This window comes from Cucurbita pepo, chromosome 3 (assembly GCF_057944985.1).
Source record: "Cucurbita pepo subsp. pepo isolate OVF chromosome 3, ASM5794498v1, whole genome shotgun sequence".
Lineage (NCBI taxonomy): Eukaryota > Viridiplantae > Streptophyta > Magnoliopsida > Cucurbitales > Cucurbitaceae > Cucurbita > Cucurbita pepo.
The window spans coordinates 13,970,021-14,073,749 of record NC_141800.1 but is presented as its reverse complement, the minus strand read 5'-3'; the positions used below and the strand labels follow the sequence as shown (position 1 = coordinate 14,073,749).

Sequence of the window (103,729 nt, the reverse complement as noted above, 5' to 3'; positions counted from 1 at the left end):
AAATTTTATATTACAATTAAATAGAAAATTACTAAAATTATTTAATCATTCACCCTATTTTCAAAAAATATATATAATTTGAACAAATATTTAATAAATATAAAATGTTCATAATGATTTAGTTTAAAATATTTTGGATAAATTAATAAAATTCTTAAAATATTTTAAAAGTCGTAGCTATGAAGAAAGGAGAAGACTTTGTTAATCTACCTTAAGAAAGAAATGCAAAGTGAATTTAGGTTTGAAAATTAACCTTTTTGGGTTCCAAATCTTTACCCACTTTCATATCTTAATCACTAAGTCTCTTTCTTAGATACCAAAATGTTAGACGAACACAACTCTCCACAATGGTATGATATTGTCCACTCTGAGCCTAAGCTCTCATGGCTTTACTTTGGGCTTCCCCAAAAGGCTTCATTCCAATAGAGTTAGTATTCCTCACTTATAAACCCATGATCATTCCCTAAATTTAGTCGATGTGGGACTTCCATCATCCAACAATGTATATCCTCTTCATGTTATCAGGTTACCGTGATCAGGCACCTAGAAAGGGTAACAACTAGCCTCTAAGAGCGATAAATCTATTCATGGTTGGACTGCATATGTATCTTAGTTGGTTCAAGCATGTGGTCGCTCCCTCCATGTTTATGATAAGATATGTGCCTTGCCACATTTTCAAGTTATTTTGATGGAGCTCCGAAGGATTATCACCTAGATTATCACCAACTTTAGTAGTGAAGAATTTATTATGAGTGGCTTAAACATGTATCTTGGTTGTTTTAGTCATGAGATCACTCTTCTGTTACTATGACAAGACTATTGGAGCACCGTCAACTCATCTTGAGTAATGAGAAGTCTATTATGACTGATCTACATCAGCTAGGTAGAAAACTAGCTAGTTTTATACCTAGACTAGTTAAGCGTATGAATATGACTTTGTGCTGGATAGTTCTGAACGGAGGTTCGACAAGAGTCCATGACATCATTTTAAGCAACCGTGACCATACACGTGAAATTTTTAGTTTTTTATTTTTTTAATTTTTTTTATTTTCAATCATGCTACTCTTTTCTTTTAAATGTTATATTTGTAACGTTCCAACCCCACCGCTAACAAATATAGTCCTTTTTAAGCTTTCTCTTTCGAGTTTTTCCTCAAGGTTTTTAAAACGCGTTTGCTAGAGAGAAGTTTCTACACCTGAATAAAGGGTGTTCCGTTCTACTCCCCAATTAATGTGGGATCTCACAATATTAATTTGAGCCGTTCGTTCATAAAAGTTTTCTCCTTTATAACAAAGTCCTTATCCCCATATATTTTAGAAGCAACTTTCCATGGCCAGACATGTAAGATGGGTCGTTACGAAATAAAAATGTCTAACTTTTTCAACCGACTATGCCTTCCATAGTACAAAAAATAGAACATCTCTTTAAAAAAAAAAAAAAAAAAAACTAAGTCTTCTATCGACAAGTTTTTATCCATTAAAGTATAATTCAATAAATAAGACATCAATTACCATCCCAAAAGTTGATAGTCGTTACTAAATATATAAATTTGAAGATATACATCGATAAATTTTAAAATAAAGTAAATCACAATAAAATATAAGCTGAATTTCTTAATTTTATGTGACAAAATCTAATAATAGTTAGTTAAAAAATAAAAAAAAAATAAATAATAATAAAATTTGTCCCACAAAATTGCACTAATTTCTTGCACTCACCTAACACTTCACCTAAACTTTTTGGCCATTCCCACCTTCCTTTATTTATGTTAGCTCAAAACTATATGGAAATTCATATTCATAAAGTTCACATTTTTGTCTTTACCTTCAACAAATTTTATCCAATTTAAATATATTAATAAAAATGGTACCCTCAAAAACAAAAATAAGAATTAATATTAATAAAAAAAAGGTCTTATTTTTAAAGGTGTGGCTAGGCTTTATTGGATTCCCTCTAATAAAGTGAAACCAATATAAACAAAATTACAAAATTATAAATAGGTCACAGATTTAATCTTATATTAAATATTTTATACAAATTAATTTTGCACATATAAGTCACCAACAAACATTGTCGTCTTATTAAAAAATAAAATAAAATAAATAAATAATCCATTTTTAAAATATCTTAATTCGAAGGATGAACTTAGATATGATATTATCTCAATATATCTTAGGAAGAGGTCATTAGTTTATTATTAAATTTTATTTTTAAAATAAAAATAAAGATTTTTTTTTTTTTTGTGTGTGTAATACATAGGTGGGAGACTCATGTATAAAATTTATACTTTTTTTTAATTAAACCATCAAATAATTTATACCCATATAATAATATTTGTTTTATTTTGAAAATTAGGTTTAAAAATTAATATATTTTGAAAATATAAGCACATTGGTTAATATTGAACTAAAAAAATTTAGTAAAATTTAAATATTATCATAAAATTGTAATATATTTTGTTAGACGAACACAATTATCTACGATGGTATGATATTATTCATTTTGAGCATAAACTCTCGTAGTTTTGCTTTGGACTTTGCAGGAGGCCTTATACGAATGGAGAGAGAATTCTTTGTTTATAAATACAGGATCATTTCTTAAATTAGCGTGGGACTTTTATCATCTAACATACTTAACTAATATGACACATGGGTTATCGTGTTTTCAGATAGTGTAGTTTTTGCTGAGAAGACATAAATTTTTTTTGTAAATTGGACTCTTGTAGAGGTCGATCTCTTACGGACATTTATTCTTAAAATTTTCGAACATATATATTAATTTAATTTTGGTAAAAAAAGATGATGTTTGTGTAGAAAAATAAAATAAGAAAAGACCAAATCTGTTTTATTATAATATTAACACCAAAAACGACAATTAATTCACAACAAGATTTGACAAAATTTAACATTGTCAATTTTGAAACCATCGGAGGCCACGTGGCTCTCGGCCGTCCGGCAATTGTGTTACTCCGCCGTTGTCTGCAACCGGAGTTCGTTATAAAACCGATTTATAAATTCCTCCGCTGCTTGGTCCACGTGGCAGTCCTCGTCGCCGCCTCCAGACAGCGGAAACGGGGAGTCAGTGACTCTAAGTGGTCTCGCCACCATCGGGCTCTTGCCGAACCCAGGTAAGGCGGGTGAGGCCACATCAACCGCCACGTCATTGTTAAGAGCCTCTAAAACGGCCTTAAAAGCGTTCATTGCGGCCACATCATCATCCAGCGTGTTGGGCGCGTGAGCACAGGCGAAGAAATGGCGGCGTTTGTTGAAGGTGGAATGGAAACTAGGAAAAGCAGGGCTGTTAGTACAGCTAAATTCGTAGTGACCGGCAGTAGCGAGGTGGCGGTCCCGGCGAAAAGGGGTGAGGGAAAAGGCAGCGGAGGCGGCGTGGTGGTGGTGGAACATGAGATTCTTCAAGGCTTTTCCGGTGATCTTACGGCGTTTGGACATGAGATTTGTGAGGTCGGCCATAAGCTTGCTCTTGGAAATGCCTTTTCTGAGCATGTAATAAGCTATACGAACCATATTCCATAATCTCTTGGATACGGCTTCTAAATTTTGGTCCATTTTTTTGAATATTGGATCAGATTTTTGAGAGAAGAAGAGGAGAGATTTGAATTTTTTTTGTTCACAACTCAGATATGGGGAACAGAATTGGAAGGGTTATATTTATACACAAATGGTGGATTTAGACTAAAATCAATAATTGACTAATAAAAAAAAAGTCGTCCCTATCCCAAAAAAATTACACCCTACTTAAGATTGGAGAGAAGCCCATTGATGTGGGCCGATGGACAATATGGGCTTTGTTACCTCTCCAAGTCAAAGCCCATATTCGACCTTCAACGCTTTGCTCATCGAATTTATGTACCACCGTCTCGGAAATCAGAAGCCCCATTGAAGACGAGCAGGAACTTGGAACTGAATTTCTGTACCTTCTTCTTCTTCTTCTTCCGTCCTTCGCATCCACCAAGTAGCTACCCTTCCAATTGCCTCTACAATACGCGTGCTATCGAAGGTTGTTTTCATTTCCATTTTTATTGCCAGCATTCACATTATTTATTAATCAACGTTTTCTTTGTTGAATTAATGTCTGTTTTCCGGCGAACTTTCTGCAATTTATGGTTTGCCCGTGATCAAGTGGTTTTTTTGTTTTTTCGTGATCTTCTTATTGATTTTCGCTGGTTTAATTGGTTGATTTGTCCCCATTCGTTTGTATGATCGTAAAAATTGAAACTAGGGCTTGGGGTTATAATTGGATCTGATCTAGTTATTATGATGATGAATGTTAGGTTCCTGAATTTCTCTTTCGGTTTGCTTAGGTGTGTTTCCACCTGTGAGGGGTTTGTTGATTAAATTTGTTATAGTTTAAGCCTGTGATTTAACATCCTTGTGTTTTAGTTTTATCGATGGATTACTTCAGAGAGTGAGGAGCGATTCTTGTTTAGTATCAGAAGTCACATTTTATGTTTTTTTTGTTCACAATTAATTAGTCAACTCATAATTTAACTTCTATTTGGATCTAAATGGAACGTGATGACAACAATTCCGAAGTATTCTTTAGTGAGAACTTTGCCTTCCAAAGAAACTAAGTTCTACATTTATCCTTGGACTTTCAAATAAAATTTCCTTCGGTACCTTGGTTGTGGCATGCTGAACACTTTCCTCAGAATTCAGAATAGTAAAGAAGTGATACCTGAACGCCCTCATTGGTGTTTTTTTGTGTGGGGAAGTAGTGGAAAACTCTGAACACTTTTTCTTTAAGGGCCATTTTTCTAGCAGAATATGGTCGTTGATGTTTTGAAGTTCTTATATTAGGTGGTCTAGCACTCAGAAACATCCTAGCTTTTCTTTTGCAGCTCTTGATTAGCCCCTGTGTTTTGTTGGTAAAGCTTAGATTTCGTTGCTGAAGGTAACTAACTTGGACAACTTGTTGGGACAACTAGCTATAGAGGGGTTGCAATCTGAAGTGGCTCTTGCAGGGATCAATCTAGTTTGTCTTCCCTTCTTGATTATTATACATTTTCTATTTCTATTATGTTAGTTCTTATCTCAAAAAGGATGTGTTTTGTGGAATTGTGCACACCCTGTTTCCGTTTTTTATTAGTTTGTGTTTTCTAATTCTAATATGTATTTTGTTTATCCAAAAAAGAAGATGAAAAGAAGAAGAAGAGTTTTGTTAAATTGTGCATGCTCTGTTTTCCTTCTTTATGTTACAGTCTTTCTATTGATAATATGCTTTCACTTATTCAAGAGAGAGAGAGAGAGATTAGTGGAATTGTGTTTGCTCTGTTTCGTCCTTGATTTACACATTTTCTATTTCTAATATTGTTATTTCTCATCCAACAAAAGAAGTTTTGTGGAGTTTTGCTTGCTCTATTTTTTAGTTTTAGTATGCTATTTATTATGACCACTTTTTGGGCAGTTCAACTTGTTAGTAAGGAGTAGCGCACCCTTTTATAGCAGTCAGCTATGACATCCTGTTACTTGTAGGGTTTTGATCCATTTTCTTTGAAGCTTTATTTTTAAAGCTGTTATGAGACATTTCTTTTCAATTATACCATTTACAATGTTCTATTCCTGGCTAAAAGTATGAGACATGGAAATCAAACCGTAGGAAGGATAAAAAAAAATAGGCCATATGAGAAGACTTTTCTTACTGACATTGAATTGTCATAGCCCATAGCTTAAGACTAAATTGATGTGTAGAGAGAGAGAGAGAGACATCTAAGTTTAGAAGTTCCCCTATAATGTCTATGAAAAATATCTTCTTCTAAGATATGATTTTCCACAGAGATCAACTACGAGGAAAATCAAGTACCAATTCCAGTTCCTATTATTCACTGTTGAATTTGAAGCCAGAGAAGATGCCTGCCCAAAAGATTGAAACTGGTCACCAAGACACCATCCATGATGTTGCAATGGATTATTACGGTAAGCGTGTTGCATCAGCTTCATCTGACCAGACCATCAAGATCACTGGTGTAAGCAACTCAGCCACTCAGCATCTTGCAACGCTGACTGGTCACCTAGGACCTGTATGGCAGGTTGCCTGGGCGCACCCGAAATTTGGTTCCTTACTAGCTTCATGTTCTTATGATGGTCGTGTCATCTTATGGAAGGAAGGCAATCAAAATGAGTGGTCACAAGCCCATATTTTCGATGATCATAAATCATCTGTTAACTCAATTGCTTGGGCCCCTCATGAAGTGGGGCTTTGTTTGGCGTGTGGTTCATCTGATGGCAATATCTCTGTATTCACTGCAAGAGCAGACGGTGGTTGGGACACTTCTAGGATCGATCAAGCTCACCCAGTGGGAGTCACATCTGTTTCATGGGCTCCATCTACTGCACCAGGTGCCCTTGTCGGCTCTGCTTTACTTGATCCCGTTCAGAAGCTATGTTCAGGCGGTTGCGACAATACGGTGAAGGTATGGAAACTCTATAATGGGGTTTGGAAGATGGATTGCTTTCCAGCTCTTCAAATGCATACCGACTGGGTTAGAGATGTTTCATGGGCTCCTAACCTCGGTCTGCCGAAATCAACAATTGCAAGTGCGTCACAAGACGGGAAAGTTGTTATCTGGACTGTAGTCAGAGAAGGAGATCAATGGGAAGGTAAGGTTCTAAAGGACTTCAAAACCCCTGTTTGGAGGGTATCATGGTCGTTAACAGGCAACATCCTGGCCGTGGCTGATGGAAATAACAATGTTTCTTTATGGAAGGAAGCCGTGGATGGCGATTGGCAGCAGGTTTCAACTGTTGAGCCTTAGTGTCCTCTGTTTTACTTGTTTTCTTACTTAACAACACTCACTTCTGAACCTCTCTGCGTTTAAAATGATACAGATTTTGGTATAATTGACACAATTTAAGTCTATAAGTGCTCAATTTGCAACAGATTCCGAGAGCTTGGGAGCTTTTAACTTGTATTCATTACAAGTACTCTTTATCTTTTGCATCTATGAAGTTTGATGAATCCTATTTTCTATCTCACTCAACCTTACCCCCCACCCCAGAAGAGGATGGCGGTGGATCATAGGTTCAACATTATTTGTTTCCCCTTAGTTCACATTATTCCCATAAATCTTCGTATAATTTCTGAGGTACTGATTATTATGTCGCGTAAACTTATAATTATTTACCTATGAGAATGATACATTGAAACTTTTAAAATCAATTGGGATAAGACGAGATTATTTGATCAACTCCATGTTTATATAAAAAAATGCAAAATAATATAAACAAAATTATTTAATAATAATAATGATAATAAAAATTTAAAAAGAGAAAAAAGAAAAAGAAACCGGAACTTGAGGATCGTCACATGATCCCTGACACATTCCCACCATTGTCACGTGCTGCTCAAACACTACTGCTGCCCCGTTCATAAAGTCCACAATTTTAAAGTCATACCTAAATAGATTTTCTTTTAATCTAATCACACCTAAACCTAAACCTAGTAATAATATTCTATTGCATTTCTTACCGCTTTCCTTTCTTTATCGGTGTGTATAGAGAAATATTATACAACATTCAATTCTATCTAAAAGATAGATCGTACAAAACAGTTACAAAAAGATACATTTTTTTTTTTTTTACCTATGAACACATTTTAATTAGTTAAAATATTATATCATAGAACAGAAAGATCCAAATATTTATAAGTTTCTTTATCATTAGAAATTTGGAGGTATCTTCTACTCAATATAAATTATTACTATATGTTTTTATCGAATAGAGATAATTACTATATTTTTGTTTAAGTTAGATAAAATTAATATCATAAACTAAATTTATATAATTATAATCCTAAAAGTTAAAAAAAAAGTTAAAAGTAAATTAGTATTTTATAAAATGGGTCTATTAAAGGAATATTTGATTTATTCTGATAAATTTAGCTTCAAAAGATGGAAACTAAGCTGAGTATTTGCAAAACTTTAGATTAAGTATTAATTAAAGATTATCCTTAATCTTAATCCAATGAAAGCCGTGAAATTTTACAAAGTTGAGCTGTAACCATCGTGCTTAAACGTGGGCTTAGGAATATAGTTACAGATTAAAGATGGTCATGATTGGCCATATTATTTTTAATTGGACTCTCAATAATTTTAAAAATACCAAAAATCACTTATCCCAACGAAAAATAATTATTAGGAGCAGAGGATTCCTCTGTAAAATTTTTAGCATTATTGGAGTTAAAACACTATTAAATTATATTTATTTTATTTATATTAAAAGTTAAAAGGTTAAATGAGTTGAATTTATAAACTTTTATTTTAACTTCATGCATAAAAGATGCCCAAAACTTTTCATATTTGCGTTTACACCCCGCCTCTGCCTTCTCAAAAACCCCCCTTTCCACTCCTCTCCGGCAACTCAAATTACTCTCTAGTAACTTGCTCTGTATTTATGGAGGTGCCCGAGTATCTTGTCGGTGGCTACTACGGCAACGATGGCGGTCAATTTTCGCCGGAAAAGCAGAAATCTGCCGCCGAGCATTTCGCTGTCGATGAATATTTATTGGATTTCTCCAATGAAGATATGGCAATGCAGAGCGGTTGCTTCGATAACGTTGCCGGAAATTGCTGTGATTCTTCGACGGTGACTGCGATTGAGAGCTGCAATTCGTCGGCCTCCAGCGGCGATAACTTGGTGTTAGGAAATTTTGGGTCCGGAGGTTTCTGTGAAGCTCAATTCTCTAACGAACTCTGCATTCCGGTATTTGAAATTGGAGCGTTTTCGTTTGATTGTTCAATTTCGTGAAATTTTTTGGATTTGATTCTGTTTTTTTTTACAGTGCGACGATTTGGCGGAACTCGAATGGCTGTCGAATTTCGTTGAAGGATCGTTTTCGACGGAGGAGATTGAGAAGGATTTTCAGGCGATTCCATTTCTCTCCGGGGGGATCGGTACGGCGGTGACTTTAGAAGCGCCGTCGTCTTCAGGAGAGACGGCGTTTGGTTACGGAAGTGGAAAAACGACATCGTTTTTTCACGGCGAAGCTCTTACTCTCCCCTGCAAAGCCCGAAGCAAACGATCACGCGGTTCTCCTTGCGACTGGTCCACGCGCGTCCTCAGGGCGACGGCTCCAGAGGCAGGAAAGTCCGAAATGACGTCAGGCCGGAAATGCCAGCATTGCGCGGCGGAGAAGACGCCGCAATGGCGGACTGGGCCTATGGGCCCAAAAACGCTTTGTAATGCTTGTGGGGTCCGGTATAAGTCGGGTCGACTGGTACCGGAATACCGACCTGCTGCGAGCCCGACATTTTTGTCGACGAAGCACTCGAATTCTCACCGGAAGGTGATGGAACTTCGACGGCAAAATGAGGTAGAACAGTTGGGGAGATGGAAGGGGGTCGAGGAGTACTTGATCCACCGCATCAACGACGGTGATTTCAGTCGGATGATGTAGAATTTTGCAGTAAAAGGGGCGCGTAGTTTTTAACCCTTCCAATTCGGTAATGATTATGATCATGGTGGGACTGAGTAGACGATGTACGGACTGTTTCCAGGCATCTTTTTTTTATGATAAATATACTTCATGGGCCCACATATTTTTTTTTAAATTAATGATTTTATTACTCTACCACATCGATTTACAAGATGATCATGAGTTTATAATCAAAGAATACTTGTGCTCAGAGTGGATAATATGATACCACTGTTGGAGAGTCGTGTTCGTCTAACAATTATAAGTTCTAATTTTTAACATGTTTACCAGTACTAAAATATGGTCATTAAGTACTGCTTGATCGGATCTCCTTCTCGAACCTTATGCTCTATTAAACACATTTCTTGTGTTTGTTCGAGATATCAAGTATTATGCTCATTTCACGTTAATACTTAAAAAACACGTGTTTATGTAAATCAAGTTTTATTTTAAAATTTTATCCAAAAAAACAAAGTCGACTAAATTTGAGTTACCAATAATTTTACGAATTTTATTTTAAATTTTTTATTGTGAGATTAATACGAACATATGATCATGACATTATTTTATCAAATTCAAATCTAAATCTCTTTTTAACCTATAGTTCCTAGTCTTACATTTATCGTATAATTTTTAAAAGTGAAAGAGATTAAAGAATATTGTAAAATTGTAATTTATTTATTTTTCTTAAAAATAGTTAAATTATTTTTAAAAAATATATAGAAGAAGAAATTAAATATCAAGTTGTATGCTTTGTCCCCCATTTAAAAAAATAATAAAATAAAAATAAAAATAAAAATAAATACGTGTTCCTACAGAATAAAGTCTCTATATATAATGATTTTCAATAAAGTCTATATATAATGATTTTGCATGCACATGTTGTGCCTATAGGGATTCTTGTCTCATTATTATTATTATTATTTAATTAATATTAATGTTGCTATTTGTAAATTTTAATGCTATTTTTAAAATATTTTGCAAGGTAAAATTAATATTGATAAAATAGAGAGCTTAATGATTGAATATTTTGCTATATTCTATAAATTTCAAGAAAGAGCTTTCTTACGTGTATTTCTTAAAAGTAGTAAAACTCGGGTAGTACTAATAATCTCGAAGGGGTTAATCGAGTTCTAATCTACAAGTGATTAGGGTTAACGATTAACCATAATCGAGTCCTAATCTCAAAGAGAGCGTTCCCCACAAATAGAAACTTTCACCAATCTTCCTCTCATTTCTTCGATCTTGTGGTGGTAAATCTAAGTTGTTTCAACTCGTTTGATCGGTTTAGTTCGATTCAGTTTGACATTTAAGTAAAATAAAAAAGAAATAAACATGTTTATTTCTATATCCTGAAGTAGTCTGGAGAAGTTTTTAAGTCATAACCTAAATGATGATAATGCATATAGATATGATATGTTATAGCATGACACGTAAATTACTATGTAAGGTCGAATATTTTTCTTAATCATATTTGTGTTGATTGTGTAGAGATTAATACTTTCTTTAAAGGTGGGTTTGTATACTGACTATAAATAAAATATTATAGCATGACATGATTTTTCTAAGTAAAATTTAAACGATGGAATCTAACTATCTATGGTGCCAACATGTTGTTTCGTACTCATGATTATGTCACTATTATGTGTCTCATGTTTATAATTATGTATGTATCATGACACGTCATGATGTATTATGATACGACTCTAGAAAGTTTTAAACTAAGCTTCAGTAGTGAGGAGTCATTTATGGCTGACTCATATAAGTATCTTAGTTGATTTAGGCACGAGGTCACTCCCCTTATGTTTATGATGTTACAAGAAACTAGCTAGTTGCATACGTGGATCAATTAAGGCTATAACTATGAATTTTATGTCATAAAACAAGAATTAATGTGATATGTGCTATATAATAAGAGCTCACGACTTTGTCACATTTAAGTACAACGACTTTACAGGTGGGCTAGAGTATTTTTGTACTCACTCATGTTAACTCTTCACTTTACATAGCACACGAAATGAGGCTATGTACCAAAATTACACTTGAACTATAGGTTAGGTTCTAGAAATTTATGCGTGCTTATTCGTTCATCTTATATAAATATTTTAATGTAAAGTTTTAGGCAATAATTGAATTATGATTTAATGAATAAGATGAGATAAAATAAAAAATTTCATAAATGTGAAGCGTTTTCTTCATGTATAATATTAGAAAAAGAAACATCATTTGTTGGAAAAGTTGGTGCAATTATTACATTAATTAAAGTGAATTGAGAAAGGATCTTAAATATTTAATTAATGAAATAAGAGGCATGGAGTGGTCGATAGATTCGTAGGCCAATTTACAGAGATCATAACGAATAGGAAGAAATTGGTAGCAACAACAACCAAATTGATGATCATAATAATAAATAAAAAAAAACGAACCACGTACTACTATCATGTATATCAATCATAATTGAATAATCATTAGTCTTAGTACTGTCCATCGATTAAAATTTTTTTGGACCAATTCGAAATTTCGAATTGATTAGGTTGGTGACACTGATGACTATAACAAGGTTCACAACCCAACTTTCTATTTTCAGATTGGGTGAGGTGAAGTCAGTCCCATTTTTTTTTTATGTGAGATCCCATGTTAGGGAGAGGAACAAAACATTTCTATGTGTGGAAACCTCCCGTAGTAAACGCATTTAAAAACTGTGAGGCAAACGACGATAAGTAATGTGCTAAAGCGGACAATATCTGCTAGCGGTGAGTTTGGGCTATTATAAATGGTATTAGAGCGAGACACCGAGTGGTGTGTAAGCGAGAACGCTGGCCCCCAAGAAGAGTGTGATTGTGAGATCCACATCAGTTGGAGAGAAAATGAAGCATTTCTTATAAGGGTATGAAAACCTCTTCCTAACAAATGTGAGGTTGATAACGATACGTAATGGAACACAACAAACAATATTTTCTAGGGGTGGGTTTTCTAGTGGTGATTTTTATAAGTCACAACATATTACTAACATTAGTTACGATAGTTAAATATTCTCCAAATTAAATTAAATTTTTTATTTTTCAAAAATTCAAACCAATCCAATCCAAATAATAATAAAAAAAAAAAATTAAGTAATCAGAGTGGTTCAAATCATTAGATCATATGAAAACTTCTCGTTTATTTCAATTAAATTATATTATTTTCAACATTTTTTTAATAGTTACTTAGTTTAATTGCATTAAATTTCACGAGAGTTGTATGGTAAGGTTTTTGAAAGGACCTAAGGTCGAATAGACCAACGATTATATTTATGAGTTAGGTTCGATTAGTTCGAACACATTTTGGATCCAACCATTTATAGTTTTTATTAATTGCAAATTTATTTGTAGATCTAAATGGGTTAGAGAGTTTGAGGTCATTTTCTATATATATATAATAAAAAAGATATTAATAAATGAATAATTGAAAATACTATATTGGTGTAGCTATTATAAATATAATCAACGGTCAACTATATCATATTAATGAATTTTGCAAGAGGACGGATTGTATAATTTTTTTAAAAAAAAATAGAATTTTCAGAAAATAAAAAAGAAACTAATTACTCAAACATTTTCTTCTAAAAAGAATCTAAAACTATTTTTTTCATTGTCTTTGAAATGACTCAATGGTCTCAAAAGTCATCACAATTTACAATATATTCTAGTGTTTTATAATTCTAAAATTAAATAAATAAATTAGCTAAATTAAAAATAGCATTAAACTTGACTTGGATTGACTAAATAAATCAAATCAATTTTTTAACGAAGAATTTTAAAAAAAAAAAAAAAAAAAAAAAAAAAAAAAAACCACTTGTGTTTTCATTTTCACATGAATAAATGGTTAATTTTTACCCATTGGATTGTAAATTATACTTAATATTGTGTCAGGCTCATCCCTAATAAAGCTATTTAATTACACCCTTTTTATTTTTTTATGAACCCAAAAATTGACTATATAAATTTTTAAAAGGTAAATTTGTCATTTTTTAAATTTAAAATTTAAAATTATTTTTCTTTTCCACAAAGACCAAATTATATAAATATTAATCCATAAACACTTGCCACTCTTTTTTAATGACAACTTTTTAAATTTTTTAACCTAAATATTGAAATAATCCCCCTATGATTATGCCTTTTGTTTAATTAGTCCCAATTATATGAACGGAAGATTTGAACTTTTAACCGTTTGGTTAAGGATATGCTAATTTAATTGCTTGAGTATAAAAAGTTTCAGTTTTATCTCTACGATGCAGTCAAATCTCACCAACTATTTAGGTTACTTCAGGTTGTTAGTATGGAAAATTACTTCGATATTTAATAATATTTTATAAAAAAAAATATAATATAATGTTTAATATATTACACGAGTGAATAAGTGTAGGACGAGTTGAAAAGAGGGACGGAAAATATGGTCTCCGTCTTTGATTCAGTTTCGGGAACGGAGAGAAATCTATCTCTATTCTCGTCTTAAAACAAGAATTTTGCATCATTTGCGATGAGTTCTCTCGACTCTACGGATTAAATAAACAATTTTAATTAAATTTTATTTAATGCGTAACAAATATCCACCGACTTCCTCTTTCATAAATCATGGGCTCCACCCACCTCCAATTTTTAAGCTTTTAATGGGACTCATTTTTGTCATGCTAATATCACATGAATTTTATTTTATATATAATATCATTTACATTTTTTAATTATTATATGGTACGAAAATGAATGTAAATAAATATTTAAAATAAAATACATAATTATCTTTCACATTTCATTATTCTTATTAGTACAATCATTTTTAAATTACAGAAAAGAAATTTATAAAATGCCACGTTTAATCAGCTAACTTTATAAAGTTAATAATATCTTTTTTAATTAACTATTTAACATTAAATTTAATCAATAATTTAAAAGTAAAAAAGAGAAAAAAAGAAAAAAACTTAGAGGGAGTGTGTAAAAGATTATTAATTATTAAAAAAGTGTTGAAATTATTGGAAATGGTGTAAAAGTCATAATTTGAAATTTTAATTAGGAATTAATGTGAAATTATAGAAGGTTTGGTTGGTTATAAGTCGCTTTGATAGGAGCCTACAAATTTTTTGTTTATTTATATATAATACAATGTTCCATACGAAACTCACACATGTTACTTTTGTTCTTGTTGTTCTTCTTCTTCCTTCTGGAGATTTTTGGTTTTGGTCGTCTTTCTTCTCATACGGTCATCAATGGCGGAACCAAACAATTGGAATTCGGAATCTGACGGAACAGAATTGAAAAGGGGAAATCAGAGGGATCAGAAGCACCCAATTTACAGAGGCGTACGGAAGAGGAGTTGGGGCAAATGGGTATCGGAGATCCGTCAGCCCAGGAAGAAATCACGGATTTGGCTTGGGACTTTCACGACGGCGGAGATGGCGGCGCGTGCCCATGACGTGGCGGCACTCAGTATCAAAGGCGATTCGGCTAAGGCTATTCTCAATTTCCCTCAACTCGCTGGTTTGCTTCCTCGTCCGGTGTCGTTAATGCCTAGGGATATTCAGGCGGCGGCTGCCAAGGCTGCAGCGATGGTTGATTTTGATACTACGAGGACGGCGTCGTTTTCGTCGTCGAATTATGAAGGAGGGTCGGATGAATTGGGGGAGATTGTGGAATTGCCCAATATTGAAGAGGATATCAGAGCTGAGTCGTGGAGCGAGTTTGAGTTTATTGACTCGGTTGATTGGTGGGGAAATCCGCCGTTTGTGGCGGCGGAAATGGATTTCTGTCCGTTGTTTGCTGATCAGAGTACCACCACTTCGGCTACCTTCAATGGCGGCGATTGGGAGTGAAAAAAAAAAAAAAAAAAAAAGTAAAAAAAATTAAAAAAAATAAAACACATCAGTTCTTTGGAGCTTGATTTTGGTTTGCCGTTGTTTACTTTTCGGAGTTAACACGATTATTACTATGGAAACAGAATTTTAGTCAATTCTCAATTCCATTTCATGTCAGATTATAGCGATTTTGAATATATATATATATATATAATAGTTGAAAATTAATATATAAATAGTTTTTTTTATTTTATCATTTTGGAAATGAGCATGCTTAATAGAGAGGAAACTTAAGAAGATTTGAAATAAAAAATAAATAAATATAATAGCATTGGAATTTTTAATTTTGTATTTATTCTAGGTTATTTTAGAATTATTATTAAAAATAAATTTAGAAATGTTAAAATTGGGATACATTGTTATACAGATTCTATATGTTATACCGATTCTATAGGTCACTGTCACATTTGTTCTAGATTCTAATATATTCTACGATGGATTTTTATTTTATAAATAATTTTAAAATATTTATGAAAAATTAAGGATTTTATTGTTTTTTTTTTTTTTTTTTTTTTTTGATAAAGGGTGTTTTTATAATAGAAATGAATGATATTTTTGGAAATTTAGTGAGAGAGAGAGTTGATTGAATTTGAATTAATGAAGTTACCTCTAAATGTACATTAAGTAATATTTTAAAATTAGAAATTAAATAAACTATGGAGCTTCTCAAGTCAATATCAGATGTATTATCCAACTTTGCTTCTTTTATTTTTTTTTTAATTTCTTTAAAACAATTGGTTTAAATTTTATCCATACTTATCTTCGTATATTGTTAACCAATGAAGTTAAAGTTTTGGTTTTGAATTTGCAAATTAGAGGAAAATATTATTATTGCATTTTTCTTTTTAATATTTATGAATTTAGGAAATGTTATTTAATGGTTAATTTATGACTTATTTTAGTAAAATTAATGATTTTATGAAGATTTTTTATTTTTATTTTTTTTGTAAAATCTAGTGAGCGAACGGAGACTACATTTGAATGAGAGCGATTACGAAGATATGATGACTAAGAAAATCTTAAAATAATTGAAAGTCATACATATATCAATAAGGTGTACTTTTCTTTTTAGTGGCTAAGAACAGTAAAGTGAAGGGTGATTTGCTCCGAGCAATTTTATATTGAATGACCTTTTGACAATTTTTCTAAGATTCATGTGAGTGAAGACAATTATCCTAAAAAAACTATGTTGGTTTGTGTGGATAGTTTTCACTATTAGAAGTGAAAAGTACATAATACTGAATATGAGTTGTTACAAATAGTATCAGAGCCGTACCTCTTCCCCAATAAAATATGGTTTGGGGATAAACTAAGGCAAAAGTTGATATCGATACCCAACCAAGTGCACATTCAAGTGCGATGTCATCAAATTTCAAAGCTAAATTTTGAATCTCGAGCATGAATCCTCAATAATTATAGGCGAAAAAATGAGGTACAAAAAGAAAAACACTTTTGTTTTCCTCCTCTTTGGAAATCATTGAATCTAGTCTTCAACGATTTGGGAAATTTTTCTTTTTCTTTTTTCTTTTTCTTTTTCCACTTTCATTTTATGAATTTATCACCTAAATCTTGTTATAAAAGATTCCATTTTTAATAAATATTATATATACAATCTCAACCATGAAGAATAAATATATGGGTGTATCATTATTCCTACCTAAAACTTTTTTCGTTTTTTTCTTTAAAATCTTAGTCGCATTATCAACCTCTATTCTAAGTTAATGTTAATGAGTTTATTTGGTAACGTGTCTATTAGGGAGAGATATTCACACCCTTTTAAAAAGTGTTTTATTCTTCTCTCCAACCGACGTGGGATCTCACATGTTTCATCGTCTTCAAGAGACAACTCAATCATAGCAACAAAATTTTCTTAAAGAATCGAAAACTTATCCAAAAAAAAAATTAACTGAATTTCACGAGATAAAAGTGAAAGTTTCAAACTTAGAAGAAGTTGTTAGCTTTTGATACCATTTTAATGCGTGCGGGTATTAAGAAAGTGATTAAAATGGATTAATGGTGTAATTAACATGTAGTTTCATTAAATAATCACACTATTATTTCCAAATTTAAAAATAAGAAAAGAGTTGAGATAATTTCCTTCTAAGTAAAAGAAGGTAATAATTATATTCTTAAAATTATTTTCTAATGAGAAAATTATGATTTTTTTTTTAAAAAAATTGTCAAATATATATATGTGGGATTAATATTATAATAACTGAGGGTGAAAAACGTGCTAAAGAAATTAAATAAAAAAAATGTAAAAAACCCGATAATTTCTAAAGGACATCCATAATTATTTGGAGGATACCACGCTTTTCATCTTTTTATTACCTACTTTTTAAAAAAAAAAACATTAAAATGTTGATTTTTTTCCCAATTCAAAATAGTATAAGTGTGTTAAAAAAAAAATTAACAAATAAAAAACACATAAAATTTTGGATTAATTTAGAAGTTACTTTTAAGAAATTATTAAGAATATATATATATATATATTTGAAATGCAATGAAGTGTATTAAAGTCATGGGTTAATGAATTAAGTCAAATTAAATTAATTAAACACAGCTGGAATCAGGTTTTTGTTTTGCTAATCTTTGTTTAGTTTGCTTATGAAAGAGGATTAGGGTTTCTTTTACGTGATAATGCGTCCATTAGTCAATATCCCACGATAATAAATTAATCCAAATTACCATCTAATTGCCTGTTAATTGAGGGTTACACAATGTACGTACGTGCACTATCATCTTCAATGGTTCAATCATATAAATTTTAAAAATAAACATATTTTTGCTTGAAACAATTATATGTTAGGTGACTTCTTACAAAAATTTCTTCAAAAGCATGTAAGACATATACCAACCTAATTTTTTTTTTATTAAAAACAAGTTGTCACCGTATGTATGATATCTTTAATATGTGTGAGAAAATTTATTTAATACATTTTGTAACGATGTCATGGACTTAAATGTTCTTGAAATTTATTTCAAATAAAAGTAACCATCAACAAAATAGTAGAAACAAAATAACATAAATTCAAAAGAATGAAAACACTTTGATCTGATTTAAGGGTTGCAATTTAAACACAAATGCAGCTAGCATTCGTACCATGGGTGCCTTATCTTTACTGGAGTATTTTAAAAAATACTCAGTAATTAATTCTACCGTTGAGGTTGAGGAATGCATACACAAACAATTACTATGCGGCATATCATTTCATAAAACATTTCATGACATGGTCTTAGTTGACCTAGAACTCGATTCGTGGAACTCTTCTTCCTTACCGAACTTCACAGTTTCGATTTCTTTCTCTCTCCGTTTTCTACTTCACCTCTACTCGTCTCCCGATCGTAAGGACGATGAAGGAAAAGAAAAACACACCTTCCTCCCAAAAAGCTCAACTAAATAGTCTGGGGAAGAATCTGGTGAATTTTTCGACGACCCTTTTTTTCTAGGATAAAACATGTAAAAAAGATTTGTGTAAGTCTGTGGAGATAGTCTTAGCTTTTAAAAGTAGTTCAAAATAAGTAAGATGCAGTAAGAGAATATCAGGTGGTCTAGTGTTAGAAATCTAAATTCCAAATTATTACTTGAATTCTAGACATGACATGGGAAGATTAAATGATGTTTGAAATGATAATAAGTGAAAGATTAAAATATTAATATAGTAAATTTAAGTTGATAAATTGAGATAAATGGTTAAACATTTGATTAATTCCTAAATCACCATACACATATAAAGGAAAATCATGTTAAAGATATGAGATCTCTCGAAAAAGAAAATATTTATATATATATATATAGTAAATATGTTAAGAATGAGAACCTTTCGTACCATGTTAAGAATGAGAATCTCTGATACCATATTAAAAATGAGAAATATAATGATATGAACCAAGAGACATTAATCCTACAATATACTTCAATGAAGATGTGAAGAAAAGGTTGTCAAAATTATCAAAAGATGTTTCAATTCATGCCACGTTGAAAAAGAATGAAGTTTCATTCTTATAAATTTTGGGTGGGTTACAATGGAGAGTTATTGTATTTCATTAATGTATTTTAAGATTTTTTATTTACTTTAGGTTATATTTACATAATGGCTAATTATGGTCGTAAAGTATGAATGTTACCACTCTTGGAATGCCTTTAATAGTTTCATTTTTGAGGCTATATAAAGCCTTGTATGTTGTATTTGTAAGCGGACTTGAAAAATGTAGTAAAAGAAGCATTTATGCTCTTTTTTAGCCAATGGCTAAGTTTCTTTGCAATTCTATGTAGTTTAGGTTGCATGTAGAATCATTCAAGCTCGACATGATCAATCTTGCTTGTGGAGTGATTCGAATCTCAAACAAGTGTTCTTGCGTTGAGATATTTGATCAACGAGAACATTCAAGCTAGACATGATCGATCTTGCTTGTGGAGTGATTCGAATCTCAAACAAATGTTCTTGCCTTGAGATATTCGATCAACAAGGTAATCCGAATCTTATTTCCCTTGTAATGATTCCTTATCTTATCATATAACTAGAATTGAAAGTCCCACTTATATTTGTTGGACTTTCAATCTTTCTCATTTTTAACCTGGTATGAGTGCTTCTCATTCTTAACATGGTATCAGAGTATAAGAAGAACATCAAAACAGGAGAAGAGGAAGAATAGAAAAAAAGTGACAGAGATGAGAATAAAGGACAACAGATGAATTGGGATCACCTTCCACTAGATATATCATCCTTGTAAGTCCACCTATGTTTGTTGCACTTTCGATCCAATTCTATTTTTTATTCTTAACAAAATAAACAGTGAGAAACATCTTCCGAATAATCCAAATAAAGTAAAAAAAAAAAAAAAAAAATAGTTTGAATAATAAAGTTAGAGAGGCGGCACACATGATTTTCAACGTGGTGGCTGCCGAATGATACACGACGAAAGAGAAATGGTTGAATTAATGAAGAAAATCACCAAAATTTCCATCATTGTGATTGAAGATTCTTGTAATTATGGGTATGTCCCAGAAGGCAGCTGAGTTTGATAGATATCAACATTTCAAATTGTATATATACATACATATATATATATATATATATATTCCAAACCTAACTCATCAAACAATCTGGGTTTAATGTATAATCAGTATCAAATAAATATAATGATCTCATATATTCTATTTTAATCACCACCCAACAACCTTAATCAACTATAACATTAGTAACTAAAATGGAAATAAATGGCTCGCTTCACACATTTTAATCACTTTCTTAAAACTTAATTTTATGTCTTAACACTTCTCCATTTTTCGTACTATTTTCTCTCTTCTTTAATACGTTCTTAATCTTCTTTCTTTCCTTCTAAAACATGACAATATCGTTACTATGAAGTTAAATGTGGAAGGTAGGGTATGAGTGAGTAGCTTAAGAAAGGGACAACTTTAGAATGTTTGTTTAGTATAAGTGTTTGGTGACATGAGTGGATAGCCGTAGATATGTGGTGGGCGTAGTATTTATGGTAAGCATAGAAGAGTTAAATTCAGAAAATGAGGTGACTTTGGTAAAAGAAGATTACAATATGTTCATGTGCCCACTCATCTGCCTCATCTGCTGTGCCTTCTAATGGGGTTAGACACATTTTTGGAAGTGCTACACTTGCTTTGTCAGTGATCTTTCTTTTTGTGCTAACAACACTTTACATGCCCCCAAATTGCATTATTGTTACCGACCGATCAAAAGTTTTCCGTACTTTTGTCAATCAACAAACTTGACTTAATAGAAAAAGTTACGGATTTGTAGAATAATTTTAAAAGAATTGTGAGTAATTAAACAAGTTTAGTGATTTATTCAGGAGAATTAGGAAAAAGTTTAGAAAATACTTTCTTCCCATAAATATTCATCAGATGTATATTCTAAATATTCATAAGATGTATGCTCTATTCACAACTCTTCCCTCGATTCAGTTTTCGTTTGAAAAAGAAAAGTAGCATGGATAAATATATAAATATTCACTACGTAACCTACTAGTAGGCTATTAAATCGTTCTTAAATCTAATATCAAACCTACATCTAATATTGTTCTTAGGTCTTATGGAATATATTTAAGTAATAAATTTATTGAGGCTCGCCTCTAAGATCTACTGAATCATCTAAGAGTTCTCTCATTTCATAGTTTTTCATTTTTTTTTTTTTATTGTCTATCATCATTTAACTTTTTGGAGCTATCTATATCATTAGGATTATCTCATCTACTTAATTCTCTACTCTTTCTTGTGATCTTTCTTCAACTCATATGTAGTTATTAAAAGTGAGGCACGACCCTGTCATAGCTCTAACTCATAAACTGCTATTAGCAATTAGTTAGTGGCTTTCTAATAATACTCATACTCATAATTATTATTGTCAAGAAATTCTCAAGGGAACAACCCCCTCATGCCTACCAACCATTGTCCTATTAGCATTGTATACAGATAATACGAGATCTCCAAATCGTCCCCACACACAATGTTCATATGAACTTCCTAAAATGTTAGAGGACCCAGTTCCGATTTTTTTTTTTTTTTTTGTTAGTTAGTTATTTTTAACTCAAAGTTTAGCGTGAAAGTTTGGTATAGCTTGCTAGTGTATGTAGACGTAGATTTGAGAGTTTGATGTTATTGTCAACCTTCTCATATTTTTCTATGGTTTGGCTCATGCAGTGAGCAAGAATATCTTGCTCAGGTGGACATGCAGATGTGGGAGGAGTTGTATTGAGTCATCATCCTCAACTGGCTCTTCAATTCAATAACTTTGGGTATATGCCGCTGCACTTCACTGCCATGAACGCCCAAACCGCCATTTTTGAACTCTTTTTGCAGCTGCAGGCTCCTCTGTCTTTTCGGTATGGCACCAAACAGGGTGACCCTATCATTTTTCTTACGATCCAATACAACTACTTCAACGCTTTTCTTTATTACAGAGAGATTTTCAAACTCTTATAAACTCTTATAAAAAATGGTTTTCACACCCTTATAAAACAACAGATGTTGGATCTCAAAATCTATCCCTCCTTCGGGACCAACGTCCTTACTAATACTCGTTTCTCTTTTCAATCGATGTGGGATCTTATAATCCACTCTATTCAAGCTGAGTGTGAACACAGTTACACAAAGCAACCTATTAACAGGCCATGAAAACACAATTAGGGGATAAACAAGCATAAACATGCTTAAAATTCCATAATCATATCAATGAGTCACTAATCATATCAAGAAGTTACCAATTAGCCTGTTAAACATTTTTAATTTTTTTTGGAAAGCCGAAAGCGAACAATATCTGATAGAGGTATGCTTGGGTTGTTACAAATAGTATAGAGTCAAATACCGAGCGGTGCGCCAACGAGGACGTTGGGCGCCCAAGGGGGTGGATTGTGAGCATAAACAGTCAATGGAGATTATTCCTTGCTTATAAACTCAGGATCATTCCCTAAGTTAACCAATGTTGGATTTCCTCCCAACAATCCTCAACACTAACCTCATAAACATTGTCTTCAAGTTTGTTGAGGTTCTCGAAAGAAACGAGAAACCAATTGATCGGATCAAAAGAACAACAGGGCCTAAGTTTAAAATTATGAGCTTGAAGGTGCAAAGACAAAAGGATTATGGGACTGACAAATAGATTATGTTTTAGTAAACAATAGGTCCAAACATGATTGCATGTGATTGCATTTCTTAATCCAAGGAATGGGTTATTTACCAAGTATTTCTTAAAATACAAGTCATGTTCTTACTCTTATTTTTTAAATAAAGGTAACACACCTTTGCAAGGATGACGACATCGCAATGATGGTCATGGGATTAGAGCTAGGGTAGATGATTCAGGTTGTCTGTAGTCTTTAGGTTGTCTTATTCTTTTCTTATTTTATTTAATATTTCACGTTATTTATTTTCTGCTATATTGTTTTGAAGATTTTACTATAAACGTTAAAGTCCATGATATCATTTATGAAATATCTCACTTAACAATCATGTCATGCACATGTAATATCGGTGTGTATAAAAGTGATACTTAATTACGTATGAAAGTGATTCGTTTCTTAGGGAATATGAAAACGATGCTTGCCAAGTGAGTTCCATATGCAAGAAAGTCATGGAACTATTGTATATGAAAGTGAAGCATATCCTAAAATTAAAGATAATAGCTTTGAATTAAAATCAAATATATACTAGGTAGCTGTCAATGGTTGTTAGTTTTCATAGAAGAAATCCTTGTTTTTAAAATAATAGCTTGATTTTTATTTTAAATTTTTCAATTTGATAAATAACATTAAAAACATAGTTTTTATTTAAGATTCAAACAAAAAAAATTTTATGGTTTGAGTTGGATAGTCCCAATATGTTTAGTAGGGTTGGTTACAAACCAACTTTTAATGTTATAATGGTTTGGTAGGATAGTCCGACATAGTCGGACTATGTTACAAACTAACCCTACCATACTTTTAATGTTATTACAAAGATAAAAAAAAAATTATGTTTATAATCAATATTAGTATTGCATTGTCCATTGTGAATGCATATAGTGGATAAATGTAACATGACGGTAAGTAAGTATAATTTTTATAAATAATCAAAAAAAAAAATTCAACAACCTAATCCAATTCAACCAGTAAAAAAGATTGAGTTAAATTGAGTTGTGAATTCTATTTTAATTGCTCGGGTCACCAATTCATAGGCTCTCCCACGATCTATTCCGAGTTCTTAATAATTTTTCTTTAACAAAGCTTGTTTAAACGGCCATTAGAATGTACCCATCCCCATTTGGCCCAATTACTCAAAATAAAATCTTAACCTATTCAATTCTTTTTTTTTTTTTTAATTCAAAGATTATTTAGAGATAATTAATTTATGGTTTCATAATATTAAGTTAATTAAATAAATTAATATTTAATTTTACAAAATATATATTCTACCGGTACAAATTTATTCGATACAAAATTACAAATTCAAAAATTTTAGAATTAAACCCTCATAATTTATTTATATTTTTTTTTTTTTTAAGAGATGATTCAAATAACTTCGAATAAATTTAAAAATTTATATTAATAAATAGTAGGAAGAAATTCTCAAAACTTTAGTAAAGGAAATAAAAAGCATATAATTGGTACCTTTGGTCACGAGAGAGAAGCAGGGAATTGCAGGAGAAATTAAATGAAGGACTTTGCAAATTTGGGAATATAAAGACATATATATATATATATATATATATATATATAGTTACCAAACTAAGGAAGTCATAACGAATCTTCCAACTTTCCAATTTCATTCACATGGTCAACCTTTAATAAATACACACAATAATAACATTTTTTTGGAAAACTTCAAATCTTTCATTTTAAAGCTCATATTTCTATTTATACAAAATGCAGGACTCAAAATTAATTAATTAATTAATTGAAATAATCACTCATTATATTTATTTAAATTATTATGGTTGTTGAGTTTTTAATATAAAAAATTATATTTAATTATGGCGGCGTTGACCGACGGCCATGAGGGGAAAATAGGATTGGACAAACAATTTCCAAATTTGATTATAAAAAAAAAAATGAATTAAAGGAACAGTAAAATTGATTTGAAATAAAACAAAAAAAAAAGTTAAATAAATAAAAATGAAAAAGGGACCCACATTGATGGCGACACAGAAGGAAAGAGTCTACCTTAGTTGACTTTTCCATGCAATTGTCTTCTGTCTCTGTCTCTGCGCGTCTCCCTTGGGTGGCTTGACCTTCACCAACCAACCCATTCCTTTTTTCTCTCTCTCTTAATGATTTTTATTTAAAAAAAGGAAGAAATTTAAACGTGATACAAACCCCAACATTTGCAAATTATTTAACACTAAACATTTCATTATTAGTTCGTTTAGCCGCCATTACGTTTCATAATTCTCTTATTTTAAATTGCCTCCAACTTCACTAGTGGATCCAATCATTCCATCATCTTATTATTTAAAATTACTCACATTTTTTTTTAATATAAGAAGTATATGAATGAACCAACGTCATATCTGAACGAGAGTAATTTTGACAATAAAATAACTAAAAAATGCTTAAAATAATTGAAAGTCATCATCTATATCAATATATTTTTTTTTTTTATTACGATTCTATGAAATGATTCGTGTTAATGTGTGAAAAATTTACGTGCTACACCTAACGTATGATAAAAGATAAATTTGTTGTGCCATGCATCCTTATCAACTACCAAGTGGGAGAGAAAGTGGAAGTTTAATTAAGATGGGACTTTTTAATAAATAAATATTTTTAATATAATTTTTTAGAGTATAGTGACGGCAGGGCATCAATTAGTGCAATATATATCCATACTTTAGTGTAAATAATTTAATTTCATTAATAACTAGTGGGAAAATAATTTAATTTGATTTGATTGAATTCTGCTTTAATATGGACTTTGGAAGAATTGGTTCATGCACTTCTTAATAGTAAAAATGATTTAAATTTTAGTTGGTAACTGGCTACACATCTTTCTCATTATATTCTATTATCATTATTTTTATTTCTAAATTAATTGCTTAAATCATACGGAATCACGACTCTCCACAATTGTATGACATTGTCGACTTTGAGCATAAGCTCTCATGACTCTACTTTGAAATTCTTTAAAATGGCTTATACAAACAAAGATGTATTTCTTTACTTATAAACGTATAATCATTTCCTAAATTAACCGATGTGGGACTCACTCACAATAATTCTCAACAAATATAATTAAATAAAATGTGTAAAATGAATATTTTTTCGCACCTTTAATTAACTAAATTGTTCTAGAACATCCAACCCTTTATACTCATTTTTAATTACTATTTTTTTTATATTTTGTTACATGAAAAAAAAATATAAAGTTTGTATTTGAATAATAATAATATTAAGTGTTCTTTCACGACATAGTTTAAGGACCAAAAGCTTCTTATTTGATTAATGTATATTTTTTTTCTCTTACGAATGATTCGACAAAACTTTCTACGTAAATTCAAAAGTTGGAATGCATTTTGTTCGACCATAATATAGCCAACAAAAACCCTAATGACTTCGAGGTTCTTTAGAAACCATTTCCATATTCTAAACGTGTTTAGAAAATAGAAAATTAAATTAATAAATTATTCATTTTTTTAATGCAATCTTTTCACTTAGTTACTCATGCACACGAGTCATACGTTAAATTACCTCGAAATGGTTGATTTTTTAATGGTAATTTAATGATTTTTTCAATAATTACCTTGAAAAATTTGAATAAATGACGTATATTGATTGTATATAATTAATATTTAAATGATCCTTCAAAAGTGGGCCTAATTTGGATGGATTGGAAATAATTTTGTTAGGTTTGTGGGTGGGTGGTGTTTCCATAAAATTTATAAATCATCATTGATTTGGGAATGAAAGTAATTAATGATTATAAAGTTGATGAAGAAATATGATGATTTAGTAAAGATATAAAATATTATATATTATGACTTTTCTTATTCTTAATTTATTACAAGGTTGTGAGAAGTTATTGGATGAATTATTGGTTGATTATGGCTGTATTCACATGAATAGTTGAATTGAATAGGTGAAAATAATATTATATTTTAGAATAAAACAAGGATGCAACTTATCTAGGCTTACCTACCCCCACATTCATTTCATCACTCACCAACCTCCTTTTTTCACCAACTTTCTAACAAAATCAATATCTTTTTCTCTTTTGAATTTTCCATCTTTTAATTAAACTAAATATACGAACAAACACGAGATCAAAAATCACTTGATTTGAGTGATATTTCTAGCTCGATTAAATAAATAGTCTCTCAATTCAAGTCGAAATTGAATTATAGATTGCTCAAACACTTGAAATCAATTAGAAAACATTGTAGCAAGATCTCCACGTACTTAAACGTTTGTTGTGATTAACAAATGTGATACGGAATCACATGAAGGGAAGTAAGATTCGGATTACCTTGTTGATCGAATATCTTTGAGAAAAAATATTTGTCTGAGATTCGAACCACTCTACAAGCAAGATTGATCATGTAAAGTTTGAATGATTCTAAACATGCCATCTAAACTAAATAAAATTGCAAAGAAACTTAGTCATTGGAAAAGGAAAGCAAAAATGCTATTTTTACTACATTTTTCAAGTCTCCTTTACAAAAAGATATCTTACCCTGGTTTAAATAGCCTCAAAATGAAACCGTTGACATTTCAGGAGCTTGTAATATTCATACTTTATGACCATAATTAACCTAGGTGAATGTAACCTAAAAATAAATTTAAAAAAAAAACACCTTAACTCTAGATTGTCATCTACCCAAAATTTATAACAATACAAGAATAAATGAAATTTGATTCTTTTGTAATGTGGCTCCAAAATCCTAAAATAATTTATAAACATTTTCTTCACATGTTTTTTTTTTTGAAGTTTATCTTGAATGATTGATGCCTTAGTTGATATCAAAATGAGTATATACACCTTGCAAGTTATGATCCTACTAAGAACCGACCACCCAAAATAGTATTTTTCCTAAAGTGTACTATGTCCCAAGGCCCAAGACTCGAGCTAACTTAAAAATGAAAAAACATGTTTGACAAATACGACATCAACTATGAACAAATTTTACTGCATGTGACCACTCTAACTTAAAATCGATCAGCCAAGTCAAACTGTTTGACCAAAATCACTCAACAACCATGAAATGACAAAGGTAAAATGGAAAAGTAAATGAAAATGGAATCTTTACCATTCTGACTGACCAAAGGATAGGAAGTTCACACCCTCCCTGGCTAAGAGCGCGCACGATAGAGCTACTGAACCGTTGGATGTCGCTGTTGTTAGGTAACCCAAACCAAAACTCAATATCAAATCAACTAATTAAAAAAATATTTAAAAAAAAAAACATCTTTTTAAATTTTAATTTTTTTTTTAATAGATATTCCCATTTTTTAATTTTTAATTTAACAAATTTTAAAAAAAAAAAAAGTAGAATAAAATAGAGTTAGCAAAAAAATTGGACCGATTCCGAAATTAAATAAATGCAGAAAGGAAGGTGGGTATACGCTGGCCATGTTTGAATAATTTTCAACCCAAATACCAAATTTATTTTATTTTAATTTATAAATATATAATAATTATTATTCTCCAAATTTGACATTTTTTTTTTTTAATTTCCTAAAAATCCGGTTGCTTCTTTCCCTTTATAAATCCCCTTTTCATTATCTCTCCCAAAATGACACCCTCTCTTCTTCTCTTTCATTAAACAGTAAGAACCAGAGAGCCGTTTAACAAAAATTACCTAACAAAACCCATCTTTCCTTCTTCCTACAAATTCTTTATTCTTTTTCCACTAAGAAATGGAGCGGCGTACTAGCCGGAATTTCAGTCGGAGTATTAGCCGGAGTTTCAGCCGGGCCAGTTGGAGCATGGAAGATGTCTTCGCCAATGGGAACCCTTCTCGCAGAAGCACTCGTGTCGATGAAGACGAAGAGGCTCTCCGCTGGGCCGCTATTGAAAAGCTTCCCACATACGACCGCCTTCGAACTAGTATTTTGCAGTCCGTTAATGAACCCGACCCGACCCTCGCCGGAAACTTGCCGGTTCATAAGGAAGTCGACGTCCGGAAGCTCGGTGTCAGTGACCGCCAGGATTTTATTGATCGGATTTTCAAAGTCGCAGAAGAGGATAACGAGAAGTTCTTGATTAAACAGAAGAACAGAATTGACCGGTAATTTTCGGGCCCACGTGTCAACTTATGATTAATAATTTTGATTTTAATTTCACGTTTGTTTTTTTCAGAGTCGGAATCCGACTCCCAACCGTTGAAGTGAGATTCGAACATCTAACAATCGAAGCAGATTGTCACGTGGGAAACAGAGCTTTACCAACGTTGCCAAACGTAGCAAGAAACATGGCAGAGTCAGTGGTTGGCTTGTTTGGTATAAAATTAGCTAAGCAAACGAAACTCACTATTCTTAAAGATGCATCGGGTATCATCAAACCATCGAGGATGACACTCTTGCTAGGACCCCCATCCTCGGGAAAAACAACGTTGTTGTTGGCGTTGGCAGGAAAATTAGACCCAAGTTTAAAGGTAAACAAACCTACCAATAATTAAATTAAATTTTAAGTAGAATCAAAAATAAATAAAAGAAATTGATGGGTTTGACAGGTAAAGGGAGGAGTGACATACAACGGACACAAATTGAAAGACTTTGTTCCACAAAAAACATCGGCGTACATTAGCCAAAACGATGTTCATATTGGAATTATGACCGTTAAAGAAACCCTTGATTTCTCTGCAAGGTGCCAAGGAGTTGGGACTCGTTATGGTAATTTTTTATTTATTTATTTTATTTTAAATTACTTTTTATATTTTAATTTTAAATTATAATTAATTTTTTTAAATTTTTTTTTCTTAAGAACTGTTGAGTGAGCTTGCCAGAAGAGAGAAGGACGCCGGAATCAAACCCGAGGCGGAAGTGGACCTTTTCATGAAGGTTATTTTATTTTCGTAATTATTACCAACATGTTTATATTTAAATATAAAAAAAAAAAAGGAAAATAAATAATTAATTGGAAATTACAGGCAACCGCCATGGAGGGTGTGGAGAGCAGCTTGATTACCGACTACACTCTCAAAGTAAGTTTACCGGTTCCCGAAGTGAAAGGTCAAAAAAAATATTAACAAATCCGTAACCACTTAACCTAACCCCAGCCAGCCTCCTTTTCTGATTTTCTCCTCTCTCCACCTACTCTCTTATCTTTAAAATATTTGATTTATTTATTTATTTATTTATTTATAATTTATAAATAAAATAATAATAAAAACGTTGAATTTGTTGAACAGATACTTGGACTTGATATTTGCAAGGACACTATTGTGGGAGATGAAATGATAAGGGGAATATCCGGTGGACAAAAAAAGAGAGTTACTACAGGTTCATTATATTTCCTTAAAATATTATTATTACATGGGCTTTTGCTTAACCGGAGGCCCAATATGAACTAAATTATGGGCTTTAAATACAGGAGAAATGATTGTTGGGCCCACCAAAACATTGTTTATGGATGAAATATCAACTGGCCTTGATAGCTCCACAACTTACCAAATTGTCAAATGCCTACAACAAATTGTGCACTTGACTGAGGGAACAATCTTGATGTCCCTGCTCCAACCTGCTCCCGAGACGTTCGATCTTTTCGATGACATCATTCTCGTCTCCGAGGGTCAGATTGTGTATCAGGGCCCACGCGAACACGTCGTTGAATTTTTTGAATCTTGTGGATTCAAATGCCCAGAAAGAAAGGGAACTGCTGACTTCTTACAAGAGGTAATATATCGAAATTGCATAAAATTAGTTTATTAATATAATAAATATATAGTTTTTAAAATGGGTGAAATTTTATATTTTTTTTTAAATGGAGGGCATTTTTGTAATTTTCTTTTGGCTCAGGTTACTTCGAGAAAGGATCAAGAGCAATATTGGGGAGACCGGAGGAAGCCGTACCGGTACATTTCGGTGTCGGAATTTGCCGGTAGATTCAAGCGCTTCCATGTCGGGTTGAGGTTGGACAATGAGCTCTCAATCCCATACGACAAGTCTCGTGGTCATAAAGCGGCTCTGGTTTTCTCTGAAAATGTTGTCCCCAAAATGGAGCTTCTCAAAGCTTGTTTTGACAAAGAATGGCTACTCATTAAGCGAAACTCGTTCGTTTACGTCTTCAAAACCGTTCAGATCATAATCGTTGCCATTATAGCATCCACATTGTTTCTAAGGACGAGAATGCACACCAGAGATGAGTCGGATGGGGCGGTCTTTATTGGGGCTCTTCTGTTTTCCTTGGTTAGCAATATGTTTAATGGCTTCTCTGAGCTTTCTATGACCATTGCTAGACTTCCGGTATTTTACAAACAGAGAGATCTTAAATTCCACCCTCCATGGACTTACACTATCCCTACTGTCATTCTTGGAATCCCCACTTCCATACTTGAATCTGTTGTTTGGTTGCTGGTCACTTATTACACCATTGGATTTGCTCCTGAGGCTAGCAGGTTAGAAAATTCTTGCGGAATTATGCAATGGAAATCTTCATGTATAGTTCAATAACTTAGATTCATTTGGATTTTGCAGATTCTTCAAGCAATTGTTGTTGATATTTCTTGTCCAACAAATGGCTGCTGGAGTGTTTAGGCTCATAGCTGGTGTCTGTAGAAGCATGATCATTGCCAACACTGGAGGGTCACTGATTCTTCTCCTTATATTTCTACTGGGTGGCTTTATCATTCCTCGAAGTAAGTTAGCAATTGACATAATAACATGATTACAAGTGTTGATTCGATTCATTCAACAAGACCCACATCAAATAGTTTGTGATTAAGGATGAATTTCTTATTTTGTTAATGAAACAGGTGAAATTCCCAAATGGTGGATATGGGGTTACTGGATATCACCTCTAACTTATGGTTTCAATGCTATCACTGTTAATGAAATGTTTGCCCCTAGGTGGATGAACAAGATGGTATGCATTTAGTAGCACTTCTGAAGAACGAAATAGAAAACAGTACATGGAAAAGGTTGCTTATGAGTATCTTTGATTGTCATTCTATTGCAGGTTCCAAATACTACGGTTAGCTTAGGTGTGAAGGTGCTGCAGAATTTTAATGTTTTTCCTGATAGGAATTGGTATTGGATTGGCATTGCAGCTATTCTTGGTTTTGCAATTCTCTTCAATATCCTTTTCACAATTGCACTTACCTATCTTAATCGTAAGATTTCTCATTCTGCCTCACTTGTGTAAGCATATCATTTTTGTTAAAACTCTTCTAATCAAACTTATTCTTTCATGTTTTAGCACTCACAAAGCATCAAGCAATAATATCTGAAGAAACAGCGTCGGAGATGGAGGCTAACCAAGAGGATTCGCAAGAACCGAGACTAAGAAGACCGATGTCGAAAAAAGATTCGTTCCCTCGATCTTTATCAGCTTCGGATGGAAACAATACAAGTGAGGAAAAGAATAGATTAAACCATTATGACTGTATAAAAATGGTCAGTTATGATCACGTTGCTTACATGATCTTTGTTTTGAATTTTTTCCAGGAGAAATGAATATGCAAAGAATGAGTAGCAATGGATTAAGAAGAAATTCAAGTTCCTTAATTGAGGAGACCAATGGTGTTGCTGGCAAGAAGGGAATGATCCTTCCTTTTAGTCCTCTTGCAATGTCCTTTGACACTGTGAATTACTTCGTGGACATGCCTCCTGTAAGAAACAAACACTTTCATCACTTATTCTGTCATGACTTAGCATTGAATTACCTCCATAGTTGATTGTTCTAATCTAATCATAACAGGAAATGAAAGAACAAGGAGTTACAGAGGATAGGCTACAACTTCTGCGTGGAGTCACGGGTGCTTTTCGTCCTGGAGTCCTCACTGCACTGATGGGTGTCAGTGGAGCTGGAAAGACAACTTTGATGGATGTCTTAGCAGGAAGAAAAACAGGAGGTTACATTGAAGGGGATATCAAAATTTCAGGGTTCCCTAAAAAACAAGAAACATTTGCAAGAATATCTGGATATTGTGAGCAAAATGATATCCATTCTCCTCAAGTCACGATTCGGGAGTCCTTAATTTACTCAGCTTTCCTTAGGCTCCCAAAAGAAGTCAGCAAAGAGGAAAAGATGGTAAGAACAATAGTATTATCATGTCTTGTTAATAGTTCCTGACGAATATATTGCTAAATTGGTGTGTTTTGGTTGTCTTTTGTAGGTGTTTGTGGATGAAGTGATGGACTTGGTGGAGATAGACAACCTTAAGGATGCTATAGTAGGGCTACCAGGAGTTACAGGGTTGTCTACAGAACAGAGAAAAAGATTGACAATTGCAGTGGAGCTTGTTGCTAACCCCTCAATCATCTTCATGGATGAACCAACTTCTGGTCTTGATGCTCGGGCGGCTGCCATTGTCATGAGAGCTGTTAGAAACACTGTGGATACTGGAAGAACAGTGGTTTGCACTATTCACCAACCTAGCATTGATATATTTGAAGCCTTTGATGAGGTAAATATCCTCTCTCCTTTCTCTCTGTCTATCTCTTTGTGTGATACTCATTCAATACCCCGTGTATCTCAGTTGCTATTAATGAAAAGAGGAGGCCAAGTGATCTACTTTGGACCTTTGGGTCGCAATTCTCACAAAATCATCGAGTATTTTGAGGTACTTAATGTTCCTTTCATTCATCTATTACTTTTTCAAAGAAAGAACAGTTCCCTCATTTTGGATTAACTTGTTTATAGTCAATTCCTGGAGTGCCCAAAATCAAAGAGAAGTATAATCCAGCTACTTGGATGTTGGAAGTAAGCTCTGTAGCTGCTGAAGTTCGTCTCGGAATGGACTTTGCTGAACATTACAAATCATCACCCTTGTATAAGTAAGTAAAACATGAATGATGTCAGAAAAGTATTAGGTTCCAAGCTTTTGTTTTTGTTCTAAAAGAATTTTAATGAAATAGGCGAAACAAGGAGCTGGTTACAGACTTAAGCACACCCCCACCGGGTGCCAAGGACCTGTATTTTGAGAGTCAATACTCACAATCAACATGGGGGCAGTTGAAATGCTGCCTTTGGAAACAATGGTGGACTTACTGGAGAAGCCCTGATTACAACTTAGTCAGATACTTTTTCACCTTGGCTGCTGCTCTCATGATTGGGACTGTTTTCTGGAAGGTTGGCACCAAAAGGTACGTTTTCTTTTCTGCCCTTACCATCTGTGAGATCCCATATCGGTTGGAGAGGAGAACGAAACATTCTTTATAAGGGTGTGGAAACCTCTCCCTAGTAGACGCGTTTTAAAAACCTTGAGGGGAAGCCTGAAAGGGAAAACCCAAATAGGACAATATTTGCTATTGGTGGGCTTGAGCAAACAAATGGTATCAGAGCCAGACACCAGATGATGTGCCAGCGAGAAGGCTGAGCCCCGAATGAGAGTGGATTGTGAGATCCCACATCGGTTGGAGAGGAGAACGAAGCATTATTTTTAAGGGTGTGGAAACCTTTCCCTAGTAGACGTATTTTTAAAACCTTGAGGGGAAGCCTGAAAGGAAAAACTCAAAAAAGACAATATCTGCTAGCGGTGGTCTTAGGCTGTTACACAATCATCCAAATAATCTACTATTTGAGAACTAGTTTTGACATTGTTGTTCAATCGTTCAGGGAAAGCTCGACCGATCTGACCATGGTCATCGGGGCCATGTATGCTGCTGTATTATTTGTTGGAATCAATAATTGCCAAACTGTACAACCCATAGTGTCAGTGGAGAGAACTGTGTTCTACAGAGAAAGAGCTGCAGGAATGTATTCTGCATTACCTTATGCCCTTGCCCAGGTGTTGGTAGAGATCCCATTCATTCTGGTTCAAACAACCTACTATACTCTCATCGTGTACTCCATGGTCAGCTTTCAATGGACAGCTCCAAAATTCTTCTGGTTTTACTTCATCAACTTCTTCTCCTTCCTCTACTTCACATACTATGGAATGATGACTGTCTCCATTACACCAAACCATCATGTAGCAGCCATATTCGCAGCAGCATTCTATGCACTCTTCAACCTCTTCTCTGGCTTCTTCGTCCCAAGACCGGTAAGGCGCCTTTCGAGCTCAAATATTACGAGAATCAATTTAAACCATCCATATCTATAAATCTAATGAAACTTTTTTGAAACTTCAGAGAATTCCAAAGTGGTGGGTGTGGTATTACTGGATCTGCCCGATAGCCTGGACCGTATACGGGATGATCATATCACAGTATGGCGACGACGAGACACTGATATCCGTGCCCGGAGCAACTGGGAAAGTTGCTATAAGATCTTACATTGAAAGCAACTTCGGTTATGATCCTAACTTCATGGGGCCAGTAGCAGGAGTTTTGGTTGGTTTTGCAGCCTTCTTTGCCTTCATGTTTGCGTATTGCATAAAGACATTGAACTTCCAAATGAGGTAGAAAAGAGGTAGCCAAACACAGCCTCTTCATAATGCATCGATACATAAATATAGCCAATTCCTGTGAATATATGTATTAAAAGTATAATGACGATAATCTTCGATCATTTTAAAAGTTTTGATATATTTGTATGGTTAAATGTAAAGGGTATTATTAGATTGTCTTAAATTTAAGGCTGTGTGAGATTATATTTTATTAATTTAAAGTAAACTCATTCCAATGATGATTACTGTTTGTCCACCAAAATTTGTTCAAATTGATCTTAATCATGGAGACAGCATAAACATAAACATAAACATTGAGTATGTTGGAACTCACTAATTTCAATAAAATTCGATTACGGTATAAAAATAATAATAATATAGAGCAGTTGCCGGAGACCTTGCGAAATGAAACCTCCCACGTCGCTACAAAGGCCTCCTCGCTCAGCTACTCAGTCACCGAATTCGACATGGAGCCACGGTGGTCGGATCTCGATCAGAGGATTGTCGGAACACGATTTCGAGAAGAGAGAAACGAACGAAAACCATCGCTGGACAGTCGGGTGAAGAAGAAGCAACCCATCGGATTCGGATTCGGATTCGGATTCGGACTCGGGGCAACCTACCTGCAACCAGCGGCCCACAGCCCAACTGACGTACGCAGCCCAGCAACCTATCTGCAATCTGCGACCCAATAACCAATCTGCAGCCCACAACCACACGCACCTTGCAAATACAACCCGCGTACCCGAGAAGGGGACCTGACCCGTCCGACGACCTGCGCTTGCTCCAGCCTCCGTACACGTGCGTGATGCGTGTCTCCCCTACCGGCTCACTCAGCTTCGGTTGGGAAACAGCTTATTATTAGCACGAACGAATTCAAGGGACGAAAGTAAGTTAATTGGAGTTAGATAGAACTTTGGTAAGGCCATCCAAGTAAGTGACTCTATTATTGACCTGGTTGGAAGAATTATCTTATGCACGATGACACATATCCAATAGGCCTTGCACATATCAAGTATTTGATATGCCTGTTATGTGATGATGACATGTTACCTTACGAGAATATGATATGTTATGTTAAGATAATATGATATGTTATAATGACATGAGATGATAATCATGTCATATATGATACATGACGGTCGTTGTACCTCTAAGCATCCGGCTACAGCCGAAAAGAGCTAGCTCGAGGAGCATGCCTAATAGGTTTGTTTTGTGGAGGGCGGAGAAGACCAAGAAATTTGGCCTCCATGGTTCATACAAACCCAGGGGCGGAAGCAGCCCTGACCAAACGGAGTGAAGTAGAAGGAATATGGGTGCAGCAATCTGATGCCAAATAGTGCGCTCCTCCAACAATTCAATGGATTGTGCAGTGGTGGATTGAGGTGTCGGCCTTTCCTTAAAGCTACCGTCTGTCAGTCACAGCAGCTCAGTGTGGCCTCCACGTGTTCTCACCCTATAGGTTCCTCTTTTTCCCACATTGGAATTTCATTCCCATCAAATGCTCCCACTGGAATTCCCTTTCCTGCCTTGGAAACCCACCTACCCTCAAAATCTCTCCCTAAAATTACTTTTTATTTCAAAATTTCCAAATATAAGCTTTTATTTAACCATAACCAAATTTAGAGAGTAAAACCGATGAAAATAATATATTTTAACTGAAATTTTGTTATATTTAAAAAGGGGAAAATAATTATTTGTTTCTTTAAATTATAACAATGTACTTAATAGAGAAATTTACTTAATTATTTTAACAAGTTGGGATTAAATCTTGATTAGCCTATACATTAATGAGCTTACGATAATCATTAAAAATTTATCTTATTTATTTCGTTTTCAAAGTTTTTTAAAATTAAAAAAAAAAAAAAAAAAAAAAAAACAACAACAAATGAATTATAAATAAATAAATAAATTTAAAAAAAGAGACATGCACCCATGTTTTGAGGTTCTATAAGTTTCCCAATTTCCCGAGCCGTTATTCTTCTTCTTCTTCTTCTTCCTGCTTAGACTAAAAAACAGTAACCAGGTGCAGAGAAACAGATTCTGGGGAAGAGAGATCAAATTTTGGTGGACAAACCTCCTCACCATGATCTCCTTGAGCACAACCAGTTTCCTGGTATTCCTATTTCAATCCATTACTTTTACGAGCTTCCGGTTTATGTTTTTGTATCTGGGTTCCTTTCAATTTGCTTTTTTTTTTTTTTTTTATTTCTCTGATTTCTTCAATGTTGCTTGTTTTTTTCTTGTCCGACCCAGATGGGTGTTTCTACACCTTGCTCCACTCCCTCCGCCACCGGAAGACGGCGGCCGGTGGCTCTGAAAGTGGTGTCAATGGACTTGCATGTTCGAGCCGGCGATCGAAGTGGCAGTGTTGTGGTGGACAACAACAGTGTGAAAGAAATTCCCAATGCTCCGTCGCCGGTGTTTGAAGTGGAACCCAAATCCACCCCTGCCGCCTCCGCCTCCACGGAAGAACAAATCATGACACCATGGACCGTCTCTGTCGCCAGGTGAAGACCGTCTCTGTTCCTGTTCTGACTTGGTTGAACTCTGCAAACCCTTTTCATAGCTGATTTTCTCTCTTTGTGTTGCTTTTTGCTGAAACCTTAGTGGGTATAATTTATTGCGAAATCCACGCCATAACAAAGAGCTTGCGTTTACTGAGAAAGAAAGAGACGCCCATTACTTGCGCGGTCTTCTACCCCCCACAGTTCTTGCTCAAAATGTGCAGGTTAGCCTTCCTTTGTGATACCCTTCAGCCCCATTATAAGTTTTACATTCCTAGTTTGTTATTAACTTTCCAGCTCAAGAAGATGTTGCACAATATCCGTCGATATCAAGTACCATTGCTCAAGTACATGGCAATGATGGATCTTCAGGTACCCATTGTTCATCTCATTTTTTAGTACTAGGACTATTAAATGATGCTTGAATACAAAAATTATGCATCATTCCTTGGAAATACATTAGTGAAACTTGTTTTGTTGTACCCTTTTTCAGGAGAGGAATGAAAAGATGTTTTACAAGCTGCTTATAGATCATGTAGAAGAATTACTCCCAGTTGTGTATACACCAACCGTGGGTGAAGCTTGCCAGAAATATGGAAGCATCTTCAGGCATCCACAGGGCCTCTATATCAGTTTGAGAGAAAAGTATAGCCCGTCGATTGCATCGATGCATTTCTTTCTTGGTTTTTTTGTGTTGAAATGGTTGAGTTTCTTTTGCAGGGGGAAGATCCTTGAGGTCTTGAGGAATTGGCCTGAGAGGAACATTCAAGTCATTGTAGTTACTGATGGGGAGAGAATTTTGGGGCTAGGGGATCTTGGATGTCAGGTTAATTCCATCATCTGAAGCTTGAAATTGAGATATGAACTGATCCTAACACAGAGCGAAATCCATGTTAATGTTTCAGGGGATGGGCATACCTGTTGGGAAACTCTCTTTATATACTGCACTTGGAGGTGTTCATCCTTCTGTGGTGAGTATCGACATCCATGCTTTATGCTTCATTTCTTTTTCTTGTCGGTTCACCGTTGATTTTCGGGGGTTTTCAGTGCTTGCCAGTAACCATTGATGTTGGGACAAACAATGAGGAGTTGTTGAATGACGAGTTTTACATCGGGCTCAGGCAAAAGAGAGCTACGGGGCAGGTTTGTGATACCTTCTCTCTCGACAATGTATCATTTCTAGTTCAATGTGACAAGGCATACTTAGCGAATTCCGAGCTGAAGTGGGATGATTTTTCTCAATGTAGGAATATGCTGAACTTATCGACGAATTCATGACTGCGGTCAAACAGCATTATGGGGAGAAGCTCCTAATTCAGGTATGTTGCTATAACTACACATACTCATTCAGATATTGTTCTAACTCAATTTCCACGTTTTAAAGTTCGAAGACTTCGCAAACCATAACGCATTCGATTTGCTTGCAAAATATGGCGCAACTCATCTGGTCTTTAATGATGACATTCAGGTTAAAACCCTGGACTTTACTCTTGACTAATTTCAATCAACTGTACCGTAATTGTCATCGTTGAATCTCAGGGGACAGCGTCCGTGGTACTTGCTGGGCTCATTACAGCTCTAAAGTTCGTTGGTGGCTCCTTAGCTGACCATAGATTTTTATTCCTTGGTGCTGGAGAAGTAAGTTCATACCGAATCGTGTCTAACATCTAATAAAAGCTCCTCTTAAGTTTGCGTTGGTTGTTTCAGGCTGGTACTGGAATTGCAGCGCTCATTGCCCTTGAGATATCAAAACAGGTTCATAGCCCTTGTTCAGAATTCATTAAGTCAATCTTCATTTTAATTAACAAGAGCTAGTCGTTTGTGTAGACCAATGCTCCGTTGGAAGAGACGCGCAAAAAAGTCTGGCTCGTGGATTCGAAGGTAACTTGTTCATCAAGCTTGAGAAGGTGTTCATCATTCAGGAAGTTTTTTGAATTTCTGATTCATTTATTTGTTCTTTCCTCAGGGACTGATTGTAAGTTCTAGGAAGGATACTCTCCAACATTTCAAGAAACCTTGGGCTCATGAACACAAACCTATCAAGGAACTCATTGATGCCGTTAAGGTATCAAATCTTTTAATGTACTTCTACAAATGCATATTCATAATTTGAATCACGTCTTTTACTTACCATTTCACGTCAGGAAATCAAACCGACCATCTTGATTGGAACGTCAGGCGTGGGACGAGCATTCACCAAAGAAGTTGTGGAGACTATGGCCTCAATCAATGAGGTATTTAATCCGTCCTTTTCACTTTCTGAAGAGCGTATACCGATCTGTTCATGATTTGGGTAACTTGTTGCAGAAACCTATCATTTTCTCACTTTCCAACCCAACTTCTCAATCTGAATGTACTGCTGAAGAAGCTTATAAATGGAGTCAGGTAATACAATGGTTCTGTCCCCTCCCTCAAGAACACAATGAATATTCATCTTGTATCACGTGGTTGAGTTGTTGCTTTCAGGGTAGTGCCATTTTCGCAAGTGGGAGCCCATTTGATCCAGTTAATTACAAGGGGAAAGAGTTTGTACCTGGCCAGGTCCTCACATTTCAATTCAATTCTAAGCTAAAATCATATCATGAATGATTTGGGTGTTAATATTATTCCTTGGTGATTTATTAACAATTCAGTCAAACAATGCATATATCTTTCCTGGATTCGGTTTGGGGTTAATTATGTCGGGCACAATCCGCGTTCACGATGACTTGCTTCTAGCAGCCTGTAAGTACTCAAAAGCCTATTAAGATTAAAGTATATTAGAGACAGTGCACATTCTTTCAAAGCTTAGATGAACTAGAGTCCATTGCTATGTTTAAGTCTCGGGTTTCGATCGTTACTGATGTACTTGTTCATTACAATCAGCCGAAGCTTTGGCTTCACAAGTGACCCAAGACGACTTCGACAGAGGACTCATCTTTCCTCCATTTGCCAAAATCAGGAAGATTTCAGCACATATTGCTGCCAGTGTGGCTGCAAAAGCTTATGAACTTGGTGAGATTTCAACCTCATTTCCCTTTCACAAAATTTTCAAAGAGTTTGAATCTGCTAATCATTTTCCCATTTCAAATTCTGTCTCATAGGTTTGGCCACTCGCCTCCCTCAACCTAGAGATCTGGTGCAATATGCTGAGGGCTGTATGTATAGTCCTAGCTATCAAAATTACCGGTAGCTTAGCGTCGTTAGTCCACTGTACCTATGTCGTATCGTTCGTTTATTCTCTGATAATGTTTCTTCTATTTTCAGTACTTTTGTTGTGTAAGCCGTTTGGTGGTTTAGAAATCAGCTGTAGTTTGTATTAGTTGTGAAAAAAAAAAAATGGGAAAGGGAAGTAAGTGTTTCAAGATTTTCATGAAATTGAATGGAAACTTGTGCTCAAAATTTGAGGTGAACTCATGACCAAGAATCCAATACGTAACTAAATTGAGTCCTAAGCTGAAGAAACATACTAACATAATTTGTAAACGTTTTATTCATACAGTGAGAATTTGAGAATAAGTAAAATTTTATTCAAGAAACAATATAAAATGACATTTGAGAAACTTCTTTTTGTTATTAGTATTCTCAACAGCAATCAAGCCAACACCAACCAACACCCAAATTCAAATGGCTAATAGATACCTGAATTTTAGAAAATATCGAATAGTTGCACTAAGTCTTACTCTCGATATCGAACTTGATTACCTTTTTGCATTTATTTGCACTCGCTCTAGCTCATTTGAATGCATTCGAAGTTGGAAAAGCCTGTAAAAGCTAGAGAAGAATCAGAATCTGCACTTTGATAAGAGATTCTGATACCAAAATAGTATGCCAATGTCTACCTCTTTATGAATATGGGAAAAGAATTTGTGTTGAGGTGTTATGTCAATCAATGACAAGACAAGAGTGAGATTCTAGGCTAACCATTACATGAGACAGTGATGTGAAAGGGGAATTTCAGTCTATGCAACACATATTTTAGGGAGTACCTAACAAAAAAAAAAAAAAAAAAAACTCAAATTCTGATCTTTAAAACTTTTTCTCTTAAACAAAATAAGTCGATAGTGACTATAAACACCTCTTATGTTCAGTGCACATCTCTCTCACATAATAATAGCTGAAGAATAGGAGGAACGGTCTCTTAATGACTTTTCAAGTACTTTTTAAGTACTTAAAAAGATAGTTTTTTAAGCACAAAAAAAGTCATTCATACAAATTTAACAATGTTAGCTCATAGTATGTAATATATATTCTTTGTTGCCATATGTGCTATTCTCCATTACAATTTTTCTGTTCTATTGGTTTTCTTTCACCACTCAAATTCTTGCACTTTCTATTCGTGTTTACCCAGAATTCTAAGGTTAGTGCGTAAAGAGCCGAAAGGCTCTAAATGGAGCTATGTATGGTATGTGCGTGGAATATTACTACAAATGTTCGTGAAATGAAATCTGACCTTTTTTGTTATTTCTCTAAACCTGGGGATGCCTCTATCTTCAAGCCTCATATTCTAAAAAGCTCAAAATCTGGTATACATGCATTAGTTCCCTCTACTCTTCTTTCTTCTCACTTGTTTTTCCTCTATATAAACCCCTGGATCCTAACCATTGTGGTAAAACTCATCACTACTCCATAATCTTCCTATCCTGTTCTGTTTCTCCTTTTTGACATTTTCTGTAAGATGGAAAGGAATCAGTTATCAAGGCAGATCAACAGAATGAGACAATCACTATTTGATCAGGTCCATTCGTCTTACTTAAGCATCCATTTTCCTTGGAAACCTGTCCTTTTTTTCGTTTCTTGCTTTAAAAGGCTTCACTTCTGACAATGAGTTGAACAAAAAGTAGAGGAGAGAGAATCAAACCTATAATCTCTTAACCAAAGTAGGTGTGCTCACATTCACGCTAACTTATTTTATCTCTACAGGGATTTCTTGATGAACAATTTGTCCAGTTGGAGCAGCTGCAAGATGAGGCTAACCCAAATTTTGTTGAGGAAGTTGTAACTCTATGCTACCGTGATTCGTATAGATTAATCCTCAACTTAGAGCAAGCACTGTCAGTAAATTTATAAGAACAAATTCTTTCCCTTCTGTTATGTTCTAACAAATTGATATCAGTGCAGACAGAAGAGCCCTCTTGACTTTAATCAGTTGGATAGCTATATGCAACAGTTCAAGGGAAGTAGCACAAGGTAAATTCACAAAAGGAAATGAAAGAATAGGAACAGTAATAAAAATAACCAATAATTTGTTTATGAATGGATGGCAGCATTGGAGCAAAAAAGGTGAAAGCTCAGTGCACACTTTTTAGGGAATACTGCAAGTCTGGGAGTGGAGAAGGGTATAATCTTTTTCCTAAATGAAATCATTAGATTATTATTAAGATCAACCTTTGCATATATTCTGGTTTTTTCAATACTGATTCTGATGGCTTTTGTAAACATGTAAAGATGCTTTAGGACTTTCCAGGAACTGAAGAAAGAACGTACAGCTCTGAAAAACAAGTTTGAAGCTTATTTTCAGGTTTATATCTCACTACAATTCCTATTTTCCTCCTGTGAGTTAAAGAAACTTTGGATCTTTACCATATTTTTTGTGTTGTTTTCTGAGCAGCTGAAAAGGCAAGCTGGTCCGAGTCAAATTGCAAGTCGTCCCAAGTAACAAATGATGGGCAACCAAAGGCAATGACTTCAAATGGAAATCAAGCAGATGACTAGGTGGGCGTAGAGGCCTTGGAATGTAAAGATTTCAATTTCAAAGCTCTGTCTTAACTTTCTTGGCAAACGGAAAGTAAGCCATCCTTTGCCTTTTTGTAAATGGCTGGCTTATAGACCTAAAAATGCTCCTTGATGGGATGAACAGAATCCAAGTACTTCTGTGTCCAATAAACTAGTTACGAGTAAAGAAAGTCTAGGAGATCTTGACTATGCAACAATTTGACCAAAAAAGGAAATCAAGAAATTAATGAAGAAAATCAAGACAACTGGGTTAACGAAATAGATCAAGAAGGATTCAAAAGTTACAAATTTGTGGGGGTTTGGAAAACTACTTTAGAGCCGAGGAAATAAGTTTTCAGGATATTACTCTGGAAATGGTAGATTGTCTTCTTTGATTTTTTGTAGATTTGTTATTGATTTTAGCATGAGAATATTATAATGGCACCAGAATGGCATGTACAACCATGGTATTCAAACTTTGGTCATGCTTATAGAACAAAATGTAGCCTACTAGACAGCCATTCTCTAGAGCATATTCGGTTCCAGCATCATTACAAGTTTTAGCTTTCTACGCACCTTAAAGTGTCGAACTTAATAGATTCTTTCTCCTGGCCGAGGTACGCACAAGCACAACATCTGGCTGCAATGCCCTTCGCGGTGTGCATTCCCAAGTGTATCGGCTCCGCATCTAATCACATGAAACCTCATCCAACAAGTCCAGGAAACCCTTTGATGTCTTTTGGAGAGATTGATCACACCGAAATGGATTGGCTGATGCTGCTTCAAATTTCAGCCAGAGTTCTTTCTTAAGAGTTTCCTCACCAGCACGTTTGCCAACCCGGAATACACTTTCACATTCCTTCAACATGGGAGTGTTATCTATGATCGGCAAGCTGACTCCAACTGGATCTATATGCACACTTTCTTAGTCAGAAGCGCCTCATAAATCATAGGCCAAACACTATAATGATATTATCAAAATTCTCTATGAAAAAATAGAAACTAAACTAATTCATGAACAGGGACGTCTGGCAATTGTAAAACAATAAATACCTTGGTGGGTGAAAGACTTCTTGGCTTCGTAGTAACATCCATCACAATTAGCACTTTCCACCGAATGAGAATCAGACGGCTCCAGTAAAACACATGTTTTTGGGGGTGACATGAACCAGTCCGGAGAAGCTTCAACCTTCTTTTTAATTCCTGATTTGTGAGCCTGTTGAATTCCTAGGAGTTCTGGATACTTCAAAGCCAACCCATCAGAAGTGTCACTGCCAGAAGAGGAAACATGAACTCCGACGGGAAAAGGTGTGGCCTTGTAAATCCTTTTTTTGTCTTTTTGTGACGACTCTGAAATGGGTTCGAGCAGCACACACGATTTTGGGGGCGACATTTTTAAGCATGGTGTCATAACTAACATAGAGCAATTCTTCTTTATTGATAATAATGGTGGGGAAGCAAATCGTCGCTGATGAATTGTCCCTACTTGTGTTAAATCAGACCCAGAAGGCTCAGCACCACTAGGCTGAGGTTCATTACCCTCTAGCAAATTGTCCCCCAGTTTGGTTAAATCGGACCCAAATGGTTTACTAACACTAGGCTCAACTCCATTACCTTCAAGTAGATTCTCGTTTAAATCTCCACATGCTAAAAAACATGGTTGTGCACCCTTGAGTATACCCGAAGTAATTCCGCCAAGTACAGATTTAGAGTATGCTGCATGTTTCGATGAGAGTGATTTAGAAATAGGAAGAGGAGTGAGTAAAAACAATTGTCTTCCCCTCTCAATATTGCATCCAGCACGCCATGATACGAGGGGTGAAGGGGAGATCAAATCTTGAATTCCAGCATTGTCTGGGCTATCAATAACGTTGCTTTCCGTATCATTAACCAAAGCATTGCTTTCACTAGCCAACGGTTGTTCTATACCATCATCAGAATCTTTTGATGGACGAGAGAACGCCATCTGAAACCTGGGGACCCAGGGCTGCATTTATGAAAATTATCCCACACGAGTTATCAGGATGGATGGACTTGCAATTTACAACAGGTTACTGAAAATTTACCTTCAAAGAAGATAGCATATCAGACAAGACATGAGTGAAAGATTCGATCTCTTTTCTCCCTTGTTCGTCTATTTTCTTCAGTTCAAATGCTTTGACAACGAGTTCATCGATCTGCCAATTCAGTACAGTATGGTGAAGCTGTGCAACATAGCGAAAAAAAAAATACCAACCAACTACTATACAAATTATAGAAGATCATAAAATTGGTGCAGAGGTCTACCGCCTGGTTTAAGAACACATACTTCATGTACATAATCTACCCTTCCTTACGGACAAATTGATATTCGACCCTCAACAAATACAAAATGACACTCAAGAAATGACATACTTCATAGAATTAATAAAGACACACAAAGATTCTCCTACATCCATGGATAGCAACCAAGCTCAATAATCTAAAAATTTATAAAGTGTGAACACTCTCACACTAAATGTCACTCAACAAATACAAATACAAAATGACACTCAAACTCAATCATACTCAATATTTCTCAACCATACTCAATGATGGTACAAATATGTCATATTTCATAGAATTTATGTGTACATAATCATACTTCATGAGTGCCATTTTGTATTTGTTGAGTGACATTTAGTAGGAATTTTGTTGAGAGACTCGTGAGAGTGTATACACTTTGTAAATTTTTAGATTATTGAGATTGGTTGCTACCCATGGATATAGGAGAATCTTTGTGTCTCTTTGTTAAATTTCTGTTGTGTGAGTGTGATCGATCTTGCTTTCACTTCTAATACTAACGGCATTTATTAAGATCCAAGCTGCATTTATTAAGATCCAAGCGAAGCATGAAATCAGAGTTCATGAACTTCAACGAAGAGACAATCCGGCTGCTTACTGTGCCCTGCCCCTCTAATTCCCTTCCGTTCTCCCCAATTTTGAAAATGAAATAAACTCAAACGAAACACCGGTATGAAACATATCCAAACTTTCACGCAGATGATTGTATTAGAGCGAATACTAATTTCAACCACAGCAATATCAAAACCCCGATACATAAAAATGGAGGCAAATTCCAGTGATTTACCTGGTCAGTGAGCGCCGAGAGGTCAGACTGAACTAGAAGGAGACGATCTAGAGAATCATCTTGCTCTTCAACCTTAGACCTATTATCATCTTCCTTTCTCTTGGCTGTAGCGACAGATTTGGAGGAAGTTCGGCAGTAATTGTGGTTCGCTATGTCCCTCAGTGGTTTTCTCCCAAATTTCCTTCTCACCGACATCTTGATCGCCGCCAGTAGCACCCCCTTCGGAAACCTGCAAATGTAGCTCTTTCACTTTTTGAATCTCTCCGATGGCGGGCTTTTGAGTGCTTTGTACAGTGTTCCAGAATCGAAAAATGGAGGCTTCATTGGCACGAATTGGAATGGGCCAACGCACTATTGGGCTTTCTACAATTCTTGGATAAGGGAGGCAGATTTAAATTATGCATTTTTAATACTAAATTTAAACCTCACATTTTGATAAAAAGATTAAATTGTTATCATATTGAATTTTTTAATTTGATGCAATTATATAAGTGAGTTAAATTAAGATAATTAAATTTAGAATTTAGACTCATTTCAAGTTTGTAGACAGAATTTTATGTGATGTACAAGACTAGATCCCCGACACCCATGTTTCGATACACTCTTTTTCGGTATGTCCGAGAAACCTCGAATACCCATAACCTTTAGAAAGCCAGAGGTAGATTATTCAACATAACTGTTCTTTACTTAGGACTAGGGAAAAAAGCTCAGAAAGCTCTATCTTAACCCCATCCCGGGAATAGGTAGCAGCGGATGCCAAAATTTGATATCACAATAATATCGAACGGTTATCGCTTAGAAGACGATGACTCTACCGATGGGCTGCTGCTACCACTTCTGCTATACAATTTAGGGAAGATGAATCAGGATGGTGGGTTGAGCTGATGTAGTTTCAAAACTATCTTCCTTGGACTAGGCCACTAAAAACTTGGCTGTTACCAGCTAGAGTCGCTTCCCATTCGACCGAAGACAGTAGGATCTGCGACAAGGATATTACGACTTGCTTCATGTCGGGTCGTAAGATGGGATCCTCATCCACACACTGCTTTGCCAACATGGCCACCTGCCGGAAAATAAACCAAAACATCACACAAATACAAATCAACAGCAGAAATTTGACGTTACTCGAGGAAAAGGGAAATGGACATCATTGTTATACTATTGTCCTCTTTTGGGTTTTGTCCTTTCCGACTTCCCAAACTTCCCCTCAAGGTTTTTAAGACGTGTCTACTAGGGAAAGGTTTCCACACCCTTATAAAGAATGTTTCATTGTCCTCTCCAATCGACATGAGATCTCACAATCCACCCCCCTTTGGATCCCAGCGTCCTCGCTAGCACTCGTTCTCTTCTCCAATCAATGTGGGACCCCCAATCCACCCTTTTTCAGGACCCAGCGTCCTTTCTGGCACACCGCCTCGTATCCACCTCCCTTCAGAGTTAAGCCTCCTAACTGGCACACTGTCTAGTGTCTAGCTCTGATACCATTTATAACGACCCTACATTTTCTACTCAACCTAAAGTTGCTATTGTATACCTATGATGAACAGTAGCGATTTTAGATCAAGTAGAAAATCTAGGGTCGTTACACAAACACTCCTTTCTAATACGCTTTTCAAGAAGCCATACTGAGCCTAGAATAAGATGGAGAAGGTGAATTGTGTACCTTGAATAGACAGTCATGAGGATACAAATCCATCATACTTGGATCAACTTGATCTTTCAAACTTGCCATATTCATAGAATCAGGAGCGTTCCGAAGAACAGCTAACATCTGCATTTATGTCAGAACATTGTATCCATTAAAAAGTTAGCACCAAATGCACGCAGTTCTTCAAAAAGCTGAGATATACAAAAATAAACATAATAGCAAGCAGAAAATGTGTGTTTTTGTTTGAGAAATAACATATATTTCTCTCCAAATTACCACATATCCAGCATGATAAAACTTACAACTGATGCTAGTGAACGTCTTTCAGGATTTCTCATAGTTGTTCCCTCAGTTCGTATAATTGCCTCCTTTCCAGATATAAGCTCAAAAAGAACGACACCGAAAGCATACACATCACTTTTCGTTGTCGCAAGCCCATTACTCAAATATCTAGAATGAATGAAGGTTAGAGGAAAACAGTTTAAAAGAAATTGTTGAGAAATATTCAGCTGTTGAATTCTCATTACTTACTCAGGAGCCAGGTAACCGTATGTACCGACAACTTTCGTTACAGTAGCTTCACCCTCATTTGTTTTTCCAACAAGTTTGGCCAACCCAAAGTCAGAAATCTAAACATGGAAGGGGGAGGAGGATTTCAGTGGACGGTACTTTGCCTAATTGAACAGACAGAACTAGTAGGAGGATGCTTTAAATATCACCTTTGCTCTAAAAGAACCATCAAGTAAGATGTTGCTTGTCTTGATATCTCTGTGGACGTAATGAGTTTTAGTATGCTCGTGAATGTATTCGAGACCTCTAGCAGCATCTAAAGTAATTTGGAGTCTCATAATCCAAGATAGTGGCGTATGCCCTGTAATTAGGAAACCAACATTAATAGAAAGCATCATAGTTCAGTATACATGAGGCATTGCCCTGCATCGAGCCCAGTCGTTGAGACAACAAGCAACATACTGAAACTTTATCTAACCAATCACTTAAACATCTAACTTCCTAAGTGTGAGATCCCACGTTGGTTGGAGAGGGGAATGATGCATCTCGTATAATGGTGTGAAAACCTCTCACTAGTAGACGTGTTTTAAAACATTGGGGGGAAGCCTAGAAGGAAAAGCCCAAAGATGATAATATCTGTTAACAGTGGGTTTGGGCTGTTCCAAATGGTATTAGAGCCAGACACAGAGCAGTGTGCCAGCGAGGACGTTAGCCCCCAAGGGGGTGGATTGCGAGATCCCACGTCAATTGGAGAGGGCAACGAAGCATCTCTTAAAGGGTGTGGAAACCTCTCCCTAGTAGACACGTTTTAAAACCTTGAGGGGAAGCCCAGAAGGGAAAGCCCAAAGAGGACAATATCTGCTAGCAGTGGGCTTGAGCTGTTACAAATGGTATCAAAGCCAGACACCGAGCGGTGTGCCAACAAGAACGCTGGCTCCCAGAGGAGATGGGTTGTGAGATCCCACGTCGACTGGAGAGGGCAACGAAGCTTCCAAACGTTTTCACATTGAGTAAACAGATTGACTTGCAAATGATGGATTCATGGAGTAAAAATATAATCTTACCCTTGTTCAAAGGATCATGTAAATGACTTTTGAGGGGACCTTTTTGAGCATATTCATAAATAAGGAAGAGCTCCTCCTCACTGGCTGCATAACCAATCAATTCTACCTTGAAAAAAGTAAACCAAACAGAAGTCAAGGTTTCTAATTGTGTGCTTTGTGCAAATAAATACATCCGTATTTATGAAAAATAAAAGATTACCAGGTTTGCATGATGAACCTTGCACAGGACTTTCATCTCTGCCATGAACTCTTTAGTTTTTGTTGCAGTCATTCTTTTTATAGCAACTTCCTACAACATCAGAATCATTGAGTTAAGGCAGTCAACAAAACTGATATCCTTGAACATGGTAGATAACCACAAACCTGATCACGCAGGATACCATAATACACTGAACCATAAGTTCCATGGCCAAGTAGACTCGAATCAGAGAAACCATCGGTTGAGGAAAAAATTTCTTCGTATGAAAAAACCACAGGTTTGTCTACGTCAAATACATTGCTCTCGATAACTACATGAAAGAAAATTCAAGTAATAGTTAGGCATTTCTCAGATAATTTAGCAAACTGAGGTTGGATTTGCTGCCTATGCTATTAACTATGCTTCTAGTGTTGCAAGCTCAGAACTAACAAAAGGAATGCACTTATTCAGTTTGGATCTTAGTTAGTCCCATTCGTACCATAGGCTGCAATTCATAATTCATCAACCCTAACTAAGTGCGTACAGAACAATTAGTACAACAAGAATATGGGAGATATGGTTCAACAGAAGCTTCTAGGAGCTGCGGTATGACATGAATATCAGAGGAATAACTGGCATACGAAACTACATAATGGGCGCAACTGAGACAGGAAAAATAAGCCAAGAACCGAAACAGTGTACCTTTCGGAAATGCACTCTGGTTGTCACTAGACTCCCCGTTGGCTTGCTTCCAAGCTGCAGAACTGCAGCAAATGTACCTTCCTGAAGCACAGCAGAAACTTGACTTGCCAAGAATATGGAACTTGTGGGGAACCTTGCCACCGGGATCTTTGGAGTGGCTACTCCTTGATCTAGAAAAGCATTTCAACCACCTGAAGCAAGCATAACTTACTATGCCAACTAAAATCAGAACAAGAATAATTCCCAAACTTCCAACAATCCATATATATGGAGGATCACGTTTGGGGGTTTCAGCATTATCTGCAATTCATAACGCAATAGAGTTAACAATTTTTCTCAAGTTCATGACAAAAGTTGGCATAATTAGAACTAGGCTTCCATGGTAGTAATGCAGTTTAAAAATAAGCAGCAGCAAGCAAAGTAAATCTAGAAACAGACAACTTGTGAGATCCCACGTCGGTTGGAGAGGGGCATTCCTTATAAGGGTGTGAAAACCTCTCTAGCATACGCGTTTTAAAAACTTTGAGAGGAAGCCCGAAAGGGAAAGCCCAAAGAGGACAATATCAGCTAGCGGTGGGCTTAGGCGGTTACAAATGGTATTAGAGTTAGACACTGGGTTGTGTGCCAGCAAGGACGTTGGGCTCCCAAGGGGTGGATTGTGAGATCCCACATCAGTTGGAGAGGAAAGTGAAGCATTCCTTATAAGGGTGTGGACCTCTCCCTAGCATACATATTTTAAGGCAAGGGGTGGATTGTGAGATCCCACATCAGTTGGAGAGGAAAGTGAAGCATTCCTTATAAGGGTGTGGACCTCTCCCTAGCATACATATTTTAAGAACCTTGCAGTGAAGTCCAAAAGGGAAACACAAAAATTACCATATCTGTTATTACTTCTTAAAACGAGAAAGTAATAACCACCTATTTCAATATTGTTATCAGACGCCATTATATCAACTAGTTGACTTACGAATGTCTTCCTAAAAGTATGAGACAAGCAAATGATTATTGTCTGAATGAGAAGTGTGAAAGTTGTTCATACCCACCTGTGAAATTGTTCAGAGTAAAGGAAGGAGCTGGAGCAGGAGCAGCAGAAATGTCTGTCTCCAATGGATAAGGATCGCCAGGAACTACAAAATTCACAAGTTAAATGATAAAACAACAATGGCGATCATCTGCAGAATCATAACCAATAAAATAGCTATCAAACAAGAACACTGACCCGAATTCAAGGGAATATAATACAAAGCACCCACAGTGACATTGCCTGGATTTTCAATTCCATTCACCGACTCAATGCTATCCATACTAACCCCAAATCGGCTAGCTAAAGACTCTATGGTATCGCCATCTCTCATCACATAGCTCATCAAATAGTTCCACAACCCACTTGAACAGGCACAAAACAGCCTCAAAGACACAACAGCACCGTTCCTCGCCATTCGGGTTGTATTGGGCAACAACGCAAGCCCATCATACGCTTCCATGACTATGTCATAGACATACCCTCGATTGGATTTGATGGTAAGAGTTGTGTTGGTTATATATTTCTTCAACCCAGAAGCACAGGAGCAGTTCTTCCTGATAAACACGTAATCCCGACCATTTCCTTCGACAGTAACATCTTCAGGCAATACGTCGAACATACTCTGGATCACAGAAAGGGTCTGATTTGGGCGAGGCTCAAAGGCCAGAAACGAGGTGCATAAACGGGTCGTATCCGTACAATTTAAGGGCATGGGATAAGAGGAACAGAGGGAATGATGTTGAAGAAGAAGGGCAAAGTATAGAAGGAAGCCCAAACTGGAAAATCGTACAGGATTCATTGATGAAAACATTGAGTTCCAGCTCCAAAGTTCGCGGATAAAGATAGTGAGTGGAACAGTCAAGAACAGAAATTAGTGGCAGACAAAGGTGGATCAAAATTCAACATACACAAATCTTAAGGAAACAAGAAGAACTCTATGTGGGTAAGTCAGAAAACGAAACCCCAATAAACAAAAATCATAATCTGTAAAGAATCAGAGAAAAACCAAGAGAAAGGGAAGAAATATAGGGAAAATGGGGAATACCCAGAAGATGAATGAACGAATAAAGTGGAGATTTGGAGCTCAAAACGAGGGGAAAGGGGCAGAGTTTAAAGAAGTAAGGAGGAGGAGGAGGAGGAGGAAGAAAATGAGGTGTGGACACAGGGGCAAGGAGGGTTGGAGTGAAAAAAACAGTGAACAGAAGAGCATTTGAATTTGGGTAAAAGTGGGGAGTGATCATAATAATAGGTAGACTGCCAAGTCCTCTTCCCTCAAGCGTATTCCACTGTGGGGAGTAAAGGCAAGAAAGCGATGAGAAGAGAAGGGCTTCCCGGTTTCCACATCTTTTTTTTCTTCTATGCCTAAAATACCCTTCTTCCTTCCCTATTTATATGGAATATCTATGAAACCTATTTTAATATCACATCTATTTTTGTGGATATTTCAATACTCCATCTCCACTAATTTTACAACATTATTTCATTTTCGCATTTCAGATATTTGATTAAAAATAATAATAATAATAATAATAATAATAATGGTAAATTACAAAAATAAGAGTTCGAGATTCCAACCTCTTTATTATTTCTCTCTATTTTTAAAGTATTAAAAAACTATTTTTCTAAATATTTGTGGGATATTTTTCTCAATGTATAGTAGAAGAACATGGTAGATTGCTTGAGATGCACTCAAATTAATATGAATTTTGAGATATTCTCAACTTGCCAAAATATCTATAATATATTTATTATTGATTTATTATATATAAAATTAAATTGTATGTCTATTTTAATCTTATATGGTCAATGCATTTGGTAGGTTAATTATTTTGTACAAATTATGTGGAAGAATTATTAATTACAAATTTAGAAATTGAGTCATTATTATAAACAAACTAACAGTTATAAGTATCTATTGTTGAAAAATTAAAGAGTGTATTAATTTTATTATTATTTTTTTTTAACAATTTAGAGATAAAGCCAAAAAGGTTAATTTATTAAAATTTAAATAACACTAATTTTTTTAAATTTATTGAAATATTAGTCATTTTAAAACTAATTTTAAAATAGAATCTTTATAAGATTTCACGTAAGTATTGTGGTCTAAAATAGTGTAGTATCGACCTAGAACGATGTATCTAGATATTAAATTCATATATTATAAAAAACAAGGATGAAAGTGTGTGACATGGCGATGGAAATTATTAAATTAATTGAAGGTCGTTTTGGGAAAATGGGGGGTCGGGAGAGAGCTGGCAAAGGAAGAAGGACAGGTGGGAATGGGGCCCACAAAAGGAGTCGCTGGCAAATTCACCGATCTGTCGTTTTGGACTGAACGACTTGTCAATCTGGAACCCTAACCCTAAAATCCACTTCACTTCTGCTCTCTATCTCTCTGACCAAAAAAGTAACAGCCATTGACCCATCTTTTCATCTTCATGCTCTTCTTCACCTTATCTTATCTTATATCCCACCGTTATTTTCTACATTTACCATTATACTCCTCAACTTAATCAATCTGTTACTTTAATGAAGGTTAGGGTTAAAAAAGGTAAAACAAGAATTGGATTTACCACAATTTACTGCATGGTTGACTAATAATTGAGGAATTCAAATATTGACGTACCAAAATTATATCCCTAAAAAAGGAAAACAAAAGACAGAGTCTGACAAAAATAAAAATAATTAATTATTGAAAGAAGTTTTTAAAAAAAAAAAAAAAAAAAAAGTAAAAGTAAAAGTAAAAAGTAAAAGCGCATTACACTGCCTGCCCCGCACGTGCAATACGCACAACAACTCGAAAATTACGTTTTCCCTGCGGACCTAGTTGACTTGCATTTGAACTCACAGGGTTGGATTAACCCACCGACTCAACCCGGTTGAATCGGGTTGGGTTGAGTAAAAAGAATATTATTATAATGTATTTGAAATTGATTTGGTACAGCAACCGACGAAATTGGCTACGATCCAAGGGACAGCCGCAGCCCCATGCACACACTTACACAGAGACGATACAGAGAAACACATGGATTTAGCTGGAATTTTTTTATTAAAAAAAAACTAATATTTTAATTTCAACAATATTATTTGAACTTTTTATTGTTATTATTTTGCAGAAAACGAATAAAGGTAATTTGTAATTAATACTTAACCAGACTGCCTTTTATCCTACAGAATGAGTAAAAGGCACTGACATTATAACTTTTCTTTTTCTAAATAAACACACACATATTTTAATTTTTCGTGTGTTTTTTTATTGTTTTTTAAATTATAAATAAAAGCCCTGAGGTGGGGCCACCATACTTAGGATCTTGTCTGTGTCTCTCTCTCTGGGCTTCACGATGCACTGATCAGACGGGCCATTTCCCCTTAACAACATCCATACGACACGTGGCACTCCTTGACGGTACCCTTCTCAAATTTCTTGATATATTATGAATAAATTGTGAACTTTAATAAAAATAGGGCCCCTTTAGATTTCTTTTCACTACATTTAGATTTCCATTTGTAGTTATCTACAAACTGGATGGTATTTGCATATATTTCAGAATCTTATCTTTAAATTTCAATTTTAAAAAACAACCTAATTTTCTTAAAATTATATATATATATATATATATTTTTTTTTTTTTTTTTGTTAGGAATCACGACTCTCCATAATTGAATGATATTGTCCACTTTGAGCATAAGCTCTCCTCCCCTGAAGCTTATGAAGCTTTCGAACAAAGTACACCATTTGTTCGACACTTTAGTCGCTTATGACTACACTTCTTTATTCCATTTTTGAGGATTCTATTGACATAACTAAGTTTAGGGCATGACTCTGATACCATGTTATGAATCACGATTCTCTAAGTGGTATGATACTAGTCACTTTTGACTACACTTCTTTGTTCCGTATTTGAGAATTTTATTAACATGGCTAAGTTTAAGGCATGGTTCTAATATCATGTTACGAATTATGACTCACTACAATGGTATGATATTGTCCACTTTGAGCGTTAACTCTAATGCCTTTGCTTTGGGCTTCCCAAAAGACCTCATACCAATGGAGTTAGTATTTATCACTTATAAACCCATGATCATTCCCGACCAATGGGGGACTCACTCCCAATAATCCTCAACAATTTTAACATCTATTTTATTTGAAGAACACGAATCACGTTTCTTATTTTTAATTAAAAACCAGTCTAAATTCTAAAATTACGATCCAACTATTGAAAACACCTATCAAAACCTATTTTAACTTACGACGTGACGTTTGAAAATTAAAAATAATTGCAGTTGAAATTGCATAAAAATGCATCAAAATTTTATATAAATAAATAATATTCACATTTGATTATAGCAATTTCTTCCAACAAATTTATTAGGTTAGATAATTAAATAACTTTAGTTAAAGTGAAATTATTGAAATAATTTAATTTACTCTTATTCATTAATAAATATATTTTGAATAATTTGCCTTCAATTTATAGGTCGTTTATTTAACCATACTCTTAATAATCATCCTCCAACAAATTAATTAACTATATTCTCTATATAATTACTACAATAATCAAATTAAAAAATCAATTACACATATATTTTAAAAATTAATTATATTGACTTTATTTGGGCCATTTAACAAACAAACAATATTGAGCTTATGGGCCATTTTAGACATAAAGCCCAAATATATCAAAAGAGCCTATCAATAGGCCCATAACTGATGGGCTTAATCTTTATATATTTTTCAAACTTACATGATTAATAAATTTCTTTATAATAATAAAGTTGTTTCTTGGTTTGAATTTTAGTTATTTATTTAGTATTTATTTTTAATATATAGTAATTGGGTAGTGAGGTGATTGGGCTATAAAGATAAATGGTTGGGGTTTGATGATAATTATTCCCAATGTCCGGACCCAATCAGCCACAACACCGCACCTTTCCGCCTACCCTAAACCCTAACCTAACCTGCGGATCATATGAGAGCGATGCCTCAAGTGCTACCTTATTTTAAAAAAATTAAAAATTATCCTTACAAAATTATTCAAGTGCTAATTTAAGGAATGATCATGAGTTTATAATCAAAGAATACTCTCGGTACGAGGCCTTTCGAGAGACCTAAACAAAGTCATGAGAGTTATGGTCAAAGTGGACAATATTATACCATTGTGAAGAGTCGTGTTCATCTAACGTGATATTAGAGTTATGCCCTAAACTTAGTCGTGCCAATAGTTTTTAAAATTATAGAAAAATAATTTCAAATAAGAAATCCTTTTTTATTTACGATATATTCGTAGGGTGGCGCGATCAGATTTTCACAATTTCTTTTATTTATTTATTTTTTATTATATGTTTTAATCGGGTAAACATAGCAATCATGGGCACCGAATTCATTCGCACATACTAAGATTATAACATATCTAATACAATATTTAATCAACAAAATAATGATTCCAAAAGATTGAGTTCCATCAACTTCTTTTTCTTAATATAACATAAATAATTAATAAAATTCCATAAAATTATTCTTCCATCAAATAAATTAAAAAAAAAAAAGTGGGTAGTTGAGATTGGGGCTGCCCGCGATCCACATAATCATGACAATATGCAATTTCAAATATAATTTATTATATCTTATAAAACTTTATTTAGACTAAGATCGTAATTATACTTCTTTAATATACTTATAATATATTTATAACTGTTTTATAATATTTTATCTTTAAAAGTATACGTCTTAATCAGCAAAATTATGTTGCATATACGTAATAAGCGAGAAAAACAGTGTATTAAATATAAGGTAGATGGGATATTTATAGACCATATATACCCTATAAATAATGCTCCCTTTCACTTCCAATTCCGAGCATAAGGGCTTTAATTTGTCCTTTTCATAAAGAAGAATGAACGACAAACAATAAGCAAGATGTATGATGCAAAAGTCATTAACGATCTCCGTTTAAATAATCAAGTTGACTATTTAGAACCACGTAGATGATCGATTTACTATTTATGGAACGTAGCAAAGGAATAAAATGGTTATAAAATAATTTTTTTAGATATTAATTAAGTTTATTACGAGGAAATATATGATTAATTTGTAGGGTAAAGTAAAGTAAAGTCATATGATTACATTGTAAGCAAGTAGACATATGTAAGACTTAATGGTTGGGAATTGTTGCTTAAAAGAAAATTACCTAATTTACAATAAATAATAAATGATTAGAAACACAGCTAGCTACCCATTTGAAGAATTTCTTTTCTTTTTTCTTTTTTTTTTTTTAATAAAAAAGGAAAATAAAAGGTCAACTCTTATGAGAAAGCATTGCATCATGGACCAAAAACATATTATAAACATAATAACATAAAAAGGCACTATGATTGAATAGAGAGACATTCATTGGTGGCTATCATAATATCTTTGCCTTTATTTACCAAAAATTATAAATATTATGAACGAGAATATAATCTTCATTAATCTGTAACTTTTTGAGAGAATAAAGAAAAAAATTATAAGAATTTATGTTTACACGGGATAATATCATACCATTATCGAAAATAATTGTACCTTTCAAATATCTTATCCTCAAAAGAAATGGCTCGGAACATAGACAATTCCAGGTTGAGTTTGAAGTGTCTCAATCTTTTTAACCTTACATCACAATTTAACTTAAACCACTATTATGAATCAAGAAAATTTTAAAATTTCTATAAATATATACAAATTTTGCATATAATAAAATTAAAGTATAGACGAAGAAAGTTCAATGAAATGGATTGGTCTGATTGAATCGACCTAATTCAATACTTATCGATTTATTATTGAATCTGCCAAATTTAAATTTAAAATCAATATACCTTAGTATCAAACAAAATGAGATTTAAGGTAAAAAGATATAGATTGAACGATATTGAATACATGAATACGTGAATCTGATATGATTAAATTCGATATTATTTAGAAAAGGTTTAAATATTATTTTGATTCTATTATTTTTTACTTTAGTTTAATTTGGTTATTTTATTTTTAAAGTGTTTATTTTAGTTCATGTTTTTACGATATTGAATATTTTCGTCACTTAATTTTTATTTTTAGCTTAATTTTTTTTAAAAAAATTATTTGTTAAAATTTTACAAATAGAGATTCATATGATAAATTCTTAAAAGTGTAGGGACAAAACGGACAATTTGACAACAAAAATACCAACTTTAACCAAAGTCGCAATTATAGAAACTAAATTGAATGTCTTGAAAATATGGAGACCTAATCGTTTTCGTATCATTTTTTAATTATTTCAATAATTTTTTTTTTTTTGTTTGGTTAGTAAGTTGATAACTATTTTTAATTAATTATATTTAAAATAAAGGTAATAAAATTATTTTGTACTAAATTAGTAGTAAAATGAGATAAATAAAAGAAGAGTAGAAGATGAAGATTCAGTTTTATTAATAATAATTTGTTAGAATTGATGAATTATGTGAAGAAAAAAATAAGAAGAAAGGAGATTAATAATGAGAAATGAAGAAAAATATGATTGGGAATCAAAGGGTGGGGATTGAGACAGGTGGATGATTCGATTTGATTTGATTTGATTTGATGGGGCATGCTTTGAGTGCGCCCTTGTCTCAGTTGCATTAACTTCTCCTCTATTCTACAAACGACACACTGAATCATTACCCCCTCCCCCCACCACCAATCATCCGATTTGACCTTCTCCCCACGCCTTCCTTCTTCATCACCGTCCATTCCTCTCTCTCTCCCTCCCTCCCCACCGTTTTTTTTTCTAATATTTAAATTAGTTAAATAATATACATCTATATTTTTAAATTTCATTAATTTACCTCTAAAAAAAAAAAAAAAGAAGGAAAATAAAGGAAGAAATGAAATGTGAGGGAATTATTGGAATAATATAGAAATGTTGGATGGTCGGAGGGAAAAATCACGGGCGCATATGTGCAGTGGGGCCCACCTCTATTGGACACGTGTAATATATATATATATATATATATAATTTGTTAAACCTTAAAATTTAAAAACACAAAGGCTACAGTTTTCGTCTGCCAATTTTGCTTTGGACACACCAAAATGAATCAGCAGCCGACCATGGGGCGTCCCTTCTCTTTCCCCTTTTTTCTTTTTTATTTTTTCTTTTTTATTTTTATTTTTTTTCTCTCTTTTTATTGGATGACCGTTATCAATTAATACCTCTCTCTCTCTCCCCTTGTTTATAGTTTGTGCACAACAAATTTTGTATTTTCTCTTTTTAATTATGAATTTGGTTCACGTCTATTTAATCTTTTCAGTTTGGCAGCATAAATATATTATACATATATTCTCTGTCACCTTGACAAAAATAATAATACTACCATATTTCTAGATATGAATTTAAAATTTTGTATATACTCAGAGCCAAAACTCTTTTAATAAGATGTAGTTTGAAGATGAACTGAAATAAAAGTTGATAGACATATGATATAGAGTAAATGAGTGGTATACGAATGAGTCAATTATATCCCAATGATAATAGGCTCGAGATTATGAAAGTATGATTAAAAAATACTTAAACGAATTGATAATTATCATTAATACTAACGATGTGCACTCAATGTCTAGTGACTATATTAGAACTTCACTAAAAACATGTGAGTGTGAAGGACGTTTTAAATTAAAAGAAACGAATGAAAAAAAAAAAAAAAAATGGAGACAAGGGTAAAACTGTCATGAGGCAAACAAAAAGTAAGTTTTATAGGGAAAAAAAGGGATATTATTTACTGGTACGGGCAGAGGAGGTTTCAGATTTCACGAACAAAAAGAAAATCTACTTTTTAGCTGTTACGCATCAGAATTTCCATCTCGAGCTTTGTGCATAAAGTATGTCTTTTTTGAAAAAATAAATAAAATTTATGTGATCGCCGATCCTTACGATGAAGATTGATCGGACGGTTGGGATTGGTGTCATAAGGTATGAGTAGCGTACAGAATCACGGCCTCAAAATCCCAGGGCAGACAGGATGATTGGATATTAAGGCTGTCGACTTGTCAGTTTGAAACTAATCCAACCGTCCGATTTCTGCTTAATCAACCTCACACTTTTATAATTAACACATTTAACAATATTCCTTCACCCTCAACAAAAAAACATAAAATCAAATCTCAAATATCTGTTTTTTTCTTTTTAACTTTATTTTTATAAGCTATGAGAAAATTAAAAATCTATTTTCTTAATTTTTAAATTTAGTACATATAAAATTTAGAAGTGAATAAACTATATTTTATTAACTTATCTTATTTAATAAAATTTCAACTTCCTTTAGTTCTCAAATGTTTTTAATGAAGCAGTCGAATTTTTTTAATTAAATTTTAAATTTGGCAGCGAGAACAATTTGATATTTTATTAAATTCAAAAACTAAATTTGTAATTAATTTTTTTTTGTTAAAAAAAAAAACAATACAAAAATACTTATTTTAAGACATTTTAAATTTATTATTTCTTTCATAAATACACAAGATAAAGATAATGAATGTATAAATGATATTAATTTATAATTAATATATTACAACTTTTTCAAAGCAAAACTATAGGTACGAAAAAGAATACACCTAAAAAAGTTTAACATTAAGCACAAAATAGGCCTACTAGTATTATATTCAAGAACCCCACTTGGGTTAAATATTTATTACAATTAATTAACAATTGACATGATTCCATTAAACCCTACCTATAAAGTATTGTATTCCCATCTCCTAAACAAATGTTATTACATGGTATATATCATAACAACGTAATTGCTACGTAAACAATCTTAATAAAATAAATAAAATATAAAATAACATTACACGCGTATGATAATGATCAAAAGAACGCTAACAATTATTCTAAGCTAACTTTACCCGTGGTTCAAATTATCAAAGCATTTGATATCTATCCTTCAAGACTTTATGAACGGGTCGCTCTTAATTCATAATAATAATTTAGCTATCCATTTAGTAATTTAAATAACATGGAATATTAATGCAAAAGTTGGGTTTGGTTCACCAATTTGTTGCTTATTTGTTTGGTTGGTTGCGTGAACAATGCTCTAAATATCGTTCCCTGTGTTGGGCTCTTTTGCTATCCAACCAGAATCTCTTCTTCCCACTCCTAATTATCGGCCTTCCTCTTTTGTCTCTAACCTTTTTAACAAATTTCTACGCCCAAAACTGATTGAGACACGCCCCTTTCTTACAATTTATCCCAAATTGTTGCTTGTACTCCTTTTTTTCTCTGGTTTGCTTACAAATCTTCGCGAACTTTTGCGATTTGGGTTGTGTTTTTCTATTCATCTCTTGCTCGGGATTTTGCAAACCCAGTTTTCTTGCCTAATTTCTCGAGAAATTTTACTCAGAAAGGAAACCAAATCATTTTTTAGTGTTTATCCCATCTGGGTTTCGTCTAAACCTCCCTAATCTTTCAATGGAGATAAATGGGTGTTCTGAGAAAGACGGGGTTTGCCCCCAACTGCTGGATTTGATCCCCAAACACCGGCAATGGGTTGCTGCGGGTGATGTTGCCGGAAAACCCCACACCTCCGATGATAAGAAGCTTGAACTGAGGCTTGGCCTGCCCGGAGAAGGCGATTGGTCCGGCAAAGGAAGGGATGAAGCCGTTCCTTATTTTGGGCGTTTTCCTGTTTCTCATAAAATTTCTCCTTCTGAGAATCCATGGCCGCCGTCTCCAAATTTTCATGGAAAGTTTCAAGCAGCCAAACTGCCAGCGTTTTGCCTGTCGTCAATGGGAAAAGAATCAGTGTCACAGCCCCGTTGCACGAAAATGGTTGATCTACATAATGCTGAACCTAAATCATTTCCTTCCTCTGCAAACACAGCTGTTTCCAACAGTTCTCAGAAAAGGTAGCGATATTAGTATTGTTTTCATGGCTATTGAAATTTCAAGCATGTGTGAAAGGACATGAGTTTTATGGTAGGCTTGTGTTTCTGGTTTAATTTGATCTAGAATGGACCAGTTGATGAACAAGACAACCCACTAAATTGGACTTTGTCTGTTTCCCAAATGGAGCAATTTTTAGATGTTTGCTATTTCTTTGCCGTTTTTTGTCGTCAATATCATCTTTATTGTTCATCTTTGTGGGAAAAAAAATTCAAAGGACTGCACCGGCTCCAGTTGTGGGATGGCCACCAATTAGATCGTCGAGAAGGAACCTTACAAGCAGCAGCGGCAGCTTCTCAAAGCCTGTGTCGGAGTCGTCCTTGGATGCAGCACCGAGCAAGCTCCCGGCTCCCAGTAAGAAGGCGGTTGAAGTTGGTGGAAAGGGTCTGTTTGTGAAGATCAATATGGATGGAGTTCCCATTGGTAGGAAAATTGATCTCAATGCTCTTGATAGCTATGAAAAACTTTCCTCTGCTGTTGATGAACTCTTCAGAGGTTTACTTGCAGGTAATCTACTCAAGAATTATTCAAGTTCTTGTTCTGTTCATATCAATTTTAATCTAAGCTCGCCTGTTTGTTCCTGTCTGCAGCTCAAAGAGATTCCCCAGCTGGTGGCGTTTTGAAGAAGCAAGATGACGAGAAACCGATCACCGGTTTGCTCGATGGAAGCGGAGAATATACTCTTGTTTACGAGGATAACGAAGGAGACCGAGTTCTTGTTGGCGATGTCCCTTGGCAGTAAGCATATTTCACCTCCTCCACTTGTACATATTGTTGATTTTGAGCTTTCCCTCAAAGTTCTTAAAACGAGTCTACTAATGAGAAGTTTCTACACCCTTATAAGAATGCTTCGATCCCCTCTCCAACCGACGTGGGATCTTACAATCCATTCCCATGAATGCTGAGCTGTGATATCTCAATCATGGATTGAGCATAGATAATAAGAGCATAACTCTTGTAATTTTTGTTGCAGAATGTTTGTTTCGACGGTGAAGAGGTTGCGTGTGCTGAAAAGCTCGGAATTACCCGCCTTGAGTCGTGAGTTCAAACACAATTAACATTCTTATTTTTTCATCATTTTATGTATCAATTTAGATTATGATAAAGTCGATGTGTCTGAATACAGTCGGTTGCTCGAAGCCACAGAAGATGGTGCTCGACCCACCCTGCAACTAAGTGAAGGAAGAGAGGTTTTTAAGCAGAGGCTTGAGAGAAGACATTTGAATTATGATATCATTAGTAGTAACTAAAATGCTTAGCTTAATCACCAAACCCATAGATTAATGGTTTAATGTCTGTAATTTCTTGTGAAATTGCAATGTAATGAATCAATCAATCTCTCATCTTCTTTCTTTGTAGAAAGCCTGAATTAGTCTAAGTTGCTTTTGCATTGTAACACCAAAACAAGTGAGTGATTTGGAGTTTTTAATGTAAGTTATCCAACACATTGAAAGGCCTTGGTTTTGAATGTGTATTATAGATATTAGACGAGGACAAGGTGTTTGTGTCTGGTTATGCTGGTCGCCCATGGCGTGCCTGACATGAAATGACCCAACATGTACTATTACAAGGAGATGTGACTCATCGTCAATTCTTCCTACTTAGAGTTATATGTTATCTAAGGGTTATGTTGTATTTCTTGCTTATTAGTCTGTAACATTGCTTTCAAACTCTCTTTCGGAAATCTCTCTACTCGGAATTATAATGAATATAAATAAAAGAAAAAGAAAAAAGGTAGTGAGCTTTTGTTGAAAAGATGAAATGAAGGAGGTGGGTTGGAAGAAGGGCATAGAAAGGAGTGTGATTGTCATGGAGAGCTGCCCAACTTTGGGCCCCAGAACTGAGGAACTCTTTAGTCCTTTTCCCATCTGAATAAGTGGTCAGGGCTTACACAACATCTCACATGCTCTCCCCTTCCACACCAACATTGCATACTGTCTTTCACATACCTCCAACCCTCCAACCCTTCACATCATAACTACTTAACTTTCATCTACAAAATGAAAATGGAAAGATGGATAAGATATTGATTAATATTTAATTAGGATTCAAAACAAAGTGGAGGGTGGGAGAAATTCAAAATGGGAAATCAATTATGATATGGACACAAAAAAAATTTGTGAAAGGTTTCATGAAATGATTAATCCTTAGTTTTCATTTAGACGACCCTTTTTCAAAACCTAATAGAATATTCGAGATTCCACGAACATGGTTCAACTTATTAGATAATCTTATCTTATATACACCGATCGTCTCTAAGTGATCACTAAATTCATAGTTTTAAACACCCAAAAGGCAAGAGTCTTGCATCAAAAAATATTATTTAATTTGAAGTTGAGAAACGGCGTCGTTTCGAAGGTAAAGAAGCAGAGTTGGAGAAGAAGGAAGGAGCTGTAATGAGCCCAAATCCTGAATAGGCTTTATGGGTTAGCCCGGTATGTTTGCTGATTTTGGGCTTTTGGGCCGTTATTAATAAGCCCAAAATATACCCTTATGGTAATAGTAATAGTAACAGTATTTTTTATTTTTTATTTTTTTTTTAAAATTTTTTATGTAAGGTTATGGAAGAGGAGGATGGGGATAATAATGCAAATACAGGTGGAACCCTATAAATCTACCTTCCTATCACTCAATTATTAGCATTTTCATCATAACTCTAAAGTTTAGATATTTTAAATAATTGTACACTAAATGTCCAACCATTTTATCAACATATTCAATGTCAATAATAACGTCAAATTAACGCATTATTTTACGCTAACTATATTAATGTTACTTTCACATTATTATTATTTTTGCTCAAAACATAATTTGTAGTCTCATGAAAATTATATAAAATTTAAAGTCTATGTCTACACCCCTGCTATTAGAAACACTTTATGTTTAGAGATATTTTCAAGGCTAGGTCTCGTGGAAACTTGTTCTAAATGGATTAAGAGAGATTTCTCCTCCGACCCCATTACCAAAAATATTCTCTGTCGCCCGTCCCTACCTTGTCAAAAAAAACTAACTTATTATTTATTTATATATATATTATTAAAATTTGAATTTTTATTAAAGAATATTATATATATATATATATATATATATATATATATATATAAATAGATGAATCTGATCCGGATTATCGTGAGTTAGTTTAATCATTATGATGGGCGTGATCAAGTGCGCAAAAGTGTACTGTACGCTCAACTCGGTCTCCTAATCCAACGGTCCAAACAGAATTATGGAGTATAGTTGTCTGAAAATTTTGCGCCTTGAACGACAACAATAATAGTTTGGTGTGGTCCACAGTAAGCTGCCAAAACTGTTCAAAATTAATAATTCCCCTACTTTTTAAGTTTTTATTTTATTTTATTTTATTTTGTAAGGATTAAGGACTAAAATAGATATTAAAGCTTATGATTTGAAAAAGCCATACTAAAATTAAAAGGTGGAGAAAGGAAAACAAATACTTTGCTTTCATAGGATATGGCTAAGAAATTATTAATATTATGAACGTGTGACTGGTTCTTAAATTATTGAGTTCGAATAATAAATTCGGGTTTGGTTTGGAAACTAGTTCGTTGCATCCTTATTCTCTACAGCTTTGGATTAAATGTCACATTCATGGGACACTTTTTTTTTTTTAATATACACGAAAAATCATATTTCTAAACTTTAAAATATTCAATAATATCTTTAAACGGTTTCAAAAATATTATAAAACTCTAAAAAGTTCAATTAATCCTTAAAAATACTAGGTTTTTAAAACACCATCAAATTTTAAAAATATTATTAATATCCTTTATTTTGGTAAAAGAAAATAATTATTACGAGTAATATATAAATGAAAAACTAAACTACCAACTAACTCCTAAAAAAAAAAAGAAAAATATAATACCAAAGAAATCCAAATTTTTAGATACAAGCTCCTTCGAATTAAGATAAAATATATTAATAAGTAAATCCTAAAAATAAGAAAAAACATAATATCAACCAACTCCATAATTAATTACATATCATAACAGTACAATTATAGTGTGAGGTGAAAAAAAAGAAAGTAGAATACAATCTGAAATGGAGTAAAAAAGAAGAAACAGTACAATTATAGTCTCTGTCTCTCTCTATCCCATTCATTTTCATTTACAAAATCATTTCAATAATTATCTATTTTCTTTTAAGAAGGAAATATTCACGGGATTCACAGTTTGCATCTTTGTATTCAATCAGTACATATTGGTCCTGAAAGTGAGAGCATTTCAGAGAACTTCCATCAAACCTCCTTCTTCTTCCTCTTCTTCTTCACCTTATTTTTGAATGGTGGGGTCCCTCTGCCCCTTCTTCAAACATCAACTCATTTGATCTCTCACCAAACTGGTAAGTTTTCTTTTCTTTAATCTCTCTCTCTCTCTCTCTCTTCTGCTCCCTTTGATTCAAATTTTTCATCTTCAACCTTGCAAATCTTGTCTTTTTGTACTTCTAATGGAGTTTTTTTTTTTGTTAATCCCTGCCTTTTTCTCTTTGTCCTTCACGAGGAGCTGTCAGATTATACCCTTTTTCAAACCCAAAACCAGACCCATCTTCGATCTTCTTCTTTTGAACGTTTTGGATCCATCTTTTCTGTTTCTTTTTGTCTCTCTTCTGGGTGTATGCGTATCCAGTTCTCTCTGTTTTTTTTTTTTGTTTTTTTTTCCCTCTGTTTCTAACCCGAATTGTTAAAACCCAGATTGGATTTTGGGTGTTGTGAATGTGATTCAAACTTTTACTGCTTATTGTTTCTTTCTCTAGGTTTGTGTAGGATCCCCAATTGGCTCTGTTTCTCTCTCTAGCCTTGTGCGTTGGGATATTCATTTGGGCCACTTTTGACTCTGTTTTTGGTTTGGTACTCAGAGTTTCAGAGAACGAGAATCAGAATGGGGAAGGCAACGAGGTGGTTGAGGACGTTATTGGGGATGAAGAGAGAAAAGAACGCCGATCAGAATTCATGTGATAAAAGAGAGAAGAATCGCTGGAGTTTCTCCAAATCTGGGAAGGAATTCACTGGAAAAGTTCAGAATCTGCCACCGCCGCCGCCGAGAAAAGCGGTGGCCGACGCCGATTGGCAGAGATCCTATAATACAGAAACAGAGGAAGAGCGGAATGAGCATGCGATTGCCGTCGCCGCCGCGTCGGCTGCTGCTGCTGATGCAGCCATGGCGGCTGCTCAGGCGGCAGTGGCGGTTGTTAGGCTGACGAATCAAACCAGAGGAGGTGCTCTGTTCTATGGAGGGAATGAGATTATGGCGGCTCTTAAAATTCAAAACGTTTTCAGGGGATTTTTGGTAAGGGAATATTTTTCATTAAAACTGGGAGTGTACGTTACTAATCGTTTTAACGTATCAGTTAATTTGAAATATGAAATGTGAATTGCAGGCAAGAAAGGCGCTACGAGCGTTAAGAGGATTGGTGAAATTACAAGCTTTAGTTAGAGGATTTCTCGTTCGAAAACGAGCTGCTGCAACTTTACAGAGCATGGAAGCTCTGTTCCGAGCACAAACCACCGTCCGATCACAGCGTGCTCGTAGTCGTTCCAATAACGAAGAGAACAAATCCCAACCGGAGAAGTCGGCGGACATCGACGTCAGATCCCTTTACTCCAACGAAATTGAAGACCCAAAAATCGTGGAAATCGACACACTCTTCAGAAGACCCAAATCAAGATCCCGTCGATTCAACAGCCTTCTCCCGGAGCTGGCGGACGACCGGGCATCGCCGTATCTCTGGACAATGGCGTCGCCGGCGAGATTCTCGGGAGGGGAGTGGTTTTTTGCGGGGGGAGAGGAATGTGGGCGGATGTCGACGCCGACGGCACATAGCACGCCACGAGTGGGGAACAGCGGGTGGGGGGCGGCGGCAGGGGTAGCGACGCCGACGAGGAGCGTGTATGGGGAGGGGTATTTTCGTGGATATTCGAATTATCCGAATTACATGGCGAGTACGCAGTCGTTTAAGGCGAAATTGAGGTCGCGAAGTGCGCCGAAACAGAGGCCGGAGGTGTGGACGAAGAAAAGGGCGGCGTGGAATGAGGTGATAGGGCCGAGAAACAGCATTAGCAGCGTTAGGATGCACAAAAGTAGCCGCGGAGAAGAAGAAGAAGGATTTTATGAACTGTGAAATTTTTTCTTCTTTTTTCTTTTTTCTTTTTTCTTTTTGTTTTTTTTGGGTGTTTGTGTAAATTCATCGTTTCACAATCAAACTTAAATTGGGTATTTTGATTTTAATGTTTTCTTAATTTTTAAATTTTAATGCTTAAAAAAAAAACGTCAGTAAATATTTAGTCTTCAATCAACTTTAAAAAGAACTTTTTCAAATATTTTTTTTAACTGTATAAAAATTTTTTTTAAAAATACGTTTATAATTTTGAAAAACATAAACCTTTAAAAATAATTTTTTAAAAAGTTCAAAATTACTTTTAATATTTTTTTAAAAAAATAACAAATCTAAAAAATATTATGAATATTTAAAAACAACAATAAAAAATTTTAGGTAAAACTTTAACTATGAAAGATTAACTTGCCCTAATAATGATTATATTTATAGAATAATTTCTCTCTTTCAGGTATAATATCAATTTATAACCTAAAAGATAAATTTGAAATAATATACAAATGAGATTTGGCTACGTTAGGATTAAAATAAAAAATTTATTTTAATATATTAGATATTAAAATATATATATATATATATATATTTTTAATTTGGACATGTATCTGTACCGTACAAAATCTAGATTTCTTTTGATCTCTTTCTAATCTCTCGTGGCTTTCAAGACAAGATATTCAACAATTGATTAAATTTGTGCTGTTTTTTGTGATAAAATTTCTTTAATGTTGTTTGATTTTTCAAGATTTTCTTCTCGGAAGTCCACTGTGAAAATGTATCATCAAAATCTATATCCTTTAAGGTACATTATCTTCCATTGTATCGCTATATCCTTTGAGGTACATCATCTTCCATTGTATCACAACACTTCTATCTTAAATTGTTAAATTTACAATTGCACATATCCTATTTTCTCCCTGACACCAACCATTCATGTTCAAGTTTTGTTGAGATTTTAATACAATTGCACATATCCTATTTTCTCCCTGACACCAACCATTCATGTTCAAGTTTTGTTGAGATTTTAATGCTTATTTCATTGCCTCCTTGCTTATTCTCTTGGACATCAAACTTATCAAGAATCTCATCACATCACTTAGGCGAATGACCTCGACCTTTTACTTACCCTTCAAAAGGGGAATTTTTTTCATGAAGCTTGCTTGAATACTCATAGCTTGAAGTCCCCTCTCTTCCAATTTGTCCACTCTCTTTGACATTCTCTAAATCTTTCTGCTCAAATTTATGTATGGACTCCAAACTAGAGTTAACACCTTTGACGATTTGCTCTATTAGATTTGATAGTATGGTAAAAGTGATTCAATTTAGCAATGGAGATAAATTAAGAGAATCCGATCCAATTATTCTCATAATAGTTATGTTTTCCTACTATTACCTTTCACCTTTTCTTCCAAGATATATAATTCATGTTCGACAACTTTTTCTTAGACTATCAATCCTTGTGCTTTGTATCCACCTTTGATGGACAATATATTATTGCTCCAACTTTCACTTTCACTTGCATTCCTTTCACTGTCTCTCATCTGCTTAGTTATTGCTTCTTGGCTGACAGACATCTAAGTAGAAAAAACTTCCATATTCCAGTAGCAATTCATGGATGATGTTCCTTTTTCTCCGATGATGGACTACGAATCTATCGACATTTAACTTATCTTGTGAAAGTGTTGAACAATTTTAATGTCGCATTGTGAGATTAATAATAATTCGTTCTCTAAAAGTTGTAGCCTTGTATTGCTCAGAGAAAAGCATCGGCTTGTGAGAGAAAAGCATCGGCTTGTGACTTGCTGTTATTTCTAGGATGAAGAAGTGTAACGTCCAACAAAAAAAAAAAAAAAAAAAAAAAAAAAAAAAAAAAAAAAACGGCCGAGGGGCAAAAAGGACATTTTACCCCTCAGCCCATTATAGGGGTCTTGAGCGTCCTCCTCAGAGTTCCTGCAAAAGAAGAAGAGTGAGAGAGAAGGACTGAGAGAAGGTTTGAGAGAGAGAGAACGGATTTGCCGGAGTTTCCGTCGGAGAGTCGCCTATAGAATCCATTCCCTACTAAGACCTGTACTCTGGAGCCCTTCTTGGAGTGAAGTAAGAACTCGTGTGGAGATTTCCTCCTCTTTCCTCAAGATCAGAAACAAAAAAAAACCCAAGGTAAGATTTCGAACTATACCTTCCAGATCTGGGATCTTTGTTGAGGAGTAGAATGATTAAGTCTACTACCTTCTTCTAGGGAAGATTCGCCGCTGATCTTGGTGAGGAAAACGGACGAAACGACGAGATCGGAGAGACTACCCAAGAACGGTAAGGATTTGACCGGACTCTTTCCGACGCTCATAACTCACCTTATGACTAAACAAAATCAAGAAAGAAATACTAGCACGTAGGTAGATAGATGATCTAAATCGTTGTTGAAGAAACCATTTCTGTTTGGATTAAGAATCGAAAAACAGAAAATGGAGAGTACCTCGGAAACTAACCGGAAAACTTTGATTCTCTGCTAGGAGGAGGGAGAAACCGCCGGCGTACCACGTGGCAACCAGCTAGAGGGCCGCGTGCGCCAATCGCCCCCGGACACGCGTCGAGCGCCGCCTGGGAAAACGCGGCTCCAGCTCTCCTGCAACACGCGTCTCTGGCTACGCGACCCGACCCGTGCGCCTCGGCTGACCCGATACCCACACGGCGAACCGAATCAAGTTGACGACCCGCGGTCCACCCGAATCACTGCTTTCGACCCGGACCCGCGACCCGCGACCCGCGACTGCAGAAATCTCTGGGCGCGTGACACTCGCGCGTGGGATCTGCGAGTGGCTGCTCCCGGCGTGTGACTGGCGCGTGGAGGCGCGTGTAAGCTGATTTTTGGCCCGATCGACTTCTGTTTTCCCTAGTTTCCCCCTGATCCATATCCTAACTCCATTTGTTTGTATGAAATAGGACCTTATTGAGGAAAAATCACCCCCTTTCGATACGCCAAGTGTGTGGAAACGCTGCGTAAGGGCACGTAGCATCCAAGTAAGTCGCCACACGGAATTTAGGAAGTAATACTTGTAGGAACCGCTTGGGATGCATGCATGCTAGTTTGAATTACCTTAGGTTGTAGCTTTCCGTAATGATCTCCAGGATGCATGCATGCTAGTTTGAATTACCTTAGGTTGTAGCTTTCCGTAATGATCTTGGAGAAATAGATTATTGAAAGTAAGATGTATGCTGTGATTTGTTATGAGAGTTACTTGGATACTGCTTATATGCTTTTAATTCCCATTTTATTTTATGCATATGTATATCTTTTTGCTGAATGGAGGATGGGAAAATTGCGAACTCTGTGCTCCGGGAGTTGATGGATGTTATCACCCCGTCGAGCTTGTATGATTACTTTGCATGAAATGTGTTTGAGGTTTTTGGATAATAGTTATGTACGTACTCGGTTATTTTCATGGCCACCTTTATGAATAAGACTAGAAGACTATGGTTAGAGCGACAAGCCATCAAGGGATAGACTTAACCTTTCCCTATTAGTTTAACAGACCATCACGGCACATGAAACATCCTTAGAATACCCTTAGGCTACTTGTGTGTGGATGGTGATATAGCTTCGTGGGGGACCAACGGGTTCCTGATCAGGACTCGACTGCTCGATAGCCGTTTAGTATGGGAAACGGGATACCCACGTCGTAATTGACCGTTTAGCTGGATGGAATAGGGGAGGTAGCCCTCCCAAATACAGGGGGATTATCATGGGTCTAGGGGGTTGCAGCTCACTTCCTAGGCAAGACCCCAGATAATCTCATACCCATGCCGAGGTAGCCACTCGTAAGGCACCAGTCCAACACAGGTTAGCATAAAAGGAACTCTATGGGTTTAAATAAAAGGTCTAAGAACCAAAGAAGTCCAAAGGGACAAGTTCCAAGAGAGTAAGCCCTAATGAGGTAAGGCCAGATTCAGTTGTTCTAGAGCCAAAGGAGAGTCCGTGATCGTTTGCTAAGTTTAGGGTGCGATAAGAGCCTACAAGTAGGTGGCTTACTGAGTATAATTTTTATACTCATTCCTGTTATACCCTTTTTTTTTTTTTCAGGTACGTGAGGCGTCGAGTCAAGAGAGGGCGCGTCGATCGATGTGGGTTGTCACAGAGGAAGCGTGTCCCGGGGCGTCAATCTAGTATATTGAATAGTTCACTTTGACCTTAATGTTTCTTTTCTTGTTTTTACCTAGGCACTTATGTCCTTTTAAATAAGATACGTTTTTCTTTGAAACAAATGATTTCCTTGAATTTCTCGTATATACATTACATGTCATACAATGTTAGTCACGGCTTAAAGATTATGTTTTTTTTTTTTTGGGTCCTGACAAGAAGTAACTGAGGCTGGTTCAAGGAGGAAGTCTGAAGGTGTTAGCCAATTGAAGAATCACTCACTGAAGCATCAAACATGAGTGGAATTGATGAGTACGAACACTCCTTAAACGGGGCTATCAGGAATGTTCATTCTTTCAAAATGCTCTCTCTCATGCCTCTTCTATCCATTACAGAGATGAATGAAGTGGAAAGTTTCAAAGAATTAGAAGCTCCAGCAGCTCAGTTTCTTGGTGGAGAGATCAGAAAAGCAACTCTCTTAAGAACTCTGCATAACAGATAGCCATTTAGATTAATCTCTGTCTAATAAAGAGTGTAGTGGTTCCTATCTTTAAATTACTATTCATTCCTGCTTTTGAATCAAACATCGATGCAGTGTATCATTTGGAAGAAAATAAGATATGGGATTTTCGTGTAATTGAGAATCATGTACAACTCACTCTCATTAATGCTGAGAGATTCAATAAAAATTGGGTTATAAAGTTAGGGAAAGAATGACCAATTTAAAGTGTAAAGGGATCAAAAGCTCTCATTATATACAGGAATGGAAGCAGTTCTCCTACAAGAACCCAAAGTACTAACTTGGAGGGTTTGGAAGAGTGTGATAAGAAGACCTGTGGGTGTCCAACCCACCTGCTGCATACCTCTTTCATGCATTCTTCACTCTCCTGCTGCTGTAACCATTTTCCTTCTTTGGAACATCTTCTATGCTCTTCACACTTGATAGCGATGTAAAAGACTAAGACTTCCCCCTGATAGAACATGGATAGTCCTCTCCAGCACATCCAGTAGTTACTGTTATTAGGACAGATTCAGCAGTTTATGATTTAGTGAAAAGGGAAATTACAGGGAAGTTTAGGCTTTGTGGGGGGAAAGGAAGATGTCCACTGGTTTTGATTCAACGGGTTACCTTAAGATTCTTAGGATACTTTGGAAACGAAGGGATAAGCTCAAATAAAGGGGGAAGAACTGAAAATCTATCCATCCAACTAAGAACAAGGGTCGATGTCTTTCTTTTCTGTGCCTCTTATGAATCTTATCTGGAGATTGCTGCTTTCTTAATAATTGACTATGCTATATTTTCAATAACAAATATAAATAATGTTACTTTATATTATATATAATACATTATGTGATGCGACTCTGTTAAATAATAATAATAATTTAAAAAAACAGCACCCACGAACGCTGCAGGTGTACGAGGAGGTTTCATAAGGTCTCAACACGAAAGTGCAATGGCTTATCAGTCCAATCAATGCAGGGTGTAGAGTGTAGAGGATGATCGCAGAGTGGCGTTCTGCTCTCCTAAACCTCTCTCCCTTATTCATCATAGCTTCACTACTTATTGTCTAGAATCTATGGGCTTTAAGGCTTTCAAAAACTCTGCTCCTTCTCCGAAACCTTATACAATATTCCCTTCAGTTCTATCAAAGAGACGGGTGATCCAGTCCGAGGCTTAAAAGACCTTCAAAGATTCTTTCTTGAAACTGAGGTTCAGTGATCCTCCGAGGCTTAAAAGACCTTCAAAGATTCTTTCTTGAAACTGAGGTTCAGTGATTTCACCCGAGGCTTAAAAGACGACCTTCAAAGATTCTTTTTTAAAATTGAGGTTTATTCATTTTTACACGCAAGTACGTAACTCAACAAGACATTTTCTTTATGGAACAATCAAATGAAAGAAGCCTAAACCTAAGCTAAAAACTCATGAGATCCTAAATCAATTGAAAAGAGGAACAAATGATAAAAGAATGAGGGTTAAGGAAGACACTAGACCCTTAAAAGAGTTACAAATGACAGAAGAAGGATGAGTGTTAGAGACACTAGACCCGAAAAAAAAAGTGGGTCGTGAGATCATAACAACTGAAGAAAACATTATCTCCTCACAGTAAATTTGAGGTATTCCACTTACCATCCATTTATGCACAATGTGTTAAAAAGACAACATATGACTCGGGCTTTACACAAAGCCAAATTCAGAAAAAATGGAAAGATGGGGGACAAAATAGCGTAGCAGAGTTCTTATTGCATCATTCAATGGTGATGGTTAATTGATGGATCCATCACAAAGTCAACGCACAACCATGTTGTTGCAACATCTCCAACAAATGTCAATTGTCTACCACTTAATTACATAGGTGGGAGAGAACTATGTTCACAGGACCCATTAAAGGGGGGATCAATGTTTTGTACATAACTCCTCATTTTCATTATATTCAAGTAATAAAATCAATCATATACTTTGATAGACAAAATACGAAACGTTATAGTGTAACACCTAAGACTAGGAAAATAAACAAACTAGAATTTAAATTAGATAACAAGAATTGGAAACCAGAGATCTAAATCTTGTATTTCCTAAATATCTAAAGAATCGTTCAACATCTCTGGATGAGAAACATTTCTGATACAGACGCATGCAAACACAAGACCAACAGAACAATTAAATACTTCGCAGATATTAAAATTTTCATTACAAGCAATGTACTCTACAATTGCCTCGAAAGATAAGAAGAGAAGACGCTATTCATTATGTTTCAGAAATGAGATTCTGACATACAGAGAAAATTAAAGAATATTCATATAGGACTTGTTATGATTATTAATCAAGCCATATTATAGAAAACTCGTGTTCAGTCCATATATGACCATATTGAAGATTGCGAACCCTAAAAATGTTCAAAGAATCAAAACAAATCCCAAAAAGAAATGAGTCCAACTTCACGACAAAGGAGATTAAAACGAGAACCGGTAATCACCAAATCCATAAATCGATTGTTAACAAAAAAAAAAAAAAAAGATCGGAAAAAATAATTTGAATCGACTCGAGGAAGAGAGATTTAAAAGAGGAAGAAAAATGTGATGTAGAGAAGATGATTGTTGAAAAATCAACGGTGGATGAATCACAACTGCCCACCTTCCCTTGAAGATTGGATGTTGCAGGGAACTCTTTCGGAACAGAGTGCACTGAAATTAGCACTACGCCGATACACACAATCCCTGCTTTTTCAACCTCTAATACTCAAACTCAGAGCCATTGATATCAGAAATCAGATCGGAAAATAAAAAGAGAAAAAAAAAAAAAAAAAAAAAAAAAAACGAAGCAGACGGCGGAAGAGCGAACTGAAATCTAATCGATGAAGCCACTTGAAATCCATAGGGGGGGCAGTGGTTATAAAGGGGACGAACCGCGGCTAGGGCTTCGTGGATTGATCGTTACTCATTGAAATTACGAATATGCCATCCGATCAAAACGGTGCGTTTTTACATAAATATGTGCTTTTTTGTTTTTAAGGAAAATAGTTGATAATTTGTCCTTTATTTTCATATTTAGTACTGGGAGGGGTGGGGCTTGAACTTCCAAGTTAAGCTCATTTCAACTATTTGCAACTTTTTTCTGTCACATGTTACTTTTACAAAATAATATATTTTAGGTTCTCTTTTTTTTATCTTTATCTCAAATTAATTGTTGGATGATAAAGTAAATTTTCTGTTAATTATCAATAATTTATTCTTAAATCACTCTAATCAAATCATAATTAAACCAAAAAAATTTTAACTGAATGAAAACCTACCTTGGTTTATTCACCTACCTTGGTTTATTCGATATCGAATAAAGTTATTCATCATTTATTTTTTAATCTTCACCTTAATTTAAATTCATTTTAAAAGTCTAAGATTAAAAATTGATTTTATTGTATTTTCTAAATTTAAAAAGTAATCGTGGTTTATTCTTCAAGTTTTCTTCAACATATAGAAATAGTAGTTGAATGGTTGGACTCTAATCCATGTAAAGATTCAAAAAAGTTTTTAATTAAATTCCGAATGTGTTTGAAGAGTTATCAAATTATATTATTTAATTATTTCATATTTAATTTAAAATTATTGTAGTAAGTATATCTATCTATCTATTAATTACTATTTTTAATTATTTCTAAAAGGTTTGATAATCGGATAAATCAAGCAAACTAAAAAATATATATATTATTTTGTAAAGACCCGTTTCACCATCTAGGATTGTCTCACTCACTCAACATGATGCAGGGGAGGAAACCAGATGTTCGGTAATTTATGTATCTAATATAAATGGTAGTGAAAAGTTTTTAAGTGGGACACCTCCTTTATGAAATAGATACTCATTACTCATCACAACTCTTAGTACGTATATTAAAAAACAAAATAACAATAATAAGTACAATCTCATACGTGTAATGCTTTCAAAAACTCATATTTGAAGCACTGTATTAAAAAAAAAAAAAAAAAAATACATAGAATGGGTATAAATCAGCGACCAAAATCACCACACTCTTTGCTTTTCATCCTGATTCTTCACACTGTTATTTTCTCTTAATAACAACTCATTACACAGCCATATAAGCAGGACACCAGCTCAAAATCCCAATTATGTATAGAATAGAAGGCATCTGAAATTGAGATCTCAATTACATGCCTTGATCAATCAGGTAATCTCCCAACTTCTCAACAATCATGTTGCACTGTCCTGGAGTCATGGGTTCATCATATAAACCAAATATCAGTGCTTGGTTTGTTTTCTTTACGGTGATTCCAGAAGTGCCCTGTCAAGTGGGTGCAGTAGGATAGATTAACACAAAAACAGATGCAACACATCCCAAAATGTACTGCAACTCTTGGGAGCTGAATTTCATTGCTTCATGCGTTCAAATAAGTTGCAGTATAAGCATAAGCATGTATGATAATTGGAAATTTCCCAAACTTGAAAAAATCATACCAACCATAAGTGGTGGAAATTTCCTCGGAACTGATTTGGATTGGAAAATGGTTGACAGTTCAATAAGAAAAGGCTAGAATCTTAGAAAAACAACAATGAAACTTTGACCAAAAAAAAAATGGCAATACTGTGAAAACATGCATGGTTTTTAAATATAAACAAGTCCAAGATGATTGCATCCCTTGATGTTAAGCAAAGGCAACAAAATGATCTTCCCAACAAGTTCAGGACACATTTATTCAACATCCTCTGGCAAGAAGGAAAAAAAGAAAGCCTAATGATGGGACTGTGAATTCAATACTGCATGATGTGTATTAGAGCAACCATAAAATAGAATCAACAGTTTTGATGATTGATTATCACAAGATCAAAGTGAATCATGGCAAGCAAGATATCAGGTACCAAAACGTATACCTTCTTTCCACGGATAACAGCTCCAGATTCCCCCTGGATAACCATGTACTTCGATCCAGCAAGGTACAATCCAGTCGGGGCAAGAGATCCAGGCTCATCAAAATCCTTCATAATGGCAGAAATCTCTTCTGGCTTGTACTAAATAACAAAAGAAGCTAAATGTTAATTCGTTCCAGAAACTACTATCAGCCAACAGAATTGCACTGAAAAATGTGCTTAAAACAACAAGAATATATAAACATTGCGGATACAAAGTTTGCAATCCAAACGCAACTAAATGTATAGGAAACAGGTTCCCTCAAGTTCCTGTTTACAGACATTTTCTTAGCAATTAATCCATTTCCCGATCCACGCTCTTGCATACGCTCATTGTCATGTCAATATACGAGAATAAAGCAATAGACATTTACGATATCTCAGCAAAGCAATCGAAAAATCTTTAAAAAAAATGGAAGGTCACAACTCTCAGATCTCAACAAGACCGTAATAACAAGCGATGCAGATAGTCGATTTTCGGCAAATGCGTCGCTCATTATATCCGACACAAAAAATCGTGGAGCCTATTAGATCATAACGTCTACAACAACTAAAAGATGGGGGAAAAAAACCAAGAATAGCATGGAATTGATAAAAAATAAAGGAATAAAAGTAAAAGTACTCCATTCCACAAGAGAATTTGATCAGACAATAGAGAAAAACCTGGGGGAATTCGGAGCTCTGAGCCCAAACAGAACCGTCATTACCAACTATAGCAGCGGCTTTGAGATGTTGACCATCGACCTCATACATCAACTGATCATCAATGTAAGATTGCCACGACATTTTCGATCTTCAGCGAGAATTGAATCAATCAAATTTCCTTTCTCCTTTGATTCTGGTTTCTTCGCTCTCCTTTCTGTGTGGTTCGGACAAGAAGATGGAGGGTATATATAGTGTTGTTCGAACTTGGAAAAGAGAAATGGACCTTCTTTGTGGGACCCGCGGTAGGACCGGACCGGTATGATTGAGTTTTGGTGGGTCCTTCCTGATGTGTTGTGAGCCGTTGATTTGGATTTGATCGAACGATTCCCGTTCACGTTTGCGAGGAATTCTTTTTAATCCAAAAGACTCGTTCGGGCAGATGGGGCTCTGATTCGCTGTATCCATAATCATTCTTCCCATTCTTCTTTTCTAGATGCAATCATGATCGTCCGATGCTCTTGGCTGGCCTTCCCCGGGCCCCACCTTCTTTTAATGAATAAAGTTGCTTTTTAACATTTATTTTAGTCCAGTCCAAATCAAAATTAAAAGGTCTCCTTTTTTCCAATTTGATTTTTAAAAAATAATAATAAATTGAAAGACCATTTTTTTTAGTATTCCAATAATAATAATAATAATAAAAAGGCATACAATCCATTAAAAACTAAGTTAAAGAATACTTGAAATAATGTACTTTATTAAAGCAATGATTTAATTATTGTAATAATTTAGTGTCTATATTGTTAAATTAGTAATAATTTAATTATAAACTTTAGTTTGTACTAGTTTAAAATTCTGTAATGATTTACCATGAAAATGTTATTAATTTTAACATTTTTAATGATTTATTATGAAAATTTTTATCAGTGTCAATTCTTATTAAATAGCAATTTGTTTTTTTTCTTTATAATTTATAAACACAAGTATAGAACCTGCATTAAATTTTAATATTTTTTATAATAAAAACAAAAACAATTGCAAAATTAAAAAATTATACTACTCTCAATGAAAAGAAAATCAAAATATAGAGGCCAAATGTCTTTTTGGTAATAAAAAATATAAATTATTTAATCGAAGTATAATTAAGGCAAAATTCTGAGCATACAACTCTGCATTATTGGCTAAGCCAGTTCATATATATATATATATATATATATATATATAGATATAAGTTACCCACGAAATTATTTGTTCCCAAAACTGCGAATATAAAGATAGGGAAAAGGAAAAGATGCCAAAGCTATGAAAAGGGCAAGAACTACCCGGGTTAATATTCAAAGTGAATAGGTGAAAAACTCCACAATTCACAGGGAGCAACTCAATGAATTGGAAACAAACTCATAATTTTACATCATCTGATGAGACTTTCATTCAAAAAATTTATTGCAAATTGCGGGACAAAGTCGAAACTGCTTCCAAGGCGAAGAACAACAAGAACAGACATTATCAGAAGTGGCGAGCTTGAAAACGCACACGTATCTATCTCATTGACTGTGGAACCTTCTGTTAACAGACTCGTAGGTCGGGACATTAATAACTGCAACGCCAAACATGAAGATTCATCAAGATGTCAGTCTTTGAAGACATAATTACATCAAGATTCGTTAATTAGAGTTAGGAGTTAGAAGATTACCATCTCCATAGGATGCCATTGTTAAAGGAGAAGACATAACTTTCTGAGCTATGTTAGTAATATCGTTCAAAGTGATCGAGTCTACAGCCTTTAAGAAGTGCTCAACAGGTTTCCTGCAATATTGAAAAAAACACGACACAAAAACTTAATACTGCAGAGGAGAAGGCCCATGGAGTAAAAGGAAATCAGAGGAAGATGTAAATATGCAAATGTGCTGGAGGCTAAGTTTAATCACACAAGGTACCTCTCTCCGTATGTCAAAATCTGCCTCCCAATATCCTCGGATACAATCATCTGCAAGATAAGGAAGTGTCAGCTTGCTTTTGTTTCTCCGACTTTATTTTTATTTTTTAAATGGAAGCTTCTGCTTTCAGTTCATACGTCAGCGCAGAAGTGAAAACAACCCCAAAAAACGGGGTCATTCAAAAGACAGAATGAGTGGGTGATAGAGAGAGTACCCTGGACTCCAGATTCATCAAAACTGCAGATTTTGTTGACTCTTTGGCACGGTTAAGTTGCACCTCGGAAACTGCAGCAGTAAACAGAGTGCAAGAAATATTAAACAGAGAAATTAAAAAAATATCAGAAATATAGACGAAAATTTGCAAACCTTGTCCAGGAGTTGCAATTGAGATTAGTTCTGATGCAGCAATATCAACGGCATGGGCCACAAAGTCAGAACCCTGCATCCACAGTTAGGGATTTGAAGTTGAAATTATGATAGTTAAGTAGATTAAAAAAATAATAATAAGGTAAGACGAACTATAATCAGACAGTAGCTCTGCTTATAGTTTTGAACCTATATCAAAAATCATTAGTAAGATTGAGCCTTACAGTACTAGCATAAATTCCAAACAGTCCCGTGTTATTGAAGATGCTGTTAAATGCAGAAAAAGATTGAATCTGCTGGTACTCATTCAAAACTCGGAGATCTGTTTCAAATCCAAAGCAAGTGTAAAGATTTAAACACACATTAATCAAATAACAAATTGAGGAGAGAATAAAGAACAAGCCAAAGATAAAGAGGGGAAGAAAAGGTTAATCAAATCTTAAACAGAGAACCCGTGTAATACTTACATAACCTCGAATGCATGCCTTTACCCGGGCCCCCAGCAGAAAATGAACCACCACCTCCCATAAGCATCTGCAGGATCGAGAGATTTTAATAGAATTCATAAGAGAATAATTAACGATCCAACAAGATAATTTGAAAAGTGTGTTTTAGTATAACAGGAAAATAAACATCTTTACGACAAGAAGTCAATAAAATGAGGCACCTGAAGAACAGTCAAAACAATGGCATCTTTCTCCTTATGCCAGCCACCAGGAACCTCAAAAGCCAGGGCAACATGCGTGCTCTGCTCAAATGAAAAGCCTACGTGAATATATGAAAATGAAGCAATAGAAAACAATATACCTGTGAGGTAACACTATAATGACCAAGTTTATCATTTTTCGTTTTTTATGATATGAGACAAAGTTTATCATTTTTCGTTTTTTATGATATGAGACAAAGTTTATCATCCACTCATCCATGGTCACTGGAACCGAAGGACAGATTATCTGTCTCGGCCAAGTAATAATCGATTATTTGATAATTGCCTTTCCTTTTCTGCCGTATGTTATTCTTAAATGGATAGAGATTTAGATGGGTTTAACTACCTCAGTCAAGGTCACAGTCTGGAGGACAATTATGAATAAATAATCAACAATACGTTTATAGTTTATACATACCCCACAGTCAGCTTGGCGACGATAATCCCCTCCAACATAGGCAGATTCTGGCACTTTAGGGCTAGGTACTTTGGGTAGGTCAGATAGAAGAGGTTCTGCAATGGATAAAAGCTCCTCATGTTCAACCCCAGATGCTGCCAGCACCATTCTAGGAGCAGTATAGTTATCCTGAAATCCAAAAGTGGAAATTCAAATACTGGAAAACAGAAAAGGAACAAAGAAATTAAATTACCTCATACTGAGGGAGGCAAATATATGAAGAAAAAAAAATTAGGTTGCATGGCCTTCCTCCTTGGAGGACAGGAAAAAAAAAAAAAAAAAGGAAAAAAAGCCAAAGACGAGGGTGGTCATAAAAGAATGCAAGATCTCACAGCAATAAATTCCTCCAAGATGGTGCCATCCAATCTGCTTAACGCATACTCTGGGGCCACAAGAGGGTTTGCAAGTGCACCAGAATACCCAGCAGAATGAATTGCCTCAAGAAGTAAGCCCTGTGGGTTATTTGAAAGTTCTGCAATTTCTGCTTTTAGCTTTTGCAGCTGTATGAAACACATGGAGTCAAAACATCAGCAACGAACACAGCAGTCCAAAACTACCATTTTTCATACAATAGTTATCATATGGAAAAACTTCTACAACGGCGGCTAGATGACCAATTACCTCTTCATTGATTTCCCAATCCAAGAAAACAGGATTCCTGACACAGTCTACAAGCAATTCCACCATTTCTGGACTATACGTCTTCAAAGCATCAAAAGTGTACCCCATTTGCTCTCGGGAGGCGGAGGCACCTGTGTTACCACCAATAGCTTCAACTTCCCTAACAATGCGCAAATGGCTTCGGTTTGTCGTACTCTTGAAGGCCAACCTTTCCAACAAATGTGATGCTCCAGAAGACACTGGGGTCTCATATATGGAACCACAATCAAGATATATCCCAATAGAGGCTGCAGGGTTCTGGTTAGAAAACCAGTCTAAAACTTGTCAGAATGATGCATAGATAAATATGTTAACTATAAAAAATTAAAACAAGAAGAGCCTAGATGTACAGTAAGTTCCAAACTCCATACATACCGAAGAAGTTTCTGAAGCTATCCTGACACCATTAGGAAGAGTTGTAATCTTGGTCTTGCTTGGTTCAACGTAATCAGGGAGTGGTGGTGGTAGGGTAATACCAGATAGAGGTGTTTCCAATGGCGGAAGAGAGCTTGAACGTTCTCCAGTCAGCCAGCTAAAAAAGCCCCCAGACGTTGGTCTTGCAGCAACTGCACCCGATGTAGCAAACCTGGATGCCCCCAAATTGGCCGCATGGTTCTAACTCCGTGCAATTACAGTACAAAAATAAGAAACCGCGAATGGTTTTTATAAGAACTTGCTACTTGTTTCTTAAAAAGTTCATTTGCACGAGCACTCTCAATCTCTTGAAAGTTAACAAAACAAACAATGCCAAGCAGCCATTCCAAAAAACATTCATGCGAGATACACAATGCAGGAAATGCAATTTCAAGGTATAAATCTAGTTTAAAATAGGAATAAAAAGCCCATACTCCATCCAAACGAAGAACCATTTTAATGTAAAAAATTACAGCAACCACAACTGTAATGATAATGCCAATTAGTCGCATAATCAAGACATTAAAATGAGTGCCCATCGCTCCAATGGCCGAATGGATGGAGCATAAGCATTTTTCATTCTAAGCATCCAATGACTATCTAACCAATACAGGATCCAAAGGGATTGTCAAGCTTTCAATCGTCAAACGAAAATCATATGCAGAAGAGGTCAAACAGCAGCCAACATACAGAAAACAAAGACCAGATCTATAACGCCGTCATCTTTCTTCGATTCCCAAAAGATATTCACTGAAAACATCAATCTTCCTTCTCACAGTTTGGAAAAACAAAAAAAAAAAAAAAAAAAAACTTCGAAAGCAGAAAGTTGATGCACAAAAGGAACGTCTTGACTGACCTTGAGCGATCTGAGTCGTGAACCGGCGATTCTATGCATGGTGGAGACTAGTCGCAGTGAACCCTAGAGAGGCTTGAAGCTCGCCTTATTTTTCCCTCGAGTTCCGTTTTTCAAAGAAACCCCAATGGTGGCTATGACGGGGCGGTAGAAGGAAATGCTTTGCTTTTGTTCCTGGAACCAATAAATCTGCGGTAAAAAAACATAAAAATTATCACAGTAATTCTACTTATTTACTCCAATAAAAAAACGTTTTCACCCTTAAACTTATCTACTTTATAACTTCTTCAAAATTAAAATATTATTGTTATTGATTACTTGCAAATAAAAAAGATATATGATCACCATAATATAAATATTTATATATATATATATATATATATCTAAACTAATTAAAATGCCTTTTTTATTTTTTATTTTATTTAATATCTAAATTAAATTTAAAAAATGTACGATTTAAAAAGAAATACTAATTATTTTAAATTTCACCCAATTTGAGAAAATATATAATTTAAATACTTCTAAAATAAAAAATAAAAAATAAAAAACCATAATTTTCAAAACTATCCATGTAATAAAATAATGTTATTTATTGTTTGCATATAGCTAGATACTATTCTCGAAATCTCATCCAAAAATCGATATCGATATGAATATTGGTCTTCAGTTTTTAGTCTCACATATATGATGAACAATGACAACAATGATCGAGTAAATCAAGAAGATGATGTAGGTCTTACGTAATCATCGATGAGAATGAGATTGGATTGAATACATCTTTGAGTGTAACAAAATTATCGTAATAAGATGAGTCCTAATTTGACTTAAATATACAAAATTAGTCTCCACGTCAAAACACAAAACACTTCATTCTCGAGATAATAATGCGTGTGAAATAGTACACAATATTATCTTTGACCTTTTGTAATTGATAAACGATGACGGTCAGACGATTTCTTGAACTCTAAACTTCATGCGAATATAAACACTATCATCATTTTCATCAAGTAAAATCGATTCGTTTGTTCGAAGGACCCAAAAAAATACATCTTATGCACATTGCATCAACACCAAGAATTAAGAAGCTTATAAACTACCCAACAAAAGACTGTACACTTCTAGCTCCATCTCTCGCCATAAACACATCGTTGATAACATCTTTCAAATTACTGCAACCTATCAGCCTCGTCTCTCCCAACTCTACCACTCCTAGACACTTCTCAGCTGATTTGGGTACTACACATCTTTTGAAACCCAATTTAGCCACAGTATTGATCCGCTTCTCCATTCTACTCACCTGAACGTTAATGAAGTTTCGAGATTTCATTGAAGAAGACAAATCAAATACTAGACAATCTCTACCAAGTCATGCCAGAACTTGTGTAATTATAATACTGAAATTGAGTGCATACCATGCGAAGCTCACCGCCAAGGCCGATTTCACCGATGAATGCAATGTCGTTCGGAATGGGGAACTCCAGAAAGCTGGAGTGACAACAAAAGGATTATTTGTTAAAAGGTGTGATTATAGGGTAAGAAGTGTGATTAGTTGAAATCACATGCCTGCTGCAAATTGCCATTGCAATCGCAAGATCTCCTGCAGTCTCTGTCAGTGTCACCCCGCTGACAACATTTAAAAAAATGACCTGTAATATTAAAGTAGAATACAAATCAAGCATAACCAAAAGGGAAGAATGACAACAAGAATTCCACTGACAAGCATGGGGAGAAAAGAGGAGAGTTGTCAACTCACGCTATCTTGTAGCTTTAACCCAGCTTGCTTCATGAGAACCTACCATTCATAAGATGTAGAAGTTCAAAACTAATCAATAAAGAGTTCATTAAGTTGATATTAACAACATCAAATGCTAATTTGCACTTTTATCCATCCATCAGTTTTCCTTCATATAAACATGAAATCATGAGCAAGCAACAAAAGTGGGAGATCTTAGATCAACACGACTCTCCACAATGGTATGATATTGTCCACTTTGAACATAAGCTCTCATGGCTTTGCTTTGGGCTTCCCCAAAAGGCCTTATACCAATAGAAATAGTATTCCTTGATTATAAACCCATGATCATTCCCTAAATGATCATTCCCTAAATTAGCCGATGTTGGACTTCCAACAGAAGAAAGCTAAAAGAGTTTAAAAGAGTTTAAGTTCATAAAAATTGATGTTGGTGGGTAAATTATTCATCAAAACAAAATCCATCATTCTTGTGTTATGCATAAGACGAAGTGAAGTGAAGACCGTATTTCTCAACTGCATGTTCTTCAGGAATTTTTTAGACTATGATCAACAGCAATGCGTCTTAAAGGTTACAAATAATTCAATTAAGAACGTACCGATATTATCATATCAGCCTTGCTTTGTTGAATCCCATTAACGTGTCTAGAAACGGATGATCTTGACAAACATAATGCCTACAGAAAATTCTTGTAGCCAATGATCAAAATGATATATATTTATTTATTAGCAACAGAAATGATAGTCCAGGACAATCCAACAAGTTCTTGAGCTGGGGGAGGATTCCACGATGTTTTAAAGTTCTTCCAACATAATTAAACTAATAAATAGGAGGGCATTTTTTCTAAAAATGTAATAAAATATATTGCTTTAAAAATTATATAAAACAAAAATATTAGGACTAAATTACAAGTTTAGTCTAGTATTTGACAGATTTCTAAACTTTATAGGTATTTAATGCGTCTCTCAACTTTGAATTTTGTATCTATTAGGCTCATCAATTTTAAAAATATATCAAAGATGTTAAACTAAAAATATATCAAAGATGTTAAAAGAGTTCGAAGACCAATTAAAAAATAAAATTTAAACCTTTTTTTAAAAGTTCAGTGACGTGCAAGACAGCCTACACAACCCATAACCCTCAAAGTTTAAAGAGTCGAAAGTAATTATAACTTGATAAATACTTTTAATAACAAACCAATGGAATGTGTATCCTTTGGAGGGGATTGGAGTGAAGAAGTACCTGAATTTCAAGCAGGAAGGTGCGAGTTCCATCCATGATCACTGCAACAGCAAGTCCTGCCAAATACTCCGAGTTCGAATTTGCATTGTGATCCCTTCTAAACATCTCGCTCGGATTTGACACCACTTCCAGTCCCGATGGCAACATTTCAAATACTCCAAGCTCATCTGTTGATCCAAATCGATTCTTCACTGGTCGTAGTAGCCGATGTGACGAGCATTTCTCCCCCTAGTCAATCCACAAATCATCACTTCATCATCATCTTTACTCGTTTTTCCTCCCACACAAATTATTTTTTAAGTACTTCATAAAGTAGAATAATAAAATAGGACCAACTCAAGAACAAGTGAAATTACTTAAACTACCCATGTTGGTTATATTCATACGAATATATGAAATCAAATTAAAGGTGTGCTGGAACTGAAAGTGCCCCTATCGTGTCGTTTTAATCATTAATAAGATTCACTAAATATATATTTCTAGATGAAAACAAATGAGCCCATGAATATTTATAGACTTCACAAATGCATCATTGAAAATCAAAGCCCAAAGGCATGCCTATAGTTATCTCATCCCACGTTAGCAATTTAGTCTAAGATTTAAATTCTGACAAAGCTGATGATAATATGACTGAAATCCATGGCTAAAAAAAGATGATAAAAGTAATTAAGGGATGTACATGTACTCACTTCCATATACAGTACAACATCCACGATGTGCTCTAGAACTCGAGGTCCAGCAACTTCTCCTGATTTGTTCACATGTCCAATCTGAAGTATTTCAACAATCAGAACGTGCATATAAAAAAGGATTACTAGGTCAAACAAGAACTCCATGAAAATTAAACAATTAGCTACTCTAATAGCTCACTCTAAATGAACACAACGGTCGGTAGAGTATTACGTTCGTCTTAAGAACAGTAAGTAAAATTCAACAGGAATGACATAAAATCTCATCTTGGTAGGAGGATCCCAGGCGATCAATTCTTGATGGAAAAATCAACCAATTGAGAATTCAAGAACTAGTAAAATAGCATTTGAACAAGAAGCATTTATGTCACAACATCTACCTATCATCAAAATGAAGGATGAATTGGGGTGTGACTAATAGAAACACACACTTTTTTGGATAAGAACGTATTTCATTGAAAAATGGTGGGAAAAGCAGGCAGGGTTAAAGAAGAAGCTACAAGGAAGCTTCCTTCCAGTTAAGACCAAAGAAAAAATAATAAAGACATAAAGACATCTAAAAGTTACAACAACGTTTGAACAATTTGCACCAAGACAGGGATGTTGACATCAAAAAGCCATTGAATGGAAGAAAAAGGGTGATCTTGAGTTTCTTCGCATGTCTACTTGGAGATAGACATCAAAAAGCCATTGAATGGAAGAAAAAGTATTAGTTCATATTCAAGAGAAAATCTCATATGAAAGAACTTGAAATTACTAACCAATAAAATGGGGATGCTGGTTCTCTTTGCGAAACGAAGAAGGGCCGAGGTGCATTCCTTCACCTGTCAAGATTGGAGTTCTTAAGATTTCAGCCTTGGGTGAATTATATAGTTCTGAATCCACTGTATGACTCTGGTGAAGCAGTGGATAAGCATAAAAAAGTTTCACTTAGAACACACATGTTTGCTAGAATAATGTTTCTAACCTGTCCAATTCCTCCTGCACTTCCAGCTACTCCTTGCAAATAAACTGTCTGAATAGAATCGATGATCAAGGCTCTAGGAGATAGAGGCTGAATCTTCTCAAATATATCCTGAAATAATTAGCAGATACACTTGCAATAAGTACTACATATCCTTTATGATTTATCAAATACACTCAACCTTGAATGTAGATCAACCTACCACCTAGAGTCCTAGACCATATGTTCGCAATAATAATAAAAAATCGAGCAAGAAAATGTACATGTCGTGCACCTCAACATCAGTACTTGAATACAAGAAAAGATTCTCTGTTTCAATATTCAATCGATCTGCTCTATTTCCAATTTGCTCCACACTCTGCCAAAGGACAAATGGATAAGAATACAAGGGAAGGAACTCAGCTAGAGTCCTAGACATTCGTTCCGAGAACGTTTAAAAGGAACAATGGAAATTAACCATCTTAGACTGTTAGGAAGGTAACCTCTTCACCAGAGACATAAATAACCGATGTCAAATCGCTTTCACCACGCCCTTCAGCTAAAATTGCAGCAATCTTCAAATCAAATGTGTTATTTGACACCATGACCAAAAAAATTGGAAGTATAAATAAGATTATAGTAAAATATAACGTCAAATAACTACGAAATAAAAATTGAGGTCTGTATGTCTTCATACCTGCAACAACAATGTACTCTTGCCAACACCAGGATCACCACCAACCAAAACCAGAGAACCTTAAAAACCAGGAAGATCCAGAATAGACACTAAAATTTAGCTTTTCAAAGGAAACATGAAGGGTGAACTATTTATGAAAAAAAATGTCACGTCATCTAATACAAAATTAATTCTAACTAGAAGCAAATAAAATAAAGAAGACCAAGTAGCAATTATTACGCACAATCACGATAATATGTACAAGAAACTTGAATTTTAAGCTAACCTGGAACCAGCCCACCACCAAGTACCCTCGCCACTTCATTTCCAAAGGGACCAGGCCTAAACATCAAGCAAGGTTCAAAGAAGTTTCCCACATATCAACGTCTATCTAAGATGGATAAAAAGTAATATCCACGCAAACTGTCGGACATCCAATATAGTCATACAGTGTCATATGAATTCATCACACTACCCTGAACTCCATCAAGGGTAAGGTTGAAAAGCAATTATGGATTAAAAGAACATTGCGTTTAAACTCACTCTAATTGGAACTGCTTTATTGAGCTTTATGAGCTTTTTCTAGTAGAAAAGAGAGCTAAAAGAACATAAAAGTTGCAAAATATGACTTACAAAGGAAGTCTCCAATCCAGAGTGTTGATCCCTCGGTTCACATCTGTCAACCGCAGAGGATGCACGTCGGTGGCCTGCTTTGGAAGCCAAGCTCGAACCACATTTTCTGAAACTTCAAACCCTCGACTCCCTCCTCCAGTATCATCCCCCTCAGAAAACTGCTTCATTGTCCCAACCATATCACAGGAGCGACAAGTTCCCCACCACTGCCCCTCACTATGGCCACAGCTCGCACAAACCCAAGAAACTTTGCTCTTCTTCTTCTTCGATCCCACAATCTTCCCCAAATTTGGCCTACTAACAGACCCACCTTCTAAACCCACTTTCCTCACACTCCCCGAAGTCTTCTCGTTCAAGCACTCCTCAGCCCCATCTCCATTTCTCGACGAAGCTCCGAAGGTTTCATTTCCAAAGCTCGGTTCGGGTTCTTTTCTATCGCTACTGCTTTTGACCCTTTGAGTAAGCAGCTTACTCGTAACGGGGTCGTAAATAGTCCAAACATCGCGTCCCTTTCCATTTCCTGGACCGGAAGTGGCGAGGCGGTCGCCGTTCGGAGCAGGGACGCCAATAGTTGACAGTTGCGCGGCGTGGAAACGACCGGCACAGTGAAAGAGGGAAGAGTTGGGATTGAGGCGGGAGCGGGAGGAGATTGCGGAAATGAGGAAGTGCTTTCGAGAAAAGAAAATTGTTCTGAGGGACTTCATGTCTGAGAGCTGCATCACACAGTATTATTCAGGGTTTTACATAAAGACGACGATGGAGGATTTAAGCCTTCTAATTACACCCCCAAAATAATAATGTCTTTAAATTAAAAAAAAAAAAAAAAAAAAAAAAAAAAAATCAAAAATATTTTTATCATTTTAAAAGTTTTATTATTAATATTTTCTTAAAAAAAATAAATTAAGAAAATGCGTCTACGAAAATTGGTCCTAAGTATCTATCTCCAATTATGAGACATAGATATATATTTTTCATCTCCGCAAAATTTTCTATATAAAAGTTAAGGGTGTTAGTATTAATTTTAAATTTTCACGAGTGTTTGTTAAACCTTTAAAAAAGGAAAATAATCTTCAACTATATTTTAAAACACTTTTTAAAATTGGTATTTGTGAAATAAAATGATTTCATTCAAAACTAAAAATAGTTTTAAAAGTGGTATTAAAACCTTCAAAAGTTTATACTAAAAATTAATTCTTAAATTGATGGAAAATGTTTAATTTGAATTAGAATTTAAAAAATGGAAAATGTTTAATTTGAATTAGAATTTAAAAAATATATATAAAAATTTGTTCATAGAGGATTCCTATTTATAATTTTTTTTTTTTTAAATAAATAAATTTCTTATTTTAAAAAATATAAACCATTAGAGAGTTTATAATTATAGGCAGTCTGAGAGAGAAAATGGCATTATATCAGAAGAGTCACAATCTCCCAACCAGAAAATTTTAAAGAGAGGTTAAGAAAATGAGCAGAGAATTAATATCACCGGAATTTCAGTTCCAGACTTGATGTTAAGAACCCAAGCTTTTGATTTGGTATAAGGATTTATTCATCCAAAGCCTTCAAATTTAATTCACCCATACGCTACAAAATCTATGTTTAATGCTAATTACCAGCTTTTATAAATCATAAACTCACATGGAAGACTCAATTCCATGCCTAATTAACCTAAAACTTACAATATGACAGACTCCCAAAACAGGATTATCACACAAGTAACTTATAATAATATCACTACATTGAACAAATTTCCTCACATACATAAATAAAATAAAGCACAGTACAAACTTTTGCATTGCAGATGAGTGGCATGGAGTTTAGTGATCTAGAGGAGAGCGAATCCCTGGAGAATCAAGGCATCGGCAAGAACATGATTTGCAGCCTCTGATGGATGCACACTATCCCAGAACACGTATTGAGTTGCATTAGAGCAAGTTCCACCCAAGGACTTGGGATTGCACAAAAGTGATGTTGTCTCCACTGTCCCTGTTCCACAGCACCCTTTTCTGGCCTCCACAAAGCCTAACCAAAAACAGAAAGAACAGGAGAAAATTAGTCATCTGAGTCAAGCCAACCTAAGATCGTGTCGCCTATGGCCGGGCAATGAATGCTCAAGCGTCTAGCCCCGATTTGAGAAGAAGGTTTTAGAAAGCTGGGGTTGAGAGACTTTGAAAGAGAGTTCGAAAGCCAGATGGAGAGAAAGATTGAAATCAACAGTATATGGCTACAAGCAAAAACCAACAAAACGGCTTTACCATTTTTAGATGGAGAACTGATGACATCGTAGAGTGGCTTGTAAATGTCGAAGATGACAATCTTAAACCCTGGAAGTTGTTTTTTCAGACTTTCCGCAGCAGAATTCAGCTTCTTGTTGAACGCTTGCGCATCAGTATTGATCCTTGAGACACAACCGCTTTGATGGTTGCCAAACAAGGTGAGAGCAGCAGGAAAGCAACCTAATGGAGGAAGTGAAGTCACTCCAAGTCTCCTAGCTCCTAGACCATATATATTCTGTTCACAATATCAGAAATGCATCAATCCAACGTATTTCATTTGATATGTCTTTTATGCTTGGTCGTGAATGGCCTGGAAAACCAAATGGTGTTTGCAACAGCAAGAAAATACCTTAACAAATGTTGTAAAAGCTCCAATGAGCATCGTCCCGTACTGATCGGCAGTGTAGACCTTGTTAATATAAGGATTGATGTAATAGTTCTGCAGAAAATCACCACTTCCTGCACTTAGCAAGTAGAGTGCATCCTTGATTATGGATGCTGCTTTTTCATTACCAGCTACCTTAGCCAGCTTGCCCTGGTACTCCTTGAACAACCCAACTTGTTGGGATAGTGAGAGTGCATGCTGTTCACCGAGTTCATAAGTAAAAAAGTAAGTACAGAAGAAGGGATGATTTGCTCAGATTGATATTACTTCTAAAAGCAAAGGTTAATATTCTTACATTTAAGAAGGCAGCATTCTCATCATAACCAGATGCAGCTGAGGCAAAGTTGACTCCAATGAGAAGATTCTTACCTGATGCCTCTGGGCTAAGATACGGCAATGGAAAGGTCTTGAATCCTAAATTTTGAGCTGGAGAGAAGAAAAGAATAATAATAATAGTTACAGGCTTTAAATATAGCAGCTGTTCTTGAAAGACGGTATGCGAACTCAACAGTCAATAACAACTTGATAATTCTGCTTCTTTGAATATTGCTTCCAATTTCTGTTTTTATGAAAAATTCCTAAAAGCATGTTTAGATCTTAGGAACAGATAAATCTGTAAAATCATATTTTGTTCTACTTCTTTATAGTTTTGCAGAAAAACGAGAAAGAGAGAGATAGAGAGAAAATCAGTATAACTATCATCTGATTCCAATTAAAACTTGAATTGGAAGTGGTAGATTCAACAAAAGAAGATATCAAATGGATTTTTCTCCCAAGACACATGAAGAACCAGAAGTAGAAGGAAGAGGCATAACACCGACGACACCGACGACTTTATACATCATGCAAGGATAATGTGTTTAAGTTTGAACGGAGATGAAAGGTTTTGCACGTACCAGTGAAATCAGTTGCAAGTTTTCCATTGCAAAACCTGCCAGTGGGCTGATGATTCACAAAGTCCTTACCGTATGGAGGGTAATTGGCCTTAAAAATAGTGTAAAGATAGTTATTATTTCCCACATCCACGGCAGAATCACCAAAAGTAATGATAGCAGGCACCAAAGTGGTAGAATCTTGAGCATTTCCACTCCCAAGCAAAAACGCAAAGAAGAACACCAACACTTCGCTAATAATGGGATCCATCTTCTTTAGCGCTGTGATTTGCAATTGAACCATGAATTAGAACTTATAAAGAAAGTCAGAATGACCCACCCTTAGATTTTCTTTTATTGAAGGAAGCTGGAGGTTGAGACTACCCAATCAATAAGGACCCTTTTAATGAAGAAATGATGTTATTGAAGGTAATTCGTTTTAAATACCTTTACCAAATCCCAAGCCAGCAAATTTTTTTCCCTCGGCTTTCTTTGCTTTCCTCTTCTTTCCTGTAAAAGCAAGAAACCATTATGAATAAAATTATTTAGCTGGAAAACTATGAATTCATGCAACATTTAATGAAAAGGTTTGGTGGAGTAGTTGGGTGATAAATGTTGGTTGTGTCATGAGTTAAAGCTGCATGAGTTTGCATGTGCAGGAGTTAATATGATTGTGGCTATGATAAGCCACTGTACTACAACTGGGTAACATCTATAATGTGAATTATGCGAGTAGTTATAAAGCCTTTAGCTTATGTACTAACTTTGTCTCTTCAAAAACAGTGTAAGTTTCTGTTTGTCATAGAGACAGGAAAAAGTCAACCGGGCAGAGTCTGAAGGTAGCAGGAAGAAGCTTTTTCGGATAGGAAACAATTTCGTTGATTAAATGAAATGTACAAAAAGGAGAGCCATCCAATAGAGATTACAAAAAAAGAAAAAAAAGAAAAAGAAAAACTTCTCGAGCTGGATATAAGAGAGCTTAGAGTATAATTGCGATGAGGTAAGACTTTTTAGACCAATAGAGAGCCAATAAAAGAGCTGAGCCAATGGAGGGAAGGTAGAAGGAAGAAGTTGTCCTGATAATATCAGCAATATTGCAATAAGAATAAACAAGCTACCAGCATTTCCCAAAAATAAGGGTTGGAGGAGATTAATGTCAAATTTGAAGGTTCTAAATGTAGTTATGCATTGGCTTGACACGTTGTTTACTTTAGGCCTCGCCCAGTCTACCTTCATTTGGACCCTTCAATTCTGAGGTGAAATCATATCAAACAAAGCAAATGAGTAAATAGTGTCATTAGAATTTCCAGTTCCATTTGACACAAAAAGCAGATACAAGATAACAGATGAATGTCGGGATCTAATTATCATGTATACCAAAAAATTTAATTTGCTGTATTTTGAATTGGAAAGCTGGTTGAATAAAACTATGTGCTATCTGGTTTTCTGAAACTTGAATCCCTTTATTTGACTCGATCTTATTCAGTCTCGTGGAGGGTTCTTGTGTTGAGATTAGTCTAAGAATCCACGAATTTCTGAATCTTGAATCCTTTATTTGACTCGGTGTTCTTTTAATCTCGTGGAGGATTCTTGTGTATATTTAGAATTTTATATCCAAGCTGCTTAACTTGGCAGCACACCAGTCAAACAAAGGATCAATCCATACTGTTGTTCATTAGTATCATTTAAGACAGATCTATTGCGCAAGTTGATCATCAGCCATATGCATTTTGGTTTTCGGCCACAAGTTTAGTCTTTATTTGAAGTAAAGAATCCATAGATAGGTGTAGGCCGGAGTCAACTCTCATCCATAATATGGCTTTCACTTATTACCGGTAGGAACACATTTCTTCCTGTCAAGATGCAGGTAGTTTTGTAGTCTTTTCATTTCAGGTGGACAAGTAGTCACGGGAATAAACCAGTTTTATTGAGTGAAAACCTAGTACAATATTTGCACAGAAGCTAGAAAAGAACGATTTTTATTACTATTAACTATTATTTAACACACAACTCTGATTCCCATGAGAGAAAGGAAGTTTGAGCCTATTTACCACCCAGCTCCAAATCTCTTGCCTGCTGCGTGCTATTGCTGTCCCCATTTCACCTCAATGTATCAACCATTCACTGGACTCAAATCTCACAGGTTTTGTTTTACCATTGTAGCTTAGCAGGGAAGTACTGCAACCAGATATAATTCTTCCTGTTGAGTAACTGATAATGCACTGGAAAAGAAGGAAAATATGGATTACATTATTACGTGTGTGCTTACCTTCTCAATGAGAGAGAGATAGTAGGGCTTCACTTTGTCAACGTTAACCCGAACTTTACTCTTGCTGTAAAGATCATATTTGCTTCAAGGGGGAAAAGAGAAAACAAGATTGGCCTCGGTTAGCGCAGAAACTTAAAATTCATATCAGTTTCAATCTCTTAAGAATAACAGTGAAGAAAAATATTTTCTTACTTGAATATACGCAGCCATTTCAGGTTTTCGACATCCTCCTCATTCATCAAGTGCTTATACGCATCTGATCTATGTAATGCTGCAGAATCAAATATTGTTTGGTAAAACAAACTTGTTTCTTCAGTAAAACAAACTTGTTTCGACAACTTTTTTTAAAACTTACAGTAGAATGAGTGGTATCTGATAACAAAAAGTGCTGCAGAAGGTAAAGTAGTATTATTCGCCTTTGCCACCTGAAAGTCCAACGTAATAACCAACTTTATCATCCAAGTTTAAGGATGACAACATTCAATACTCTATACTTCGGCAGGAGGTTTACCAAATACATATAGTCATCATGCCCCCAAGACATCATTACATTGTCGAGTCCACAATTTGGCGAGTAAACTCCGTATTTAGTGTTATACGCCGGGTTATAGTAATCAGGACTTTCCATGAAATACTGTAATTAAAGGGAGCAGGGTTAACGGTTGTAAGAAAAGTGAAAAGGTTGTCCGGCACTTTAATTATAGAGAAATCAAGACCTTGTGGTGGACAATGGATTCATCAAAAGCACAGCCCAAAGGGTAGGTGTCTCCTGCAAGTTGGTCCAGAGCATGAGAACAATAATTACTAAAGAAACTTTATAAAATGAAAGACCAGCATACAGAGTCATGTGATTGTCTGGATGGTAGATTGAAGATCATGCTTACCCACAACAGCCCATTGAGGAAGACCACCAAAGCTTGGAAGAAGAAGCACCTTTCCAAGGTCTAAAATGTAAAGACAGATAAGGAAATAAAAGTAGTCAAATGATTGATGTAGTCTCAAGTGGTTGAAATGCGCACAAGTCAATGTCAATCTATTAATATAAAACAAAATTTTAATTTCATTCAAACTTCAAGAACTCAACCAAAGTCCAAAACATTTTAGAAATACAAGCACAAAAATGAATTGAAATACACCTAAACAAGTCTTTTTAACAATAGCAGCATCAAATAACAACTTCAAAATATTGTTACAATATGAAGAAAACAACCTATAATTACTTTTAGGATATGAAAGGGAGCAAAACTCTGAAATACATTATTAATTACTAATGTGCTCCTTGATTCAAATCAAAACCAAGGCTCGTTTTGTCTCTCTCGATCCTATACCAGTGAACAAATTTCAGGGCTCAACCAGAATCAGAACATCCCAATGCAGTTCATTCTTATTTTAAGCAGATTAACAAACCTTGAAATTCACAACCTAAGCAAGCAGATTTCAAGTACAATAAAATCGTTACTACCATGTATAAGCGCAGTCAAGTGCAGCCAATCTTCATTAGGATAATCCTTTCTAATGGCTTCAGCGGTCTGCAACAAGTGTTCGATTTGAGGCTCATCCAAATCAGGGTCGCTCTCATCAACCACGTCATTGAGAAGCTCGCAGCACTCCCATATGCTCATCTCCACCCTGTTCAGCTGACCGTACTCTTTTCTCATCTTCTTCACCTGCAAAACCCTCCGCCATTTTCAGCCGTCGATCGCCGGCGGCGCGGGAATGAAAAATAACAGAATTTAACCAAAGGAAATTGCTTACGAAATCGTAAGTTTGATTCATGTGATTGAGTTTGTAGAAATTCTCAACCCCTTCTTGCCTTTCAGTTTCCGCGTCATAGTCCCTGCGTTTTGTAAATTAGGACTAAAAATATATATTTAATTAAGAATTAAAATATAAATTAACTAATTAACGATTATTAAGAATTAATTATTTCATACCCTTTCTAAACGTAATTTCAAATTATTTTTTCTCTAAATTTAAAGTAATTTAAATTCAATTCTTGCATTATTGTGGATTTTTAATAACAATTTTAAAATCTCAATATTAAACTTAGATTTAATGGATCTCCACATTTTTTTAAAATAATAATTAATAAATTTTTATACATTCAATATCCAATAACTCTAATAATAAATTTATATAAATTAAATACAACATTTAATTCATGTATAGATTAGACAACAAATATGTAACTATTATTATCAAATTTATATTAAAAAAAACTAAATTTTAAAATGTCATAATTTTCAGATAAATAAATTAGTGATTTTATTGTTAAAGTGTTAAACAATTTTTCCAAATTTTGAATCTTATGTTTAAAAAAAATTCATTAATGATTTTATTGTTAATTTATGAATTTAAAAAAAATGAAAAGTACCAATTAAATACATTAGGTATTATTTAATGTTTAAACACTTTAAGTTTTGACATTTATTAAAAAAGAACTCCGAAATTTACGGATTAAATTAATAAAAAAAAAATGGAGAATTAATGAAGAAAATTACCCAAAACATTTTAATTTATTAACAGCAAAATAAAAAGGGCGAAAAAAAAAATAATAATAATAAATAAAGCAGACCTAAAGCCGTTGCCGAACGAATTGGCATAGGGAACCAAAAACCCTCCGTCCAGGACCAATTCCGTGTCTTCTTCTTCATTCACCAGCTTCTCCTCCGCCGCCGCAACTCCTGCAAAATCGACTCCATCAAACGCTTTCCGGCGGCGTGAATTTCAGATCTACGACAATAAAGATTAAAAAAAGGAAAAATTACCGAAGTCCGGATTCTGAATGAGAATCGTCATCGTTGAGCGGCGAGAAAATGAAGAAAAAGGAAAAGGAAGAGAGAGGGAAATGGAGATTGTTTGGCGGTGGTGGTGGTGGTGGTGAGGGCATTGTTAATGGAGAAGGAAGGTATTTATAATTGGCCGGAAAGCCCTTCCCTGAGAATTTTCAGGCTCCGAGTCCTTGTTCCGAAATAAGGAAAAGAACGAAAAGAACAAATGTTTGGTTTAATTTGTGTTATTTTACAATTCATGAACTACTCGCATGCAAATTTCGTATTCTTTTATCCTCAAAAGAAATATAGAACAGTGTGTGTGTGATCTGGTGCGTGCAAGCTGGGATGGACATCCTTCAATTTCTTTTCTATCATTACACCTCATATTTCACCATTTTATCCAACTATTTTTTAAATCTTTTTTTTTTTTTTTATTTAAAAAAGCTCATAAATATAATTACTTTTTATAAGCTTCATCATCTCTCTAATAATGTTTTTTATTTTACCATTTTTTATTTTGTGTTAGTTTCTAGTAGGAGTGTACATAGTCTGAATTGGGTTGGATTGAGAATTTTTCTTTTACCAAACCCAAAAGTTCGGGTCGGTTAAATTGATAATCTAACCCAATCCGAAAATTTTCATAACCTAACCAAACCCAGCAAAATAATAATAAAATAGGAGACCCGGGGAAAGTAGCCACTGCTAGCTTCTTCTTACTCTTCTTTCTTCTTTATTTGTCTAACACCGTTCGAGTTCCAGTTCGAGTTATGCACCAAGCTTCACTATTGAATAATGCTAAAAAAAATATCGTTTGAGAAGGAAAATAAAGTAAACACGTGAAAATTAGAAGTTCAATGTATCAATTGATAGGTAAAACTACATTGGAGGAGATTAGTACATAACATGACTATTTCAGAGGATTTTGGTAAGTATAAAGCCACATGATTTTTGGATCGGGCATTATATGTGGGTTGTTTGTAGGTATTAGGTTCAGTCTAGGTCCGAGTTGGACCTATCTCTATGGAGACGATTAAGGGAAGCTAGTCAAAAGATCTTTCTATTGAAACTCAAATTTTTTTGTTTTAAAAAATACGGTTAGATATGTAAACTTAATATGTGTTTTATGTTGATGGAATATAACGAGTGTAATGAGAGCTACACTGTGTGTATCTAGTAACCAGTAATTAATGGATATATAGAGTGATTGATGATAACTATTTTCGTCGTAAGAGTTTTATGTGTTTCACGTAATCAACCACCAAATCTCTCAATTAAATATATAATGATCGGCATATTAACCTAGAAAAATAGCTTTAGAACAAAAGCAAAATTATAATAATAATAATTGAGATTAAAAGAGAACCACAAGTAATTGGCCCCACGCCCTCCCATGCAAACATCTCAGCCAACAATTAGTCAAGCCATTGATTTGAACAAAAATCCAGCTGTGGGACCCAAATGACGTGGCATCTAGTCAAATTTGTCCGCGACTCTGTCACCCTCGGGAGTGGGTACGTAATATCCACGCTCCTCACAGGAAACCATCTTTCTGCCCAGGTTCAGTGGAGAGAAGTTCACGTGTCAAGCTGCGGCGCTTACTTTTCTTTAAAGTCGCCACGTCACTCCATTGTCTGTCACGTGTCGTCGTGGACACACGTGTTTTATCTGGCTAGATACTTGTAAGTATTGTTTTTTTTGTTGGTATTCCAAAGTTTTAGTTAATAAAAATTAATTTATTGCAACGGATTTGGATAGTGTAATTATAAATAATTAATTGTTTCCTAATTTTGATGACCTCATTCATGTTAAATCTATCATAATTTTAAAACGTAACTAATTGATTTAAATTAAATTTATAGTCCAATAATAATATCTATAATTAATTAAAGTTAATAAATATTCTATTATAATAATTATTTTATATACGTTTATATTAATTTTTTAAAATATTTTTTTATGAATAATTTATCATAATTATATAAAATTTATAACAATCTCATTTAAAATAATTTACGAGAAGGAGACAAAGAATATTCGTCCCTAATAGAAAATTTTGTCTCTATTTCCTCTCTATTTCCTCGTCTAAATAAAGAATTTTTGTCTTATTTAAGGTAAATTTTCACAAGTCCAACTCAGAGATTAAATAGACATTTCTAACTAGTTAAATTAATTATGAAAAAGTACGAAAACCCATATTCCTTAAATCAAGAAAATAAATCAAGAAAATATGAACAACTCGTTGGCTTCAAAAGTAGATTTGATAAGTTTCAATCCAAATCGCAATTATAAGATGAACGATCACAAATATTTTTGTATGTTTTCTTTTATATGTTTGGGCCATCATCGACTTGTAAAGGGTCTACATGAATATAGCTGATTGGTAATTAATATACTTGAACATATGATCAAAGACTACTCGATACATGAAACCTAGTCTTACCTATCTATCATCGTAGTACCACCCAATCATACATAAAATTTATCTATTTCAAGTCGATATATTTCAACATGTTAGGTGTCTAAATATGTTAACCCATTGAACATAAAACTAAAAATTTAACAACCAATTAAAAATGAATTTTTTTTTTTTTTTTATAAATTTAAAAAGTAAATAGACATAGGTCTACAAGGATAGAGACTACACTTGTAACATATATTTAGGTATTAAGACTTCAAAGGATGCTTTGCTGCAAAGCATAGCAACCATGTAGTGATCCATGTCGAGAGTTCGGAATCTGATTTTGACACTTGATGTCCTCGACATTTTCCCGCAATTTGAATTCTTCCAGTATTTTTTATTCTCACTCACATGCATCTCAGAAAAATTCACAGGAGGTAACTTACATCGAATTACTCAAGTTACAACACATCAACCATGGAGTTCCTATGATTGAACCAACAAAAAGAAAAATGCACTTTGTTGACATATGTCTTTTTTAGTCATTATATTCTCAAGATTGCTCTGAACCGGTCTTGGTTCATTCATATACCCCACCTTTACTCAAGTGTGACAAGTGTCACAGCCCACAAACCTAGAGACAAAACAAATCATAATTTCTGCCATTGGCAATGCTACAAGACAGAGTAAAGAAAAGAACAACATATGAAATGAACTCACCCACCACTGTTCTCCTCATTCTGCCACCTGCTTTGTCTTCTCCATTGTGTTTACAATATAATAATATTGTACCTTTAGGAAGCCATTTCAAACACGACATCACTGTGTTTGAAATTTAGCATGTTGGGTTATATTTTATGTGTCTGTATAATGCATTCTCTTGACAACTCGCCATGTTTAGGGCACGCATGCATCCATGTTGAATTTCAATTGCAGGTTTCAATACATTTCTCAGCTCGGATCCACGTGGCAGCATTACTCTTCCAAATTTCATCCTTTTAGCTGGTCCCCGGTCAATAATGGGATCTGGTCGAGGCTGTTATGATCCTCGTCGTTGATTTTCAGGACTTTTTGAGCATGTCAAGATTATGAAGCTGTATGGTTGAAAATGTACGACAGTGAGGGTTGGTATAAGAATCGTACTTTGTATGTCTAGTCGGACAAGATTGTTATGAAAAGAACCCAAAGATTGATCGAAAACCTTGCAAGTGTGTCAAGAGTGCTAGAATGAGTAGGATAGTTGCGAGTTAGATTTAGAATTCAGTTGTGGGTTGAAGTCGAGACTCCCTCAAGTCCATTAGTGTTGTGTGTCAACACCTCAGTGTGGGGAGATCTACTCGTCATGCAATCACCCGTTATCTTCCCAAGAATCATTTGATGTAAATTTTCATAAGTTTTTTATTTAATTTAGTTATTAACTCTAATTAATTTGTAACAGTTGATTAAATAAGAATATTATTAATTTAGTTATTAATTTTGTAACCATTTTAATATTAATCTTATTTATTTTTATAATATTTGATGATTCAAACAATTGTGATCTATAATGGGACTGTCTAGGAGGTTGTTGAGGTTGGAATTTGACATCAGAATTTGAGAGAGTTTTGTGTGTATATTCGTTCCGCTTTCCGCGCACAACATCATTTGCATAGAGGAATAGTGTCTATGATTGCAAGCAGGGAAGTCAGGAGTGTCATACAAGATAAGCGCCGACCAAGTGCCAAGTTGAGTACAATGCAAGTTCTTATAGGGGGATGACATTGCTGCAAAGAGGCAACCGAGTTTGAGTGGGGAGGACCCAAGTGAATGGGTTGCTCATCCCGTGAATGTGCTCCCACGTCGTGTGACCTCACGTGTATTCCTTGAACCACCGCCTCGTGTCTAAGGCGGGTGGTTTCACAAGAGTTGTTAAGACCATAATCAACTCGAAAAGTGAGCATCAACTAGACGTAGACATATAGAGATGAAGCTGCAACAAGAACAAAGAAGTGTAAAAGCAACTTTGTCACACGAAGGTGGCCAATTGAGAAGTTGTCTTAAGTGTAGTGCAAATAGGGGTTGAGTTACAAACTTCTAGACCTTACTTTCAAAAAGGGTTGTGGCCATGATGAGGGGATGTTGTGATAGACAAGCCCACATGTCACAGTAAAGGAATATGACCATGACGAAAGAATGTCGTGATACAGATCTCAGAGCAACTTAGAGGATACAATAGTTGAGGCCAAAGTGGTCATGTTTGGGGCGCACTCCCCTTAGCTAAGACAAGGAATACCGATGCTAGTTTTGCCATGATTCGTTTAGTGAGTCCCAGACCAAGTTCAAGAGAAGGGCGAGGGAGGTCCCATATGGGATAGCCAACAACCAACCATTGAACAATCGTGTTTTGTCCATTCTTATGCTGCGAGTCTCAAAGACCAAGGGAAGGTCCGACAATCAAATAGCCCAAA

The 103,729-nt window shown here is 34.9% G+C and overlaps 16 protein-coding genes, 1 long non-coding RNA gene and 1 other non-coding gene across 29 annotated transcripts; 9 read left to right on the top strand and 9 right to left on the bottom strand.

The window, feature by feature from the left end:
- Positions 1-2,823: 2,823 nt before the first annotated feature.
- On the bottom strand, positions 2,824-3,652 carry LOC111791285 (uncharacterized). The gene has a single exon (XM_023672563.2). The coding sequence runs from the start codon at positions 3,564-3,566 to the stop codon at positions 2,964-2,966; it is 603 nt and encodes a 200-aa protein (XP_023528331.2). The 5' UTR covers positions 3,567-3,652; the 3' UTR covers positions 2,824-2,963.
- Positions 3,653-3,859: 207 nt separating this feature from the next.
- On the top strand, positions 3,860-6,987 carry LOC111791323 (protein transport protein SEC13 homolog B). 3 transcript variants are annotated; one of them, XM_023672615.2, is made up of 3 exons: positions 3,870-4,017; positions 4,912-4,992; positions 5,794-6,987. In XM_023672615.2, the coding sequence occupies exon 3, from the start codon at positions 5,867-5,869 to the stop codon at positions 6,770-6,772; it is 906 nt and encodes a 301-aa protein (XP_023528383.1). In that variant the 5' UTR covers positions 3,870-4,017; positions 4,912-4,992; positions 5,794-5,866; the 3' UTR covers positions 6,773-6,987. The 3 variants fall into 3 exon arrangements, with proteins under 3 accessions (XP_023528381.1, XP_023528383.1, XP_086978904.1); XM_023672613.2 differs by lacking the exon at positions 4,912-4,992 and having other exon boundaries at positions 3,860-4,017; XM_087122778.1 differs by lacking the exons at positions 3,870-4,017; positions 4,912-4,992 and adding an exon at positions 4,887-4,911.
- A 1,304-nt stretch (positions 6,988-8,291) lies between these two features.
- On the top strand, positions 8,292-9,547 carry LOC111791409 (GATA transcription factor 9). The gene is made up of 2 exons (XM_023672733.2): positions 8,292-8,717; positions 8,797-9,547. The coding sequence occupies exons 1-2, from the start codon at positions 8,295-8,297 to the stop codon at positions 9,409-9,411; spliced, it is 1,038 nt and encodes a 345-aa protein (XP_023528501.2). The 5' UTR covers positions 8,292-8,294; the 3' UTR covers positions 9,412-9,547.
- Positions 9,548-14,610: 5,063 nt separating this feature from the next.
- On the top strand, positions 14,611-15,431 carry LOC111791253 (dehydration-responsive element-binding protein 3). The gene has a single exon (XM_023672522.2). It carries the CDS (start codon positions 14,672-14,674, stop codon positions 15,272-15,274), a length of 603 nt encoding a protein of 200 aa, XP_023528290.1. The 5' UTR covers positions 14,611-14,671; the 3' UTR covers positions 15,275-15,431.
- A 13,120-nt stretch (positions 15,432-28,551) lies between these two features.
- On the top strand, positions 28,552-35,552 carry LOC111791864 (ABC transporter G family member 35). 2 transcript variants are annotated; one of them, XM_023673363.2, is made up of 20 exons: positions 28,552-29,052; positions 29,124-29,418; positions 29,497-29,656; positions 29,748-29,824; positions 29,914-29,967; positions 30,175-30,265; positions 30,357-30,658; positions 30,782-31,380; positions 31,460-31,620; positions 31,738-31,847; positions 31,941-32,094; positions 32,181-32,333; positions 32,429-32,592; positions 32,682-33,014; positions 33,100-33,390; positions 33,463-33,546; positions 33,627-33,760; positions 33,842-34,069; positions 34,542-34,968; positions 35,057-35,552. In XM_023673363.2, exons 1-20 carry the CDS (start codon positions 28,682-28,684, stop codon positions 35,327-35,329), a joined length of 4,461 nt encoding a protein of 1,486 aa, XP_023529131.2. In that variant the 5' UTR covers positions 28,552-28,681; the 3' UTR covers positions 35,330-35,552. The 2 variants fall into 2 exon arrangements, with proteins under 2 accessions (XP_023529131.2, XP_086978328.1); XM_087122202.1 differs by having other exon boundaries at positions 33,100-33,546.
- Positions 35,553-37,249: 1,697 nt separating this feature from the next.
- Positions 37,250-41,212, top strand: LOC111791018 (NADP-dependent malic enzyme). Its single transcript, XM_023672190.2, has 20 exons — positions 37,250-37,429; positions 37,570-37,823; positions 37,924-38,044; positions 38,118-38,192; positions 38,314-38,465; positions 38,541-38,646; positions 38,726-38,791; positions 38,868-38,963; positions 39,068-39,139; positions 39,205-39,288; positions 39,360-39,458; positions 39,528-39,575; positions 39,648-39,701; positions 39,787-39,885; positions 39,965-40,054; positions 40,128-40,205; positions 40,287-40,361; positions 40,454-40,544; positions 40,686-40,814; positions 40,904-41,212. Exons 1-20 carry the CDS (start codon positions 37,400-37,402, stop codon positions 40,990-40,992), a joined length of 1,908 nt encoding a protein of 635 aa, XP_023527958.1. The 5' UTR covers positions 37,250-37,399; the 3' UTR covers positions 40,993-41,212.
- A 114-nt stretch (positions 41,213-41,326) lies between these two features.
- Positions 41,327-46,974, bottom strand: LOC111790716 (uncharacterized). Of its 3 annotated transcripts, XR_002814545.2 has the most exons (6): positions 46,624-46,974; positions 45,581-45,691; positions 44,568-45,501; positions 44,091-44,423; positions 41,642-41,788; positions 41,327-41,564 (listed from the first exon to the last, which is right to left on the bottom strand). XR_002814545.2 is itself a non-coding variant. In XM_023671740.2 (4 exons), the coding sequence occupies exons 1-4, from the start codon at positions 46,816-46,818 to the stop codon at positions 44,203-44,205; spliced, it is 1,461 nt and encodes a 486-aa protein (XP_023527508.1). In that variant the 5' UTR covers positions 46,819-46,974; the 3' UTR covers positions 43,983-44,202. The 3 variants fall into 3 exon arrangements, 1 of the variants encoding a protein (XP_023527508.1); XR_002814544.2 differs by lacking the exon at positions 41,642-41,788 and having other exon boundaries at positions 46,624-46,869; XM_023671740.2 differs by lacking the exons at positions 41,327-41,564; positions 41,642-41,788 and having other exon boundaries at positions 43,983-44,423.
- LOC111790717 (histidine-containing phosphotransfer protein 4) lies at positions 41,787-44,026 on the top strand. The gene is made up of 6 exons (XM_023671741.2): positions 41,787-42,537; positions 42,723-42,853; positions 42,921-42,989; positions 43,067-43,138; positions 43,248-43,320; positions 43,411-44,026. The coding sequence occupies exons 1-6, from the start codon at positions 42,478-42,480 to the stop codon at positions 43,456-43,458; spliced, it is 453 nt and encodes a 150-aa protein (XP_023527509.1). The 5' UTR covers positions 41,787-42,477; the 3' UTR covers positions 43,459-44,026.
- Positions 46,975-47,115: 141 nt separating the features above from the next.
- Positions 47,116-53,040, bottom strand: LOC111790715 (lysM domain receptor-like kinase 3). The gene is made up of 11 exons (XM_023671739.2): positions 51,945-53,040; positions 51,769-51,852; positions 50,726-51,025; positions 50,209-50,354; positions 50,045-50,134; positions 49,846-49,951; positions 48,991-49,142; positions 48,803-48,900; positions 48,574-48,721; positions 48,287-48,394; positions 47,116-47,686 (listed from the first exon to the last, which is right to left on the bottom strand). The coding sequence occupies exons 1-11, from the start codon at positions 52,558-52,560 to the stop codon at positions 47,522-47,524; spliced, it is 2,013 nt and encodes a 670-aa protein (XP_023527507.1). The 5' UTR covers positions 52,561-53,040; the 3' UTR covers positions 47,116-47,521.
- An 8,736-nt stretch (positions 53,041-61,776) lies between these two features.
- On the top strand, positions 61,777-64,312 carry LOC111791890 (auxin-responsive protein IAA26). Its single transcript, XM_023673392.2, has 5 exons — positions 61,777-62,631; positions 62,886-63,175; positions 63,259-63,406; positions 63,642-63,706; positions 63,795-64,312. Exons 1-5 carry the CDS (start codon positions 62,195-62,197, stop codon positions 63,842-63,844), a joined length of 990 nt encoding a protein of 329 aa, XP_023529160.1. The 5' UTR covers positions 61,777-62,194; the 3' UTR covers positions 63,845-64,312.
- Positions 64,313-66,892: 2,580 nt separating this feature from the next.
- LOC111791889 (protein IQ-domain 26) lies at positions 66,893-68,910 on the top strand. 2 transcript variants are annotated; one of them, XM_023673391.2, is made up of 3 exons: positions 66,893-67,027; positions 67,541-67,971; positions 68,063-68,910. In XM_023673391.2, the coding sequence occupies exons 2-3, from the start codon at positions 67,564-67,566 to the stop codon at positions 68,801-68,803; spliced, it is 1,149 nt and encodes a 382-aa protein (XP_023529159.1). In that variant the 5' UTR covers positions 66,893-67,027; positions 67,541-67,563; the 3' UTR covers positions 68,804-68,910. The 2 variants fall into 2 exon arrangements, with proteins under 2 accessions (XP_023529159.1, XP_023529158.1); XM_023673390.2 differs by lacking the exon at positions 66,893-67,027 and adding an exon at positions 67,041-67,438.
- A 1,794-nt stretch (positions 68,911-70,704) lies between these two features.
- LOC111795833 (uncharacterized) lies at positions 70,705-73,560 on the top strand. Of its 5 annotated transcripts, none has more exons than XR_015420451.1 (6): positions 70,705-70,948; positions 71,028-71,098; positions 71,299-71,641; positions 71,729-71,806; positions 72,867-73,235; positions 73,319-73,560. It is a non-coding gene; the product is annotated as an uncharacterized LOC111795833 (long non-coding RNA). The 5 variants fall into 5 exon arrangements; XR_015420454.1 differs by having other exon boundaries at positions 70,710-70,948; positions 72,867-72,949; positions 73,143-73,560; XR_015420453.1 differs by having other exon boundaries at positions 70,711-70,948; positions 72,867-72,949; positions 73,146-73,560.
- A 2,439-nt stretch (positions 73,561-75,999) lies between these two features.
- LOC111791939 (small nucleolar RNA snoR135) lies at positions 76,000-76,146 on the bottom strand. Its single transcript, XR_002814729.1, has one exon. It is a non-coding gene; the product is annotated as a small nucleolar RNA snoR135 (small nucleolar RNA).
- Positions 76,147-77,259: 1,113 nt separating this feature from the next.
- Positions 77,260-79,217, bottom strand: LOC111790832 (profilin-1). Its single transcript, XM_023671918.2, has 3 exons — positions 79,003-79,217; positions 78,304-78,441; positions 77,260-77,716 (listed from the first exon to the last, which is right to left on the bottom strand). Exons 1-3 carry the CDS (start codon positions 79,123-79,125, stop codon positions 77,582-77,584), a joined length of 396 nt encoding a protein of 131 aa, XP_023527686.1. The 5' UTR covers positions 79,126-79,217; the 3' UTR covers positions 77,260-77,581.
- Positions 79,218-80,282: 1,065 nt separating this feature from the next.
- Positions 80,283-84,539, bottom strand: LOC111790829 (mitochondrial-processing peptidase subunit alpha). Its single transcript, XM_023671914.2, has 13 exons — positions 84,378-84,539; positions 83,483-83,722; positions 83,069-83,365; positions 82,780-82,947; positions 82,409-82,576; positions 81,952-82,032; positions 81,752-81,818; positions 81,509-81,606; positions 81,285-81,357; positions 81,133-81,203; positions 80,919-80,968; positions 80,675-80,787; positions 80,283-80,578 (listed from the first exon to the last, which is right to left on the bottom strand). Exons 1-13 carry the CDS (start codon positions 84,414-84,416, stop codon positions 80,526-80,528), a joined length of 1,518 nt encoding a protein of 505 aa, XP_023527682.1. The 5' UTR covers positions 84,417-84,539; the 3' UTR covers positions 80,283-80,525.
- A 679-nt stretch (positions 84,540-85,218) lies between these two features.
- Positions 85,219-91,059, bottom strand: LOC111790828 (DNA repair protein RadA-like protein). Its single transcript, XM_023671913.2, has 14 exons — positions 90,309-91,059; positions 89,962-90,017; positions 89,697-89,755; positions 89,503-89,574; positions 89,295-89,378; positions 89,024-89,131; positions 88,818-88,880; positions 88,057-88,137; positions 87,368-87,595; positions 86,724-86,801; positions 86,128-86,166; positions 85,938-86,020; positions 85,787-85,859; positions 85,219-85,671 (listed from the first exon to the last, which is right to left on the bottom strand). Exons 1-14 carry the CDS (start codon positions 91,025-91,027, stop codon positions 85,468-85,470), a joined length of 1,947 nt encoding a protein of 648 aa, XP_023527681.1. The 5' UTR covers positions 91,028-91,059; the 3' UTR covers positions 85,219-85,467.
- A 754-nt stretch (positions 91,060-91,813) lies between these two features.
- Positions 91,814-94,112, bottom strand: LOC111790830 (GDSL esterase/lipase APG). Its single transcript, XM_023671916.2, has 5 exons — positions 93,866-94,112; positions 93,265-93,395; positions 92,934-93,167; positions 92,564-92,819; positions 91,814-92,330 (listed from the first exon to the last, which is right to left on the bottom strand). Exons 1-5 carry the CDS (start codon positions 94,110-94,112, stop codon positions 92,134-92,136), a joined length of 1,065 nt encoding a protein of 354 aa, XP_023527684.1. The 3' UTR covers positions 91,814-92,133.
- On the bottom strand, positions 93,984-99,128 carry MIOX1 (myo-inositol oxygenase 1). 2 transcript variants are annotated; one of them, XM_087122370.1, is made up of 12 exons: positions 98,879-99,128; positions 98,686-98,794; positions 97,866-97,947; positions 97,573-97,777; positions 96,995-97,054; positions 96,827-96,879; positions 96,622-96,744; positions 96,466-96,535; positions 96,303-96,381; positions 96,111-96,192; positions 94,289-94,351; positions 93,984-94,123 (listed from the first exon to the last, which is right to left on the bottom strand). In XM_087122370.1, the coding sequence occupies exons 1-12, from the start codon at positions 98,907-98,909 to the stop codon at positions 94,118-94,120; spliced, it is 963 nt and encodes a 320-aa protein (XP_086978496.1). In that variant the 5' UTR covers positions 98,910-99,128; the 3' UTR covers positions 93,984-94,117. The 2 variants fall into 2 exon arrangements, with proteins under 2 accessions (XP_086978496.1, XP_023527685.1); XM_023671917.2 differs by lacking the exons at positions 93,984-94,123; positions 94,289-94,351 and adding an exon at positions 95,747-96,019.
- Between the last annotated feature and the right edge of the window lie 4,601 nt (positions 99,129-103,729).

What these genes read in the sequence shown, in the direction of transcription:
- LOC111791285 (XM_023672563.2), bottom strand. Translation starts at nt 3,566, where the DNA reads ATGGACCAAAATTTAGAAGCCGTATCCAAGAGATTATGGAATATGGTT.
- LOC111790828 (XM_023671913.2), bottom strand. Translation starts at nt 91,027, where the DNA reads ATGCAGCTCTCAGACATGAAGTCCCTCAGAACAATTTTCTTTTCTCGA. An exon ending in CCAGCATCCCCATTTTATTG is followed by an intron (nt 88,138 to 88,817) that starts GTTAGTAATTTC and finishes GAAATACTTCAG; the next exon opens with ATTGGACATGTGAACAAATC. An exon ending in AGGCTGATATGATAATATCG is followed by an intron (nt 86,167 to 86,723) that starts GTACGTTCTTAA and finishes TATGAATGGTAG; the next exon opens with GTTCTCATGAAGCAAGCTGG.
- LOC111791864 (XM_087122202.1), top strand. Translation starts at nt 28,682, where the DNA reads ATGGAGCGGCGTACTAGCCGGAATTTCAGTCGGAGTATTAGCCGGAGT. An exon ending in ACTTCGTGGACATGCCTCCT is followed by an intron (nt 32,593 to 32,681) that starts GTAAGAAACAAA and finishes TAATCATAACAG; the next exon opens with GAAATGAAAGAACAAGGAGT. An exon ending in AAATCATCGAGTATTTTGAG is followed by an intron (nt 33,547 to 33,626) that starts GTACTTAATGTT and finishes ACTTGTTTATAG; the next exon opens with TCAATTCCTGGAGTGCCCAA.
- LOC111790830 (XM_023671916.2), bottom strand. Translation starts at nt 94,112, where the DNA reads ATGGATCCCATTATTAGCGAAGTGTTGGTGTTCTTCTTTGCGTTTTTG. An exon ending in AGAATGCTGCCTTCTTAAAT is followed by an intron (nt 93,168 to 93,264) that starts GTAAGAATATTA and finishes CTCGGTGAACAG; the next exon opens with CATGCACTCTCACTATCCCA. An exon ending in CTTTTACAACATTTGTTAAG is followed by an intron (nt 92,820 to 92,933) that starts GTATTTTCTTGC and finishes TATTGTGAACAG; the next exon opens with AATATATATGGTCTAGGAGC.
- LOC111790715 (XM_023671739.2), bottom strand. Translation starts at nt 52,560, where the DNA reads ATGTTTTCATCAATGAATCCTGTACGATTTTCCAGTTTGGGCTTCCTT. An exon ending in ATGGTATCCTGCGTGATCAG is followed by an intron (nt 50,135 to 50,208) that starts GTTTGTGGTTAT and finishes CTGATGTTGTAG; the next exon opens with GAAGTTGCTATAAAAAGAAT. An exon ending in CTCATGACTGTCTATTCAAG is followed by an intron (nt 47,687 to 48,286) that starts GTACACAATTCA and finishes ATTTTCCGGCAG; the next exon opens with GTGGCCATGTTGGCAAAGCA.
- LOC111790716 (XM_023671740.2), bottom strand. Translation starts at nt 46,818, where the DNA reads ATGTCGGTGAGAAGGAAATTTGGGAGAAAACCACTGAGGGACATAGCG. An exon ending in TCTCGGCGCTCACTGACCAG is followed by an intron (nt 45,692 to 46,623) that starts GTAAATCACTGG and finishes CTGAATTGGCAG; the next exon opens with ATCGATGAACTCGTTGTCAA. An exon ending in ATATGCTATCTTCTTTGAAG is followed by an intron (nt 45,502 to 45,580) that starts GTAAATTTTCAG and finishes TCATAAATGCAG; the next exon opens with CCCTGGGTCCCCAGGTTTCA.
- LOC111791889 (XM_023673391.2), top strand. Translation starts at nt 67,564, where the DNA reads ATGGGGAAGGCAACGAGGTGGTTGAGGACGTTATTGGGGATGAAGAGA. An exon ending in ACGTTTTCAGGGGATTTTTG is followed by an intron (nt 67,972 to 68,062) that starts GTAAGGGAATAT and finishes TGTGAATTGCAG; the next exon opens with GCAAGAAAGGCGCTACGAGC.
- LOC111790829 (XM_023671914.2), bottom strand. Translation starts at nt 84,416, where the DNA reads ATGCATAGAATCGCCGGTTCACGACTCAGATCGCTCAAG. An exon ending in TTGGAATTTATGCTAGTACT is followed by an intron (nt 81,358 to 81,508) that starts GTAAGGCTCAAT and finishes CTGTGGATGCAG; the next exon opens with GGTTCTGACTTTGTGGCCCA. An exon ending in ATTTTGACATACGGAGAGAG is followed by an intron (nt 80,788 to 80,918) that starts GTACCTTGTGTG and finishes TCAATATTGCAG; the next exon opens with GAAACCTGTTGAGCACTTCT.
- LOC111791253 (XM_023672522.2), top strand. Translation starts at nt 14,672, where the DNA reads ATGGCGGAACCAAACAATTGGAATTCGGAATCTGACGGAACAGAATTG.
- LOC111790832 (XM_023671918.2), bottom strand. Translation starts at nt 79,125, where the DNA reads ATGTCGTGGCAATCTTACATTGATGATCAGTTGATGTATGAGGTCGAT. An exon ending in AGAGCTCCGAATTCCCCCAG is followed by an intron (nt 78,442 to 79,002) that starts GTTTTTCTCTAT and finishes TTTGTTATTTAG; the next exon opens with TACAAGCCAGAAGAGATTTC. An exon ending in CTGTTATCCGTGGAAAGAAG is followed by an intron (nt 77,717 to 78,303) that starts GTATACGTTTTG and finishes CCCACTTGACAG; the next exon opens with GGCACTTCTGGAATCACCGT.
- LOC111791409 (XM_023672733.2), top strand. Translation starts at nt 8,295, where the DNA reads ATGCCCAAAACTTTTCATATTTGCGTTTACACCCCGCCTCTGCCTTCT. An exon ending in CTAACGAACTCTGCATTCCG is followed by an intron (nt 8,718 to 8,796) that starts GTATTTGAAATT and finishes TTTTTTTTACAG; the next exon opens with TGCGACGATTTGGCGGAACT.
- LOC111791018 (XM_023672190.2), top strand. Translation starts at nt 37,400, where the DNA reads ATGATCTCCTTGAGCACAACCAGTTTCCTG. An exon ending in TGGCAATGATGGATCTTCAG is followed by an intron (nt 38,193 to 38,313) that starts GTACCCATTGTT and finishes ACCCTTTTTCAG; the next exon opens with GAGAGGAATGAAAAGATGTT. An exon ending in TATATCAGTTTGAGAGAAAA is followed by an intron (nt 38,466 to 38,540) that starts GTATAGCCCGTC and finishes TTTCTTTTGCAG; the next exon opens with GGGGAAGATCCTTGAGGTCT.
- MIOX1 (XM_087122370.1), bottom strand. Translation starts at nt 98,909, where the DNA reads ATGACGATTCTCATTCAGAATCCGGACTTCG. An exon ending in TCGTTCGGCAACGGCTTTAG is followed by an intron (nt 97,948 to 98,685) that starts GTCTGCTTTATT and finishes TACAAAACGCAG; the next exon opens with GGACTATGACGCGGAAACTG. An exon ending in AAATGGCTGCGTATATTCAA is followed by an intron (nt 96,193 to 96,302) that starts GTAAGAAAATAT and finishes TCCCCCTTGAAG; the next exon opens with CAAATATGATCTTTACAGCA.
- LOC111791323 (XM_023672613.2), top strand. Translation starts at nt 5,867, where the DNA reads ATGCCTGCCCAAAAGATTGAAACTGGTCACCAAGACACCATCCATGAT.
- LOC111791890 (XM_023673392.2), top strand. Translation starts at nt 62,195, where the DNA reads ATGGAGATAAATGGGTGTTCTGAGAAAGACGGGGTTTGCCCCCAACTG. An exon ending in TCCAACAGTTCTCAGAAAAG is followed by an intron (nt 62,632 to 62,885) that starts GTAGCGATATTA and finishes AAAAATTCAAAG; the next exon opens with GACTGCACCGGCTCCAGTTG. An exon ending in GGAATTACCCGCCTTGAGTC is followed by an intron (nt 63,707 to 63,794) that starts GTGAGTTCAAAC and finishes GTCTGAATACAG; the next exon opens with TCGGTTGCTCGAAGCCACAG.
- LOC111790717 (XM_023671741.2), top strand. Translation starts at nt 42,478, where the DNA reads ATGGAAAGGAATCAGTTATCAAGGCAGATCAACAGAATGAGACAATCA. An exon ending in TTCAAGGGAAGTAGCACAAG is followed by an intron (nt 42,990 to 43,066) that starts GTAAATTCACAA and finishes AATGGATGGCAG; the next exon opens with CATTGGAGCAAAAAAGGTGA. An exon ending in AGTTTGAAGCTTATTTTCAG is followed by an intron (nt 43,321 to 43,410) that starts GTTTATATCTCA and finishes TTTTCTGAGCAG; the next exon opens with CTGAAAAGGCAAGCTGGTCC.